The sequence below is a fragment of the Lampetra fluviatilis genome, chromosome 1 (assembly GCF_964198595.1).
Source record: "Lampetra fluviatilis chromosome 1, kcLamFluv1.1, whole genome shotgun sequence".
Classification (NCBI taxonomy): Eukaryota; Metazoa; Chordata; class Hyperoartia; order Petromyzontiformes; family Petromyzontidae; genus Lampetra; species Lampetra fluviatilis.
The window spans coordinates 32966293-33110471 of NC_136275.1; the positions used below are offsets into that span (position 1 = coordinate 32966293).

Here is a 144179-nt window from a genome sequence, read left to right on the forward strand (position 1 = left end):
AGTGAGCAGCTTGTTACAAGTTGAAAATAGCATTATGATCAAATTTGAAGGCTAATTTCAAAATTGTGACATTATCAACAGGATACATTACATCATGGGAGCGCCTTTGCCAGTACCAACATATGATAATAGGGTGTTTCCCCTTTGTTCTGGCAAAAAAACAGGTGTTAAGATTCTAGATTTGAAGTTTTCGTGACTGCAAGGATCCATACTATTTGGTTATTTCGGCTTGTGTTGCGCCCGAAACGTCGTGATGTAATTAATTAATTTTTTTTTAATTTTTTCACCTACGTGACTTTACCGAAAGAACCAAAGAGTATAGGACTATAGGTGTTAAGATGTTAAAACACCATTCTGACCACAAGTATTGTGCTTAATGCAGACATGATTCCTTGTAAAAGGTTTCAGTTTGGTGTTTTAACATCTTAACACTTGTTTTGTTGCCAGAAAAAAGGGGGAAAACCTATTATCAGGATACAATTACTTTACAAGCAGGAAGGGATTTTACAGACCATCCAGTACTCCGGGGATCTGTTTAACCAAAATGCCAATCCTGCAAATTCACTGTGGCCGCCTTTTCATTCATGCAAATCTTCCCCGTTTAAATATAAACAAAAAAATCCCGTCACACGCTACGCGTGCCTGATGATAGCTCAACGCATCACATGAGTCGTAGTTTCTCATGTCACGAGATACAAAACAAATGCAAAAAAATAACCGTGTAGCCTTTTAAAAGACTGTTGGGGCAAGTGCTGCTAGCGAGCACCTATTAAGGCAACAAAGTGAGTGGGGTGACCTGCACCACGTTTGCCCGGTTGCCTTTCTCTCCCTAATGCCGATGTTTACACATCGCACCAGGTACTCATTTAAGGCTGAGTCGACTTAGGGGAGAACCAGAATCATGACGGACAAACAAATGACAAAGATCCCCCGTGTAGCCTTCACAGACTGTTGGGGCAAGTGCTGTTAGCGAGCGCCTATGAAGGCGCGCACGTACACAATACGCACGCGGTATGCAAGTCTGAATGATAGTTGTCTACGGGTCGACAGTGACATCCACGTACATGCAAACAGGACACACAAGATCTCTATACATCAATTTGAATCGGCCCTAGGACGTGTTTACCAACCAGCAGGCGTTCGCGGCGTGTAACGACTGAGTTTGTATTTGAACGGTGAAGAACGGTAAACACGGGACGGAGCACATTGATGGGGCCGCGATGACTGGGTGTTTTGATATAATGAACTGTACCGGTTCCCGCCTCACAAGTGTGGATAATGTAAGTTCAAATCCCGGTCGGGGAGAGGGGTCCACTCATCCCACATTACATCCCATCCCAGTAAACATGCAACGTTGGGTCAATGTTGGCGTGTGGTTGGAATCGTTGGACCAAATTTGGCCCAAAATTGGGCCAACATTCCATGTTTACTGGGATTCGGGGATCTCTAAAAAGAATACCATTCTGTCACGTGAACTTATATTCTGCCGTGGTTAGACTAACCCCTCCCCCGCCACAGGAATGTGGAATTTGAAAGTGGGCTTGGGCAGGTAATATCGCTCGCTGTCAGGCCGTGTTCTTCATTGCAAAGCCCGCGGGGCACTGGCAACCCTGGTGGCCTTTAGTGCGGCCCCCGACAATACACAACACGTGACAACATCAGATTTCGTGACTGCAAGGAATCATATTCTTAGGTTTTTTCGGTAAAGTGACGTAGGTAAAAAATTAAAATAAATCAAGTGATACAGCTATCGTGCTGTGACGGTTCCACCTGAAGACGGAAGCTTGTGTTGCCTCCGAAACGTCGTGATTTTTTATTTTATTTTTATTTTACTTTTATTAATTTTAATTGACATTTTTTACCTACTTGACTTTACTCAAAAAAACCTAAGAACATGTGACAACACCCAATGGTTGTCAACCGTGTGGCGGCTCTCGCACTGATGTGTTATCGGCCAAAGTGCCCCCCCCCACTTCCTCTGAAAACTAGCGATTAACACTGCTCGAAGGGACGGTGGCCGGTGGTGGAGACCAACGAGAACGGCCTCCGCGGAGATGGAGCGGTGCGTTGGTACGAAGTGGATTCTTGAATCGCAGGACCGTGACGAGATGGCAGCCACATTGCTTCGAGATGCCTTCATCCAGCAGTGGAGCGATTATGGCCCGCGATAATGTCATGAGCATCCGGTGTATTTTCGTCTGCGAAGGAAAACTTAGCCGAGGTCCACATACAGTACTTAAGTACACGCAACACACTCCAACATCAAACAAATGACATCACACCACGCGTTTGAGCTTTTCAATGGTTCACTGCACATGACCTTAGTGCCATGACATCACCAATTGCAACAAAAGCCGGCAGCCCACTCACCGCTCAGTGACGGTGACCTCACCGCAGCGCTTGTGCCAGGCTAGGTACACTTTGATCATTAAAAAAAGTTTTATGCCACGTGAAGTGTCGAAGGCTCGCTGGCAAGGTGTTCACAGGACAGGTCCAGGTAATGAAATGGGTTGACTCACGAAATACACTCCCACACACAAAGCATACGAGCATTTTGTGTGTATATATGTTTTCATCTATATGATCATATTTGAATTAGGTCACGAAAATCTTGATGGTCCGGACAAATCTGCCTCGTAACAATTTGCACCGCCCTACAAAGCCAAACAAATTAAGTTGTCACGTGTACAAATATTATTTCTCTCAGCTCACCCACCGGTAAGTTTGAAGAGCATTTTTATCACAACCAAAGTTACCTATGAGATACGACTAAGATCTACGTGTTAAGTACATTTGTACTATACAAATGGTAAAACTCTGTCTCAATTCATGGGCTCTCATCTGTGCTATTAACACTGCACAACACCGCAACACACACACACACACCAACTTTGCATTGTCTTGGATCGTGTTGTTGACATTCCGACTTGATAATAAACTCCGATGAGTGATTTGCGGCTAAAGTGTTCACACGTGTTGGGGGGGGGTGGAGGAGGCGTGCGTGACTTGGTATCACACATGTGAGTCGTGACGTCGGCGGGTCTTTAATGTCGAGCGAAGCAGGTGTCGCACTTCGGTGAGCCGAGGACATTCAAAACATTTGTTCGGGAGCGAGCGCGGTGACTGATAAGGTATACGGCTCTCGCAGAGTCACAATGAACGGAGTCTTTAATTACGCAAGAGGGACAGACGGGGGTGGACTTGCACATACTTGAGCCTCACCACTCACCTGGCATCGCTCACCACTTATCTGACGGCTCACCACTCACCTGACCCTTACGACTCACCTGATACCCTCACCTCACTCACCTGACAGCGCTCACCACTCACTTGGAACTCACCTGAAACACTCACCACCCTATATTATTGGTTCTTTCGGTAAAGTCACGTAGAAGGGAAATAAAATAATATAAAACAATAAAAAATAATCACGACGTTTCGACTGCAACACAAGCAATCATCATATTATTATTATTTTATTTCCCTTCTACGTGACTTTACCGAAAGAACCAATAATATGAATCCCTGCAGTCACGAAAGCTTGATATCAAAACTCACCACCCTATATAGCAATTGCCGTTAATTGTTGTGTCAGTTATAATTATAAAATGGTGACTACCATATATTGTCTCTCTAATGAACTCTGTCGGTGGTGCTAAACCAGTGACGGAAAATCAGCATTCCCATGGAGGGAGACAATCCTCGTCCTCGTGTAGAAGGCAAACCACTTTTTGTCGACTTATCTCCAAAGTGGTATCTATTTTATCGGCCCCGGGGTGATGATGGGCCGAGCCTATTCGCACTCGGTTAATCAAATGGCCGCATTGCTAACGCTCCGACGGATATTTTATGGACCTTACAGGATGAACGTGGGATACGGCTGCTGCAGGTCACGTGACGCCGCACAGGCATACACCTGGTTCACCTGGAACTCACCTGGACACACCTGGCGGGAGGGTGGGGGATGGTGGGGAGGGGGTGAGGGGGGAGGGGCTACACCTGCCTCCCAATGTGCTCTATACAGTGCGCGTCTATTTATATGTAGATCCTGTCGGACGAGGGGAAGGTTAGAGGGTGGCTGTTGGGTCCACGTGGCTTCCTCCAGAGACGCAGGGCAGCATATGACACGTACCATACTCATGGAGCAGAGCTCTTGTGTGTAGAGAGTGTCACAGTTGTGTAGGGGAAGATAGTATTCATTGTTTAGATGAGAGTATTGAATATATACCGTGATAGTATTGATTGTATAGAGAGTTTCGTCGTCGTAACTACATCATTGATTGTATCGACGGTGAAGCATATATTTGTATTGAGACTAACACTATTGATTGTATAAATCGAGTATAGTATTGATTGTATCGAGAGCTAAGCATTGATTGTGCAATCCTATTTTTTTTATCAGAAATAGGACTGGTAGCCTAAAGGGTGATGGTATTGGTCGTATAGAGGGTGATATTGTTAATTGTTTCGATAGGAATAGCACTGGCTGTGGGTGAGTGTATGAGCCTATGCCGTGTCGTCTGTCTAAAGTGGTCCATTGTTGATGTGGTCGCTCAGGCTGGGGACACGTGGGGTCGTTGATGTTGGCTGCGTGGTGGATTCATAGAGGATTAGAGGGGAGGCTGGAGCGGTGCTGGGCAGGGAGAGGAGGAGGAGGGGAGGGAGAGGCGAGCGACTGAGAGGGAGGGAGGGGAGAGCTTTAGCAGCGTAGGGGGAGCGAGTCGAGAATAAAGGATCCGGAGAAGGGGAAAGGAAGTAGACAGGAGGAGATGGATGAGAGGGTGTGTGTGGAGTAGGGGTTTGTCTACAGAGGAGTAGGGGAAGAGTCAGCAGACGCGTCAGGGTCGAGGGGTGTCTGGAGAGAGAAGAAAGACGGGAGTTCCTCCCACGGGAGAGGACCCAGAGGACCCTGAGTGTCTGTAGGAGGAGGAGAGAGTGCGGTGTGTGTAGTGGGGACAGGGCTGTCTGTAGAAGTAAGCAAGGAACGGGTGGGGGGGGGGGTCCTCTGGGGAGGGAGGAAGAGGCGAGAGGGGAGCGGAGGGCGCCATGCGGACCGTGATGCCCGCGGAGCCGCACGCGCCGCGCGCCGCCGCCGCGGACTCCCCGGGCTCGAGCCACTCGCGCAGCCCCAGCGCCAGCTCCGTGTGGTCAGTGTCGAGTTCACATCCACACACACATACACAGATAGATATACACACACACACATACACACACACAGACACACAGATAGATATACACACACAGATAGATATATACACACACACAGACACACACACATACACACATACATACACACAGACACAGACAGACATACACACACAGAGAGTCACACACAGATACACACACATAGATACACACAGACACACACACAGATACACACACACAGAGATACACACACAGAGATGCATACACAAAGATGCACACACACACACACAGATACACACACACACAGATACACACACACACAGATACACACACACATGGATACACACATACATATTCACACACATACAAAGATCCCACGTATAGCCTTTAACAGACTGTAGGGGCAGGTGCTGTTAGCGAGCACCTGTGAAGACCGGCGCTGTGGCACACGAGGGGGTGGGTGGCCAGCACCACGCCCGGCCGCTTTTGTCTCCCCAAGGGCCACGTTTACACATCACACCAGGTATACTCATTTGAGGCTGAGTCTACATAGGGGACCGGTTCAGATAATCGTCGCTGGTGTTGGTGGCCGAGGGTTGGAATCAAACTCCAAATGTCATATCAGGTAATATACACTGAGTTAAACTGTGGGTTTACTCTCCAACACACCGGTGTGCTGTACGAGTAACGAATTGCCATGTTGTTTCTTACGTCACAAACTTTACTAATCGGCTGTGCCGGGTGGTGGCGGGTTTAACGGCACATATTTACGCAATCTAACCAAGAAAAACCCTACGTATAATATTGGTCGCGAAAGCCTACGTGTTAAACTAAGAAAAAAATACTTCCTGAGCCAGTGACGGAAATTCCACATTCCTAAGGCGAGGGCGAGAGTATCCATAGGACAACCACTGTTGACTTGTCCACAAAGTGGTCCCCGTTTAATTGACCCCGGAGGGATGATGGGCTGAGGCAACCTCCAACCAGGATTTGAACTCGCGACCTTCTGATATAGTGGCCAGTTGGCGGCACACTGGTGTTTTGCTTTTTATCATTAAGTTCAGTTATTCGAAAGCACTCCAATCTGCTCTAGTATGCCTCTGTATTTAGTAATATGTTATCCCGGTTTTCCTTCCATAACTGCCCTGCGGCAAAACACAGTATCTTGTTTTCTCCAGTCCTGACCCCCTGACAGATATCTTCAGTTGCATGGCGAACTTTGTTTTGCTCATATTCATTTTTAGCCCACCTTTGCAGCTTCCTATATGAGGTCATGCGATAAATTCCCATGCTTGATTTAATGACTGTCATCAGGAAGTGACTATTGCAACCTTTACTGGGTGGTGGTTTGTTATGCAAGTGACCTGTAATCCAGCGCTGTGAGGGCGAGGGTTGATGGATCACACAAGTTGTGAAACTCCCTTCCTGTCGGCGTCGAGGAGGAGTGATACCCTGACTCGCCAAGAGAAGGCTGTACAACAAATGTGGACTCCACCTGTTCCATCCCTATGGGATAGAGTGTTGCCCCCTTCCATGCGTGAGTTTTCTCCGCCGTGCTCCGGTTTCTTCCCGCATGTAAACAAATTAATTGTCCGATGACACCTTAATATGTAGAGGATTGCAGAGCTTTGGGGGGGGGGAATTTGGTGGCCGCACATCGCGTGAGTGACCGCACACTATGTGGCACATTACCAGTTGAAACTATTATTCCTATTGACCCCACAGATGCCAAGGATATAGTGCGTGTCTCTAACACTACGATTCCTGCAGATGTATATATCCAAATAGAGCTGCCCTTGATTACAACTACTCGTTAGCGGTTCTCCTCGAGTCTCACTTGTTTAACTTTCAGTCTATGAAGAGACGTCACTGGTTTAGCCTTTGTGCACTGGTCGGGGTTACGTTTTAGGGTAAGGATTTCAGTCTCGGGATTTCAGCTTGGGGTTTAGGGGTCAGGGATTTCAGATTCGGGGTTTAGTATTCGAGGTTTAGTATTTCGGAGTTGAGGATTGGGGATAAGGATTCAGGGGTTTAGGGTTTGGGGTTTTTGGTAAGGGATTTAGGGTTTAGGATTATGAGTTTGAGAGGATGAGGAGTCGGTGCTACAGGTTCGATAAATTAGTACCTAAGACTTTGTCTGGGTTTCACTGGGAATTGGCATTTGCGTTTGAATGGCAAGAATGTATTTGTACTGAGATCTGGTGCAGGTTCTGGTGTTGAACTTTATTGCAGTCGACTGCACAGTCTTGATAGACCTATGTAGGGACCGGCGTGTGCATATTGCGGTCACTGCTTTTTGTTAAATCACAGACCTAGGAAAGTCTACGATCGGGATCAGAACAAGATTCTGGACTATGATTGGATACAAAGTTTTGGGGAGAGTGTTTGCTCCGATGCAGTTACAGGAGAAACGCCCCCAATCTGTGGGGGAATTAATGTAATGGGTCCTTAAGGTTGTCTGCTATTTTACTCTTATCCGTGGGGTAGAAATTTACAGATGACCTGCGGCTAATAGGATGAATTTGCCATGGGACTCCCTTATCCACGCACAAATCGGATAATATGAAGCCATTCCCACAGAGACCCATGCAAAAGGTCGCTGGTAATCGTGGATAATAAGGATAATAGGGCCGGTGGCTAATAGGAGTTTTCGCGGACCTCAGCGGTCACCAATAATAGGAGTCATGGATAAGAACGTTGCAGATAAGATGAATTTGCATGGCACTGGAGATTACAAAATACTGTCTTGACCTAAAAGGTCGACATTGTTAACGTGAGTTTTAGCCGTTGAAAACAATAAAATGTCTTTGCACTATTGACAAATTGTTATTGAACAACTGGACGTGTAAGCGATACATTAATGGTTACACAGCCAGTGTGAACATTTAAACATCGTGTAAACAAATATAACTCCAGAGATCCTAAATTTATCTTAATCCCAACCACGTTTGCCCAATGATCTAATACTAGGTTCTCATGCATTGACATATTTGCTCATAGCTGGCACAGAAATAGATGCTTGTAGGTAATTACGTGTGTAAAGCGTGTGTCGGTACGTGTAATTGTTGTGTATTGTATATGTATGTGGGTGTCTGCGTGTGTATGTGTATTCGTGTGTCTGTATTTGGGTACCTTTGTGATTTGTGTGTTTGTATTATGTGTGTTTAGGCACCTCTGTGTGTGTCTGCATGTTGGTGTGTGTTTGGCTATCTGTATGTATATCATCTGTGTATGTTTGTCTGTGTGTATATGTTTGGGTGCCTGTGTGTGTAATCTTCGTGTTATTGTGCGTATGTGTGTGTGTGTCGTTGTTCATTTGTTCAATCAGTCGACTACTGTACTCACTTTTCATAGTCAATGATTCCCTGCTCAACCAAGCAATGGGGGTGAGGAACCCTTAGCCATTGCTAGAAATCCCACGTCCCTATGACAGGCGCCATGTCAATCCACGGGAACAACACCGTTGATTAGCATCCGACGTGCTCCATGATACAAGTGCCGCTTTTTGGAATGTGGAGTTGCCACCCCCGCACGTTCAGTTGTGCAGGGAGACCCTTGACTTGGCATTCCGATACTAAGCTGGCAGCCGTTGCAAAGTGCAAGTGTTTGGTAACGGAACGAGTTCACATTTGTCATCGCCATCAATCGCCGTCGTCATCCCAACCTCCGCGATGGTAAAAAAAAAAATGAACACCGCCCTACGAGGCTGCGTCCGTTCCATTGCAGAGAAGTCTGCGGTGGCCGTGGCCGCTTCATTAAGTCAGGAGTAGAGCCTGGGCACTGCCACTGGAATGTGGAATTTCCACCACCGTTCTCCGAAGTCAGAGGTGTTTGGTCGCAGTTCAAAGACGCTTTAGTCCAGGAGCAGGCAGAGATGTCTTTCCCTTTCCGATTGCAGCCCTGACCTTGAGGGCGAGGCTACCGCCGATGCACTTGCAAGTTGGTACAACATTTTGTCAATTTGCCGCAAGCTTCAACATACCTTTGGCACCCGGGCCCATAGCTCAGCCAACACCCTCGCTCTGAACACCTTGCGCGTGCGTGCGTGTGCTCGCACAACACGCACCCACGGTTCGGAGTTTAGTTTCTCGAGGCGTTCGTATACGCGACACGGGCACCGAGGAGGACGGAGAGCGTCGTGGTGGTGTTGGGCTTCGCCGGGTGTTTGTGGACAGGCCCACCGGCAAATCGCTCGAACACCGACGGACTCGGTGGGTGTCGGCTCAAGGAATAACGCTCTGAACGGCTTTCGCGGAGCAAAGCTTCGTTGGACAAGGTCGGCTCATGTGCTCGCGTTACCTAACGTCGCTTCACGTTTTGATTTGTATCTGTTTTGTCTCGTACTTCGCTTACAAGTTGTAAACTCATCTGTGTGTCTGGGGGGAGCAGCTCAACGCATCACTCGGACTATCTGGGAATGGTAAGACTAGTTGAGCGTTTTTGAAAAGCGCTATGCATAGATGGACTGATCCTTGCCATAGGAATGTGGAATTTCGCAACGCTAGCTTAGGGCTGCCAGTGGAGCTGAGCACTGTCCCACGCTCACTTGAGCAGGGATATATGCCGACCTCTGACTTTATAACTTCTGTGTTTAGTCCATGTACTTATTTACTTTATCAATGCTATAGAAACATACAGTACCTTTGGATCGGACTGTTTAACGCGAATAGGTGCGGTCGTTGATTTGTTTAATCCTGTCGGAGCAAGTCGTTTGTTTACACAGACAACCCGCACTGAATCTCGGGACTTGTGTGAAATAGGGTCCTGCTCGCGATATTTAGCCACTTCTCTTGACTTTTGTTATGGATGTGAGGAAACCAGAGACGAACATTCAGATGTCTTATCGAGAGATAGGTCCGTACAATCCATAGAGATAAATTGGTAACATTTCGACAGATAGAAGATCGGTCAAAGGCAACGATGAAGCCCTGTGATCGATTGGTCACGTGTTGGCAGATGACTCTGTAGAGAAGAGCTCTTGGGTGTGCTTTGGCCTACTCCTGGTCAGACGTCTTCTCGCAAGAGGTTGGTGGTGGAGTACCCACAATCTACCCCTCCACAGGGGACCTGCCCGTCGACTGTGGTGGTTAAAGCCACTTACACAGCTGGGCGAACACAAGGGGCAGTGGGGGTGGTGGAGTTCAAGAAACTTGCCACATTGTTTCAACTGCAGCGAGCCGGCGGACCTCTGGAATGCCAGTCCAGTGCTGCTGACCATCACAGCACGGCAGCATCCCAGATAGGCCGGCAACAGTGGAGATTATTAGGTCAGCTGATGCTTCGTCTCCTGCCAGCGGCACACGTGATCAGAGGTTGATTGTCGATCACGGCGCGTCGGGGTTGAGAAGGTGCGTGAGCTGAAATCAATTGTATTGAATTGTGCACGTCAAAATCGATGCTTTCCCAATTGTAAGTTGTAACTAGTGCAGTTAGTGTGACCCCTGCCGCTACTGCTGTAGGCACTCGGATGCACTGCGGTGTTAAAACAATATGTTGTAACTGTTGGTTCGTATCACGACCCAGAATTGTGACAATTAATCGAACCGCTAGAGGTTATTCAAAGTAAGCCTCGAAATGAGGTACACATCAACAGTCCTGGGGACAAGTGCTGGAACGGTTCGTTCAATAGCTGCTGACAAGTATGATATCTGAGAAGGGCGTGCTAGTTTGTGTGCCACGCTTGTGAAGGAAGACCGTGGCTTTAACATCATTGGCATTTGTCTCACCTTTTCGGTCATCTGCGTACGTGAAGGCAATGCGTTTTGTCTCAACCACCACCACCACCACTATCAACACCACGATCACCACCACTTCCCATCAACACACCACCATTGCCACGATACTACCACCATCACCAACATCACACCACCACAGCTACCGCCACGATAACCACCATCACCTACCACCAGCACACCACCAGCACACCACCATTGCTATCAAACCACCGCCATTACCACTGCCAGCATGCACCACCACCACCAAAGACAAAGATCCCCCCTAAAGGCTTAACAGACATTTTGGGCAAGTGCTGTTAGCGAGCACTTAATGAAGGGTGGCACGGCACACGAAGGGGGTGGGTGGCTAGCACCACGCCCAGCCGTCGTCGACCATCGTTAGCAGTAGCAGTACCACCACTGGCGTCTGTCTAACCAGGCCTTCCGTGCTCGCACCACAGGTCCAACTCCTCTGCGAGCTCGGGCACCCTCAGCGAGCCGGCCGCCTCGGGCCAGAGCGCCGCGAGGCAAGGGCAGAACAAGCGCTACAGCCTGGGCTTCATCCGGGGGATGCTGCCCCGGGGTCGCAACCCGTCCTCCTCCTCCTCGACCGACGTCTCCCTGCAGGGCGGTGGCGGCCCGGGGGATGCGAGGGGAGGAGGCGGGGTCTCCCCGGGACCCTCCACGTCCCCCGGCTTGAACGGGGGGCTCCTGCCGTCGAAGCCGTCCGTCGTCAGGGTCTACGGGGACCTTATCAGCCGCGGCACGCTCTACAAGGGCGTGCTCACGTCGCCCGACAGCAGCGCCCACCAGCTGGTGCAGGTGGGGGTGTGTGGGCACAGGGGGCTCGCGAGCCTCCCGCCAGCGTCTCTGTGTCTTTGTCGTGTGCATCTTTGCATGTGTGTGGATCCGTGCGTGTGTGGATCCGTGTGTGGGTGGGAAGCGGTAGTGTAGCGGTTGGCGCGCTGCGCTACGAACCCGGCGACCCGAGTTCGATTCCTGCTCATGGCCAACACCAGTGACGATTATCTGAACCGGTTTTGGGCCTCCCGTGGGTCGACTCAGCCTCAAACGAGCACCCGGTGCGATGTGTAAACTTTAGCTTTGGGGAGAGAAAGGGGGCCGGGCAAACGTGGTGCTGGCCACCCACCCACTGCTGTTGTGCTCTGCCGGCCTTTAGAGGTGCTCACTAACAGTGTTTGTGCCCAACAGTCTGTGTGGGTTACACGGGAGATCTTTGCCTTAGTGTCTGTATTTATTGACGCTTGTGGGGAGTGGCAGTGTGGCGCTTCGCGGGCTGTGCCACAACATCGGCAACTCGCTCACGGCAAACGGTGGCAATTATTAAATGGAATTGTAATCGATCCTTGGCCTCCTCTCGGTAGACTAAGCCTTACATGAGCACCTGGCGTGGTGTGTAATTAATATCAGCACTGGAAGGCAAAGTTAGCCGGTGTGGTGCTTGCCACACCACCCCCTCGTGTGCCATGCCAGCTTTAATAGGTGCTCTCGAACCGCACTTGCCGCACGAGTCTGTTAAGGCTATATAGGTGCTCGTTGACTTTGTCTTTCCTTGCTGTCTCCAAAACGTCATGAGATAATGTCCCTTGATATTCAAATGCTGTTGTGCACTGCTCATGACCTGTACACAGCCATCATCTTTGCACAGCCATCGAGCTCAAATATTTTTTGACAAAGCATTAAAGGTCATGTTGGTGTTATATGTGTAAGATAACTCTCTCCTGGCACTAGAGCGACGCATCCAGATCACGGTCAATTTAAAGTAAAATTGGACGAAGTGCTGAGCCAGTGGTGTAAACTCCACATTCCTATGGTGAGGGTTTTTCCATATGAACACGATTGCTGACTTTCCCACAAAACGGTGCTAGTTTTATGAACCCTGTAGGGATGATGAGTCAATCTCCCTCACTCCCTCCCCACCGAGATGTATACTTGCAACCTTCCGATTGCATGTGGCTCACGTTGGGTATTCAAGGTGAGGAGCATCCATTGCCGAATATTAGAGATCTTCAACATCAAAACATGAACATGAGTTTATCCAACGTCGGAGGTGTCCGATGGTCCAATGCTCACTTTGCTGGTGGGTCAACGTGAACATGCTGAACGATTAATTACCTGATCGCCGATCCCACTGGAGAACCCTCGGGATTTCACCTCCACCTCGGGGAAACTCCGGTTGCCCGCATTCAAATGGAATCCGCACGCGAGTTTTCGATGGTGCAGGAGGCTGGTGGTCGGTGGGTGTGGGTGTGCGATGACGACGACGACTTCTCTGCCCCCCCCCCCCGCACCCCCCCCCCCAGGATGCTCTCTCGCGGTACGGGCTCGACCCGAGCCGCGCGCACGAGTACGTGCTGTGCGACGCCATCGGGCGCCTGGAGGACGCGGAGTGCGCCTGGGTGGAGGATGGCAACGGGTCGGAGGGGACGTCTTCAGAGGTGGGCCTGTGCTGGGAGGTGGTGGTGGTCGCGGTGGATGTGAGGTTGTCGGTGGTAGAGGTGGTGGCGATTATGATTGTGGGGGAGCGAGCCGGGTTCGTTTCCCGCTCGCGGTCGACACCGGTGACGATCATCTTAAACCGTCCTGGGCATCCCCTAGGTCGACTCAGCCTCACATGTGATCCTGGTGCGGTGCGTAAACATCGCCACTAGGGAGACAAAGGCGGCAGGGCGTGGTCCTGGCCACCCACCCCCTCGTGTGCCGTGCCACCCTTCATTAAGTGCTCGCTAACAGCACTTGCCCCTACAGTCTGTTCAGGCTACACGGGGGATCTTAGTCTTTGTGTACCAGTGTGGATCAGCAGAGCAGTGTTTCGTGCACTGCGCTTCGAACACGACGACCCGAGGGACACGTCTTCACCCTGGCTGGGAAAGCTGCATCTGAAATTGTCTTGTGCGCTGCGCTGTGAAAGCATCAGCATTGAGGGCACAAAGGCAATTGGTCGGTTCTCGCCATACCACCCCCCTCATGGTCAGCCCCAGCCTTATCAGGCAGCTCCTTGCTCAGCAGCACTTGACCCAGCAGTTTCCTTGTAGGATATACAGGGGATCCGTTGTCCGTGCCGCGTGCTTGCAGGAGGCGCGTGTGTGGGTGCCGGAGTCGGTGCGCGCGCTGGCCTCAAACGAGCGGCCGCTGGAGCTGCAGGCGCTGTGGAGGCCCAGCCCCGGGTTCTCGCGCCGATTCCAGATCCGACGGCGCTCGGGCATGGAGCTCAGGGCCACGACAGGGCCGGCAGGTACTCGCCACACGTGGACACTGAGACAAGGGCACACGTGCGCACGGATGCGTGGACACTGATGCACGGGCGTGGATGCTGGAACGCAGACACACGACATACAGTGCGGGAAAAAAGTATTTGATCCCCTGCTGATTTTGTACGTTTGCCCACTGACAAAGAAATGATCAGTCTATAATTTTAATGGTAGGTTTATTTGAACAGTGAGAGACAGAATAACAACACAAAAATCCATAAAAACGCACGTCAAAAATGTTATAAATTGATTTGCATTTTAATGAGGGAATGGATACGGTACGGAGACACCGGTGTGGCATGTGCACAGAGACGCAGAGACGCTTGACACACAGGCACAGAAATACACAGGCAATGACACTCGCGTTCTCACTTGAACTTCCTGTACAAGTACTCTGTCCACACTGCTGACGATGGGGAAGAGAGTGTCTCTGTGGGGCATGGGAAATGCCAGAGGGCAGGGACTGGCAAGGCGTGAGACGCGGCCGCGGTGGAGGAATGCGCCTCGCAGCACGCTCTGCTGGCTAAATACACACGGGGACACTCACTGAGGGTGTGTAGAGTTCTGCATTTGTGGCGCGCATAAACGCACACGGACAGGTTTGCCCACTTCGTAAATATCAAATAGAAATATGTCCTTGCTCAGCAGAGCAATTGGGCGGCGCTCGGACCCGTCGTGGAGATTCCACATTCCTGTAGCAGGAGCTGGCCTCTCTGTTGTGCGATACTTCTCACAAAGTGGCAGGGATTTTATTGACCTTGAGCTGAGCCACCCACGGCAACCACCGATTTGTGGGACATCAATAAAGATGTATGCCTCTGCCCTAGAAATGTGGAATGTGCGGAGTGATCCATTGGTCTCAGTGCAGCTAAATCCATTGTTGTACTTTACTTCTACGCTCCCACATCCGTGCTCCCACGCCTTCACGAACTCGCACTGACCACCACACGACACAGCCAACTCGTAAGGGTTGTCACGGCAACAGAACGTGGCAATTCGTCACTAGTACAGCACGCCGGTGTGTTGGACAGCCAAGCCACAACATGTACAATCTGAGTACGACGTTTCGAAAACTGTGATGAATAAATGAGACCGAAATAATGAGCAACAATACAAATGAGGAGGTAAATTCGTGAGATTCCACGATCAAATCACAGCCCTTGCAATCGAGACAATTCAGAGAATCACTGTGGGGGGGGGGTGAAGATATGGCTCCATGCTCACTTTAAACATCGTGATACTGCGTTGCCCCAAAGAGAACAGATTATACAATGTGTGATGTTTCGTGGCCAATAGCCCTTAATGCCCTTAATCATAACAGAGGGCAGAGAGATGAAGTGAATAATAATAATGGGGCCCTGATTTAAATGTAACTTTCATAGTGTGTCAGGATGAACGGCGTTAATTTGGCCTATGAACAGTTACCCATTCATCGAGGCCCGTGGGCAAAGTAGCACGGCCACAGCTCACGTTGCCCCCGATGTGTCTTGTCATCCTGCAGAGGTGTCCGTCTTTACGGAGACCACTTCGTCGGACGACACGGACACCGACGCCACCGTCATGCCCGCCGGGGTCGCCCTTCCCGGGCCCGGTGATGGGGGGGCAGTGGTGACCAAACCAGGCAGCGGAGCAGCTGTTGGACAAACGGGGCCCACGGGGGAGAGAAACCGGCTGTGCCACCGATGCAACTCGGCTCTGGCGGACGAGCGGACGGGCAGCTCGGGGTCAACTTCTTTCCAGAACAACGTCCCGCCGGGCGGCGTCGTCACGGTAAAACCGCGGCAACTGCCGCGGCAGCAGTGCAACGGAGTGGCAATGGAGGATGAAGTTGACCATGACGATGACGATTTGCCGGCGGAAATTAAGGAGACGAGGTTTCGCTCGGCGGCCGTGCTGTGCTTTGAGCCTTGGAGCGAGGATCTGCTGCTGCACAAGATCCTGAAGATGCCACCCAGCGGTGGAGGAGGAGGCGCTGCTGCCGCTGGCGGTGGCGGCGGCGGCGGCGGGGAGAAGGAGGAGGAGGCGGGCAGCTCGTCTCCGCTCGCGCTCGCCCGGCTGCTATGCCTGTGCGTGCGCCACGCGGCGCTGCGCTTCTCGGCGCCCGAGATGCGCCGGCTGATGTTGAAGATGGCGAGTCGCATGCAGGCTGCCGCGTGGGTGAGTGGGACGGCGTGGACGACGCGTGGACGACGCGTGGACGACGCGTGGACGACGCGTGGACGACGCGTGGACGACGCGTGGACGACGCGTGGACGACGCGTGGACGACGCGTGGACGACACGTGGACGACGCGTGGACGACGCGTGGACGCGTAGAGAATTGGACAACGAAGATGAATGGATAGGGATGGGTGGTTGGGCAGATACAGATGGACAGATGGATTGATGTTATTTCAAATAAACAGACAGAAGTATGCATAAAAGTATAGACATATGGACAGATGGATGGCTGAAAAGATATCGATGGACATTTCTTTCTTTCAGCTTCTTGATTTGTGGTCACATTTAGACGTTATATTAATCCAAATTGTTATCGTATTATTGATATCTGGATGGCCCTGCAGATAGGCAGGCAGATGGATGAACAGGTAGATGAATTAACAATTTGTACGGCAGACTGATGGACAAGATGAATGGGCAGAGAGACAGATTAAGAGACAATGGAAGTCTTACAGATGGACAAACGGTGAGATGGATCAGCATACCAATGGATGGATGTAGGATGGAAAGAAAGACTCATGGGCAGGTAGATAGTAGACAACGATCAGTGGACAAGCAGGCATGCGAATAAACATTAGATCCAGACATATGGACAGATAGCAGAGGAACGAATGGATGGGTAGACAGTTGGATAGCCAGATTAGATGGATGGAAAGTCTTGGGACGGATATATGAACAAACAGAGAGGAAGATGGAGAGATGGCTGGACAAATTAATTAACATACAAATATATTGGTGGTGTAGGTAAATTTCGACTCGTAGACAAACAGACGGACAGTCACACTAATGAACAGTCGTACGATGTCTAAAGGACCTCTGAGCACACGTACGACCCCATTACATCCCCCAAGTTTTAAATCCTGGCTAAATCACTGGAGGTGCAAACACAAAGAGGCTCAGAAATAGCTGGGTGAGTGGGTGACAGACAGATGAACGGAGGGGCACAAAGACAAAGGCCCTGCGATGATTCGGGCCCAAAGTGACGTAAGAACATCATCTGAATACTCTCACGATTAATATGTAACCCATTTCACACACAGGTTACCTTGAGCAATTACAATAATACGCTTGTATGTATGGCCAGGTGTGGTAGTTTATAACGAGTGTTCACAGGAATGACTCACTGGGGCTATAAACACATGGCACTGCTGCCATCTCGTTCGTGAATTAGCAGTGTGCTGAGAACGCGGGTGGTGTTTGCGTAACGGGCATTCGGCGTGTGTGTGTACGTGAACATTCAGTGGGGGAGCTAGGAGTGTTGCATTGCTACTCACCGTTCTATTGTGAGAGCCTTGCGCGTGTGGTGGCAGCTGGCTTGGTTCTCTCGTGTGATTCACAATGCTTTTGCTTCCTACAGCATCCGGGTGTCATCATGCCTTTCTGTATGCACGTTGAACTTCTTTCGCATCGTACGTAGCCAACCGTGTTGTCCATCACACAAATTCCCCACCACCTTTTGGCGATCTTTCGCTGCGGGTATCTGCTGTTAGTAGCGTTGCATTTTTATCATCGTGCCAAGGCCCTGTCTGCTGCGTCTTGCGGCCGTGGTCCCGTGTCTTCTCATCGGCGCGAGGTGTCTGGGCCCGTGCCTTCATCTCTTTCCGATTCCCCTGTGTGGGTTTCCATCGCATCAGTTTTCATGAAACATCTTGAATGGGATCCGTCGTTATTCGATGTCTGAGCCACTGCAGTCTTTCCTCCTTGACGATGAGACTGACTGCCCCCCCACCCGCCATGTCTCATTCTTTCTGACTTCTTCACTGCTTTTCTTTGGTTCTTTCGGTAAAGTCACGTAGATAGAAAAATAAAACTAAAGTTAATAAAAAGAATAAATTATAAACCAAACAAAAACCACTGATATAGGCTGTAGCCTGGTTCTTAATCAGAGTGAGTGTACTGGCAGTCTATAATGTAGACTGTAGCCTGGTTATTAATCGGAGTGAGTGTACTGGCAGTCTATAATGTAGACTGTAGCCTGGTTCTTAATCAGAGTGAGTGTACTGGCAGTCTATAATGTAGACTGTAGCAATGGTTATTAAGCTGGTTGCATTAACCTCCAGGTTATAGAACCAGGCTACAGTCGACATTATATACTGCCGTGACTTTACCGAAAGAACGAAATAATATGAATTCCTGCAGTCACGAAAGTTTTAAGTCAAAATTTCTTAATTGCTTCTTGAATTTTCTCCGTCGATTTGGTAGGATCTTACACAGGCAGCACTGCTCGTGTGCGTCGTTACCCACGTTCGTGAGATAATTAATACCCACAATCAATAGTTTCTTACACGCATACATACAAACGTACAATTGGTCAGCAATTGTGGGAGTGGTGTGGCAACCACCAATCAGCCGCCTTTGTCTCCCCACTGCTGATGTTCACAGACGATACTCATTTAAGGCTGAGTCTACCTCGAAGAGACCCAGGACCACTTCGAGTATAACGCTCGCTATTTGTGCGGTAATTTAAAAACAGTCGCAGGGTTCAGGGCGCAGTGCGCTAACCACTGTGCCACCGCTCGACCCAAGCACACACACACAGTCCACATACAGTCGGCGCACAATGCACGTTTCCATCACAGCTGCTGTGAAGAGCATTGTGAAGCCCCCGTGCCGTGTTTACTCGACATTAATGATCGCCCAGCCGTGGGTGCTATTAAAGCCAGTGTTTGTGAGCACCCGTGATCCTCCCTGCGCTGTTATCTGCCCCCAACAGACGAGGCGAGGTGTAAATTGAAAACCCCAACACGTTGGGAAGGGCCACAACCTTCACTGACACACCCCGACATAGAGCTGTGTGCCATGCCGGCCTTCATAGGTGCTCTGCCCGCCATAGACCCCAACAGACTGTGTGAGGTTAGGGGCCGTCCATAAATGACGTCACGCAACTTGGAGGGGGGGGGGGTCAGACGTTTGTGACGATGTGTGACGAGGGGGGGGGGGTTGAGAAATGTGACGTCGCATCAAAATGCGTAACTTGAAATAAATATAGACAACACGTTTTACTTAATTAAATAGACTCTTTTTTAAATGTTTTCTCCTACAACACCAGAGTGCAGCGCCACATTAAATACGCACTACAATGACAATAGTTTAAAGCGATTTGAAGCATGTTTTATTTTCAAAATGGAAATATGGTTTGGTCATATTTGAGGGGGGGTCTGACTTTTTGTGACGCCGTGTAACGAGAGTGGGGGGGTCAAAAATCGTCCAAAATGGCGTGACGTCATTTATGGACGGCCCCTTACAGGAGAGGGACCTTAGTCTCTTTGCAGCACCGTAATGTTACGAAGTAGACGACTCTGGCCGGAGTGCTAAAACTCGGCAGGACGCTAGTTCATGTTCTCGATCTAGGATCGTCTTCGCCCATCATCCTCTATGAGCTAATAACCTTGGCACCGCTGTATGGGAAGTCAACATTGTGATGGTGAGAGACGGGCTGGCTGCTGTCATGGGAATGTTTACAACTGACAGCAGAGTTGACAATAGAAATGAGCTCCACCCAATTGAGCATCATCCAGGCATAATCATCATCCATCATCATACCCCTCATCCCAGCCACTATCATCATAATCATTCACAAAGCAGTTTGCTTAGTTGAGTTGTATTTTTGTCACACGGATGATCCCGTTTTAGCCAGCTGCCTGGCTATTTTACACGAGGAGCACAGCAACACAAACGTGAATATTGCACAGAACAAGCACAGGGTTTTTCAAGGAACGTTGCACCACGAACAAACTGGTTGGATGCACGTGTGAGTAAACTCTATATTTTAGTCTATCAGTGACTTAAAAACCACCACCACCATTATCACCATCATACGGAGGTGTGCTTGTGGCTTCAGGTCAGGCAGTCTGTGACCTTCACCCCTGCTTTCCCAGGCAATAAATCCATGCAGGCTCCCAGGAGAACAGGTCTGGCCAGGCCTAATGGTACAATACACAGGCCTTTGCTGCTTTCCTCCATGTAACTGTGAATTAATCACCTGGCTCGCGTCACCTGCAACAACAAAACCCGAGGCGGTGATCAATGCCGATTTGAACTGGAGAAACGACCACTCCCTAACATCATCATTGTTTATGGAGAGACTGGTCACGGAGTGACTTAACTCTGCCATGTCGTATACAGACTCATTATGTTGTTGTTGTGCGTTGTTATGGAGAATTATGGGTTAAAGCAAATATAAGCAGAACTCCACTCTGTATCGCCTAGAGATAGAGAATGGCGTTCTGCTTGTGACTGTACCATAGAGCAGTTCTCACACCGTCTTGCGAACTCAACAAGTTCAGGTTTATTTTGTTTACCCTGGTGAGCACTCAAGAGAGAACCCCCGTGTCATTTGCAAGAGTGACCCCCGGGTTTACAAAACGGTTCATGGCGTTCAATGGAGGCACGGGGATGGAGGCTGGCATCGATCCGCACGGTCAGCGCAGCCCGCGACACGACGCGAACCCTCGACAGAGGCTCGCTTGCAAGGGCCTGCAACACGCTCGCTGCCTCCTTAATGTGCCTTCGCTGTCTCTCGTTTTAGGACAACACGAAGGATTTCCTTGAAAAGCATCCTGAAAGGTGAGTGGGGAGGCGGAAGGACTCAGGGTTGTGAATGATGGCTACGTGCCTCGCCATTAATAGGCGCTCACTAACAGCCCCTTGCCCCAACAGTATTATAAAGGGGTAGGGGGAGATCTGTGTGGCTGTGCACGTGTGTGCAGCTCTTTGTGGGGAGCAGTAGTATAGCAGTTCGCGCGCTGCGCTATGAACCGAGTTTGAATCGTGTTCACGGCCAACACCGGTGACGATTATCTGAATCGGTCATTGGCCTCCCCTAGGTCGTCTCAGCCTGAAATGAGCACCTGGTGCGGTGTATGAACATCATCACTGGGGAGACAAAGACGGCCGGTTGTGGTGCTGGCCACCCACCCCCTCGTGCGCCGTGACGGCCTTCATAGGGTGCTCGCTAACAGCACTTGCCCCAACAGTCTGTTCATGCTCTACGGGGGGTGGGGGATCTTTGTCTTTGTCTTGCAGCTCTCTGGAGAGCCAGGTGAGTGCCAGCGAGGTGCCGGGCCTCGTGTGGGCCCTGCAGCCCGTCGCCCACTGGCTCGCCAACGCGCTGCACCTGCTGGCGTTCCTGCGCAACCCTGGGCCGGGGCTCGCGCGGGGCAACGCGCGAGCCCACGGAGACGCAGGTGAGCCAAGCGGCGCGACCAAGCGCAACGCCGCCCACCCGGACGAAACATTAATAATGCCCTCAGGTGAAGACCAGGTCTGTCTCCCCGACAGACCTGGTCTTCACCTGAGGACGGCTGCTTGCGTTGTAGCCGAAACGTCATGAAAATTATTTTATTATGTTTTATTTTTATTATTTAATTACTTCCCTTCTACGTGACTTTACCGAAAGAACCAAGAAGATGAATCCCTGCAGTCACGAAAGCTTTAAATCGAAACATTAATAATGCCGCGAATCGCCGCTACCGGCAAACGTGCGTGGCGACTCGCCCCGAGGCGCCTCGGATTTGGGGTCGTGATTTAATCGAGTCGTGTGTGCCTTGTCTGTTACGATTTCCAAATGATAAAAGTATCATTTGATTTTGTAAGGTGCATTTCAACCGTAGATCCAAATGCGTTCATGCGTTCATGCGTTTGCGCTGTCGGTCCATCCATCACAGGGGCGTGCATGTATCTCTCGTTTAGATGGTCCAATGTGTTTTTGAACAAACTTACCAGTAAACATGAAACATTTGGCCAACGGTTCAACGGTTGCAACCACATGCCGATGTTGACCCAACGTTGCATGTTTACAGGGTCGTAGTGGAAGGTTTTTGCCTTGGTTACCTATCCTATTGAAAACCGGCCACATAGATCAGAGGGTTTCCCAAATCCCGGAGACATAATCCAGCTCAAAAAGGACAAGTTATGTTCTTGTACATATATATTGCTTGTGTGCACACATACACACGCATGTCCGTGAGTGCGTTTTTGCCCTGACAGCTACCCATCAGCTTCTCTATTTGCTAATTCAACGCTAAGCATTACACAACCCATGTGTATGCACGATTTTTCTGGTCTAGTTTACCGTCTCCTTTTTATCTTTCGTGTTTTTTTTTCGTTTGGCACAAACACACGGCAGGCGTGCAGGCACGCATGGAAAACGCGCAGGAGTGCACACGCGTTGGGACGCGAATACACGCACACATAGGCATGCTTTCGCATGTGCAGGCAGCACGCAAACGTTGTCGTCGTCATCATCATCATGGTCGGACTAAAACCACAGAGAGTAATTAAAACAAAACAAGACGTCAAAACAATAACAACGAGGCAATGAAACAGACATGAGGCTTCTTCAGGAATTCCTGTTACCTCCCACGTGCATAAACGTTCAGTAATTAACCAGCCCAGCATCACAATTCAGGAGCCTCCTGGAAAAAAAAACGGTGTCTTGAGGCTCGGTAAAGGTTTCCTGGATCAATTAAGGAGTTTTTTTTATTATGATGATAACTAAGCACACGGCACCGTGATTAGACTCCTGAACCCACTGTGGGAAGGCCGTGAGTTCTAATTGCAGTCAGGCGTTGATTCGGCCAACTATCATCCCATTGCTGCATTTGCTTGACCGGCACTTCAGATGGAGATACAGGCCCCTGCGATGTTACTTACTCTCGCATCTCCGATTAGCATGGTTGGCTATGTCCGGTGCGACAGAAGTTCTACGTACATTACTGCAAAATAAGAAATGTATAATAATGCACAAATTATCAGAGCATGTTTCTGTGCATGTTTTGCCACAAGTACGTGTGGTTAATGCAAACTTGATGCCTTGCAAAAGGTATCAATGTGGTGTTTGAACATTTTTACAACTGTTTTATTGCCAGAAAGGGTAAAACCTATTCTTATTTTTAAACATTTTTGATACTGGCATAAAGGAGGTCCCTTAGACATAATAAGGAAGTTCCACACCGGGCTTGGGCATACCCCCATACTTCGATTGTTACAGGTTATTACAGACATCCCAGAAGGATTGCAGTCTGTTTAGCAATGAAACAGAGTCATAAATGCCCTACCTATTGTATATTGGATCGACCACAGACCTTCACAACTATGTTGTCAGATTTGTGGTGATGGACGAGGCAAAAATGCTACGTTCCCTTGACCGTTGGCTGAGCCATGCTTGGTTTCCAGGACCGGTTCTGGGCTGTTCCAGGATCAACAACGTTGCTCTGATCTGCGTTCCCAAACTTCCTGAGCCACAAGAAGCAACTTCAAAGCACAAGTTACTTTTACAAGGCATACATTATGCTTTGGGTAATTTAGGGAATCCAAAGCGAAGATTTATTTGTCATGAAAAAAAATGTGGCCCAAAATTGGGTTGGACAAAAGACTTAAACTATTTAAAAAATATATATATATTTTAGCAGGTTAGGCCCCCTGAGCTATATAGCTCTTTTTCAGAAGCGACCTGGCCACAAATGATAACGTAGCACAGTGGCTCATCACGTACAAATTTCAAGCAGCCATATACTCTCAACCCATGTTTCTAAATGTGGAGGGAAAAACCAGAGGACCCGGAGAAAAATCCACGCCACCAAGGGGAGAACATGCAAACTTCAAATATACAGACGTCAGGGTCAGTATCGAACCCACAACCTCCTGCATTCCAGGCGAGGTAGTTAACATCTTGCCACGATTGATAGCGCAATCCAATATGTGAGTTGACCCCTTGGTGTCACAATTAGTTCCAAGGGCAGCCCAGGTGAAAGCGCACCATTCCCTTACGGAAGGGAGCTCTTGAGCTCACATCGGCAGACTGCTTGGAGCAAAATCGTCCTGCTAGGCCCGCCGTGAGAGTGCGGGCTGGGGCCGGTTAGCCTGGTTCACGGACCGAGCCAGCGTGCTTTCCCGGCAGTCATGGAAAGACTGTAAAAAGATTTGGTTCTAATCGGGTTCTGATCCCGAAAGCAAAACAGCGATAAGTGAGATAAGGCTCTCTTTCTCTTTCTCACAAGTGTCTTGAATGCCTGTGCACAGACGATGAAACGCAGAACGTGGAGGCAATGGAGGAGGCGGCGTCTGTGCTGGAAGAGGTGGTGCTCTACACCTTCCAGCAGTACGCCTTCTACATATGCAAGGTCAGCTAATTGTGCGCCCGTGCGTGCGTATGTGCATACAAGGCTGTGCGTGTGACTGATGGGGAGCAGTGGTGTCTCGAACCCAGTCATCTGAGTTCTATTGCCAGCCACAGCTAATATTCGAAGTGTATATCTGAACTGATTTTGGCCTCCCCAAGGTCGACTAAACGTTAAATAAGTCCTTGGAGTGTTGCGTGACATCAACGCTGGGGAGACAAAGGCGACTGGGTGTAGTAATGGCTGCACCATGTGATCGTCCACTGTGGTGGTGTCAATAGGTGCTCGCAAACAGCGCTTACTCCAACAGCCTCTGAAGGCTACATAGGGCATGTTTATCTTTCAATCACGTTGCGTGCTGATGACCTATTAATCACTCACTGTTCGTACATTACAAATGCCAGCATGAATACTGGACAAAAGAGCCCAATAGCAAAGTGTAATTTCAATGAGATGGGATTGATGTGAAGTTTAGCCCAGGTGCATACCTCTCCAAGATGTGCTGATGTGCTTGCTAAAAGTGGGTGCCCTTGGGAGGTCTGGTCTATATATATGTGTTTGTGTGAGGAACTCATTGTGCCAGGATGACTGGATCCCATCGCAGCAGCCTTGCCAACACAGCCAGTAAATGTGTGTGTCACGTGTTTTTGTTTTGCGTTGCATTTTATAATCGAGTGGGGATTGATTGGGAATACGGGTGGGGACAATGGGGGGCTGGCGGGGGGAGGACATTCATGCCACAGAGGTTATTCCTCTTTAGTCTGAGAGAGGCTGGGTTTACTGCGTAATACGATCCAGCAGGAAATGCTCGTGATGGATATGATGATGATCATGTTCATGATGATGGTGTTGATAATAGTCAGGATGATAATTGTGATATTTAAAGATTACTTCACTGAACCATACGTTAATGCTATTTATGAAAGTCACGATGGTAATAAGAGCGGTCATGTTGATGGTAATCCATGTCATTAGGGTAGTGACGCTTGTAAAAAAAAAAATCTTCCTCCAGTTTTAATGAAACAACATTCTTCACTTCACTCAAAGGGCACTCACACACACACACAATCGCAAACGAGCACGCGCATCTGGGTGAAGGTTAACCGTAGCCACATGTTGCTCTGCCCTGGGGCACATTTTCTACGCGAGAGGCAGGGAGCCGAGCCGTAATGGTATTCCGTTCACAGAGACAAGCACAATAATGACATCAGCCCAGCCACGTCAGTTTCAAATGCTGCGGCCTCCTTGGCAACGGTTGCCAAGGAGAGAGAGGAATGCAGCGAGTAGCTAAGGGGGAGGCCCTTCAAATTCCACGCCGTGGATTTAGAAATGGGATAAATAAATTATAAGCAACAAAAAACTATCGCACGTAAAACAAAAGAAGACTTGGTGTCCACCAGGCTTGAATGAGTTTTGGGGACCGAGTGCTTTTTTCCGTTGACGGTTCTGAGCTAGATATGGCAATTCCACATTCATATGGCAAGGAGCAGTCTGCCCCATAATGCAACCGCTGTTGACTGCTCCTGCACCAAGTAGTGAAGCCTCCATCAATTTACTGACCCAGGGATGATGATGATGATGGTGGTGGTGGTGATGATGATGATGATGGAACTGAGTTCACTGTGGCTGCGATTCGTACTCCTGGGCTATCATATTCCATAGTGACTGATTTTTCTACATCAGATTTAACACGTAGGATTTCGCGACCAATATCATCCATAATATAGGTTTTTTTTGGGATAGATCGTGTAAATATAAACACCGGTGTGCTGTACTAGTAACGAATTGCCATGTTCTGTTTACGTGACAAACCTTACCAATTGTCTGTCGGGTGGTGGCGGGTTTAACGACACATTTATATATTTACGTGATCTAACCCAAAAAAACCTATATCCCCATTGCTACCAATGGAGCTGGCTCCACCACGATTTTACAAACACTATGACGAGCAGTCATCGATATGAGAATGATACCCATTATATTGTCCAATAGAGCGTATATGTATACTGGTTACTTGGTAGCAGGCTAAAAAGCGAGCTTTCTATTCGTTCCAACATCGCACTTCATGTTAGGTAGTTTACTTGGGTCACGAATGATAGGGGTTGTATATTTGTGAGTGTGTCGCATGATACTTAAGGCAAGAACTTTAGGCTGAGCTTGCCCTAACCCTGCCCACTATCAGGTTCATTTAAGGGAGTTGTACAGCCTGCTCTCGTCAAGCGCTTTATCATTTTGATCTCAGAATATCAGGTGTTGGGGCTTGGGCTATGAGGTGGCCAGGAAATGGAGCTTTGAGTCGTACCTCCTCATATGCATGACGGGTTTGATCTTTCCAGCTATACCAGTTTTTCTGCCACGTACCAAATACACATCACCGGAATTGGTCGTGCATTCCGAAATGGAACTCTCCTGAAAAAGAGTCTTTAGACTCGGTGAGGTTTATCTGGGTGAAGGGAATTATTATTATCATAAACTCTGTTTATGCGGCAGGCTGAGCTGCTCGGTGTTAATTCAGTAAAAGGCTGGCGATGATTCTACTGTGACTCACCATGGTAAAGAGGTCCCGGTTTAAGGGCCCTGACTTAATTCCAGGTTAAACATTGATGAGAATATGACATTCATTTGTGAAATGAAACGAGCCTGTTTATTGTGTATTCGGAATGGCTTTTTGCCAATGATCAGTGGACTGAAGAAATTGCCGGTTTAACAAAAAAAATATCGAATGAGCAAAACAGAGACCCCGAGGCTGAATCGCCACTCCCCCGGCAATGCGGTGAATTGTCACGATTCAGAGTTCTCAAGAATCAATGATTTGTGAAACACAGTCGTCAATGTAGCAACAACCTCGGGCGGTGGCATGGGTCACATCAACACATTACATACAACATGTTATCATCAGCCATGATCTATCCACTGCTGCAAGAAGGCCTCCTCCCCAAAGCCCTCTCGCCATCCTTCGCAGTGTTATTTTTCATTCCTTCGCAGTCTTATCCTTCGCAGTCTTATTTTTCAGGAGAGTTCCACGTGCACGCGAGATTATTTCATCTCCACGGGGGGGGGGGGGGAGATCCTCTCTGGCTCGTTTCCGCTTCTGTTTGCCACCCAATTGTTAATCTCGCCCACCGGCCATCCATGTGTCCTGCCCAAGTCAAATGTCACTTGACAGTCAACACTGTGTATTTTATAAGCATGTGTGTCTTCTCTGAGCCATTTGCATATTCCTCTTCACGTCTCTCAATGGCATCATTAGCACCGGTCTCTCTCCCTGGTTTTCTGCAAAAAAATGTTTGTTTATGCCCAGGATCGGTTCAAATAATCGTCATTTTATTTTAGAAGTTTTTGTTTAGTTTTCTTTGTCAGTGCCTCTATATCCGATCCACGAGGTTTTGACATTTGCAATGAGTACAGCTGTTTTCTTCAGATATGTATATACGTTGAACTTCTTTCACACCGTACGTAGTTGTGGCAAAGTTTAGACTTTTCGAAAGCATTCCAACCCATTCATCTTCCTCTCCTTCAACGTCGTCATCTCCCCACCTTCACCGGCTGCTGCCGAGGTAATGCACATCCTGCCGTCGCTCACAGCCGTGTCTCTCTGACAGACATCCCTGGTTATTTTGTGAACTTGTACGTGACTTTCTATTACATTTATCCATCCCGTGTAGTTCATTACCCGTTGGACGTTTCAATGATTGTAACTGGCGAGTCAGCCACTCTCTCTGCACTCCCCTGTGCCTGAAGAAGGGACATTACCCGAAACATCAGCCCACTATAACTCTGTGTTCTAAGCCAGCACGATAACACACGAGTGTTTTCCGAGCTGCGACTATGACAGTCGCAGTATTTTTTAAAAAATGTTTGGTTTTTAAAACCGGAGTCATCGTCCAGCGATGGGCAGCCAAGTGGCCGCAATGATTAACCCCGTGTGGTCCGTGCAATGCATTAGGGCGGGAATTAAATCTGGGATTGGTTTATTATGGTCCAGTGCTTTCAGTGTTAAAAAACAAATCCCGCAGGAAGTTTGAAGTTGTCCTTACCTAGGTGGGGAAATGAAAACACACCCCTTTAAACTGAGCCAATGCTTTGAAGTTAAATGAGCTGGTTGCTCCTGTAATTGAGTCGGGGTTGTAAACTGCAAAGTGTTTGGTGGTCATTTACATCCGCAAAGACAAAGCTTCCCCCGTATAGCTTTAACAGACTGTAGGGGCAAGTGCTGTTAGCGAGCACCTATGAAGGCCGGCACGGTACACGAGGGGGTGGGTGGCCAGCACCACGCCCGACCGCCTTTGTCTCCCCAGTGGCGATGTTTGCACACTGCACCAGGTACTCATTTGAGGCTGAGTCGACCTAGGGGAGGCCCGGGACCGGTTTAGATAATCGTCACTGGTGTTGGCCGTGAGCGGGAATCGAACTCGCGTCGCCAGGTTCATAGCGCAGCACGCTAAGCGCTGCACTACGGCTCCCCACACACACAGACACACAAACACACAGACAACAACAACAACAACCGCCATTCGCCACTAAGTGGCGGTGACGTCACCACGACGCTTGTGCCAGGCCATGTGCACCTTGAGGCCACGTGAAGTGTCGAACGCCCGCTGGCAGGAGGTCACGGGGCAGACCCAGGTGCCACGGGTCGACTGACTGAGATGACCGAGATGGCTTGCTGATGCACCACCTGTGCCCCCTACTGTGCCAACTTGCTGTGCTTTAGCCACCCGGCGCTCCGCTCGTTGTTGTGAGCGTCGCTCCTCCGCCCTCCGTTGTTGTTGGAGGGCGACTGCCTCCAACTGCCCAGTAGCGTCCTTCACGAGCCTCCTCCACAGAGGCCGATCTTGACACCGCTGGTACCAGTCATTGGCAAGCAGTGGCGGCTCCTGCAAAATCTCTCAGGGGGGGCAAATGTCTGGATGATTTATAAGGATAAGGTCCACCCATGCAAAGGATAAATTAACAGCTTAAGCATGTAAAGGCAACTTCACTTCTTTAATATTAATGAAAAATAAAGTGACTCTTACAATACATCTTGTTTGTTTCTATACTCACTATTAATACAATCCACTCAAGTTTCTTTTATTAAAGATTCCACTAGGTGGCGACAAATAAAATTGTTGACTGAAACGTGCTTACGTATGATGACGTTAGTGCGAGCCCTCCCGGAAGCCATAGAGAATGCATTGCAGCGCCCGCCGTTCGAAAAAAAACATCTTTGAATGTAAGTCTATGGGAACACCCTGGGCGATTCTCAGCCGGAGTGAAATCTCCCAAAAAGAGGCGGTACTCCACAGAACGTGACATGACGCTGATTGGACTATATCCAGAGGCACAGTGACGGCTAGCGTGACTCTGTGGTTGAATGACATTGGTGGTGCGTCGCCCAATCGCCCTAATGAAGAAACCGCCCCTGTTGGCAAGTCCACTCAGCTCCACGTCCTCCTGTACCACATCACTCCATCACTTCTCTAGCCCGTGCCGCGCCCATTTAACCCCCTTGATCCGGCCGAACAAAAGCTGTTTAGGCATGCGGTGGTTGGGCATGCGGGCTACATGACCCAGCCAACGCAGCCTTGCCTGCTGAAGGAGCTCACCGATGGGACTTTGCCCAGATCTTTCAAGGATTTGTGAGCTCCTCGCACAATCCAGCCTGGTTAAACCCAGGATGGATCGTAGGCAGGCCAGCCTAAATGTTTCTAACCAGCGTAGATCCTCCATTAGGGGGTCCAAGTTTCGCAAGCGTAGAGAAGGGAGGGAAGGACTGTGGCCGAGAAGACCTGAGGCTTCGTGCGAAGCGACAGACCAGGTAGCTTCCACACAGCGTTACGCAACCGATGAAAAGATATTGCCGCTCGACTGATTCGGAGTGAGACCTCTGCTGTTAAACAGACACACACACACAGACACACACACAGACAAAGATCCCCCATATAGCCTTAACAGACTGTAGGGGCAAGTGCTGTTAGCGAGCACCTATGAAGGCCGGAACGGTACACGAGGGGGTGGATGGCCAGCACCACGCCCGACCGCCTTTGTCTCCCCAGTGGCAATGTTTACACACCGCACCAGGTACTCATTTGAGGCTGAGTCGACCTAGGGGAGGCCCGGGACCGGTTTAGATACTCGTCACTGGTGTTGGCCGTGAGCGGGAATCGAACCCGTGTCGCCGGGTTCATAGCGCAGCGCGCTAACCGCTACAATAACGCTCCGTACAGACACACACAGACTCACACACAGACACACACACGTACAGACACACACAGACACACACACGCGCCATCTGCTGGCGGTGCTTTACCTGCAGCGGTGTTTGAAGTCTTTCAAGGCTGACGCTTTGTTCGTCTGTGCGAACACAGTATACTCGTACGTACGAGTGGTCAAAACATTTAGAAAATCTGCTAGGCATGTAAGGGTGTATCGATTAAAATAAATATGCTTATGATGGATGTGTCGCATTGCGTGCGTACCAACCGGTTATTCCCGATTCGTCGTGTTTTGTGGGGGGCTTGAGGCGGTAGCCGATGGATCCAAAAATGGCCTTGCTGTGATGCCATCTCCTGGCCACTCCGCAGCCCAGCGGGTTTGGGAGTTTCACAGATCTCTCCGTGATCCACCAACCCTCGCTTCGAAAGCGCTTGATCGCAGGCGAGTGTCACCACGACGCAGGAGAAACCCCGAGTTTAATTAGGATGGATCTTATGAATGATTCACGTCAACTTTTTGACTGAACCTCGCACATTTGACTGTGGACCATAATACCATATAGCGACCAAAGATAAAGTGTAGAGACCCATTTTCTTAGACAAGCGGTTTTCAAACCCATGGGGCATGACCCCACATGGGCACACAAAAGCCTTAAGGTGGGCGCAGGCTACGGAATGGTTACGATGGTGGATGCACTGTGTGCGTGGGGAACATCGTCGCCACGTTTCAGTGACAAAACACACAAATACTAAACCAATATTAAACTATTTTTTATTTCACCAGGTAAAGCTCACGGAGCTATATATAGCAATCTGAGCCAGCTGAGTCAGGTCATCCCATGGTATTCCATGATGAGGAATATCACGGAAAATCACGACACCATTTTCTCACTAAAGAGGCTGAAATTCTGCCCTCACAGATCCTGTACCAGGTCCTGCCAGAGCTGCTGGAGGGCACGTGCGCGGGCCAGGAGGGGCCGGCCGCGGGGCCCCAGGAGGGCCCGCCCAAGGTGGCGGCTGTGCTGGCCGTCTTCCAGGTGACCTCCGACCTCCTGGCGTGGCAAGGCGTCGACGCGAAACTGTCGGCGCAGCTGGCCGGGTACCTGCTGCGCTTCTCCCACGCGCTCATCTTCAACTCGCTCATGGAGAGAGGTGCGAATCAAAGGCTCTGTATTTTTTGTTCCCTGATTGTGTTCTAATCTCCGCTGTGCCATCACGATCCGGTGGCTGTTGTTGTCGGCCTGTAACATTTTGTTGCTGGGTTAAGGCCATTTCCTCCCTCGGCTTTTCTTCCCTTCTCTCGGCCTCCACTCCATAGTTTTGTCATCACTCTGTGAGTTGTTCTCATGACATGTCCCTGCCTATTGCCACTCGAGTTTGAAAAACTAATTTCTTTAAAAAGAAGTTCTAAAGAAATGAGTTTTCAACCTCTTTTCAAAAGTGCATTGTTCCAGTGGCTTCCTAATATCGGAAGGAAGAGCATTCCAGACAGCCACAGAGGCGCATTTGAAAGGGCGCGATGAAGTGACCATCTCCGCACGATGGCCAGCAAAAAGCCACCACTGCCAGGATGACCAGAGCTCGGATGATGGTTTATGCTGCTCTTTGACGAAATTAGGAAGTTGTCGTGGATAATTTGTGGGCGAAACACTTTGCGTTGCGATCAGCGCGACCTTATAACGTAATTCGTTCGGCAACCGCACGCAGGCCTGGAGAGCGGCTTCCGTCCCGACGTGCGGTTCTACGCCAGCGTGAGCATCCTCCTCACGTGGTGCACGGAGACACAGCTGGGGCAGGAGCCCCACGCCATCCTCGCACCGGCACTCGCCGCATCGCGCCTGCTTGCAAACCCGCCCGCGAAGCTCGCCAAGGTGAGTCGTGAATGGGCCAGCCAAGCTGGCAGTGGTGAGTGGGCCCTACTTATCCGTCTGTCTCTGTGTCTACTGCACCCCCGGTACGGTGGGAAAGAAGTTGTTAAACATACATACTTAGAGTCGGTTGGGCTGTCTGTTGATCCGTCTGTCTAGCTGGCTGGTGGTTAGTCTGCCCATCTCTTCTGGACGTCTGCCTGTTTGGTCAGCTGTTGTCTGTTCTGGCTTGTATGGTTGGCTATATGTTTGTCTGCTGTCTGTCTGCTTGTCTTGCTGTCGAGTTCTCTAGCGGTTTGGTTGTTTGTCCATCTGTCCATCTATGTGATGATGATAATAATACAATTTAGAAATTAAAACAGATCTGGGTGCCGCCCATATGTTAGTAGCTCCCAGTCAGCGATAGAAATTGCAGATTTCCTTGTCAGGGGAAATTCTCTCCATAGCACAACTGCTATTGGTGCTGGAGGGTTGACAATGACAGGCTTCGTTGCTTTTTTAATGGTATACATCACGAGCTGTAAATAGGCAAAATTTGGCCTGAACAGGAACAACGGGGTTTTGTTGAGGGGCAGTGGGACTCCTCATTTAACCCGGTATTTCCGTAGGCAACCTGCACACCCTTCACCGTCGTAAAACAATAAAACGAGCGCCGTCCCTTCGCGCCGCGTCTGCGCGCGTGTCTCTCGTCTGCCCGCGCGATCGCTCCAGTGCTCGTGGTCGTCCCTGCGCAAGGCGTTCCCGGCGCTCAGCCCCGCACAGCTGCACACCGTGCTGCGGCGGTACAGCGGCGGCGGCCCCGCCTGGGAGGCCCCACCGGGGTGGCAGCCGGACGCGCACGAGCGGGAAGAGGCGCTCGCCAGCGGTGAGTCCACGCGGATGCGCGGGGTGGGCCCCCACCGCCTTCCCCGTCTCGCCGACAATCGCAACCTCCCACCGCACCCCCCACCCCCTCCCCCCCCCCATCCCCCCCATCCCCTCCTCCCGTCCAGGTGGGCCAAATGAAAGTACGTGCAGTCGCGTCCAGTCGTACATCTTTATTTAGTCCAGGTGGGAGCCCATTGAGGTGATTGCTTTTTAAGAGACCTGTGTCACAAAAACAGTGTCGATGTTACGACTGCGTGCGTGTGTGCATGGCCCATTTGTCTTCCTATCGCTGGAAGAGGACCTCTCACCACTTCGTGGTTCGTGTTGAGGGTTATTTGACCATACTTCACCATGCTGGTTGGTGCGAGTGACTAACAGGTCACCTGAAGAGATTTCAGCAGTAGTATTGTGATATCTCCTTCCATGGGCTATTCGGGTGAATCGACGACTCTGTGAGTTCCAATTAGATTATTAATCCCATGACATGACACCGATAGCACATTGATGAAAATCGATGTTTAAAAATCCTGTTGTAATTGAAGACAATCAGGGATGCAAGAGTTCCCAATGCCCAAAATACTGACGAATCTTGTGACGAAAAAACGGATGCGATGGGATCTGCGACCTATCATCTACCACCCAAACCACACTGACCTCTCCAACTACCACCGACTGCTCCCACCACACTGTTCCGCGCCTACGTCGTAACACTATCCCCGTTGCCTCATCCGCGATCCCTCCCCAGAAATCCTCGTGGGCTTCGATGATCAGCCCATGATCTCTCCGCCATCCGAGGACACCCACGCAACAGTAGGAGACGTGGACACCGCTCCCGAGCCAGCCTTCCAGAGAATCCTGGGGCAGGTGCAGCACTTCCTGCGTCGCCTGCAGTGCGTGATGTCACTTCCTGTCGGCGAGGCCCAGGAGGAGGCACCCCGGTTGGAGCAGAAGCGGAAGGGGACATTTCGAATCTGCCGTGCCGATGATGTGAGTATTACCACATACGGTGTTCGTCCTCGCTATGCGTCAAACAATTAATCCATTTAAACGATTTTCACGCTGATGTTTTTTAAATGGTTATAATGCGTTCGCTGTTCTTTGCGACTGCAGTAATTGACCCAATTTGGCAAATTGGGATCAGATCTGGACACCGCTAAGCGAGTGAGTGAGATGGCATTAACAACAACTCGCCGCGCTCTTCGCAGGCCACGGCACAGCCCAGGCGCCCGTCTGCGATCGGGCAGGAGATCAGGAAGTCGTGGAGTCACAGTGGAACGCAAGACCTGTCCATGCAGCAGCATGTTTCCCTGCGGAGACCCACGGAGAGTTTCGGACGCTACCCGAGTTTCCGCCGCTCGTCCCGGCCGCTTGTCGTCAAACACGACGACTCGCGGTCTAAACCCGGGCGGCCAGAAATTTCAGGTGATGCTGAAGGTGGCACTGGCGCTGGCGGCGGTGATGGTGCCGGGACCAGTCCCTCGGAGGACTCCTCGCTCTGCGGTCAGCCAGGCCAATTTCTGCGCTTGCCCCAGCAAGGTCAAAGGTTGCCAGAGGCCTCGGCACAGGAGGAAGTGAGGATGGGTCGCAGACGGACGGCGCTGCCAGCAGATGGCGCCGAGGGTCAAGCCAGCGTGAAAGGTTGTGATTCGCACGGACCTTGTTATTTTGCGGCTTTTTTTGGATGACGTGGTGACACATTTCTGTGACTCGCATTCATGGCTGTGATGATAATTGTCTCATTTCAGGTCGGACAAATGGTGTTCATTCTGTACGAAAAGTACCCCCTACTGTACAACGAATATCTCCGGCTCATCGAAAGCTCATGGAGGTATAATGGTGGTGTGTGTGATGATGATATTGGAAGTTTGGTGATGTAGTTGGCAGTGATAAATGATGTATGTAATGATGATGACAATGGAGGTGTGATGATGGTATATGTGACGATGATAATGAAATTGTGATGGCGTCAGTGATGGTGATAATGGAGGAACGATGACATGCGTTCCAACTCGACCGAACCTTTAAACCTTATACCAGCTTGCAAAGCTAATCGTACCACGTCATTAAATGTTTTTAATCAAATAAAATGTTTTGATTCAACTTTTGTTTTGCATTTCGGTAGGCCGTACAATGTTCAAACTTTTCAGTCTGCCGCTCAAATCGGTAGGGTTGGCAGGTATGTGACGATGGTCCAGGTATAATAATGATAATGACATTGATTTATAAAAATAAACAAAAAATTAATCACAGGCCTATAACCATCGCAACTGACTACAAGAGAAGCAGCAAACAACATAGGACACTCGTGATACTATTGCAGACAAGCAAAATGCTTTCCTTGAATTGAGCGAGATGTATGAGAAGTTATTTGGGCAAAGCGACGAAGGCCGGGAATTCCAGCGTTGAGCGGTACAAAGAAACGAGTCGGAAGGGAGAAGTGTTTTTGTTTTGCAGTTTTAGATGGAAACAGTGGAGGTGAGAGGGACTGTGGCTTTCTCTGTGCATGCCCCTCTTTTTAAATCCTTTATATTAAGTTCACTTGCTTGCTTGCTTGCGCGCTTATGACCGTGCAAATCTTTCGGTCGTTTTTTAACCCACTTCCCGTGATCCAATCGAGCTGACATTTTGCACACCGACTCGTTGTGCGTGACAATTTATTTTCGTGAAAATTTTTTTCCAAAATTTTCTATTTTTTAGGAAAAAAATATATCATATTTAATTTAAAATACCAATGTGATAAAAATGAAACTCTTACTCAAGAAAAACAGAAATGAATAATAAAATAAAACCGATGCCACGCATATAAAGGATTTATAGTGAAAAACTTTGTTTTTACGGGTTAATTTTTTCTCTCTGGGACCCACTCATCCAAATCCTTTCGCCTGCAGAGTGACGATGACGGAGACCTGGTTTAAATGTTCGTGAACAAGGAGCCGCATCGGAACACATCTTGGAGCCGCTAACAAAGCCGTCTGCAACGCCATCGCCAGCACGAGTGCCACCAGCAACATCAACTACTAATTCTAGATTTGAAGCTTTCGTGACTGCAAGGATTCATATTCTTAGGTTTTTTTCGGTAAAGTCACGTAGGTAAAAAAATTAAATTAAAATTAATAAAAGAAAAAGAAAAATCACGACGTTTCGGAGGCAACACAAGCTTCCGTCTTCAGGTGGAACCGTCACAGCACGATTGCTGTATCAAGAAAGAGTTCTTTCTTGATACAACATCAACTCCACCATCAACTCCACCACTTACCACCACCACCACTACCAGCAGCACCAACATTACCACCATCCAAGGCATCCACACCACCATTATCTCCACTGTGATCACCGCGACCACACCACCAACACTTCCAGCATCAACACTACCACCGCTGCCAATAACGCCACCAGTAGCATTAACCCCAAACACCATCACTGCCATTGTTACCAGCAGAGTAAACACTGATACGAGCATCACTATCAGAAATATCTTAACCACTCTCACCTCCACCCTGACCTCGAATGTGACCATCAGCTCCACTTATCAGCAGCAGCAGCATTGTACGTCAGCACTAGAGTTCTACGTGTATAACCTTTAGGCACGTAACCGTTTATTGACTAAAATCGTTTTTCACTCGTAAAATTACGCGTGCAAAATTCAGTTATTTGTGAAGATGTAAATATACTACCTTTGGACTATTGGAAGGAGGAGACAGAACAAATAAGACCGAACAAAGGAGAGAATTTAAACGAGGCTAAAACCTTATTCGTGAAGCAATTTTCAAAGATTCATAGAATCGCGGGCCTAGTAACCACCACCACGACGTCCACTACCACCACAAAAATCACCATCACGTTCCTCATAATGATCACCATCACACACAACGAAAACAAAGATCTCCTGTGTAACCTACACAGACTGCTGAGGCAAGTGCTGTTAGCACTTATGAAGGCCAAGACAGTGCACAAGGGGTGGGGGGGGATGTGGCAAGCATCTGCGCCTGGCTGCCTTTGTCTCCCCAGTGCTAGTCTTTACACACTTCACCAGGTACTTAATCTAAGGCTGAGTTTACCTAGGTGAGGCCCAAAACTGGTTTAAATATTGAGATGTTAGCGGTAAATAGGAAATCCAACTCGGGTCACCGGATTCCTCGTGGAGTGTGTTACACATTATGGGGCCGCCCATAAATGACGTCACGCACCGAGGGGGGGGGAGGGGGGTCAGACATTTGTGACGATATGTGACGAGGGGGGGAGGGGGCGTTTGAGAATTGTGACGTCACATCCAAATGCGCAACTTTAAATAAATATAAACAATATAATTGTTATAACAACACTAATTTTGATTAATTTTCATGATTAACTATTTGATTTTTTAAATTTACTAAGGTCACCTTTTATTTATTCCATGATGGAGCATTTTGCTTCTCCATGGGAGAATGGAGAAGCATACATTTTGTAAAAAATTTGAATGATTGTTATTAAACATTTTTATTTTAATGATTCTACCAGGGCTTTTCATTTTGTGAAATTAATATGAGATTGTTATGATTGTACTCTCCATTTTGCTTCGTTCTACTACAAAGTTTCAAGTATTTTTTTATAGTTATAATTACTTTTAATCTTTTATAATTATAAGAGATTTTCAATATATTCTGAACATCTGCAGTTTTAGTTCGACATTGAATATTTGCAAATTAATTTTATGCTAATTTTCAGATTTCCAACGCCTCCTTTTATATAAATGTTTTCTCCTACAACATCAGAGTGCAGCGCCACATTAAATACGCACTACAATGACAATAGTTTAAAGTGATTTTAAGCATGTTTTATTTTAAAAATGGAAATATGTTTTGGGGGGGGGGGCAGAGTTTTGTGACGTCATATTTGAGAGGGGTCTGACTTTATGACGCCGTGTAACGAGGGGGGGAGGGGGGGGTTCAAAAATCGGCCAAAATCGCGTGACGTCATTTATGGACGGCCCCTATGCTTCTGCCCCCCCCCCCCCACCTTAATAACCGACACGAGCACACACATCGCCACCATCGCAATGAAAAACACATCGCCACCGCAACGGACGATGGCAAATTCAGATGAAGGGCAAACCCCAGTGCGTTGCTGTGCTGTCCACACGCGCAAGCACTGCCGATCCTTGCAGCTGAGTGAATGGGACAATTAATGTATTGATAGAGGCTGACAATCCTTCCGGGGGACTGAATGTATCAAAAAGTTGGCACCCTCTTTCTGTTGTGTGATTGAAAAATATATTTATGTTTTTTTTTATTCTCGTTGCTTACGGGGGAGCCATGGGGGTTGTAGAGACCTGATAAACGGTCACGCCTTTGACACGGAATGAGAAAGTGCCAAGAAAGATCATTGCAGAGTTTTAGCGGCGTCGTGTAAAATATGTACATTTATCAACGTGGGTCGCGGATTAAAAAAATATAGCCGTAGGAGTTCATCAAAATGTCACTTCCGGCAAACTGTGGGCAAACATATTCCGTTGTATTTTTGTTGAAAATGTGAAAAACAATATATACATGTCTACAAATAATAAATATGGATGGAAATATTAGTACGTGTTCAATGCAAGTTTTTTTTTAATGTAACTTCCGGTTTACATGTCATTTTGGGGGAAATTGCCTAAGAACATTGTCTTCTTTTGATCATCATCAGCCATGTTCCATTCACTGTTGGATTAAGCCATCTGAAAGCCACCACTACCTCTCAATCCTGCCATGTAACATCAAAGGCTGAACCATCGGTGACCATAACGCATATTTAACCTTCTATAGACTGTAGATTAAACGTTTGACATCTATTAATCGAGATCACGGTTGTAATCGGCTTTCCTTTCTGTCGGCACAATGTATGAATTACAGTTTGGTGTCAATCGTCTCTGTCAGGCTGTAGCCATACGGGAGACCCGGGCTCACATGCAGTGCAGACTCTATCGAATACATCAAACCACATTAAACTGGAGACAGACGTGACGGGATTCAACTTGTTGCTATCGTTGAGTGGCAACCTTCTCTGACACAGAGGGATGGGGTGACTTACCAACGACGAGATGTTCTCTCTCTCTCCTGGTACGCAGGAAGTTATGGGTTCGATCCCCGACCCTGACGATGTCTGTTGTATATTTGGAGTTGGGAGTTATCTCTCTTTCTCTCTCCCTTGGTTGCGTGGATTTTTATCCGGGGTCCTCCGGTCTCACCCTCCACATTAGAAACGTGCTTTTCGAGTGTTTGTCTGCCACGATGATTGTCCACATGTGATAATACAAGCCACGTAGATACGCTATCATGCGTGGCCAGGTTTCCTCTGAAAAAGAGCTGAGATGGTCAACGGGCTTTACCTGGTATATAAAATATTTTATATAATTATGGTGGCGTCGGATTTTAAATTTCTATGGGTATCGTCGGACACAGAGTTGAGTTTGTTATCAGTTAAATCGATTCCGTATCTCACACCGAGCATGTAACCAATTCCCGTCACGAATACGATTACATTTGCTAGCATTTGTGTTCACAATTCAAACTCTTACATTTGTATTCATCTCATCTGTACTGTTTACCATGTTTATTATGTCTCATCCGTAAAGTCTCGTTCATCTCATTAACATTTAGTTAACATTTGCGGTTTCAACTGATGAAGAATAATCCACATGCGTCTCGCATACAGAGCGCCACTGCCTTGTCTTGCATGAGCGCTGGGCGCGTGGAATAACTCCATTTCAGACCATGCCGGGGCATTGGCATCGCGTGGCTCCCATGGGCCAAGTGCAACCCATGAAATGGGGGCCCCCATCTAAAATATCGCTCCCTCTCTCGTAGCCCGGAATCTGGGCCGTGGTGCAGTTTTGCACCACCTGCACCCAATACCAAACGTACCGATAACGATTTGGTTTTGGCTGAACCCATACATGGTGATCTTATTTTTGTTTTGCCTTGGACTCATAACTTAGAGACAGTCCTTGCCTCTGACATCTGTAAGTTAACCAGCCAGTGTTTGCTTGTACTGAATCAGTGCTGCTGACATTATGCACTCCCAGAAAGCTATTGGGTCAATGGGTTGTGTAAATAGTTCAAGTATTTGTTCATGTGGAGAGACGTCAATGCACGTAGCCTGCTTGTCGACTGTTATTTATTTGGCCTGTTGAACGATCGTCACCACACCACAAGGTGGCGGTACACAACAATATGCAGACGACTACGTTGTCACACAGGATCATTCCCATCTTGGCGATGGCTCGTTTTAGCAAAATCTTTCGCAAAAAAAACACGCGGTGGAGGCTCCATTGGTGGCAATGCAGAGACACCTACGAGGCCTGAGTAATGAAGACTGTAACGATAGCCATCATCAGGGGACCTCCTTTGCCAGTACCAAAATATGAGAATAGGGTTTTCCCCTTTTATCTGGCAAACAAAAAAGGTGTTAAGTTGTTAAAACACCAAACTGAAACCTTTTACAAGGAATCATGTCTACATTAATACTTGTGGTCAAAATTCAAACAAAAAACATACTCTGATAATATATGCATTCTTTTTGAAACTGATTGATCCACACCAGAGACAGCTTTCTTTTGAGCCTCGTCTCAAACGGTGTTAGACTAGAGGACGCCAAAAGGCGTACAGCCCAAATACAATACACTATCAGAGTAATGGGAGCTCGGGGTGAGCATCTACATCATGGAACCATGGGACCATTGCTCTGATAGTGCATTGTCTTTGTGCTGTACGCCTTTTGGCGTCCTCTGGTCTAACACCGTTTGAGACGAGGCTCAAAAGAAATCTGTCTCTGGTGTAGACCAATCAGTTTCAAAGACAATGCATATATTATCAGAAGTTTTTTTTGGCATTTTGACCACAAATATTGTGGTTAATGCAGACATGATTCCTTGTAAAAGGTTTCAGTTTGGTGTTTTAACAACTTAACACCTGTTTTGTTGTCAGATGAAAGGGGAGAACCTATTCTGATAGCCATCACGTCATGACAAATGCCACAATGAATGATGGCCACAATTCCAAGTCAGGTGTCTCACTGCACACAGCATTGCGTTTGTGCTTATCGCTCAGAGCCAGTGATGCATATTCCACATTCATATTGCGGGATCAAGTCTATCCATCGGCCAAACACTGTCGAATGTGCATCATTTAGTGGCCATCTTAATGATCCTCAAATTGACCGCAATCGGCATTCGAACTCGCAAACTTGTGATTGTAAGTCACGCTCTCTCGCCACATCAGTGCAACTTGGAAAATATTCGAATCAATCACGAAGGCACTCAAAACAACGCTGTTAAAAATGATTCATGTAAAAGCAATTTAGCAGTGAGCTTCATCTCATGTTGGTAGAGCTTGTTTCCAGAAATATATTTCAGGGAACAAAAGCGTTGGTGGAAGCATCCCCAGTTGGCGGTGCTCGAGAGGGTATCGTATTTGGTCTACTCTTGTATTGGCGAAATACAATTCGATCTCTGTTTTTTTAACAGTTTCGCTCGCTCCATTATCCCGAATGTAACATCGGAATGGACTTCGCACGACTCTCAAACGATAGAGTTTCACACGCACGATTTGATGCAGTGCAGAGAACGCGAGAATTGATGTTTATCAATGGATCTACTCCTAATTATGTGCCCCATAAAAATTACGTGCTGTGATTCAGAATTTGTTTCCATGGGGTTAGATCGTGTATGCCTCGATGTTGGTAGACAATCTGATTATATCCAAATTGTTTCTTTAGCGGTCATATCGTGGCAAAAAAATATTCAAGAGGCGAATTATCAGAGGGGCTTTATAGGAAATTCAGCCTGGGACCTCAGATATTGAGGAGCCCCAAAAATGAACCGCTTTCCAATGGTTGAAAACACTGTGTAACAATGTTTTTGTTCCTGGGTAGTAAGTGTTATTTTCCTAATTGCTTATGCCTCAAAAGTACAGAAAATTTATATTATTCCCCACAAACTTTGCTTTTGTGACCAGAACAGTGGTATTTAGAAATGTACCCATTTTCAATAAGAAAACGGGCGAATTTGTCTTTTCATTCACATCAAGTCAGAAAAACCAACATATGAATCAAAATTAACATGTATTTATACTAAAGTAATACAAAAATGACTACAAAAGATTTAGACACCAAGGCGCACTGCCACAGGCAGGACTGGCCACAGCGGACCGAGTTCCCTGTGGTGAGGAACAATCTCGACAAACTACTCACTTCTAAATATTTTGTCGTCAACCGATCGCCAATTCTATGCCGCAAACCACGGTAGCTAAATGTGTCTTATTAACAGTGTGGTTGATATCTCGTCGCCAATGCATTGATCTGCCACCTTTGTCTCTCCAGTGCTCATGTTTACACATCACACCAGATGCTCAAGTAAGGCTGAGTCGGCCAAGGACCAGTTCATATAATCGCCACTGTTATTGGTTGTGAGTGAGAATTGAACTCGGGTGGCCAGATTCATAGCGCAGTGCACCAAGCATCCCACTTAGACAACAAGACAAAGATCCCCTATATAGCCTTAACACACTGTTGGGGTAAGTGCCGTTCGCGATCACATGAAGAAGGCTGGCACGGCACAGGAACGAATGGGTGGCCAGCACCACGCCCGACCGCCTTTGTCTCCCCGGTGGCGATGTTTACACACCACACCAGGTACTCGCCTGAGGCTGAGTCGACCTAGCGGAAGCCCATGACCGATTCAGATAATCGTCACCGATGTTGGTCGCGAGTCGGGAATGGAAGCCAAGGTCGCCGGCTTCGCAGCGGAGTGCGCTCACCGCTACACTACCGTATCCCCACACAAGACAAAGGTCCCCCGTAAAGCCTTAACAGACTGTCGGGGCAAGTGCTGTTAGCGAGGAGCACATATTGAAGGGCCGGCACGACACACGCGCAATAGATTGAACGAGGAACGCTGAGGCGTGGGTATCGCACAATGGTGAGGCTTGTCCCCTGCAGGAATGCCACTTTGGATGATAAGGGTAATTGGCAGTGCAAGCTCCGAGGCGCTCGACTCATATCTCCGAAACAGGGTCACGGCAAATGCATCGCAGGTGATGAATACACATTGTGAAGCCAAGTCATGTTGACCGCGAGCACGCAGTCACAGCAGCCGTGGGGGACGGGGGCAGTTTTTTAAATATATTTTGTGTGTGTGTGTACAGGTCCATTTATTAAGGAAAGAAAGGAAAGGTCATCATGACAGTGGGAGGGTGAGCAATCCTCTGCGCGTGCGTGCCCGAGATGACGCACGTAGCATCGCGACACGTGGCGAAGGTGTGAGATACGAGGCCGATAGGTGGCTGCTGGGCGTTGAGAATGGTTGTTTGCGTTTGCGGCCAGCGAGATGACAAATTTGATATACGGTATAGGCATGAATACAAACGAAGAGATGGGTCTGGTGGTCACCGCAGCCAATGCAGTTGATCTCACCACACCTACCCAGATACTGCGAATCTTGCACAGTCGACATCCGACCTCCAAGGTTTCACTCAAGTAAAAAAAACAGTGAAATGCTTCCCTTCCGAAACAAGCATGGAGCAAAATTTTGATTTAAAGCTTTCGTGACTGCAGGGATTCATATTATTGGTTCTTTCGGTAAAGTCACGTAGAAGGGAAATAATACAATAATAAAAAATATAAAACAATAAAATTATCACGACGTTTCGACTGCAACACAAGCAATCATCATCAGGTGTGAAATCCACAGCAATAAATTTTGAAAAAAGTGGCGGTTTTTTTCTTAACGTCAGCACCACGGACAGCGATGTGGCAGTTGGTCAGATGGACGAGTCCATCTATGTTCGAAAGAACCAAGAATAAGCATGGAGCAGTTGTTCATTGCCACACACATCCCTCAGCCGGTTGGTGGAAATTCCGCATTACCATGGCAGAGGAAGCAGTGAATCGCCAAAGCGTTCGACCCTCTTGTCAGATCCCGCAGCTGCTGCTGCCACTCCCTAGGCTGGGGCACGTCAGTCTCCCGCCGTGTCTCCTCTTTGGTTTCGTCTTTTTTTCGTCGCCAGACTCGCGGAGGCCACTCCAGTGGCTGTCTTTGGTAACTGGCCCTCGTCCATCTCGCACACACGTCCTAACCAGCATCCTGGGGGCCGTCCATAAATGACGTCACGCGATTTTAGACGATTTTTGACCCCCCCCCCATCGTCACACGGCGTCACAAAAAGTCAGACCCCCCCCCCTCAAATATGACGTCACAAAGCTCTCCCCCCCCCCCCCAAAAAAAAATAAAACATGTTTCAAATCGCTTGAAACTATTGTCATTGTAGTGCGTATTTAATGTGGCGCTGCACTCTGATGTTGTAGGAGAAAACATATACTGTATTAAAAAATATATTTAATCAAGTATAACGTGTTGTCTATATTTATTTAAAGTTGCGCATTTTTGGATGTGACGTCACATTTCTCAAACCCCCCCCCCCCCCTCGTCACACATTGTCACAAATGTCTGACCCCCCCCCCCCAGGTGCGTGACGTCATTTACGGACGGCCCCCTACAACACTCACCCAGCCGCATTCTCTTCCATTTTTCCGTCTTGGGCACGAGCTACCTGGCATTCATCTCGGACCAACATCCCATAAGTACATATAGGATGCCGTAAACACAGCATGTCACATAACACGCGATACTGAATAATCATAGATTCTAATCGGCTGCAGATGTCAACGCTGGTGACAATGTCAGCGAAAGGAAATATCATGCCCGAGAGAGTGACCACCGCGGAGATGAGGCAATGAGATAAGTTCACGTGCTGGAGTGAGATGTGTCTGTCGCAGGACCACGAGCGATGGCGAGATCGTGCTTAGAGACACTCATTCAGCGGTTGATAGGCGATGGCTGCTGCTGCTGATGCCGCTGCTGCTGACGACGATGATGATGATGGATGATATTCACACAAAAAATATTAGAGTTGTTATAAATCTGGATTATTTTTTTTGTAAGCACAGACAATCTCAAACAGCGTTTACACCCCAAGCAATTTGCTTCAATCTTATCGCAGTGGCGTAACCATCCATGCTAATGCGAGAGATTAAATCAGTTCCCGTATGAAATCAAATGTTATGACTTATCTCCCCCAATCCCACCCTCCAATCTGAGCACTCGTGAGATGGCAGTCAACAAAACAAAAACCCCTTGACGCTCGCCGATCCCGTCACCACGGCTCGTCGCGATGTGCAAACCCTTCCAACTTTCTGATTGAAGTTTCGGGGAGAGTTGGAGAAGGACGTATTGCAAAAAGTGTAATCGTGGGTGAGGGTAGGTTTTGATCCTTCACGCTTAATGCCGCCGTGGGCTGCAAGGTGGCCAGAAGATAGCAGTGTAGCAACAGATTATTGAATCCATCTTTGCGGAGCTATGACGGTTGGTTGGTTGGTTGTTTGTATGTTGAACTTCTTTTGCACCGCACGTATCCAACCGTGCTACTCGGAGGTGCGGCAGAAGGAACACAAACTAAACACAAAAAGCGGCTCTAAATAAATGCATATTCCCTTTGAGATTTCAAAGGGAATATCTCCTCTGGCTTCCTAATTTTGGAAGAAAGAGCGTTCCAGACGGCCACAGAATCCCATCTAAAAGCGCGTGATGTAGTAACCGTCTTTGTTCGATGGTTAGCAAAACTTAGCTGCGACGATGACCGGAGTTCGCGTGATGGTTTTTTGCTCCTTGACCAGACCAGCAAGATGTTGTGGTTCATTTGTGGCGAGCACTTTGTGTGTAAAAAGTGTGACCTTTTAACGTATTCGCTCGGCAAGTGAAAGCCAATGCAGCTCAGCGAGCGCTGGATGTACATGTCGGTCACCCCGAGCGCCTGAGACCGCTACACATTTCACTCGCCACCCATGATGATGATTTCGTATTCGCCAATGAAGAGCACTCATTAAAGATTCAGTTATCGGTGATTTAGCCATTCCATTGCCCAGTCTGAGAATTGGTGAATTGCTGATGCACTGCCTTAAGATATGTGCAAAGCTATATGGTCCGTGGTTTTAGTGTTCACAACCCCAGTCGCTCAACAATGGATATTGTTTTATTCTCCACGTGTCCATCATCTATCAGCAGCTTTGATGGTTTGTATGGATCCATACTCTTTGGTTATTTCTGTAAAGTCACGTAGGTATAAAATAAATTAAGTCACGACGTTTCGGGCGCAACCCGTCATCAGTTGGAAACAACCCCAGCAATAAACAAATTGCTGAAATGGGCAAAAATAGGCTGCTTGTGACACGAGGCCATATATATATATGACGGACGCTTGTGTTGCGCCCGAAACGTCGTGACTTAATTTATTTTACGACTACGTGACTTTACCGAAAGAACCAAAGAGTATGGATTCCTGCAGTCACGAAAACTTCAAATCTAGATTGTATGGATCCAGTTTAGCACTTCCCATTATTTTGCGTGGCAAATGGAAGTCGCTCATCAGCAGCTAAACACCACCACTGAGCTATACTTTATTCGTACAACAGCCCTGCCATATATCGGTCTGTGCGTGTGGGTTCCAGTGAAGGGGAAGGAATTCGTATTAAGTTTTAATCACAAGAATGTAAAATAATATTCATGAATGCAAGCACAGGGCCTAAAAACGGCCGTTCCGAATATGCATCACCAATGACTTCTGGTCCAGTGAAGCTTAAAAACTTCAATTACCAAGCAGCATTGAGTAATCCAGCAGTGGACTGACAAAGGGCTGTGAATTATGATTTAATATAACTATCACATATTGAAATAAGCACTGAAATGCTCGAATGAATTTTGGAGCAAAAGCCTCTGTAATGCATATATATGAACGTTTTCAATCATGACCCAGAGTGCTCCGAAATTTGCTCATACTTATTATGTTGTTTAATTGCATACAACTTTCCAGTTAAATGTTTTTTTTCTAGAGTGGTACGGAGAACATTGATCGTGTCATCTACGTCAACGCACTGCAGGGCGAAGGCCTCCTCACCCAGTGTCGGCCATGGGGTTTTGTTTGAAAATACTTCACCATACTAGTCAAGATGGGAGCCCAGTACCGGTTTAGATATCACTTGGCAGTGGATGTTATCTGTGACCAGGAATCAAACCCAGCTTCATATCACAGTGCTCTAACGAATGTGCCACTGGGAAATGGTGGCTGGTGTAGCAGAAATCTATTGAGTGAAACGCATTATCTTCTTGGTTCTTTCGGTAAAGTCACGTAGAAGGGAAGTAATAAAATAATAAAAATAAAACATAATAAAATAATTCTCACGACGTTTCGGCCACAACGCAAGCAGCCGTCCTCAGGTGGAGAACAGGTCCGTCAAGTAGACAGAGTCTGACGGACCTGTTTTCCACCTGAGGACGGCTGCTTGCGTTGTGGCCGAAACGTCGTGAGAATTATTTTATTATGTTTTATTTTTATTATTTTATTACTTCCCTTCTACGTGACTTTACCGAAAGAACCAAGAAAATGAATCCCTGCAGTCACAAAAGCTTTAAATCGAAATGAAACGCATTAGTCAATAAAACATCAGTCCTAACCACAACCCAGCTACCCCACGAGAATCTGTCTAGCGTTAGCCCGAAACGTATCTGTAACCTAACCACACCAGCCAACCAGACACAAGCCCGACTCCTCCTATTCACTAACCAACCTTGCCAACCAGACCCTACAACTACATTCATGCAAAATAATCAACTAGTTCCTAACACGATCCCGACTCTAAGCCACACTAACTAATCGAACTCTAGCCATAACACTAACCATAAGTCATTGGCCAATCAGTCCATATAACTAGTTATACCTGATTCTAGATTTGAAGTTTTTGTGACTGCAAGGGTCCATACTCTTTAGTTTTTTTCGGTAAAGTCACATAGGTAAAAAAGAGAAAATAAATTAAATCACGACGTTTCGGAAGCAACACAAGCAACCATCATCAGGCGTTGACTGCTCCAGCAAAATCACACGCCAGAGGGTTAAGCACCCTCTGGCGCTTAACCCTGTCCACATTCTCTTGTTGGTCTCTTTTCACATTTCAATCAGCTGTCTATAAAGCTTAACAGGGAATGTGTATGTGTCAGCATGCATGTGTAATGCGTGTATACTTTATATACTCGGCATTTTCTCATTCGCATGGCAAACTGTTGTTTTTGTCCTGCTTGCTCTTTGATGCATTGCTATAATTTCTTTTATATTTGTTTTGCCTTTGTCAGTGTGGTGACCCAGGTCACTCTTGCAAATGAGACGATTCTGTCTGTGGAGGTCTCTCCTTTGTTTAACAAAATACGCCTGAAACTTGAAACACGCGTGGAGAGTGGCGGCGCATTTGTTAGGCCACGGAACCAGAGCCGTCATTGGAGGAGCCCTGGGGTGGGTTCTGCACAACCAAACGTCCCTTTGTCCTACCCAAGTCACTCTCCTTGCTTGCTTGCTTGTGTAGTGTCAACGATTCAGAGACAGAGTTTCTAGGAGGCACTTTCTTTACTAACAACTTTCATGGTCTCGTCCACACACTCTCCACAGTAGCTCAGCCTAGCCTGTACACAACACTAGCCGTCGAACACTGACGGCGCTGACTGAGATAGCCAACTACTCTCCTTCGTAGCGCAATATCTAGCGGAGACGTTTAGCCACGACAACGACGAGACGACAGCAATGACGAGACGACAGCAATGACGAGACGAGTCCACTCCCAGAACCGGCAGCCTCGAGCTCCCGCTCTCAACTCCTTTTATACTCCCAGCGCGACCTGGCTCCGCCCTGACCGCGCCTCCTTTCTCGAACCCGCCAGCAGGTTCCAGGGGCCTCCAGATGGGGTCCTCCATGACCCTTGCCCCAGTTCCTCCCCCTGTTCACACACCGTACACACCCTCACCGGCGTGTGTGCTGTCTGTCCACCACAGTTACCGCTGCTGTTCACCAGCCGGCGCTATTACACTACACTTGTATGTGTGTGTGTTGAACTTCTTTTGCACCGTACGTAGCCAAGCGCGCTAATCGGAGGTGCGGGGGATCCCTGCTACTCTGTCCCCCCACAACACAGCTTTATTGCCTCCCAGCCCCCACCATCATTGAACTATGACCCTGGTGACCTGTGTTAAATTTTGTTGTTGTCTTGGATAACATCAGCAGAGTGTGTTATTGAACCTGTCCTGGACCTCCTTGAGGGCGACTCAGCCTTACATCAGTACCCGATGCGGTGTGTAAACATTAGGACTTTGGAGACAAAGGCAGCCGGGCGTGGTGCCAGCCACACCATCCACCCGGGTACCGTTCCAGCCTTGAGAGGTGCTCGCTAACACTCACGGCACTTGTCCGCGTGCTTTGACACGGCCACGTGTGTTTGCTTGTAAAGAATGCATGTGCATGTTGTACACTGCATCAACTGCATGAATAATTCAGGCGGACAAATGGTTGTGTGAGACAGTTAATGATTGCTCGCCTCCACCGAAGGAATACGCGGGGCGATATTAATTACAGCGTAATGAGTGACAGGGCTTTACGCGTTGAGATTCATTTGCGAGTACGTCGGGTCAATGAAAATGTGGCATTTTTTTGTTGTTAACGTAAACTGCATTTTACACGCTGTGTGGTTCTTCAAAGTGTGATCGCAAGGTCTCACTCCTGACACACAGAGAGAGAGTAACGAGTGACCTTGACGAAGCCGCTTTATATTTCTCTCTTGCCTTGAACTGCCGTCCACGTGGTCCATCCAAGTCCCGAGGTTTTATATCCTCGCCCTGAACACATCTCAAAAGTATCCTTGAATAGCAGACGTCGCTTCGCTGTCTTTACAAAATGACTCTCTCCATATATACACAGGGTGCTTTAAAAATGTGAACACTTATATGGTACTGTCGTTTTTAATGTAAGAAGAACAGTATCCTGTCCAAGTACTAACCAGGCTCATACAAGCCCCACCAACCCGCACTGACCACGGTGGTGCAGCATGGACACACAACCCTCACGACCGAAATGGCATTGGGAGACTTTCATCCAGCAGTGGATCAACAGCAAGGGCTGTAAATGAATACAAAAAGCCCGCTTGCTAAAGCAACAGGGCTCCCAATCTCGAGGGATGAGTTCAAACCCCAGCTAAAGGTCTATTGTTTTTGCCATCGTTATCACCTGCAACGTATCGTGTTCCTCCTCATCATACATCATCATCCACTTACGATCGCGATTCATTCGTAATTATAATCAGCGTACAATAATAATTATCATCATCGCGTAATCTTGCACCATTCACTTGTTCACCCAGCGGTTGCAGGGGAAATTAAAGGAATTCATCGAAGGCGTTTTCTTCCAAATGAATAGGCGCTTTAGTGAATCACGTGACTCACAGGATGACAATCGAGAGAGAGAGAGACGCGTTCTCCGTGCATCTACACACCCCACTGCAGGGACCTGGAAGCGGACACGTAATACTATTTTAATATGTATAAGACCTTTCTTTGAATGATCAGAAGGCGCTGTACAGGTGACCATCTAAACACTCCGTAAATCAAAATACAAAGTGCTATGTACAAGACTGAACAAATACATCATTTGGTCCGGTGCTCCAAAAGCGATGGGATAGGAAGTTGGTGGATGTGCTGGCCCCTCAGGCTGGAGGCTCCATCGCGGCCATCCTGGGTCACCTGCGAATCTGATGTTGTCCCGGCTGGCAAGTGAATTCGAGTCCGGTGCCGAATTGGCCACAATATGCTCCACCTGAAACTCCGGCTCCCTCCTGTGTGCTGCCCACCCCCGCCAACCCCGCCAACCCCTAACCGACCTCTTGACGAGGCAATGTCTCAACACCGCGTCAAACGCCACGTGGCATATGGTGTGGGCAGGCCGTCATCCAGCAGTGGATTTATATAAATAAATAAAACGAGGGTCTGCCCGCACATGTTATCGCGTGCTACTTGCTTCCCTGGGCCTGCCCTGCTGTTGCAACCCGGTCAAATCTCCACAGGGATTCCCTCGGCCCGTGCAATGGCCCCGTCTCACCGCTGACATTTTAAACAGCAAATTCACGAGACCTCTCCAATCTGTCGTGTCGAGATAGCAGCGCAACAGATTCCTCTCCCGGCGACGCGAATACAAAAGTGACAACAATGAACGACTCCTTGCTTCGCCACCATCGCTCACTCGAACCCCTTATCCCTCTTATCTCCAAACCACCCACCACCACCAACCACCGCCAACCACACAACACCACAACTCACAACGCAAACCACGAAACCTGACCACCACCCCTGCTCCCGTCCAAGCTACCCTCGTGTCAACTCTATTACAATGTTACATCCCATCACATTCACACGTTCACCAGGAAAACCCATTCACAGCGAGATGTCACATTTACCACTGTGGAAATATATACACATGAGTGATTTGTGTGTTGGGTGTGTGCGTGTGTGGTGCGTGTGGTACGAGTGTGACAAAAATGTCGTGTGTTGTATGTGTGTGTGTTGTGGTGTGCGGTTGGTTCTGGGGTGTTATGTGTGTGTGTTTGTGGCTTTGGTGTGCTGTGTGCGCCATAGTGTTGGTGTGCGTGTGTGTGTGTGTTGCATCAGTGTGGTTTCGGGGTGTTGTGTGTTGCGTCAGTGTGGTTTTTTGGTGGTTGTATGGTCATCTCAGTCAGTCGACCCGTGGCACCTGGGTCTGCCCCGTGACCTTCTGCCAGCGGGCGTTCGACACTCCACGTGGCCTCAAGGTGCACATGGCCTGGCACAAGCGTCGTGGTGACGTCACCGCCACTTCGTGGCGAATGGCGGTTGTTACATGGTGTGTGTGTGTCTCACTGTGTGTGTGTGTGTCACTGTGTGTGTGTGTGTACTAAGCTCTGCGTTTGTGTGGGGAGCGATTGTGCAGTGGTTGGCGCACTGCGCTACAAACCTGGAGACCCGAGTTCGATTCCCACTTATGACCAACATCAGTGGCGATTATCCGAACCTGTCCTGTGCAACCCCTAGATCCACTCAGCCTTATATGAGTACCTGGTGCGGTGTTTAGACATAACCACTGGGGAGATAAAGGCAGCAGGGAGTGGTTCTGTCCACACCAAAATAGACGTGTTCAGTGTCATCCTTCACCGGTGCTCGCTAGCAGCACTTGCCCCAACAGCCCATGTAGACCACAGAGGGGATCTTTGTATTTTGTGTGTGTGTAACTTGTGTGTTTTAAACGCATTTATAATAAATAACAATGCAATTTTATATCGCGTCATTCGGGCTAATAATACTGTAATAATGAGCACAGACCCAAAAGACCAAACGTCAAACGGCCAGCAGCAAACAGCACAGCTATAATGGACAAGAGTGTAACACATCTCTTGAATTGAGCGAGGTTATGAGAGCTTGGTTAAAGAGACGATGGGACGTCCGACTCAGTATCGCATGCTGGTGGTGTGCATTCGTGCACGGATGTACTGCACAGCACATAAGGACCTTCACAAACCACACTTTATTCCATTGCTGCACGAGGCAATAATTAACAGTGTGGTCCATTCCTAATGTGCCACAGAGGGAATTCCAAAGTGGACAAGTGAAGTAACCTCCTGCAGGTCTGGTGGCTGAACATAGCGTGGGCGACACGAAAAAGAGTCCGTGTCTGGCAGGCCGAGCATCCAACATGGACGGAGGAATCAACGAGTGGAGTTTATGGGAACAGTGACCAGGGCAGTAGCGATAACAGAGTGACAAGGAGGGCGACTGACTACAGGCGAGTTGAGCGAGTGGCTACGGAGTGAATCGGTGAATTCTGGATCATCAATCACCGTGACCGCTGCTTTACTCTAAATTCTATCGGGTGGAGCGAGATAGGAACGGAGTGCTCCACCCCAGATGTGACAGAAGTGTTCCAGCTTAGGCCGACTTTGTGCTTTGTGTCGTAGTAATCATTATTCGGACGTAAAGAGGCTTTGAAACAATAAAAAAAAACCCAGCTTCTTCTATGGCATCCTTAGCCAGAAGAGTGATAGTCCCCGTTCCATGACAGCTCAGATGGGATTGTTTTGCCAAACAGATTAACGGTGTGTGTCAGTTTGGGGACTATGGGGGAGGGGTATGTGTGCGAGTGTGGTGCGTTTGTGTGTTGGCTGTGTGTGTGTTGGCTGTGTGTGTGTGTGGCGTGTGACATGCGGACATGGCAACTGGCAGTGCAGCTATTGACACGGCAAACTACGGTCCGGGTGGACCGGCGTTCAATTCCTCTCCACGGATACAATCGGTGGCAACTTTGTCTTAACTGATCTACCACTAGGTCGACTCAGCCTTAAATGGCTACCTGGTGAAATGTGTGAACCATCGCCACGAGGGAGACAAAGGCGGCCGGGGGTGGTGATGGCCACCCACCCCCTTGCGTGTCGTGCCGGCCTTCATAGGTGCTCGCAAGCAACACTTGCCCCAACAGTCTGTTAAGGCTGTATAGTCATTCAAGTCAGTTAACCCATAACACCTGCATCTATCTTGTAACCTACTCAACATTTCACGTGACCTCAAAGGGTACCTAGCCTGGCACAAGCACCAAGGTGATGTCGCTGCCTCTCATGGTGTGGTCCAGGTACTACGAAAGATCCCGATGTGCACTACGATCCCAGTTGCGTCCAAGTTCAACTCCTGACCATGATGCACAACTGGATACGTCTCGAAATGTGGACTGGCCTTGATCACCAACAACCGAGGAGACTATCCGGCCAATGGCCGTCAAAAGAGTTTTTTTTTTGTCCACAGCATCAACCGACCGACATGTGCGTCCTGTAAAGTCACGTAGAAGGGAAGTAATAAAATAATAAAAATAAAACATAATAAAATAATTCTCACGACGTTTCAGCCACAACGCAAGCAGCCGTCCTCTTCACCTGAGGACCGAAAGAACCAAGAAGATGAATCCCTGCAGTTACGAAAGCTTTAAATCGAAAAATGTGCGTCCTGATTGCATTAATCAGGGCTTGCGAAACAACTTTCTCAAGCAGCAGGGCACAAAGTTACATAAACATGGGAATTGCTGTGGGTTGTTTTTTTTTCTTTGCTAGGGTGAGTGACATGCACATTTTCTTTCAGTGTTATTGACAAGCGATGTGCACGATATGTCAATTCAGGGATGGATGGATGGATTGCAGAGGAATGGTTGAGAGCGATATGAAGTTGGACATTGATTGAGTGCTGTGGCCGCGTGTGTGTGTCTGTATTTACGTGCGTGGTGTCTGTGCTGGGCCTCCCCTAGGTCGACTCAGCCGCAAATGAGTATCGCCACTGGGGAGACAAAGGCGGTCGGGCGTGGTGCTGGCCACCCACCCCCTCGTGTACCGTTCCGGCCTTCATAGGTGCTCGCTAACAGCACTTACCCCTACAGTCTGTACAGGCTCTTCCGGCAAGCGAGGCTACGTTGGCTTGGTCATGTAACCCGTAAGCCCAGCCACCACAAGTACAAACAGCTTCTGTTTGGCCGGATAGAGGAGGTTAAATGGGCATGGCATGGGCTAGAGAAGAGATGAGCTGATTCTGTGCAAGTGGGTGTGGAGCTGAGTGCACTTGCCGATGACTGGTACTACCCGCATCGATATCGGCCTCTGTGGAGGAGCAGGAGGAGGTTTGTGAAGGACGCTACTGGGCAGTTGGAGGCAGTCGTGCTCCATCAAACACAGAGGGCAGAGAAGCGACGCTCACAACAACGGGGGAAAACCCGCATAAATGTTGTCACAGTGGGGAGTACAGGTGGTCCATATGCCAGTCCGTGTGTGTGTCCGTGTGTGCACGTGGCGTGTCGGTGTCGGTGTTGGGTGGGGCGGGGAAAAGGTGAAGTGCAGACGGCGATGCCGCTGCTTGCTGATGATTATTATGAAAATATACTAATGATGAATGGATGATGGTTATTATCATAACGGGGCTGAGACGATCCTGGTATCAATGTTAACTCATGCTGCTGGGTCCGGTGCTACTTCAGCCGCTCCACTAATAGTGCTGTGATTCATATTTCCCTTCAGAGCAATTATTTTGTATTTACTTTACTTGCAATAGAGCGTGACACTCAATTACAATCAGCGTTACTTGTGTAACTACTACTACTACTGTACTGTAGAGCCCGCTGAGATTCAACGGTAGTCCCATCGCTTTAATGCAGTTTATTTTCTTTCACAAACACAGAATTCATGAATTTATATGGGATTCATTTGGCAATAAAAAATTACACGATGAGGCCATAATAATTGTGGTTTCATATCAGTGACACATTCACACACTTTACAGCACGATGCTACGTTAATAGTAGGGTTGAGAGGCAAATGCATCAGTTTCAAAATATATTTATTAAGGAGAACGTTTTATCTCAGGTCACCATCAACATGAATATAAACAAATGTGACCATATGTCAGCAAAAGAGATACATGAAAACACATTCCTGCGGAGGGAGCTGGTAGGAACGTTGGGTTGCTCGGTCAATGGCCAGGGTCAACAGCGGCGTGGTGTATTCCGCAAATATGCCCGACTATGAGGGCGGGCACAAGCCGGCGTGAGTAGGTAAAACGTTGAGTTTTATAAGGGCATCATGGGGTGACCAGCCCCTCCTCACCCAGCCCCACCCTCCCACCCCCCACCCAGCCCCTCCCCACCCTTCCCTCTCCACCCAGCCCCACCCCTCCCATTTTTGGATTCACGACGGACGGACGGACACAATAATCCCCTGTGGGCTGGTGTAACCAGGAGTTTCCTACCAGTAAAATATCTACGAATATTCTGTATATCTATTGTGCGATTTTGAAATGGGGCCAGTCATGATGCTCTGAGGTGTGCCTGGGTAAACCAGCGTAACAATAATAATCATAATAAAAATGTCATCTTAAATAATAGTGACTAATCAGTGGCAGGGCAAATAAGCCAAATTATCTGGTCAAAGGTCACTTATTTAAAAAATTCCGACCTCATTCACTTCAACCGCACACATCTATGGCTTTCAAATCACGGCTCGTGCGTTGAAATCGGTGGAGGGGCTAAGGAGGAGTGCTCCGATTATCCACTTCTTAGATAGACGGGGAATGGGCAGCAGAGGTCGCAACCGGGTACCCGATACCCGTACCCTACCCGATACCCGTACCTGGCCGGGTACGGGTACGGGTAGCCGTTTGCGACCCTGGTGCGGCCGGGTACGGGTACAGGTAAGGAATCAAAACCCGTTTGCGACCTCTGATGGGCAGTGGCATAGTCGTCATCGCACTGTGTTACGAATCCAGGAACCCGGGTTCGAATCACAGCAACGGTTAACGTCAGTGTCAACGAGGCTGCCCTCCGTGACTGCAACTCAATGCTCTCGTGACTCGCAGCCATGGAATCATCCCATCCACTGCCGCTCAGCTTAGGAGGAGCTCATCGCGCTCGTTGCTTAGTGGTGGCAGACTGAACTTTCTACCTCCACTGCCCATCAGTCACACGAGCACATGGGTAGCAGCTGTCCAGATTGCCCTTGGACGAGGCTCAACAGACCGGTGTGTGTGGCTTACGGGCCCCTTGGTACGTTGATGCGGCGTGACTGTGGAGATGTTGAGGACTGCCCCATGCCAAAGCTAGAAGGTTCGAACGTGTCGTCACATTCCTCATTTGAGTAGGAGGCGTTTCCACTTCCATATCATTGATGCCAATGTCCTCTGCCTTTGACCAAATCACCCGGAATGTGCCCACTCTCAATATCTCTGGAGCCTGGCTACTAGCGCTCGAATGTGAGTCTGCATGTTGGGCAACGGAAGGAAGTGGAGCAAATCTATCAATATTGTTGTACTGTACTTTTATGCTCCCACGTCTACACGTCCCGCCTTCACCAACATTCACTGACCAGTATGGTAAAGTGTGGCCAAGTAATCCGTGTGAACCAAACGACATGGGGGGGGGGGGGGGAGGTCCTCACCCAGCAGTGGGTTGACAAAACGGCTGTAACTCTGCATGTATATTCACCCAGTAGAAATGCAGCGAAAAAATTAGATTGACAAGCGTCGAATCTTGATTAGTTTTCTAACATTGCATATAAATTCACAGCATGCAAACCTGGTTATCTGCTTGTTTATCTAATTGAGACTTCTCGCCTGCTGGATTCATTATTTATGCATACGCGTATACAATCACAGACGCGATGTGTCCATTAATTAACGTTCCATTTTAACAATTTACACGGATTAATTCACCCGGCTAATTAGTTATCAATGTGCTGCGGTTAAATATTCATGTTCTTTTTAAGTGCTTGATTTTATTTGCTGATCACCATATTAATTGACTTTTAAAAATATCGATTGTGTAGCGAAATGTAATCATCTCAGGAAACAAACCTATATCATAGCATTTCGAGAGATAAGTACTGTGACTGAGCACCTATTCAGAATCTCCCTGCATGCACCTAATGTCGTCATATGTCTGCGGATAAGCGGCGTTGATCCTGGTTAATACCTGGATGGATAACGGTCAGGACTTGCCAGGCGACTCACGTACACCCTGCTACCTCGGTCTGCCCAATGCTGATGGGCAATGACCGCACCAAATGCCCATTTGATGCTGAGTTGACCTTAGGGGGGGTTCCAGATAGGTTGATCCAGCAAAGTCTCCACGAGTCTCTGGAATATTTATCGGCATGGTGTACGTGGGAGCAAGCTGCAGTGTGTATGTGCGCATGTACAGCGATGTGTCAAGCCACTCGTAAGTCAGGCCCTTGCCACACCATCTGTATTGCATTATTTTATATATATAGATATCGAAGTCAGCTGACTTAAAATATTCAGTTTAACACATAGGCTTTTGCCACCAATATTATTCAATTTTTGAGTACTGTGACGTTTCGCTGGTAATTGCATCCAGCATCATCGGGCAATTCGCCAGAATGGTGATGCTGGATGCAATTACCAGCGAAACGTCGTGCTACTCAAAACATTTTAAATGTTGTCGTTTCACTCTTCAACACACCGGTGGGCTAAAGTAGTAAACTATTTGTCTTTTGTCAACGTGACACTTTTTTGCTGATTGGCCGTGTCGGGTGGTGGAAGGTTTTGACACATTTATAAATAAAGCGATCTAACCTAAAAACGTTTATTATTAATGACTTAGAATATGTATACACATCAAATGTCAAGATAGTGTGACTATCCTACCTGTAACAATCAAAGATTACTCTCATATTGTTGCAGTCATATTAAATTAATGTGTGACAAGTGGCATGGACCCTGCCTCATCATTCTAGCAAGGCTACGTATAGGTCACGTCTGCTGCTGATAATGTATTCACATAAAGCAAGATAATTAAACAAGGAGCATTTGGAATTCACAATGAACAATACAGGTGCACATAACACAACGGGACTACATACTATCACAATACATGCTTTAACATATTTTAATGTAGGTGTAGGAAATTGAAATACATTTTGAGCAAATTAAATACCAACATTTTGAGAACAATGAAATTCGCAAATGGGAAAAGGCACGCCTAATTATCACCATCTGCCATTCTTTTGCCCAACGTGTTTTAACATTTCTTAGCGCCTATTTACCCCCTCTTCCAAGTGTAAGCGAAGGAAGCTGTGAGGTCTCCTGGAATTGAATTAAAAAAAAACGGTAATTAATTTAGAGCAATTAAATCGGTATGGTAATTAGTAACTAATTAGTCAACTTCATCTGGGTTTTTTCCCTAAGCCTCCACCTAATCACCTCAACCTGCTGGCTCTTTGATGGCCCTATGCGCCATGTAGCTTCTAAAATTTGTCATTAACACGCTAAGTATCATAGACAGATTGCGACCTCTCTGCTCTATTGTACTGGCAATTGTAAGTTTGTGTCTGCAGTCCTAATGCTGGAAGCATATCTGCACAGTTAAACTGTCGCGCATTGTACTACGAACCCAGTGACCTGAGTTCGATTCCAAACCGCGACTAGAATTAGTTACAAGTGGTATAACTATGAGTACCTGGTGCTGTGTGTAAACATCAGTAATTGGTGAGACAAAGTCAGAGTGAGATCAGGTAAAAGGGCCAGGCAGAGATGATCTCCCAAATAAGCTGCTGAGGGAGGGTGGCGGTTTTGTGCATGACATGATTGCAGCGATTTGGACCACAGGACGGGTTCTGCAGGATTGGAAGGATGCTCTGGTGGTGCACCTGTTTAAGAAGGTGGGATCGCACTGATGACTACATCTTCCAGGGCATCTCAGTGTAACGGGCAAGTTCCAAGCAAAGATTATTTCAACATCGCCTTGACAGCCGTGCTGAGGAGAGGCTTTCGGCACATCCACGTGGCAAAATTGTGCCAAAATCCGGAACTTGAATTGAGCGGATTGAATGTTGCCACAAGCGTCCAGGAATCAGACTCTGCGCGTGATTTCAGAACGGCAGTGCGTGAAAGGTGTGGAAATAACTGCAGTATCAGCTTGGCAAACCCTCACTGACTGCGTGAAACCAATTAAAATACACTCGTATTTATTATTTGCTTTGGAAACTCTAACAGCCACGCGACTAGTGCACAGGATTAGGCCCTGACGTAGCCTTTACAATGTGTGCTTCTTTGGCTATGCGTGAATCCACCCTGCCAGGTGTTTTTATCTTGCACGTGTGGCCCGTTGCTACTTGAGTACCAAGACATGTGCTCATGCCATCTGTAATAAGCGAAACGCCTGAGAATGTTAGGATTCAGACCATCCATAGTAGCAGCAAGAAACGTGTGTTCATGTCATCATCATTTGTGCAGCGCAGAGAAATAGGTATATTGTTGAGGCTTAATCCAAAGTTATCTAAGTAATTTAAATAATAGTAAACAATTCATAATCATACTATACGTAACATAGGGAACCAAACATTTTTAATAAGGTTTATAGAAAACCTAAAACATTATTAATTGCAATAAATGAGCTGCAAGACAATAAGTTCAATAACGTTAAGTTGAAAATCTATCAGTCTACATATTTCACTGAAGGTTATCCTACAAGCAGGCCGATGCGAGCACGCGAATTCCAGGCATACCTTGGCTGGCCAACTTTTTTCGGTAGGGAACATTTTTTTCCGGAATAAAAAAAATATCACAAGACACACACTGCCAGCCGTACACTTTAGAGGTGACTTGTGGACAGCACATGCCCTGCTCGGCTACCGGGAGAACGAAACCACATGCTTTCTTTCCCCGGCAATAGCCATTGCTGCTAGAAATCTGCTAAAACCATTTCTGGGTTGTGCCAAAATGTCTGCATCCTCAAAAAATGAGTGTGTGGCTGCACTCACATCGGAGCTGGTGGTGGAATGTCCCCATGTGCATGCCGAGGGCAATTTTTCTCCAAAGGACAAATATTCAGTTTATTGAACCTGTCGTGATGATCAACCGAGTTGCCCATCGATGGGAATTTGAACTCACATTATTCCGATTGTACGAGTATAGTTGAGCACTTTGAGGCGTACTTCCCGATACGGTCTGAATATTAAGACGAAGATGAACAGGTTGTCATAGAATCTTGATTTTAAGCTTTCGTGACTGCAGGAATCCACCCTCGTTGGTTCTTTCGGTAAAGTCACGTGGGTAGAAATAAAATAAAACAAGGCAGCGGACATCGTGCTACTCGCAGCAGACAACGCAGCTGTTGTGATTTTCACCTGAAGACGGGCGCTTGTGTTGCGTTCGAAACGTCGTGAGAATTATTTTGTTTCATTTCTATCGACGTGACGTTACCGAAAGAACCAAAGAGTGTGGTTGATGCCACCAAGCCTTGCCACCACCTCCTTATGCCGGATTCCCCCACTGTTGAACAGCTAATACCACACAAGCAATGTTCCTATTGAGAGACCAGACTACTTTTGTGGGAAGTCAGCTATGGTTCCATTTATATAGACTTGTCGCAACCATTAGAATTTGATATTTCATCGGCTGACTCAGCACTCTCCCAGGAGAAGGCCAACGTGACGAGGTTATCAGGGACCAGAGCTGTTGATGCCAACAAACCGCTTCATCACTTCTGCTAGATCCCACAGTTGTTGTGAAGTTGACAACCAACTTCTGAAGTCCACTCGTACAATCTCACCATCATCATCATCACTGTCATCAGGGTTAGATCTTCGCTGACCTCCGGATGCCACTCCAATGCCAGTCGCAGTAAACCGTCCCCACTTCCATGAATTTATTTTGTAGCCAGGCCAAAGCACATTGAGCGATGTTATATTTTTGTTGGTGCAATGAAGACCAATAAAAATGTAAGCATGGATGTTGAACTTTTTTAGCACCGTACTTAGCCAACCGTGCTCATCGGAGGTGTGAATAAGGGACAACAAACTAAACACAACAAAGAGTTCTAAAGAAATTAGTTTTCAATCGAGAAAACTTAATTATTGTATTTGCTTTAGATAATAAGAACTTTAAATTATTCTATTTCATTAACATGGCTCTGAGTCTCTGTGCTTTGGCTATGATACGCTTTCATAATGGACTACCCACCAGCTATATATGTTTTTTCACTTAATGCCGTTAATCATGGCCATTGGGATTAAAATGTACTTACGCTGTATCTGATGCCAAGTCGGAGCCACAGAGCAAACAGAGCTGAGGTTATGGGTTCTAAAGCAGGTTCTAGCCATATGTGATTAAACTAGGTTCTCATGTGTAACCAGTTTATAGTCTCGAGATTAAAATAAACTGAATAATAAAGCGTTTTCCTTTATTCTGCCTAGCGAGGCTACGATGATTAAAACGAATCAATACAGTATATTGGATAATTGACTTATGAAATGCCACTCTTTACAGGGCTTGAGAAATAATGATAATAGGCATTTATCCCATCCACATTTGCTGTCCTTTCTTATTGAATACAACTGGCCAAATTGAACCATAACATTTGGTAAACTGTTACAACTCCTGAATTCCTTTAACACCGAGAGCCATTGCATTTATGTTTCAAACTGTTGCTGTCATTATGGTCACTCAATATTATATATGTGTAATAAAAGACTCGACCACGGTATCTGGCTTGGTGTCCTTTATTCGGGTTCGTCTACTTTTCCCACACGGCTCTTTCCCTCTGAGACCCTTCGCTCGGCGCCGACGCTGCTGTCGCTCCCGTAGCCTCTAGCAGCCTCGCTGCTGACCTCCTCGCGCAGCCTCTCCGGCTGCCCTCGCTGCAGCTCCACCACTGCTCTCCCTCTCCGAGCAGTCCCACTGCTGCCTCTTCGTGCAGCCTCGCTGGCTGCGCTCGCTGCAGCCTCGCCGCTGCTCCTTGGGTTGGTCACCGCTGGCCGACGGTGCCAATCCGCTCTCCGAGTGTGTGTGGCGATCTCGCCACTCCTCCCAGCCTTTGCCCTGCGTGGCCTCACCCTAGTCCAGTCTCCAACAACCTCCCTTCCTCTTCCGGTTTCTCCCCTTAAAGACCCGAACCCCTCTCCCACGTGACGTAACTCCTCCCCCCCGTGACGTCACATCCGGAAGGTCGTTTACGCCCGCATTACACCACCCTCCCCCGTAGAGAAAACCCAGCCGACCTCGGCTGAACAAAACTCCGAACAGTAATGCGGGCGAAACCGACCCTGACACACTAAAGGACACGAAGCATGCAATAATTATAACAGTAAGAACAACAACACAACATAACAATCAACGAAACGTAAGAGATTTAGAATGTGTGCGGGTCGCCGGCCCGTCCCGGACGGTCGGCGGCCCACCCGCAGAGCGGGAACGTGATGGGGTTTTAAGAGTGACAGGCCGCAATCCTCCTGTCGCTGTTGGAGGCCCACCAACGTCCCGTGTCCCCGAGGGCTCAGCCCCGGAGGTGTCCCGCGATTGTGCTCGCAGCGGGGTCGGAAGGGCTGCAGGGCTCGGAATTCCCGCAGTCCTGGCAGGCACCCCCCGAGCAGGGCCCCCCGTCACCTGCGGTGTCACGGCCGGTCTGTCTGTAATAGGCACGACAGGCGCTCTTGCAAGATCAATGGACGCAGGCAGGGGAGAGTCGGCAGCAACAGACCCCGGCAAGGCAACATCAGGAGATGACGCATCAGGTAGGGGAGCAACATATGGCTTCAAGCGCGACGTGTGAACAAACCAGCGACGAGATCCAATCCGAACACGTGCCGACTGCGGGTTGGGAACCTCGATGAGGCGGACGGGTCCTTGCCAAGGTTTATGCAATTTAGGAGAGGTTCCCGGCCGCACCTGCGGGCAATGGAGCCAGGCCAGGTCCCCAACCTTCCAAGGGCACTCCCCCTTGGAACGTCGAGCATACCGCTCGTTCCGGGCCTGGGCTCTGGCCGTAGCCACGCGGGCACCCTCCCGCGCCTCCATGACCCGGCGAACGGCGTCCCGAATGTAATCTGGGAGTGGTTTACGAGGTCCCCTCACACCGGTTCCCAACTGCACATCCATCGGCGGCACGTTTTTCCGACCATACATAAGGTAAAACGGCGAATATCCTGTAGCCGCATGCGGCGTCATCCGGTACGCCGAAAGCACCCCAGGGATGTGCAAATCCCAATCTGATTGTTGTTCACTCACCGTGTGGCACAGCATGGCAGACAATGTCCGATTCAGCCGTTCGACCATACCATCCGTCTGCGGATAGTATGGGGATGTCCGTACTTTCTTAGTCCCAAGAGCGCGCACACCTCCGCCAATAATTTAGAAGAAAAATTCCGGCCCTGGTCCGTGAGGAGTCTCTCCGGCGCACCCTTGTCCATAACGTACCCGAATAGAAAGGCCTCGGTAATAGCCGCGGCCGACTGGTCGGGCAACGGCCAGGCCATCGGCCAACGGGAGAGGTACTCGACCCCAACCAGCAAATATTTATTACCTCTCGCAGAGGGTGGGAAAGGTCCCAAAATATCCAGTGCCACCAATTCATTAACCCGAGACACCTGAATAGACTGTATAGGCGAGACATAAGGATGTTTAGGTGGCTTACGCCGGGCACAATCAGGGCACGCGCGTACGTGCCCGACGACATCTGTCGCCATGCCGTGCCAAAAGTAATGACGTTGCAACGTCAATAGGGTCTTTTGCACACCCAAATGTAAGAGCGTGTCACAATGGAGAGTCCTAATTAACTCGTATCGCAGGGACGCTGGCACAACCAAACGCCAGCGTTCCTGGAATCCTTCCCTCCACATGAGCAGACCATCCCGGAGAGCGGTTTCCGGCACCCCATCCGTACCCGGACCCCCACTCTCCACCCCAGACCGCTTCCGTAGGGACAACAACGACTCATCCATCATTTGTTCCCGAATCCACACAGACCGTGGCAGATTCAAAACCCCATCAGTCGGACCCGGTTCCATCGGAGCATCCGGCCTCTCGACGGCCAACGCAACCGGCTGAGGGGGGGATAGAATCGGCGTACACCTATGCGTCCCCAACGCGCATTTGCACGGGGAGCGCGGCGGCAATCTTGAAAGTGCGTCTGCGTTCGCATGGCGCACCCCCTTCCGATGGTGAATTTGGAAGGAAAATTCTTGCAGCATGTCCAACCAACGCGCCAACTGGCCGGATGGCTGATCCATCTTAAGAGCATACTGCAAGGCCGCATGATCCGTACGCACAATAAAGGAACGACCGTACAGGTACGGTCGAAATTGGCGTAGAAAAAAAACAACAGCCAAAAGTTCCCTGCGAGTGACACAGTAGCGGGTTTCCGCGGGAGACAAAACCCGGCTACCATACGCCACCACGCGCTCCACACCCCCTTTAGACTGAGACAACACCGCGCCAATACCTGTGTCACTCGCGTCCGTATCAAGAATGAAGGGGTGATCGAAATCGGGATAATCCAACGTCGGTGCCGTAGCCAATAGATCACGCAGGCCCTGAAAGGCCGCCTCTTCCGGCGGTCCCCAACCAAATTTTCGTCCTTTACCCGTAAGGAGGTGCAAGGGCATCACGATCGTCACAAAATTCGGAACAAATCTCCGATAATACGAGGCGAATCCCAAAAACCGACGTACATCCCCCACGGTGGCCGGAGTTGGCCAATCCCGGACGCACGCCGTTTTGTCCGGATCCGTGGCCACCCCCTCAGCACTCACGATATGCCCCAAATAACGGACGGACCGTTGCAGTAGGTGACATTTCTTAGGTTTGAATTTCAAATTCGCGGAACGCATCCTCGTGAACACCGCCTCTAACCGCCGTAAATGTTCATCAAATGTGCGGCTGAAGACAATAATATCGTCTAAATATATGAGACATGTCTCCCACTGCAACCCCGTCAAAACGAGCTCCATCAACCTTTGAAATGTGGCAGGGGCCGCATTCAGCCCCATCGGAAGACAATTGAATTGAAATAACCCCTGCGGCGTACGGAATGCGGTTTTCTCCCGTGAGGGCTCGTCAAGGGGAAGCTGCCAGAATCCCGAAGAGAGATCCAGCGTAGAAAAGAACTTAGCCCCCGACAAGGCATCGAGGGAGTCGTCCATGCGCGGCAGGGGATACGCATCTGCCACCGATATTTTATTCAATTTCCGATAATCAACACAAAATCGCAATTTGCCGTCCTTTTTCTTGACCAAAACCACAGGCGCGCCCCATGGGCTGTTAGATGGCGATATTATGTCCGCAGCCAACATGTCATCCACTGCCCCCCGAACGTGTTCTCGCTCGGCCGGACTCATCCGGTGCGAGTTCAACCGAATAGGGGCAGCGTCGCCTGTGTCAATATGATGGTAAAGCAACGAGGTGCGTCCCAAATCCAAATCATCGGAGCTAAACACATCCGAATACGTCAATAACAATTTATGAATCGCACAACGTTGTTCCACGGACAGGGAAGAATTTTCCTCACATAAGTCGGCAATCCAGCGATTATCCGAAGCTACTGGCTCGGAAACACCAGCAACCACACCCTGGGTGCGCAGGCAATCCTGAGCCATAAATGCCGTAGTGGCATGTGCCACAACCGTACCAGCCGGGACACACACGTTTTCGGTACCCGCATTGAGCACCTGCAAAAACGGTAATTGGTCCGGCCGGACGATGGTCTGCGCTCCAACCAGCGCCAACCCGGCCGTTATCGTGGCTGACGGTGACAACAAGACCCCAACCGCTCCTAGCCGATCAGGCAGGGGCTTCCGATACCGCAAGGGAATAAGCATCTGTGAGCCAGGTGGAATGTCAACAGATACAACGGATAGCGCCTGCACCTGTGCGGCTGAAGCAGGTCGCCCCCAGGGCGACGGCAGAAACGAGATTTGATGGCCACCCGGCAATTCAATACAATTCTCATTAATTTTGATCAAAATGGGCATCTTAGCCAGAAAATCAGTGCCCAGTAAACAAGGAACTGCCAAAGATCTTGAAATTAACACAATTCCCGAGGCCGACACTTCCCCGATAGATATTTTAGCGTCCACCTGGCCCACAATGCCCATGCTACCCCCTTTCGCAGCGACGCACGACCCGTAAACCGGATGCACGGCCCCCGGTGGGATGCCCAAAAGATGGAAAATTACATCCGATATAATAGTCGCGGACGCTCCGGAATCAACCAAAATACGCACATCCACCCCTTGTATAGACCCCGGTACAGTGGACGAACCCGTAGCGGCCGCGACGACTCTCCGTGCCAATTTACGCCACTGCGTCACCGAGCGACATGGCCCCGTCAATGGCCTCTCCTTATTAACAACATCCGGATCGCACGCCAACGGTGATGGGTGAGGTGCAAAGCCTTGCCGGGTGTCTGGTGCGCACCGACTTGCCTGTCTCGGAGGTTCCTTCCTTGGCGCGTCCGTTGACGAGGCCTCCTGCTGGGGCGGACCCGGGACGCGGGCCCAGCAGTCCCTGGCGAAATGGCCCTTACGCCCGCAGCGGAAGCAGTCAACGTCGTTGCGCCGTGGCGCAGCCCCTGCGTCCCGCCGGGCCCGTACCGGTGGTGCAGCGCGCGGGGCCGGCCCACCGCGGCCCGACCATGGACCAGAGGCGGCCGTCAGCTCCTGAGGGCCCCCCCATCCGGCACGTAGACCGCCTTCTTAGGGTCCCAACCCAAGGCGCCTCCCTCGACGATGGGCCCCCCCGTCCACGCCGCGACTTGCTTCCACCGTCGGAGGTTAAACTGTGCATCTAGACATTTTGCTGCCACCAGGGAAGTGAGCTTCTCGTGCCCACACACAGGCATGGGAATCCCCAGATCCCGAGACAGCTCGAGCATCTTACCTAAGATGAGAGGCTCGAGCAGGTCAGGCTTCGTCTCCGGATATGCGGCCATAGCCAACTCCAGCACCGCACCCCTATATGCCACCGGCGATTCCTCGGGCGCTCGCTGTCGTTGAGCAAATCGGCGATGAGCATCATCAGGTGGCTCGTAAGCATCCGCCATTTCGTCAAAAACTCCACGTAATGTTCTCTTCCTTTCGGCCGTTATGGAACGAAAGGATCTGACCGACTCGTCATCAAGAAGAGTCGGCAAAACTTCCAAAGCCTCAGCGTCGGTCCACCTAGCACAGGGGTCGGCAACCTACGGCTCCGGAGCCGCATGCGGCTCTTTACGGGCTGCTTCTTGACGATATGTACGTATGTACAGTATGTACTCAGATGCATTGCGGCTCTTGAAATACTGAATTTTGTACCGAATTGGAAAGAAATGGCTCTTGTTATTTTGGTTGCCGACCCCTGACCTAGCAGAACGTACCGCCGCCAAAAATCTGCAGGCAAAAGCGCTCCAATCGCCTCCGATGGAGAATTCCTTGACCGTAGTAAGATGCCGACTGCGACTCCTCAGCACGCCGTCCTCAAGCGATGGTTCATCCAGTGGTAGTTTCAAAATGGCGTCGAACCGCGGCGTGGTCAAGATGGCGGCTTCCCGCCGCGGAGCACGCAAGATGGCGGCTTCGTGCCGCGTGGCTGATGGCGTCGACAGCGAAGGCAAGGTGGCAGCCTGTGGACCACCCTCGGCTCTCCCCATCGCCGTCCTCGGCGTGACGAGGTGACATAACTGCGCCAGGACGTCCTTGAGAGTCTCAAGTTGCTCCGCCATCTGTTGCCATCGGAAATCCGCGTCCGTTGGTGCTGACGGGCCCGCCACCGCGGCGACATCTTCAACTCCCGTTCCCGCACTCGCTTCAGCCGGGCTCTCCTCCACCACCGCAGCTGAATCCATAGTTGGAGGAAGGTCGTCGTCGTCGGACGAAGAAGCAGATGCTGGCGTCGGAATATTATTTTTTCTTACTTGCTTCGACATGCCGTTACACTTCCAACACCAGTGTAATAAAAGACTCGACCACGGTATCTGGCTTGGTGTCCTTTATTCGGGTTCGTCTACTTTTCCCACACGGCTCTTTCCCTCTGAGACCCTTCGCTCGGCGCCGACGCTGCTGTCGCTCCCGTAGCCTCTAGCAGCCTCGCTGCTGACCTCCTCGCGCAGCCTCTCCGGCTGCCCTCGCTGCAGCTCCACCACTGCTCTCCCTCTCCGAGCAGTCCCACTGCTGCTTCTTCGTGCAGCCTCGCTGGCTGCGCTCGCTGCAGCCTCGCCGCTGCTCCCTGGGTTGGTCACCGCTGGCCGACGGTGCCAATCCGCTCTCCGAGTGTGTGTGGCGATCTCGCCACTCCTCCCAGCCTTCGCCCTGCGTGGCCTCACCCTAGTCCAGTCTCCAACAACCTCCCTTCCTCTTCCGGTTTCTCCCCTTAAAGACCCGAACCCCTCTCCCACGTGACGTAACTCCTCCCCCCCGTGACGTCACATCCGGAAGGTCGTTTACGCCCGCATTACATATGTATAGATATGACACAAAAGCCATTGAATGACATTTGGTTCTGCACGTAACTTTGGATAAATTCCAGTTTGGAAAATGTAAATGTTTCGCTTGTCACGAGATGAAAATTACCGTGCAGCAAGTTGGGTGGGAGAGGACTGTTCCCTCGTGCATGGACTAGAGGTCACTGAACCGGATCTCGGAAGTAGTTTTGTGACATCCAGTTTCTACATTTTAATGCAGGGCGTCGCATCGCTCTGCGAGAGTTGCAAATTGAGGTTTTTTTTGGTCAGGATAATAGCACAATAAGAATAATAGTGTGGAAGGACACAAAAGAAAATACAAAATAATTAATGAAAACAAAAATTCGAACCCTGGTGACTCATTGTACCTGAGCGAGTAGGGCAGATGACATCACCCACCCCGCCTGTCCTCTCCATTATATGTTAAACTATAAACTGTAATGTTTCATCAATATTTTACAGGCAGTCAACCTCCACTGCTGGATGATGGCATTGTGGAGGCCTTCATCCAGCAGTGGATTGGCGAAAGGGCTGTATACACATCGCGTGGTATCGTGCATTCCCGACATACAGGGGAATGGAGGATCGTGTGTCGTGTGGTAAATTAATGTTATTGACGAATCATTGATCTGTGCTTTGCTTCCTCGGATTTCTATTGTCCCTGCACAATTTTCTCATCGGAGCTCATGCGGGGCCACGTGATAAATAAACCTCAGCCTCAAAGGATGCGGCTTTCTTCAATTGCTGCGGCTCGTGGCAGAAGACATGCGGCTGTGGCACTGCGTGTGTGCGCGTGCATCTGTGCTCGTTGCGTGTGTGGGTTCCTGAGTGATTACACTTGTTTTTTTTGAGTGCAGTATTAATGTTACTAGCTAAACATAGTTCACTGAACGGAAAAGAGAGGGCGATTGTTTCCACCGACAGTTTTTTTTTTATTAAAGCTGTATTATTCACAATTCGCAATTTTTCTCTCGTAGGTAGCCCTTCGGGAGAAACATTTCATTACGACACTTGATGGACATTTAGAGCCCAGTTTATTTTCTGGATTAAATCAGAAACATTTCACCATTGGCAATTCGTGAACGGCCGTTGTATTTGTTTACAATAAAACGGAACCATCCCACCAGTGCTCATCGTACAATTGATCAACTTTCATTATCACCTCCAATGTAAACCGCGCCTCCCATACGGCTCGTCTCGAGGCGCCCCGCGACAGGGGGGCCCCCTGGTTGGCAGCTATCCCTGTGCAGCACGAGGCGAACGCAGCACCGGCTAGCAAAGTGAGCATTCATCTTCCGGTAGGGAGCGATGGTGACACGTGGCTTTTCAGTGTTTTAATTTGGGAGTAATTTTGCACAATTGGCAAATTTGGGCCGTGATGCTAATCTTGACTTAGAGCTTTCGTTACTGCAGGAATTCATATTCTTTGGGTCTTTCGGTAAAGTCACGTAGATAGGTTCAAAGGCTCAGCCGGCTCAGCCTGATGACGACCGCTTGCATCGCGATCGAAACGTCGCAGTTTATTGTTATTTTTGTTATTTTCTTTGAACCTATCTACGTGACTTTACCGAGAGACGCAAATAACCTCGTGAAATCTTTAACATCTGCAGTGAAGCAGGCGGCACGTATTTTACGGCGAATACACCCACAATGCAATATTAACCAGGGTGGCCGGTGGGCTGGAACCGGCAAACGCGCCATCGCTGGGCCATGTCAATCCATTTGCGGATCAACAGTGGGTGGGGGGTTAGGGTGGAGTCACAGTGGCAGAAATGTCATCATCATCATCATCTCGATCCGTGGGCAAGTAGCCCGTAGCTGTCCACTGCACATTTCGTCATTAGTTTCCACTTTCCACTGTCTTGTGCCAAGATGCTCAAGTCGTGGCCACATCTTTCTGGCACGCAATCTCTGATGTCGTCGTTAAGCCGTTCTCTGTTAGGTCTCCCTCTCTTTCCGGTCTCTTCAATTTTTACAAACAACGAATATTTTTTTTCTTTTCCTGTTGTTGTCCACCCTGCACGCAGTGCCGGATTATCCTCGAAGCAAAAGTATCAAAAGTAGCTACATATGCTAAGGGCCCCGCACTTTTAAAGGCCCTGCGCTAAATGCTTTCAAGCTATCAATTACGGTTCAGTGATTCTGCACTTTCTATATTACTATAGTACTGTAATAAAAGACTTGACCACGATCTCTGGCTCAGTGTCCTTTATTCGGTCCGTACTGCGTTCCCACACGGCTGTCTCTCTTATTCTCTCTGTGCTGGTTCCGATGTCACTCCAGTCCACATCAGCAGCCCCGCTGCTGTTCTTGTCGCTCTTGCAGCCCCACAGCAGCTCCGCTGCTGTACTCTCACACAGCTCCCTTGGCTGTTCCTGCTGCATCTCTGACAGCCTCGTGCTGTCTCGCCTTCTCGTCGCTCCTGCGACTCTTGGCAGCCACCCCGCTGCCCCTCACACACAGCCTTACTGCCTATCTCTATCTGCAGCTTTACACCTCCCAGTAGCTCCCTACTGTTCCCAGGGTTGGCTCCCGCTTCTGACGGTGCCCCCTCGGCTCGTACGCCCGCGTGGCCCCACACCTTTCCATTCACACCCCGACTGACTTCTCTTTCCGGTTTACCCGCTTAAGGACCCCCTACCTTTCACCCACGTCACCTGGCTCCGCCTCCTCGTGACGTCACATCCGGAAGGTCGCTTTCGCCCGCATTACACCACCCTCCCCCATAGAAAAAACCCAGCCGACCTCGGCTGAACAATACCAAAGCGTAATGCGGTGAACCGACCTTCCCCCTTAAAGGACACTAAGCATGCAATATAACAACAAGAACAACAACACAAGTAACATCGACGAACGTACGAAAGCATGCGATAAATACGACGGCAAGAACAAGAACAATAACAACATACAATCAACGAAACGTAAGCGATTTGGAACGAGTGCGGGTCGCCGGCCCGTCCCGGACGGTCGGCGGCCCACTTGTAGAACGGGGACGCGACGGAACACGAGAAATGACAGGGGGTAATTCCCCTGCTGCGATTGGAAGTCCACCGACGTCTCGTGTCCCTGACGAATCAGTCTTGGTCGTATTCCGCGAATGCGCCTGCAGCGGGGTCGGAAGGGTCGCCGGGCTTGAAGGTCCCGCAGCCCTGGCAGGCGCCCTCCGAACAGGCCCACTCCTGCCCCGCGGTGTCACGGTCGGCCTGTCTGGAACAGGTACGACAGGCGCTCTAGCAAGATCAATGGACGCAGGCGGGGAAGAGTCAGAGTCAGCAGCAACAGACCCCGGCAAGGCAACATTGGGAGATGACGCATCACGTAGGGGAGCAACATATGGTTTCAACCGCGACGTATGAACAAACCAACGGCGAGAACCAAACTGAACGCGCGCCGACTGTGGATTGGGAACCTCAATGAGGCGCACAGGACCATGCCAAGGTTTGTGCAATTTAGGAGAGGTCCCCGGCCGCACCTGCGGGCAATGGAGCCAGGCCAGGTCTCCCACCTTCCAGGGGCACTCCCCCTCAGACCGCCGAGCATACCGCTCGTTCCGGGCCTGGGCTTTGGCCGTAGCCACGCGGGCGTTTTCCCGCGCCTCCGTAACCCGGCGAACCGTGTCCTGAATGTATTCAGGGAGTGGTTTACGAGGTCCCTTCACCCCAGTACCCAATTGCACATCCACCGGAGGCACGTTTTCCCGACCATACATAAGGTAAAACGGCGAATACCCTGTAGCCGCATGGGGCGTCATCCTGTACGCCGAAAGCACTCCGGGGATGTGCAGATCCCAATCTGATTGCTGTTCACTCACAGTATGGCAAAGCATGGCAGACAATGTCCTGTTCAGCCGCTCAACCATACCATCCGTCTGCGGATGGTATGGAGATGTCCGTATCTTCTTAGTCCCAAGGCCTGCGCACACTTCAGCCAATAATTTAGAAGAGAAATTTCGGCCCTGGTCCGTGAGGAGTCTCTCAGGTGCCCCCTTGTCCATAATGTACCCAAACAAAAAGGCGTCGGTGATGGCCGCGGCCGACTGATTGGGCAACGGCCAGGCCATCGGCCAACGGGAGAGATACTCAACCCCTACCAGCAAATATTTATTTCCCCTCGCCGATGGTGGGAAGGGTCCCAATATGTCCAGTGCCACCAATTCATTGACTCGAGACACCTGAATCGACTGGAGAGGCGGCACGTAAGGATGTTTAGGCGGCTTACGCCGGGCGCATTCAGGGCACGCGCGCACGTGCCCTACGACATCTGTCGCCATGCCGTGCCAAAAATAATGACGTTGTAACGTCAACAGAGTCTTCTGCACCCCTAAATGCAATAGTGTGTCACAATGGAGAGTTCTAATCAACTCAAATCGCAAGGACGTCGGTACCACCACACGCCAGCTTTCCTGGAACCTTTCTTGCCACATAAGCAGACCATCTCGGAGAGCGGTTCGCGGCCCCACAGCCGAACTCGGACTCCCATTGTCCCTCATAGACCGCTTCCGCATGGACAACAACGACTCGTCCATCATCTGTTCCCGAATCCAGACAGACCGCGGCAGATTCAAAACCCCGTCAGTCGGTCCCGGTTCCATCGGAGTATCCGACTTCTCGACGGCCAACGTAAGCGGCTGAGGGGGGTTTAGAATCAGTGAACACCTATGCGTCCCCGACGCACATTTACAAGGGGCGCGCCCTGGTAATCTGGAAAGTGCGTCAGCGTTCGCATGGCGCACTCCCTTCCGATGTTGAATTTGGAAGGAAAATTCCTGCAGCGTGTCCAACCAACGTGCCCACTGTCCCGATGGCTGGTCCATTTTGAGTGCATATTGCAAGGCCGCATGATCCGTACGCACAATAAACGAACGACCGTAAAGGTACGGTCGAAATTGGCGTAGGAAAAAAACAACCGCCAAAAGTTCTCTACGAGTGACACAGTAGCGTGTTTCCGCAGGCGACAAGACTCGGCTACCATACGCCACGACGCGCTCTACGCCCCCTTTAGACTGTGATAATACTGCCCCAATACCTGTGTCACTCGCGTCCGTATCAAGAATGAAAGGGCGATCAAAATAGGGATAATCCAATGTCGGGGCCGTAGCCAATAGATCACGCAGACTCCGAAAGGCCGCCTCTTCCGGCTCTCCCCAAACAAATTTCCGTCCTTTACCCGTAAGGAGATGCAAGGGCCTCGCAATCGTCGCAAACCCCGGCACAAATCTTCGGTAATACGAGGCAAATCCCAAAAACCGCCGAACATCCCCCACGGAGGCCGGAGTCGGCCAATCCCGGACGCACGCCGTCTTTTCCGGATCCGTGGACACCCCCTCTGCACTCACAATGTGCCCCAAATAACGGACGGACCGTTGCAGTAGGTGGCATTTCTTTCGTTTGAATTTCAAATTGGCAGAGCGCATCCTCGTGAACACTGTCTCCAGCCACGTTAAATGTTCCTCGAATGTGCGGCTGAACACAATAACATCGTCCAAATATATAAGACACGTCTCCCACTGCAACCCCGTCAAAACGAGCTCCATCAACCTTTGAAACGTAGCAGGGGCCGCATTCAATCCCATCGGGAGGCAGTTGAATTGAAATAACCCCTGCGGCGTACGGAATGCGGTTTTCTCCCGTGAGGACTCGTCAAGGGGAAGCTGCCAAAATCCCGAAGAGAGGTCCAGTGTGGAAAAAAACTTAGCCCCCGACAATGCGTCAAGGGAGTCGTCCATACGCGGCAGGGGGTACGCATCTGCCACCGATATCTTATTCAATTTCCGGAAATCGACACAAAATCGCAAGTTGCCATCCTTTTTCTTAACCAAGACCACAGGAGCGCCCCATGGGCTGTTAGATGGCGATATAATGTCCGCAGCCAACATGTCTTCCACCGCCCCCCGAACGTGTTCTCGCTCCGCTGGACTCATCCGATGCGAATTTAACAGAATAGGGGCAGCGTCGCCCGTCTCAATGTGATGGGAAAGCAACGATGTGCGTCCCAAATCCAAATCGTCGGAGCTGAACACATCCGAATACGTCAGCAACAATTTACGCAGCGCATCACGTTGCCCCACGGACAGGGAAGAATTTTCGTCACATAAGGTAGCGATCCAACGATTATCCGAACCCCTTGGCTCGGAAACACCAGCGACCACTCCCCGGCGATGCGGACAATCGTGCGTCGCAAACGCCGTAGTGGCATGTGCCACAACCGTACCGGCCGGAACACGGATGTTTTCCACCCCCGCATTAAGCACCTGTAAAACCGGTAATTGATCCGGCCGGACGATGGTCTGTGCCCCAACTAACGCCAATCCCGTTGTTATCGTGGCGGATGGTGACAACAAGACCCCTAATGCTCCTAGCCGATTGGGCAGGGGCTTCCGATACCGCAAGGGTATAAGCATCTGTGAACCAGGTGGGATGTCCACAGATGCGACGGACAGCGCCTGCACCTGTACGGCCGAAGCAGGTCGCCCCCAGGGCGACGGCAGAAACGAGATTCGACGGCCCCCCGGCAATTCAATACAATTCTCATTGATTTTAATCAAAATGGGCATCTTAGCCAAAAAATCCGTGCCTAGTAAGCAAGGAACCGCCAAAGATCTCGATATTAACACAACGCCCGAAGCCGACACATCCCCTATAGATATCTTAGCATCCACCTGGCCCACGATACCCATACTACCCCCGTTCGCAGCGACGCAAGACCCATAAACCGGACGCACAGCCCCAGGCGGAATGCCCAACAGATGGAAAATGACATCCGATATAATAGTCGCAGACGTTCCCGAGTCGACCAAAATGCGCACGTCCACACCTTGTATAGACCCCGGTACAGTGGACGAACCCGTAGCGGCCGCGACAACTCTCCGTGCCAATTTGCGCCACTACGTAACTGAATGACAAGGCCCCGTCGATGGCCTTTCTTTAACAACAACAATAGGATCGCGCAACAAAGGTGGTGGGTGAGGTGTAAAGCCTTGCCGAGTGTCTGGTGCGTGCCGACATGCCTGTTTCGGAGGTTCCTTGGTCGGCTTGTCCGGTGTTGTGGGCTCCTGCTGCGGCGGACCCGGGAAGCGGGCCCAGCAATCTTTGGCGTAATGGCCCCTACGGCCGCAGCGGAAGCAATCGGCCTCGTTGCGCCGAAGCGCAGGTCTTGCATCCCGGCGGCCCCGTCCCGATGGCGTAGCGCGCGGCCCCGGCCTTCCGCGTCCCGACCATGGAGAGGAGGCGGCCGTCAGCTCCTGTGGACCCCGCTCATCCGGCACATAGATCGCCCTTGTGGGGTCCCACCCCATCGCGCCTCCTTCCTTGACGGGCCCACCCGTCCATGCCGCCACTTGCTTCCAGCGACGGAGATTAAACTGCGCATCCAGACACTTTGCTGCCGCCCGGGACGTGAGCTTCTCATGCCCACACACAGGCATGGGGATCCCCAGATCCCGAGACAGCTCCAGCATTTTTCCCAATATGAGAGGCTCGAGCAGATCCTGTGGCGTGTCAGGATATGCTGCCATGGCCAGCTCCAACACCGCACCCCTGAACGCCACGGGCGATTCTTCGGGTGCTCGTTGTCGTTGAGCGAATCGCCGATGCGCGTCGTCAGGTGGCTCATAGGCGTCGGCCATTTCCTCAAAAACTCCACATAAAGTCTTCTTCTTATCGGCCGTTATGGAACGGAAAAATCGAACAGATTCGTCGTCCAGTAGAGTCGGCAACACTTCCAAGGCCTCCGCATCGGTCCATCTTGCTGAACGAACCGCCGCCAAAAATCGGCAGGCGAAAGCGCTCCAATCGCCCCCGATAGAGAATTCCTTAACTGTAGTAAGGTGGCGACTCCGACTCCTCTTTACGCCGTCTTCCAATGATGGTTGTTCTGGAGGCAAATTCAAAATAGCGTCGGCCCGCGGCGTGGCCAAGATGGCGGTTTGGCGCCGCGGAGCGCGCAAGATGGCGTCTTCTTGCCGCGTGGCCAATGGCGGCGGCAGGGCAGGCAACGTGGCGGCCCGTGGAGCACCTTCACGTTCCATCGTCGTCCTTGGCGTAACGAGGTGACATAGATGCGCCAGGACGTCCTTGAGTGTCTCCAGTTGTTCTGCCACCTGTTGCCATCTTTGCTCAGCGTCCGATGTTGTTGACGGACCCGCCATCGCGCCGACATCTTCCACGCCCGTCCCCGTGCTCGCCTCAGCAGGGCTCTCCTCCACCACCCCAGCAGAATCCGTGGTCGGAGGGAATTCGTCGTCGTCGGACGAAGAAGCCGATGCTGGCGCCGGGGGAATTTTCTTCCTTACTTGCTTAGACATGCCGTTTCACTTCTGACCCCAGTGTAATAAAAGACTTGACCACGATCTCTGGCTCAGTGTCCTTTATTCGGTCCGTACTGCGTTCCCACACGGCTGTCTCTCTTATTCTCTCTGTGCTGGTTCCGATGTCACTCCAGTCCACATCAGCAGCCCCGCTGCTGTTCTTGTCGCTCTTGCAGCCCCACAGCAGCTCCGCTGCTGTACTCTCACACAGCTCCCTTGGCTGTTCCTGCTGCAGCTCTGACAGCCTCGTGCTGTCTCGCCTTCTCGTCGCTCCTGCGACTCTTGGCAGCCACCCCGCTGCCCCTCACACACAGCCTTACTGCCTATCTCTATCTGCAGCTTTACACCTCCCAGTAGCTCCCTACTGTTCCCAGGGTTGGCTCCCGCTTCTGACGGTGCCCCCTCGGCTCGTACGCCCGCGTGGCCCCACACCTTTCCATTCACACCCCGACTGACTTCTCTTTCCGGTTTACCCGCTTAAGGACCCCCTACCTTTCACCCACGTCACCTGGCTCCGCCTCCTCGTGACGTCACATCCGGAAGGTCGCTTTCGCCCGCATTACAGTACTATACTGTCTTCAACTTTCATGAACGACTGGGCGTTTAAGGTTAGCGATTTGTCGTATTATCTGGCTGTATAGCAAATGAAAAAATACAATTGCTTTACTATTCAAGGTAAACATTTATGTGTTTTAATATTTATGTTTTTATTTAGGGCCCCTTCATAACATAATGCGACAGGCCTCGCACTCGATTAATCCGACACTCCCTACAAGTTTGTCCAAACGGTGCCAGTCCTCTTCCATGTGCAACATTTTCCCCTGAGAGAAGGGATATTCAGATAAGATAAGCTTTAAACAAATGTTATTCGCGATTTTAAAGTGAGCTGACATTTGGTTCACTCATATTCACGAATCTTGGGCTCATTGTATTTCCTAAGTAAACTAAGCGTTTGCTCAGGCCTCGTATTACCCCTGACCCTCAGTATCCTAAAGATGATCTTGTACTACGTGACTTTACCGAAAGCTCCAAATCAAGTATGATCTTGTACTATTCAATCGTATGCCACCAATGCTGTCACACAGTGACACTGTGCCTGCATCCAAGTGTAACGGGGTCGGTTAGGTTCATGATAACGTTGCACGATTGTGTTAATTCTCTTGTTGGGAGATGGGGTGGGAGAGGTATTGTGAACTGATCGTGGCATTGTGCGACCAGTGGCTTGCACCGGTACTACTGGAAGGTGAGCAAACACTTGCGGGTTTGACAGATGGCCTCAGCTATAAATAGGTAAATAAATACAGCTACTGGACGTGAGGCTGAAATGAAAAAAAAGAAATCGTCGGAAGTATGTTTAGTGCAGTGGGGGGGGGGGGAAACCTCGAGATTTTTTTTTCCACTCAAACGAACACTCATCTCCTGTTTACTGCCCAAAGCCTCTTGCGAAAATGTCATATTCCCATGGCAGAGGTAAGATATCCCGACAAACACTGTTTTTATAGAAATAACAAGTATGTCGGTGGCTAACGATCCTTGAATATTTGTAAAGGTTTGTGGCAATTGTTTCGTGAAAATTGTTGCAACAGGAGGTGGCACGCTGGTGCAGTGATTGGCGCAGTGCTCCATGAACCTGGAATCCTCATTTTGATTCCTGGCCAAGGCCAACGGTGAGAGACGAGTGATAACTGGACCCCCCCCCAGCCACGCACTGTCGGTCACCACCACACGCTGCCCAGTGCGATGTAGTGTGGTCAGTGTGATGTAGTGTGGTTAGTGTGATGTAGTGTGGTTAGTGTGATGTAGTGTGGTTAGTGTGATGTAGTGTGGTTAGTGCGATGTAGTGTGGTTAGTGTGATGAAGTGTGGTTAGTGCGATGTAGTGTGGTTAGTGCGATGTAGTGTGGTTAGTGCGATGTAGTGTGGTTAGTGTGATGAAGTGTGGTTAGTGCGATGTAGTGTGGTTAGTGTGATGAAGTGTGGTTAGTGTGATGTAGTGTGGTTAGTGCGATGTAGTGTGGTTAGTGTGATGTAGTGTGGTTAGTGCGATGTAGTGTGGTTAGTGTAATGTAGTGTGGTTAGTGTAATGTAGTGTGGTTAGTGTGATGTAGTGTGGTTAGTGCGATGTAGTGTGGTTAGTGCGATGTAGTGTGGTTAGTGTAATGTAGTGTGGTTAGTGTAATGTAGTGTGGTTAGTGTGATGTAGTGTGGTTAGTGTGATGTAGTGTGGTTAGTGCGATGTAGTGTGGTTAGTGTGATGTAGTGTGGTTAGTGTGATGTAGTGTGGTTAGTGCGATGTAGTGTGGTTAGTGTGATGTAGTGTGGTTAGTGCGATGTAGTGTGGTCAGTGTGATGTAGTGTGGTTAGTGTGATGTAGTGTGGTTAGTGCGATGTAGTGTGGTTAGTGTGATGTAGTGTGGTTAGTGTGATGTAGTGTGGTTAGTGCGATGTAGTGTAGTCAGTGCGATGTAGTGTGGTTAGTGTGATGTAGTGTGGTTAGTGTGATGTAGTGTGATTAGTGCGATGTAGTGTGGTTAGTGTGATGTAGTGTGGTTAGTGCGATGTAGTGTGGTTAGTGTGATGTAGTGTGGTTAGTGTGATGTAGTGTGGTTAGTGTGATGAAGTGTGATTAGTGCGATGTAGTGTGGTCAGTGCGATGTAGAGTGGTTAGTGTGATGTAGTGTGGTTAGTGTGATGTAGTGTGGTTAGTGCGATGTAGTGTGGTTAGTGTGATGTAGTGTGGTTAGTGTCATGTAGTGTGGTTAGTGTGATGTAGTGTGGTCAGTGTGATGTAGTGTGGTTAGTGTGATGTAGTGTGGTTAGTGCGATGTAGTGTGGTTAGTGTGATGTAGTGTGGTTAGTGTGATGTAGTGTGGTCAGTGTGATGTAGTGTGGTTAGTGTAATGTAGTGTGGTTAGCAGAGGTGGGACAAAGTCATTGTAATGCAAGTCCAAGTCGAGTCGCAAGTCATCAAATTCATGACTCGAGTCTGACTCGAGTCCAAGTCACATGACTCGAGTCCACATCTCATAGGTGGGACAAAGTCATTGTTATGCAAGTCCAAGTCGAGTCGCAAGTCATCAAATTCATGACTCGAGTCTGACTCGAGTCCAAGTCACATGACTCGAGTCCACACCTCTGGTGGTTAGTGTGATGTAGTGTGGTTAGTGTCATGTAGTGTGGTTAGTGTGATGTAGTGTGGTCAGTGTGATGTAGTGTGGTTAATGTGATGTAGTGTGGTTAGTGCGATGTAGTGTGGTTAGTGTGATGTAGTGTGGTTAGTGCGATGTAGTGTGGTTAGTGTGATGTAGTGTGGTTAGTGTGATGTAGTGTGGTCAGTGTGATGTAGTGTGGTTAGTGTAATGTAGTGTGGTTAGTGTGATGTAGTGTGGTTAGTGTGATGTAGTGTGGTTAGTGCGATGTAGTGTGGTCAGTGTGATGTAGTGTGGTTAGTGTGATGTAGTGTGGTTAGTGCGATGTAGTGTGGTTAGTGTGATGTAGTGTGGTTAGTGTGATGTAGTGTGGTTAGTGCGATGTAGTGTAGTCAGTGCGATGTAGTGTGGTTAGTGTGATGTAGTGTGGTTAGTGTGATGTAGTGTGATTAGTGCGATGTAGTGTGGTTAGTGTGATGTAGTGTGGTTAGTGCGATGTAGTGTGGTTAGTGTGATGTAGTGTGGTTAGTGTGATGTAGTGTGGTTAGTGTGATGAAGTGTGATTAGTGCGATGTAGTGTGGTCAGTGCGATGTAGAGTGGTTAGTGTGATGTAGTGTGGTTAGTGCGATGTAGTGTGGCCAAGCAACCCACCCAACCCATAGCCTACGTTCAGCATTGGAATGGCAACGTTGCGTAAGTAATATTTTGTTGTTGAAAATTGTTTTTCACAACTTCTAAAATAGCAACTCGGAAGTAAAGAATGTGATTTTATAAGTTCATGTGAAAAATATTTTTGGGCGAGCGTAGACTGGCGGACGTTTAGAAAGCCACATATATATGAAGAATAACAGGCGGTGGTTTATTTTAGTTGAACGAGCACAGAGTTTAACGTTACTCCGGTTAATATTTATGTTTTCAATGAGGTGCCCGTAAAAGAGTGGAAAGCGTTATGCGAGACCCATCTGTGCAGTGGAGTTTCAATGTCATCCACCGTAACGCAGTCAAGTTCACCCTTCTGTGCAAAGCTGCGCCATAACAACAGTGCCCTCTAAAATAAAGTCTTTAGACTCAACGTCTCTTCTTCATTTTCTTGGGTCTTTCGGTAAAGTCACGTAGAAGGGAAACAATGAAATAATAAAATATAAAACAATAACATTCTCACGACGTTTCGATTGCAACACAAGGTCCATAAAATATCCGTCGGAGCGTTAGCAATGCGGCCATTTGTTTAACCGAGTGCGAATAGACTCGGCCCATCATCACCCCGGGGCCGATAGAATGAATACCACTTTGGAGAGAAGTCGACAAAAAGTGGTTTGCCTTCTACACGAGGACGATGATTGTCTCCCTCCATGGGAATGCTGAATTTCCGTCACTGGTTTAGCACCACCGACAGAGTTCAGTAGAGAGACAATATATGGTAGTCACCATTTGATAATTATCACTGACACAACAATTAACGGCAATTACTATATAGGGTGGTGAGTTTTGATTTAAAGCTTCGTGACTGCAGGGATTCCTATTATTGGTTCTTTCGGTAAAGTCACGTAGAAGGAAACAATAAAATTAGAAAAATATAAAACAATAACATTCTCACGACGTTTCGATTGCAACACAAGCACTTATCATGTGTTGCAATCGAAACGTCGTGAGAATTGTATTGTTTTATATTTTTCTTATTTTATTGTTTCCCTTCTACGTGACTTTACCGAAAGAACCAAGAATATGAATACCTGCAGTCACAAAAGCTTTAAATCAAAAAGTCTTCTTCGTTCATAAGAGTTTCGGACCAAGTTTATATTAGTGTGCTCATGATGTAGCACCTGGCGTCCACCAGACGGATTCCATTTGTACCTCCAGCAAGAACGTGTGTTGGGCGATGATCGGTGCCATGAGTGATGGATTCCACTTCACCAAAGTCGCGTACGTAGACTCGTCCAGAAACCCATCGATTCACTTTGAGACCCATAACATTTTGAATGTATATGGCGTCCGTTGCATGCCTGGTAAGCTCAAAGTAACTTGCATCAATTCTAGATTTGAAGCTTTCGTGACTGCAAGGATTCATACTCTTAGTTTTTTCGGTAAAGTCACGTAGGTAAAAAATGAAATTAAAATTAATAAAAAAAAATATAAAAAAAATCACGACGTTTCGGAGGCAACACAAGTGTCCGTCATCAGGTGGGACCGTCACAGCCAGATTTGCTGTCTTGATACCGTCAAGCCAGATTTGCTGTATCAAGACAGCAAATCTGTCCCACCTGATGACGGAGACTTGTGTTGCCTCCGAAACGTCGTGATTTTTATGATTATTTTATTTTTATTAATATTAATTTCATTTTTTACCTACGTGACTTTACCGAAAAAACAAAAAGTATAACTTGCATCACATCTCATCTTAAACATTCCAAGAGCACCCCTCGTGGCAGCTGTTTGTCTGTGGCATAATCTGCTTCCAAATGGACATAGAGACCCCCTAGACTCACAGATACGCAACGACTCACATAGAGACCCATAGACTCACAGAGGACCATAGATTAACGCAGTGACCCATTCTGTCTGTGTAATTTGATGTGAGTGATGTATTGCACTTGGCCGCAGCTGCGATTCCTTATTCACGAATTCAGGGAGGAGAGAGACGCACCTCCCAGGTGTGGTGATCACGTGGTGGTTATGCGCACTGCAGTGTCAAGGATAAGCCAGGCAGTTCATTCGTTGCATCTGCAATGAGCATCTTGTTGGGAACATCGCAGGCTGACCCTATATCTGGCCGCCAGCTATCTGTGTCTGGCTTACAAAAGCACGTGCTTTTGCTGTATAAATAAATGTTGGCTTTGCTGGTAAAATAAAGGATTGTTATTGCGAACCCTATGATTAAATCACCTGCAATGTGCCCGATTTCATCAGATCTTGGAAGTCAAGCTATGGTTGGTTGAGCCTAGATGGTGGTTGTATGGGCAGCCACCATGAATAAAACAGGTGTTATCAGTTGCTGTGGCGATAACATTGTGGGCAGCAAAGGGCAGTGCTGCAAACTGTAACTTTTGACTGTACTAAGTTCCCACGACTAGGCTGACTGCTTTTACCGACCCACACTGACCAGCGGGGTGACGTATGGTCAAATAACCTCCACGACCCGCACGGCGTGGGGAGACCTTCATCTAGCAGTGGATTGACAAAAGGGCTGTACACGTGCACATGTTATAATCACTTTCGAGTGTGTATTTTCACATTGTATGAAAACATTTCCCTTTATTTTTCCTCTATTAAAACTAAATCCCGGTGCATTCTTGCACCGTTAATGGCATTTGGCGCAATGACCGCTGTAAAAACAGTCATTTACAAAGGTGGGTCTGTGTTGGGCTGGGAGAATTTTGTACAGAAAGTAGCATATTGCTGTATTAACAGTTTGAACAGAAGCCCTTGGCCATCATTTGCAATATATTTAAGACCCAATTTCTTAAGCAGTTAATTAGTGTAAACCTTCAAGGTCTATTTCAATGAACAGACAAAAAATATGTTTCCATCATTTTTAGTTTTTATTTGACCCTGGTATTTGAGTAAACTCTTTCTCTAAAATATATTTAATTGTGCTGTTGGTGCCATATCATAAGGTGAAGAAATCTCCACCTGGACACTGTCATACTGAGAAGCGTAACATGATACCTTGGCATGAAATGGCCACTGGAAGATGACAAGGTTCAAAGTATATTTTGTTTAACCAGGTGAGCACGCAAGAGATCAGAGTGACCTGGGCCACCAACATCACAAGAATGCAGTAAAGCATTCAGAATTACAACAACAACAAAACTATAACGTGAAGAATCAGGCACTGAATTAATTAATAAATCACTTCAATTTGTCACATCCAATGGGTGTCTTATTTTTAGGATGTTTTTTTCTCTCGAAGAAATGTAAGTACATTCAATGCTTTCATATGTATACATTTAAATTAATAATGTATTACATTTAGCAAATTCGCGGGGGAAGGAAAACTTAAGAATGGAAGGTTGCCACCAGATCACGTGGTAGCTTAATGAAAGTCGTGAGCCCGTGTCCCTGGACGCCTCGATCATCCACAGTGCTCTGCCAGAGGAAAACTCTACAAACGAGACAGAAAACACAATAAAACATAATCAGTAAAAATTATATATGCATATATGAAATTCGTTAATGGAATGACAGCCCTGGGTGGTGGATCATAAAACCTCTATTTTCTCGCATGCTGACCCTGAGCATTTAATGGGCTCATAATGATGAAACAACAATGACTACATTTGCAGTGGGGCTTTGCAACCAGGCATCACCATTGTGTCACGCTGTTTGCAGTGTTTCAGCATAATCCGATTTACAATGGAAATAAGCACTGGGATGAACCTTGAACTTTGCCCGGAGAGCGTGAAGGAAAATAAAGCGAAGGAAACAGGCACTGGGGTTTATCGCAGGTCATGTTAACTTCCATGGTCTCAAGTCCTCTTGCGTTTACCAATTACATCCATTCAAGTGTACACTGAGCGGTGATTTGCTGTTGAATGTCTCTTGATTCGAGGGGATAGAGGTGAATTTGCCCAGGGTAGGAAGATGCTACTCCTAGGATCATAATACCAGATATTACGTATTGAATCTCAGGCACAATGGGCAATATCTAGATTGTCTAGGTTTGACCCTAACCGTGCATTGATTATATATATGTATAGCACAGGCCCAATACCCAAAATGGCAAATGCTCAACAACAAAACCAACACTATTAAAGCTGTCATTGATAAGAAGTAATACGTATCTTGAATTGAGCAAGGCTACAATAGCTTGGGAAAAGAGTCGATGGGAGGCAATTACACAGTCGAGCATCATGAGGAAAGAGGCAGAAAGGGAAGTGCTTTGACCTACAGAGTGGTGGTTGAACACTCGATGAGATGGGACAGTCAGTCCTCAACGCGTCAACTCACACTCACACATAGCGTGCAGTGCAAGTAGGTAAGTAGTGGTACTAGGGTCGCCAGCCACCTGGTTTTATCAGGACATCTACTGTTTGAGTTGGCTGTGCTGGGAAATCTGTCTTCCCAGAGCATTATAAGTGCAGTGCAAGTAGGTAAGTAGTGGGACTAGGGTCGCCAGCCACCTGGTTTTATCAGGACATCTACTGTTTGAGTTGGCTGTGCTGGGAAATCTGTCTTCCCAGAGCATTATAAGTGCAGTGCAAGTAGGTAAGTAGTGGGACTAGGGTCGCCAGCCACCTGGTTTTATCAGGACATCTACTGTTTGAGTTGGCTGTGCTGGGAAATCTGTCTTCCCAGAGCATTATAAGTGCAGTGCAAGTAGGTAAGTAGTGGGACTAGGGTCGCCAGCCACCTGGTTTTATCAGGACATCTACTGTTTGAGTTGGCTGTGCTGGGAAATCTGTCTTCCCAGAGCATTATAAGTGCAGTGCAAGTAGGTAAGTAGTGGGACTAGGGTCGCCAGCCACCTGGTTTTATCAGGACATCTACTGTTTGAGTTGGCTGTGCTGGGAAATCTGTCTTCCCAGAGCATTATAAGTCAGCCATATTTTCAGTTTCTGAATAATACACCACTCAAGATAAATGCGTTTAATTAGGCAAAATTTCACATCTAAGAATTTGTTTAAATGTATATATGTAACTGCCATGTAATCAACACCAATTTCATAGCATAATATGTGGGAATGTATGCCCCCTAGTTGTGGTCTCAGAATAAGTTATATGATGTCTCTTTCTGAGAACCGTTCTCTAACACAGGGTAGTACTGGTTTTCTAGAGCTGTGAATGGACACTTCCTCTTATATCATGGAATACAACTGGAAAAATACCTCTTAATAGAGACAAATGGTAACTGAGAGAGGTGACAGTGGAGAAAGGCACTGAAAAAGAACAAGAATGAGAGACGCATGCCACAGAGACTGGTCACCATAAAACAAGAAGCACGAGAAAGCCAATGAGATGTCCGGTCATCGAGAGAGGAGGTTGGGTTGGTCAGGTTCAGAGTCGGTGTCTCCCATCTCAAATGAGCAATGGGGTGGAACTCATCTCCATTGGCTGCCTGGAGCCAGCAGCAAAAATTCTAAATTCCCACGGTAGAGGCCACAGCATCTGTATAACATAACCACTGATGACTTCCGACAAAGTGGATACTCATTCTATGGACCCCAGAGGGACGATTAGGTGCTGAGTGGATCGTTGTCCGAGATTTGAACTGGCAACGTTCCAATTGAAAGTGGGCGGGTTGGAGCGTTTGATTAAATCACCGGGCATCCACGAATGCAATCTCGCGGCTCTACATGTGACCGCATCTTCGGGAACCAAGGCTGTACCTTGCATCACGCTGTCACGAACAAACGCTGTTGAACAGATTTAGCACGAAATGAAAGCGAGCTTAAATGTCCCGCTTTTAATGCAAGCACGCTCATAATGCTCCTTCACGTTTTTCAAAGGACAATGAAATTTGAGCGCACGCGTGCCATGAATAAACTAGACGGTTTAAACGTGGGGGGGGGGGGCAATTTCACCCATTGTCAAATTGTCCCCAAAGCGATGGGTGAGCCTTTGTTGTGCTATTGTTGTTGCTGAGCTGGTGGTGAAAATCCCACATTCCCTTGACAGTGTCATTTACTGTGCATAGTGGTGTGCCTCACCAGGTAGTGCCAGATTTATTGAACAGACAATGGAGCCAAATTGTTGCCATTGAGACAAGAATTGGTGGCTCGTGGCTCCATTATTTTTTTTATCTTGTTAAGAAATTAATTCTAGTGATGATTAAATAATAACATTACGCAAACATCTCCTAGATCTGCCACTCCCTTTCCCCATCTGCCACTCAGACACTTATCCATGCCTTCTCTCTCCCCTATTGATTCCAAAACTCCGTCCTCCCCAAGCCCCAAGTGATCCACAACACTGCCACAAGATGCCTCACCTGCACCCGTAAACGAAGCCACGTGAGCCGAATTCTCAAATCCCTCCACCGTCTCCCAACCCAATCCGAGATCAACTACAAGATTGCTCTCGCCATCTTCAAGATCCCCTGTGCACGCGATCTCTTCCCCTCCCTTGATGTCTCACTCTACTCCCCTCCACATGCTGTCGATGCCAAAAAAAGACCTAGGCCTTCTGTTGCAGGCTTCAGTCAACCTCCACTCAATGGGGGAGGTCGTTACTTCTCTGCTGCTGACCATGTTGTCCGGAATTGAGATCCTCCCCATGTTCAAGTTCAGGCTCAAGACCTTCATCCTCTACACTGGCTAAAACTGACTGTCTCTTGTCCATCGATCAATTTCCCTGCTCTCATCTACCACCCCACTCCATCCCCTCTGAGCAAAACAACAGCATGAGTTTTGTTTTAACCTCTTGTTGAGATCCACTCAAGGTGTGCATGTTCTTAAAATGTGATCAAATTTAAAAACGTCACATTGCTAACACAATTGGAAGACGATAATATGAATGGAACTGGTAGATTAAATGAATGTCTCTGATAATAATGATAATGATGATGATGTTGATAAGGTGAATGTCATTGATGACACGTATTTGAATTGGCGATGATAATGACGGAGATGAATGGGATTGAAGAATTAAAACGACGACATTCATCGAATTAATTAAGGCATATTAATGTTGTTGATGAATAGATGAATGGAATTGATTCATTAAATTGGTAACATTAATTGAATTTGTGGCTTAACTGATAATCATAATGCTGATCAGGAGAAGAACTCACGAATTCTCACTTGTGCTTTGAATGAATGCGTGCACACGGTGGCTGGCACAGCAAGTCGTGTCTATGGTCACTGATTAAGTGGCGCAATAGCACGCCAACACGCTAGGACACGCTCACACGTAAACAAAAGGACATTAATAGCCCCATTTTTAAACTGCGCAATGATAGACTCATGGGGCAAAGTGATGTTAGCGCCTGTTAAGGACAAAGTAGCGGTGTGGATAGTAACATGCACGCCCACCCACCTTTGTCTCCCTCAGTCCGAATGATGATCCCACCGCTGCCACCACCACATCAAAGTGAGGATGCGTGCTCCCGCACACACAGGCACATGTCAGTACTCCAGCCCAGACACTCGCACTCGAATATAATAACACGCTTCGCGCACACATGTGTGGCGCACACACAAAGATAAAGACAAAGATCCCCCGTATAGCCTTCACAGACTGTAGGGGCAAGTGCTGTTAGCGAGCACCTATGAAGGCCAGAACGGTACACGAGGGGGTGGGTGGCCAGCACCACGCCCGACCGCCTTTGTCTCCCTAGCGGCGATGTTTACACATCGCACCAGGTACTCATTTGAGGCTGAGTCGACCTAGGGGAGGCCCAGGACCGGTTCAGATAATCGTCACTGGTGTTTGCCGTGAGCGGGAATCGAACCCGGGTCGCCAGGTTCGTAGTGCAGCGCGCTAACCACTACACTACCGCTCCCCACACACATGCACAAACACATGCACACACGCAAAAATAACTCGCAGAAATAACTCGCATACCTGCATGTGCAGAAAAGCAAACGAACCCCAACCAGGGCACGCACAAACACAGCCCACCAGGGCAGACACATGCACATCAACACAAAGACACCCTGCAAAGCCGACTGCAGAATGTTGTGGACACATCCTGTTAGCAATCACCTGTGAAGGCCGGAACGGGTGCACAACATGGGTGGTTTGGCCAGCACCACGTCCAGCCACCTCTGCATCTGAAGTGCTGATTTTTATACACCGCACCAGATACTATTTTGAGGCTGAGTCGACCTAGGGGAGGACCCAAGACCGGTTCAGATATTCGTCACCGACGTTGGGCGTGAGCGGGAATCGAACTCGGGACGCCGGGTTCGTAGCGCAGCGCGCTAACCACTGCGCCACCGCTCCCCACTGTATTCAGTCCTTCACACAGACACACTCGCACGCACTCGCACGTGCTGATCCGCACGCCGTCACTTGCCAGACCCAGCGGTCGTGCAGTGAGTGGCTGTCAAGCGCAGCCCCCTCGCCTGCTTCGCGTCAACGGTATTTTGACGCGGCGGGGTCAGTGCCACGTGTACGGCGCCAGAATTGCACTTCCTCCGAACGCAAGTTACAGGGCAAGCAAATTCGTATTGGGCGTCACGGTGGGGAGACGTTAACTACGTTGCTTGGTGTACAGGAGGTCACTCTTTGGTTCTTTCGGTAAAGTCACGTATAAAGAGAAAATAATAAATTAAATACTAGCATACGACGTTTCGATTGCAACACAAGCAATCATCATCAGGTATAAATGAAATAGAAACACAAATCTAGTATACTTAGAAATGTAATGTAATACAACAGAGAGTCGGATAACATAACAATCAACACCCTACCTGGTTGATTACGTTCTTCCTGAGAATGCTAAATTTGAGAGAAAGATAAAACACAGAACCAGAAACATATAGACAGACATATAAGCAGACATAGAGAGAGAACAAACAGAAGGTCGTGGGTTCGATCCCGAACCTGACGCCTGCTGCTGTTTATTTGGAGTTGGTATTTTCTGCCCGTCGGTCGCGTGGAGTTTTTCTCCCTCCACATTTAGAATCAACACGCGTTTAGAGTATGTCCTGCTATACACTTGCACGTGATGAGCCACTTCGTTGAGCTATCATTTGTGGCCAGGTCGCTTCTGAAAAAGAGCTGCAAAGCTCAGTAGGCTTTACCTGGTGAAAACATTTTTGATATATATAGTTGTTATAGTATTAAACAGCCAACTACACAACACTCACTCTTTCAGCTAGCACGTTGCCCATCCCAGAGCTGGTAGCCAGGGCTGCCAAACACTCAATATCATTCATGGAAATGGTCAAACATCACATTGCGCAGACCCTGCCCGGTGACGAAACTTGACCTTGGTGAGGTTTTCAAGGGTAAACATGTAAAAGGGCAGCCGTGCACTGTCCTGCTCACCGCGCTGTTGGCGGAAGAACATCTCGAGAGGGATGTTGGCCCGCTCTTCCAACGCCGGCCAAATGTCGCGGAAGCGATGGAAGTAGCCGCACTCTACCCCACGACACGTGACCTGCCAATCGACACTCTACGGTGCGCCCTCTTAGTCTGCTGGGGTAAAGCAAGGACGTAGTACAAATCGAGTATTGAATGAGTGAGGAAATGTTATAGCCTGTATATTGACTTTAAGAAATATGCAATCGCAAATAAACAGCTCGTACACCTCAGAGATGTGTGCTTTCATTGGTCTGCGTGAACCGGGCAGTGTTCATTTAGTCGGCTTTTTAATGTTTTTTTCCTCTAAGTGTAGCAGATGACGTGTGGAATTTCCACCAAATCTTCTTGGTTTTAATTTAGTCAGGAGGATCCCGATACGTTTTCTCAGGTGGGACAGGGGGCAATGTTGCTGTGTGCAATCCCAATTGAGTATTTTTCAGTTAATTGTTCAGCAGTGAGATGGTTGGCCAATACCAGTTACACTATGCTTTTGCTGTGTGAGGAACCCGGAGACAACCCATGCAGAACAGAGGGAGAACTCGAGTTGGTGGATCGAACCCAAGTACTTTTGCTGTGAGGCACGAGTGTTGACCACTGGGTCACCCTCCCCTCCCCCACTGACACAGATTTGCAGCTTCGCACCACTGTAACACATGAGTGCCTTGACTGGCCAAACGTTGGGAGTGACATCGCAGTGCCATAGTCACGTGCTACACTCTAAACCGAGAGTAGATGATCAATTCAGTGAAGATTGAAACGCGTATGAGACGGGAAAGTTACATTTAGTTTTTGGTTAACATCTTTAACCAATTAACGTTAAGTGGGCATAAATAGCATTGCTATTTTATACGAAGTTAACTCAATGCAATTCTCATTTTAATCGTATAAGGCCCAAGGTCAGACAGCCAACTGTTCAGTGACGATAGTGACTCTGGGTCAATTGAGAACACATTTGTCAATATTTGGCCATTTCTGTATGATGCCTGATAATATTCCCATCATCGTCATCGCCGCCTTGAATAAATTCACTGCAAGTTGCCGCCACCCTTCATGGGCCCATAATGCAACAATCCACGCAGCGCCCACGCACCAACCAATTTCACTGCTCCATCTCCAGGGCTTACGCCCATTTGGCTTCTTTCATTTCCTTTGGCTGCCTCTAAGTAGTTATTCTTGTCCACCGGCTATCATTCCTCCAAGCGACGTGCCCTGTTCAAGCCTACTTATTTTCCTTCGCAGTTAAAATAATACATTTAACCTGTGTGTGTGTGTACTCTAATCCATGTGTTCTGCTCTTTGTTTCTCAGTGTAATTCCAAGTATGCCGCTCTCCAGATGTATTGGTACTCGAATGCATTACCTTGCACAGTACAGCAGTGATCCTTCCACGCTCCCTGAGCCGATGCTCCGAAGAGACTCAGTGGTGTGCACTTGAAAGTGCCGTTGATAAGTAACGGAATCCTTTCGTGTCATTTGGTATTTATGTCCCGTGTTTCCCGGATTATAAGACGCGCCCCAAACTTGTGTAGCCGGTTTCAACAAAGCTCTGCTATCCATAATACAGCGAGGAGGGGGGGGGTCGATCGCGTAAATATAAATGTGTCGTTAAACCCGCCATCACATTTATATATACGCGATCTCACTCAAAAATCCTCTATTATGGATAATATTAGTCGCGAAAAGCCGACGTATTAAAGCTCTGCTAACCTAATCTCACACATACGCATATCTACCTATTATAAGACACACTCCTGACTTTTATATTTGTATTAAGACAAAAACAAAACTCTGAGTGAAATGTTTCAAATGCCTATGTTTAAAGCCAAAAAAGTTCAACATTTTTATGGGCCGAAATTCAACTATTTTTGTTTTCAGATGTTCCCACTGATAACATTCACTCGCGGTTACGCGACTGACCGATTGCCTGGCAGGACATGATTTTCAAACGTCCCCCTTTTTCGCTGTGAAATATCTATGGCAATACTTTTGTTGTGATTTAAAGTAATGGTTTAGTTCCATGATGTGTCATTGTGACACGGGTTGGTCTTCTTCACAAGATGTGTGTAAGATAATCTTCCTAACTGTGTGAAACGCCGTAACTTTATAGCAACGAGCATCTTCATCAACTTCGTTATGGGTAAGACTCACATATCCGTGCTAAATGTTAGCGTTGTAACCATTCTGTCACATTGTTAGGATTTCCATCAGTCACTCATTCACTAAGTCACGATCGTCTACGTGCGATGGATGACAGGAGGACGTTTAACGTGCCAGGCTATGAATAGCACATGCGTGTGATGCCATTGCTGATAATGTATGTCTCACATCCACTGAGCTAAATTAAGGAACAAGCACATGCACGGCACGTGTTGTCCCTCCCCAATTGGACGAACGCCTCCCCCACACTGTACGTGGTCATGGGGGTGATGTAACCATACTTCCCCACGGTGGTCAGTGCAGGTTGGTGAGGGCGGGGAGCTTACCCCGCAGCAGCCTACAACACCTCTGTATGCGTAGTGGTCACCCATCCAAGCATGATCCAGGCTCAATGCTGCTTAGCTTCTGAGGGTCTGATTTGCATTGAGTGCATTGCGGTTGAGTTGGTCATAGGCTGATTTTGTTTATCGACGGAACAGCTCGACACAATTGCTCGATGCCAAAGTTTACTTCGCTTCTAGTCAAGTCAGAGTCCCTTACTCAATTAAGCACGGAGCCACCATGCTCATTTCGTCTGGGAGTGCAAAGCCAGCGGTGGAAATTCAACAGTTCCATGATAAAGTGTATCAAGAGGACACTTATTTAAATAACTGTCGGAATGATGGGCTGAGTCAATGTCCGATGCTTGTACTCGCCTGGACAATGTGGTCGCGTTCGTGTATGGGTGTTTGTGTTGAGTCTTATTGTATCTTCAAGAAATGTCCACCCCAATGCATTACTTAACTTACACTGGTAGGAACCTCCTGGTTACACCAGCCCACACGGGATTATTGTGTCCGTCGTGCAGGGAGGGGCTGGGTGGGGAGGGGAGGGTGGGGCTGGGTGGGGAGGGGAGGGTGGGGAGGGTGGGGCTGGGTGGGGGTGGGAGGGGTGGGGCTGGGTGGGGAGGGGCTGGTCACCCCGTGGTGCCCTTATAAAATTCAACGTTTAACCTACTCACGCCGGCTTGTGCCCGCCCTCACAGTCGGGCATATTTGCGGAATACACCACGCCGCCGTTGACCCTGGCCATTGACCGAGCAACCCAACGTTCCTACCAGCTTCCTCCGCAGGAATGTGTTATACATATATATAATTGTGTATGTATAAAGTGGCGTATGGTACTGCACTGGGCTTTTCATAGGTCAACTCAACCTTAAATGAGTAACTAATGCTGTATGTAAACAACAGCACAGGGAAGGTGCTGGCTAACAGAATTTGCCTTGTTCTGTGTATATACAACGGACCTATAGTTATACACTGGTACATATTATCCAGTGAACATTTGTTTATTATCAAGGTCACACTAATGTGCAGCAGCGGCAGTAGCAGCAGCACCAGCGTACTACTTTCAGTCACTTTTTGAATATTAAACAGGACCCTGCGGGGTGGGCTGGTAGGAATAATACTTAGTACCGGTACAGGGATATCGACCGGGTATAGAGGAGTTAAAGAAAAAATTACTGTATTCTAGTGTAACGTTAATTAAAAGTGTTTGTTTTGACAAGAAACGCTGTGAGATTTAAAGACTCGTCTTTCATTTCCAAACGATCAATTTGTTGAGTCCTGGGAATAGCTCCAATAAATATCTGGTGAGATAATTGCGATTGTATCCCGGTGCCCATCAATAGCTCTGAGCACCGTGCTGATTGGCCCGTGGGGTGTTCCCCTTCCGGGAGGAGCGATGCGCGCCAGAGGCTCCGAGTCCCTGCCCTCTACCCCGCCCCTTAGCAACGCGCCCTGCTTAAGTGGTGAGGGCGGCGTGTGGTGATCGTGGTGATCGTGGGTGGCCGAGGAGTCGTGTGGACGCCGCTGTGTCGACTGTCCCCCGTCTTCAACTACTTGGGGGCGAAGTGGTCGTTTGCAGACTTCACGGCGACCGACTTCAGCGAGGAGGCGCTTTTATCTCAGCGACGCCATCAAATCGACGACGCCGTGACGACAAAGCGCAGCGATTTTCGCGGGAGCCGACGACTTGGTGACGCGCAGTTGACAGCCCCCCCCCAACACCCCCCAACACCACCCTCAACACCACCCCTCCCACCAGCCCTCACCACCCCCCCCCCACCACCCCCCCACCACCACCCCCCACCACCACCCAACCTCACCACCCCACCACCCCCCACCACCACCTTCTGCACTAGGCCTCGTGAAGCCTTCCGCACTAGGCCTCGCGAAGCCTGCGAAGCCTGCCGCACTAGGCCTCGCGAAGCCTCCTGCAGTAGGCCTCGCGAAGCCTTCTGCACTAGGCCTCGCGAAGCCTTCTCTGCAGTAGGCCTCACGAAGCCTTCTCTGCAGTAGGCCTCGCGATGCCTTCTCTGCAGTAGGCCTTGCGAAGCCTGCCGCACTAGGCCTCGCGAAGCCTGCTGCACTAGGCCTCGCGAAGCCTTCTGCACTAGGCCTCGCGAAGCCTTCTGCACTAGGCCTCGTGAAGCCTTCTCTGCACTAGGCCTCGCGAAGCCTTCTCTGCAGTAGGCCTCGCGAAGCCTTCCCTGCAGTAGGCCTCGCGAAGCCTTCTCTGCAGTAGACCTAGCGAAGCCTTCTGCACTAGGCCTCGCGAAGCCTTCTCTGCAGTAGGCCTCGCGAAGCCTTCCCTGCAGTAGGCCTCACGAAGCCTTCTCTGCAGTAGGCCTTGCGATGCCTTTTCTGCAGTAGGCCTCGCAAAGCCTTCTCTGCAGTAGACCTAGCGAAGCCTTCTGCACTAGGCCTCGCGAAGCCTTCTCTGCAGTAGGCCTCGCGAAGCCTTCCCTGCAGTAGGCCTCGCGAAGCCTTCTCTGCAGTAGACCTCGCGATGCCTTTTCTGCAGTAGGCCTCGCAAATAAGGCGATTAAATGTATCTCGTGTCTGTGTTAATATAAATGTATCTTGTCTCTGTGTTAAAAAAACGTGCTGCGTTTCAGTAAAGTAAAATTTGAAGCGAAGTTTAAAGTTTCGCCGTGAGGCGCCGGAAGTGACGGCCATCTTGTTTAGTTCACAGATCGCAGGGGGAGCGGGCGGCCATCTTGTCGGACAGACGGACAGACGGACGGATGGACACATTAATCTATTGGTGGTCTGGTCCACTTCGTTCCTACCAGTATAACAATGCCACATTGACAGTCTGAATCCAAAGCAGGCGCACTGCGTTGTTGTTATGTTTTATAATTGCCTGTACATGGTAACGAGCTCCAAAAAAAAAGTTACATCAATTAGACCAAAATTACCCCAGTGGTAACAGCGAATATGATTTGGCACTGACTATCGTCAAAGGGTTGGGCACTTGTAATTGTTAAGAAATGATGGTGGATGTGTGTGTTATGATTACCGCCTAATTGACTTGTCCTGTTGTAAACATGCCGGGTGGTGGTGTCTCCACTGCCCCCCTGACGAGGCGAGCCGACGCGTCTCCCCGCTCAAAACCACGCCGCTCTCACCACCACTGGGGGACTTGAGTCAGTGGTGGACATTTCGCATTCCCTCTGGCACAAGGCCCATGTTGATCGAGCACTTAAGTCTGATGGGCTGCGTCAACCACAACTTGGATTTAAAACCAACAACCTTCACTATTTACATCACTGCCTCCTTGTCCGTCAGATCTTCATCACTATCCCAACTTGTCTTCTCTGTTCCTAGGCCTCCACAACACTGTCCATCCACCTACCCTCCAGATACCCTCTAGGTGGTTTTTCACAGACCCTTTCACACGAGCCAGAAAATCTTGGAAGTGGAGAGTACCCACACTTTTGCCCACCACAGACAGAGCCTGCCGATCGACTAACTGTGATGAACCCAATCTTGATTTGAAGCTTTCGTGACTGCAGCAATCCATACTCTTTGGTTCTTTCGGTAAAGTCACGTGGGTAGAAAATAACATAAATCACGACGTTTCGGGCGCAACACAAGCGTCCGTCATCAGGTGGGAAAAGATGCTTGTGTTGCACCCGAAACGTCGTGATTTATTTTATTTTATACCGATGTGACTTTACCGAAAGAACCAAAGAGTATGTGATGAACCCATTTAGACTGCAGGACAAATGGAGGCGGTGGGGAGGTGGTGGGGAGGGGGGGTGTTAAAGAAACCTTCCCACGTTGTTTTGGCTGTGGCAAATCGGTAACCGGTTTTTGAACCAGTTATATTTTCTATTTGGCTACCGGTCATGCAAAAATGTATTTGAACAAAAACGAGTCGACTTTCGCACACACGCAACTTGATGCACGTATCATGGACATAAGAATACACTTTAATACATCGATGCGTCGTTTCCATACCGTACATTTGGTAAAGGACCTTTGCGCTCCTTTGACATCTTCACTATTGCACGCTTATCAGCCGCTCCAGGTCAATAAGATGAGTGCCACGTTGCGGGAAGTTAACAGCAGTCGCATATGGAGAGGCTGGCCCATGTCAAAGGAATGTGGAAGTTTCTACCTTTAGCTCAAGGCCACCAACAGAGATGAGCAATGTCCAATTGTCATTTGAGCAAGAACCCTGTTTTTTTATAAATGAAAATCATCATCATCATCATTCTATTGATTTATTGTAAGACGTTTTTTTTCCAAGGTTATACTTTGAGAACCAATCGGGACGAGCAATCCACCAACACTCATGCGGAGTGTTTTTTGAGAGGGCATGACCTGACCTGGAGTCAACAAATCGGTGGCCAATGACTGTCACCCGCGAGCCGCAGTTCGATAAAGCAACGGGCGTCGTGTGAATGCCAGGCAGCGTTACTGTGATGCAAATGTGACAAGGTCAATCGAGAGAAAGAGACAGTGGGGATTTCATTCCGTTCATTATTCATGCAATTTTGGCGAACGGATAACAAATTGAAATACTTTCGCCAAAGTTAATTAAATAGATATGTTAAAAGAATCAAGATAAAAGTGTGGCCCGCATTTGAACGGGCATGAGCCGGTGTTCTTTTCCACGAGTGGTCTTGAAGCAGTCATTAAAATGTCCACATTCCCATTCCGTGACAGGGCCTGTCTCTATGTAGAACTGCCATTGCTAACTTGCCGCAACGTGGCACTCAATATTTAAACTCCGCCAGTAAAGACACACACCGAAAAACACATCACAGGCGTGGAGCATTTCATTAAGCATTCACGTGACCAAAATGCACACACAAATAGAGCATTGGAATATTACAAGGCTGAATGAAGCGCATATCAGTGTGGATTTTAACATTCACGAAACAAATGTATGAGACCACTTGACACCGATTTGGAGACACAATGAGTCTTGACATTTCAATAGCAGAAAAAAAATCCATCAACACAATGTCACATTTTTAAAACTGCAAAAACACACGCGTGTACAGGATTATATATGCTCTGCGTGTTGGAGTTTTGTAGATTTGCAGAAAATTGTTGATTGGTTGGTTAGTTTCAAAAACTCTGCTTTAGTTCTGATTCATTCTGCAGTGAAAAACAGTGGGTAATGTCAAAATCATATTCAATTTCAGCTGTGCGTGTGGCAATGTTGTAAGATAACAGACGTTTCATTTGATTTGGCGAATACTAATCATTTTCTCATTCGATACAAAAGACTCTTCTCATCTTAATACAGATCTCTCATCTGTCACAGAATTGTCGTCTCATCCAATATAGAACCTTTGCTTCATTCACAAACTTAATCTAATTATAGCCAGCGCTCACAGAGTGTTGGCCGATACCAATTGGTCTAACACGTAGGCTTTCGCGACCAATATCATCCATAATACTAGAGTTTTTTTGGGTTAGATCACGTAAATATATAAATGTGAAACAGGATGACTCACAAATTTGGCTGTCGCCTGATGAAGCTAGTTGTGATTACTGGCGAAACGTCGTAATCAGATTGTAAATGTTGTGGCTTGGCTCTCCAACACACCGGTGCGCTATACTAGTGACGAATTGGCCACGTTCTGTTTACGTGACAAACCTTATGAATCGGATGGTGGTGGGTTTAACGCCACATTTATATATTTACGCGATCTAACCCAAAAAAAAACCTCTTTTATGGACGATACCAATTGGTCATATAACGATACCAGTTACCATAAGCATCCTACTCGAACATGCTTTGTTAATAAATAAATTAAAATTCCACCAAAATCTACTCTCAGTTGTTAGCAACCGCCGTCATCGTAAACCGAGCGAGGCTGATGCGGTTACATGAGCCCGGGGCCCGCCCGAGGGGTGCACGGCCGTGCTGGGCAACAGGGACACGAAGCTGTGACGCTCGTCACAATTTTCCTGAGCGCAGGGTCATGTGACGAGGGTTTGTTGTTGTTGTCGTTGTTTGGCCAATTTTTTTACACGGTGCATCATCAAGCGTGCATATATCGTCATCGTAGGGCAGATAACAGGAATCGATCAATTACAGAGTTGTTTTTGTGTGTTTATATATATTTAACTTTCACCTACCAAACATCACTTTCAAGAAGGCCCATAATCTGTGTCCATCCAGGCAGACGTGTATGGGGAGGCAAGGCCCACGTGAATAGTCAGGTGGTCGCTTTGGCACCACCAAAAGGCCCAATAGCAATTATTAACCGATCATTCACGACGGGGTTATACAGGAGCTGGAGCGGTGCCCAATGAACTGGTTTACCTAAGTTAGATCCCTGGCCATGGCTACTAGACGATCAGTGGTGAGTGGCATCTGACGTAGTTCTGGGCCCCCTTTATCAACCCGCACTTACCAGCATGGTGAAGTATGGTGGAAAAAACTCCCCGGACCAAATCTGTGTGTGGGAGGCTTTCATCGACCCAAGGAATGACAAATGATCAATAATTATTAGAATATGCCCAGCTATATATCGTATAAATTGGCATCTTATATAATACCTCGTTGCTCGTATCTCCATTCTTGTGTACCAGTGAGCAGTGTTTTGGGGGTGTGTGCTCTGCACTATAATATCAGCAATCTAGATGAATTTCCAGGTCATGATGCAAAATTAAGTCATTGACAATTGGCATCTAATCCCGTTCTGGCTCTCCCATAGGTTCATTCAGCCACAAATAGTCGTACTGGCCTTGTGTTTGGCGTGATTGTGGACTTCAGCACCAGAGAGACAAAGCTGGCCCAGCTCGCGTAGTGTCTGTTTCCTCTGTCATACTCAGCACTCAACTATTTAAAACTAAACTATTTTTATTTTACCAGGTAAGGCCCACCGATCAACATAGCTCTTTGTCAGAAGCGACCTGGCTACAAATGATAGCTCATTTGTGGCACCTCCGATTAGCATGCTTGGTTACGTAAGGTGTGAAAGAAGCTCAACATGCATTCGATGAAGTGGCTTTTCACGTTGAAATTTATAGCAGCCAAATACTCTAAACGCACGTTTATACATGTGGAGGGAAAACCGGAGCACAGGCATTGTGCTGGTCTTAATATATGCTCAGCTACAAGCAAAATATGAAGGGAAAAATGTATTAATGATACATGAGATAGATTTGTCCTTGGGTGTGTGAATACATGTACTCCATAGTGAATTATGTAACGTTGAAATAACATTAGTTTTGGATGCAACGCGAAAATTACATTTCCAATGGGGTTTCGCGCAATAAAAACATTAAACGTAATATTCCCAATGCGTCTGTTTTGCTCAATGGAAAATGTCACATCGTCATTGTCAAATGGAACGAAAGACGTGTAACGAAATACATAACAACCTTTAAGAATTACCAGTGCTTGTGCGGTAGTAATAATATTCTGAAAATATAATAACATTACAGTCCGTTTGTTTTGATCACCCAAGGGAATTAAGACTTCTTATTGAATAATGTAATTTTTTTTTGCCAAACGAGAGAACGCAGTAACCTTTTTTGAGCTCCTCCGTTCAGTTTCTGAAATTACATTTCCAGGCACAACAACAACGCTCGTGTCCGACTGCACGCGCGCGTCCCATCACCCAGGCGGCAATTATTTACAAGGCTACACCTTGACGAAGACGCTCAGCGAAGTTGAAGCTGGTTTTGAAGTTACTTTGTTTTTACACGCAGCCCTTTGTCAATCCGCTTCGGGATGAAGGTCGCCCCGTGTCGTGTCGGCCATTTGGGGGGTTTCATTATTTTTTGGAGGGGGCCATACTTCACCGCACTGATCAGTGAGAGGGCTGATGAAGAACGTGTAGGGGTGGAGGGTGCGTAGGACTGGATCGGATATCAGCCATGGCCGGAAATCAAACCGAGGCGGCTGGGCGTGCCCAGCACAGCTCACCGCTGATCACAAAACCGTGTTTAATATTATTACCAAATGCTACTGGGAAACATTAATCTGGAGGAAACCAGTAGGCTGTTAGATGAAATTATATTTATTTTCAGAGTTTAAACAGCTGTAACCCGTTCAGAATTGTGCATTCTAATAGCATGCGTACACGTGCAGCATTTCGTTTCAGTTGTTGGGTGCAGTGGGACAACTCGTTACCCGGCTTCAAGGCCCTTCCAGACGGCGGGGCCCTTTGCGCAGTTGCACCGCCTGCACACTCGCTAGCTACGCCTCTGTTCCCATCTTAACGAGGGGACAGACGTTCGTGTGCTGTTTGGGGGGAGATCTGACTGTGCAAAGGGACCTGCATGGTGACTTACGTCTCATACTGGAGCGGAGAGCATGAGGTCGTGTCACGTGGGCTGTTATTTTGTGCAGGATCCATAATTTTATTTCGCTTAGTCTCTTTCTGCGCGTCTCGCTTGATGTTCCTGTACTCCGTCTGCCTTGACATGTCCATCTTCACGTCTCTGTGTCCGTCTGTGTGTGTTCATCTCTCTCTCTACGCCTCTCACTCCCCGCCGACGTGCCCGTCTCTATCTTTGCGTCTGTGTGTTCGTCTCTCTCTCTCTCTCCACGTCGCAGGGAGTGTCTGTCTCTGCGTCTCTCTGCCCATGTCTCTCTCCAGCATCCGTCTCACTCCGTGTGTCTCCACGTCTCTTGCTGATTTCATGATCCCCCCCCCCACCCGCGTGTGCACAGGGGAATAGAGCAGAGGGAAGTTTGCAGTGACCCACAGAGCTGTCGGAGACAGCTAGGATGTCTGCACCCCAAGGCAGTGCCCGCACTAATCTTGTTCATTCGGCTGCTACTGTTGTATACTGCTAATGAACTGCGCATTATACAGCGTGGCACTGGAGGTTATTGGCAATCCTATGAGTAGCAGTGTTTTTCTTAAATCAAATTGCTTCGTGTGATGGCTTTACACCTCGATATTACAGTGGCGCAGCAGTGGCACGCTGCTTAGTGCACGGCGCTATGAAGCCGCACACTTAAGTTCGATTCTAGGCCACAGCTATCACCAGTGGGGACCTATGTCTGGACAGCTCCCACGGCCCTCTGCTACCCACAGTTCCTATGATTGCTTTCTCATTGCTTTCATGGCTTTATTTTGGTGATTTCGAAAAGTGTATTGGTTTAGCCATGTTTGTTGTAGTACAGAGTTAGACTGATGGCCTTAATCTAAGCTGTCTTGTGGTTGTTGTTGTTTGACTTGCATCCCACTGAGATTTTTACACAGCGTTGGTGTACGGTGTTTTTTCTGCAATATTTTGCTGTCTTTTCTTGGATTTTCTGTTTGCACTTAGTCACATATTCACTTTAAGATGTTTTTTGTTCCTGTTTTTGTTTTTTGTTTGTTGCGGTTGCACCCGATTCAAGAGCCGAATGGCTCACAGGGCTATACCTAATAAATGAAATTGAACTTGAACCAAAGAACTTCCATTACCGACACAGTATGGGAAAGCCTTCATCCAGCAGTGGGTTGATGAAGGCATGTAAATTAAAATGTGTTTTATAATGCGATTAATAATATGAACTGAAAAAACTAGGGGTGGAATATTCACTGCCTCTCCATGCGATTCTATGAATTTTCGAAAGTCAGGATTGCGATTCGGTGGGATCAAGAATAATATACAGTACACTTTTATTATTTCGGTGAATGTATCGCCTCGAGTGTCTGCAAGAGTAACGAATATACAGTATTTTACAGTACACGTGAATTTGAAAGATCTATTCCGACACCTCTAATTCTCTGAATATATTGTGAAGTGGATTTTTTTAGTATATGAATCACTCATTTAATATATCATTCCCACCCGAGTAAAAATATTTCCGTTTCACTGCTGAAGCTGATGCCACAGGACCTATTTAATAGGAGCTACTTCAATAGGCTTTTCTCACCACCACTAAACTGCACTTCTTCAACAGCTCCGTAAAGAGTGGTTCCCTGTATGCCAATCACCCAATAGACGTTTATTATAATTGCTATGTTCCTCGGTGGGATACTATACATGGTCATTATTGGATATTGTACATTTGCTATTAGCTACATGCCATGAGGACACAATGCGATATTTACACTTGCAAATATCGCAACTGCGAGTGGTGTGCCCCGGGCCTCATTTTCTGCACTGGGAGCGCACTGCAGATGCGACCTGCAAAGGGTGTAGCCATGTCAATAAAAACTGATACATTTGAATTCCGTGAAGAGCTCGTATAAGCCGAGATAAGTCAAAAGGCTTATTTAATACGATGCCGTTTATGTGTGCTGTTATTGGTAGCGGAGCTGAGACTATCACCCGTCTAAAGGAGAGGGCCCAGCTTAATCACTGAAACCCAGATGCAAATCCAGGATTTTAGTAGCGTAGCCTAATTGAGAAATACAATTTAAAAAAAACACTCCATACAGTATTTTTACAATGTCCTCTGGTTGCAATCCATGGCAACCAGACTTATACCATGAATTATATGTAGCACATTCAACACACGACCTTTACAGTAACATATACCTTTGGACAACAGATCAGAATTCGAAGCATAATGCTGATAATTAAAGCTGCACTTGAGCTAGCATTGCAACCAACAGCACACACGCGTGCAGGTTCAGCTGGAATTGGGTCCGTAAAGCTTCCCTGTGGCAGTGGTCCCATGATCACCACTCCCACCGTCATTAATTTCAGGCACGGGACATCGAGTTTAACCTTTGCATGTGACAAGGCGAATGAATGGAGGGGACTTGGACCTCTGGGCGCAGGGAGGGCGGGTGTCTGTATGGGTGCCGTGTCACGCTGGTTGTTTGTTGCGCGGAGAGTGGGTGGTTGTGTCGGACCACTTCGAGCCATCGCCCCAATTAATAATAATCCGCCAGCAAGCAGCGTACACGGTTTTAATTCAACCGTGAGTGATATTCATTTTGTGGGCGGAAATTACGCGCGTGCTATGTTTTAAAGATGCTATGTTTCTACACATAAAAAAAAAAGTTTGACTTTAATAATGCAGTGTTTATGATGGATGCTGCGAGTTATTTTGTGTTTTTGCCAATAAAGTCCCTTCCATCATTTTTATTTGACATTGGTATAATTCATCTAGTGCCACGAAGACTTCTTATCGATCAATTTATCTGCACGTTTCAATGCTATTAATTCAGATGAAAATGTTAAAGGATTATTTTTGCAATTTGCAGTTGATTGCGTCACTTTTGCATTCATGACTTTTGAAATGTGACCACTTTTTCGCCGTGACCAAAGCTATAGAGGTGTTTTTCTCATGGAAATCGAATTTTTATCAAAATTGAGCAAAAAAAACCCCTCTAACTCGGCGGGTTTATTGGGGAGTCATTGATGATCGGAGTAAGACCAGCCACTCACTACACTTGAGAACTCAGCTAATTCCCAGCTGGCTACCTAAACACAAAGCCAGGAGGTCAGCAGTGCAAGCTCAGTGCCCTCATACGTCACAAACACGTCACGTGAGCCACCCGGCCACATTCTGAGCAGGTACAACTGCGGCAGTAAATGGCGCGGCACTTTCGTATGTACAGATGATTGCCTCGTGGCAGGGTGAGATTGTGGGCGTGGGTGGCATTGCCCTTCGGGCCACGTGAGGCAGTAGGCTGTCGGCTGGTTGCTGATTCATAGTCGTAGGCTGTAAGTGCTACAGTAATAAGTACAGTACACGTTTGTGTTTATTATTTAGCTGGCGTGGCGAGCGTATCAATTGGTGACCAGATCACACATTGTCTGGGGACTATTTAAAGACTACTTTTACACAGGAGGGATGGGGGGGGGGCAGTGACATTTCTAGAAACAATAAGGAGAGGGGTGTGGAGTGGGGGAGCACATGCCTGGGATCAAGTCGGTGCTGCGCCTCCACTGGTAGTATGCCAGCTAAGGCAGACAGTTTCGATTTAAAGCTTTCGTGACTGCAGGGATTCATCTTCTTGGTTCTTTCGGTAAAGTCACGTAGAAGGGAAATAATAAAATAATAAAAATAAAACATAATAAAATAATTCTCCTGACGTTTCCGCCACAACGCAAGCAGCCGTCCTCAGGTGGAGAGCAGGTCTGTCGGAAAGACAGCGTCTGAATGACAGACCTGCTCTCCACCTGAGGACGGCTGCTTGCGTTGTGGCCGAAACGTCGTGAGAATTATTTTATTATGTTTTATTTTTATTATTTTATTATTTCCCTTCTACGTGACTTTACCGAAAGAACCAAGAAGAAGGCAGACAGTGTCATCGTGTTTAAACCGTGGCATCTATCCGCAGGGATTAACGATCACCAATCTGGGACAGGATTTTTTTTTCATCCCGGGCACTCGATTCTGTCCTTGCGAGGGTATTTCGGGACTGCGGTCGAGAGCTCCGTCTCGTGGGGGAGGTCCTTCATCCAACAGTGGCTACAGCAAGCAATCGCAGGGCTCCACCATTGGCTTTTACTGCACATTATTAGGCCACTAGGTTCGATTGACAGTCATGCAGCAGCAGCAGCACAGCAGAATTGGAACCGTCCTGCACGTTCAGCAAGCCACGTTAATTCGCTTACACGGTTGTCAAAAAGTGTGCGCAGCGCGTTATGGGGTTTTTTATAGGGGGGGGGCGGGGTGTATCCCACAATGCCAATGACACACACACATATATATACGATGCCGCAGCACGTGTAGGATAGCTTACACAACAGACCAGGCATGTGGAAACTATTTTCAAGTTGTGGTCGGAGGTGAGGTGGGGGGGGGCAGATAGCCAAGGAGGCCCTTGAAGGTAAATGAGGGGGCTCGGTATTTGGCTTGGCCGCCTAATTTTCAGAAAATGCCGAGCAGCTATCCCCCCCCCGAGCCCCCTTACGTTGCTTGGAGCACTTCAATAATACAAAAACAATTAACGCATTTGGTCATTACAAACCCCTAAAGAGGCAATATATACAGCTTTCCTTCGCTTTATGTGGCTTCGGTTCGTGCCATTTCATGGATATGCGGCGAAATTATTTCTGCCCATAATAATAATTCGCTCCTCCGTGCTGTTTGAATTCACTCACACGTGGCTATGCGGTCGGACGTGAAGGGCAACATTGTGTGTCTGCTGTGTGCGCTACTCGGAAGGCAGCGGTCTCGCGTGCGGTTTCGCTTTGTGCGCCCTTAGTTTGGATCGCATCTACTACTACTACCGCATCGAGCGAGGGAAAGGTGTGTGTGTGATATCGGTGATATCGGTGACGATTCAGGCAAAAGCCCTTCATCTCTTAGTCGTGAAAATGGGCTACTGCCGGAAATGCCGCCTATTATATCGCAGTTTTTTCCTTTGCGGGCAGTGTTGCTGACAGTTGAGCTGAGTTTTTTTGTCATTTCAGATTGTGCACCACTGCCAGTACAAATAAAAACATGTATTTTTTTTTCTTTTTTATATCATTTTGTACCGATACGCTGTATATACAATTTCTACTTTTAGGGCCAGATTCTCATCTTGACCACAGGGATGATCTGCGTTGGCTCAACAAATTTCCCTCATTATTTGTGATGGAGATAAAGTAGTTGGCACGTTTACACGAAAACTATGATACAAATAAACATCCGCCAGCATGTGAATCGGACCCAGAGTCTTGTTTTATATTCAGCATACCCAGTGTCAAACAACCCCCAGCTATTTATCAGCGAGAATTCCAAAACTGTATCTCAAACAATTGTTTTTTTATTCAGCATTTCACTTTGGCGGTCTTCATCTGTCTCCCATTGGCACTAATAATTTCGAATGTCACTTCCTGGGTAGTGGGGGCTGCTGCAGTGGTGTCACGGTCAGCACAGTCCAGAGGTCAAAAGTTTGATTTGTTCCTTTGGCCAGCAATTGAAGCAACGGTGCAAATTTATGGTGACGTTGAATGAGTCACTGTAGCACGTGGCGCTGGGAGATTGGTAGCCAATGGGATTGGAGGTAGCAGCCCGCTCTACCAGTTGGACCTGTGGGCCAAGCGCCGAGCCTTCTGGGGGATCCAGAGGGGTGCGGGGCCGAGGGCGGAGCCTGGCCACGCTGGAGAGGATAAAAGGCGAGCTCCGACTCACAGTCGGGGCTGTTGCGATCTGGGGTGGAACTCGTCGTGCTGCCGTGGGTCTGGCAGCATGTTGGCTGTCCCGACCCAGTGTGTAGTTATCTCCTAAGGCTGTGAAGTCCAGATTGAACAAGAGAGAGTGCCTCCTACTAGTGTCTCCGAATTAGCCCACTACAAATGTGTAAAATCCTCCATCACCGCCTCTGCTCCCCACCCCCTCCCAGCGGTATGAATGGATGCAACTACAGTCGATCTGCCGATCGGGTGTGGTGGGGTCGTGGGTAATTCCCACCTCGCCCAACATATCTAGCTTGAATGGAAACATGCGCCAAATCACCTCTCCAGAATTCCCACTCGCGGAGGCCCTTGTGCCAGCGGTGGCTTGACCAGGCAATTGCAGGGCTGCGCCTTTACCTGGTTAGTTTCGTCAAGCAATGCCATTCGTGGTTTAGACCAATCTGGTCTCCACAATTTACAGCCACCAGAGGCGAAACCCATCTGAACCTTTCACGTAGAAAAACATTTGGGCATTTATTACTCAAGATTATTATCTGGGACATTTTTGCTGATATTCACTCTGGTGAGAGTGTACATGTGTTTTGAGTTTGCAGTGAGCAAAATAAAGATTTGATGACTTTCAACAATTCAGGATAGCAATTCAGTTGAAAAGAAAGTACGGTGCTTTTTTGCAAAGGTTCTGAAGTTAGTGCCTCAGCTGGCGCAAGGCTTTACCTAAACCAATTATACACAACGTATTCATACTATTTTTTTTAATCGAAGCTCGCATGCATGATTCGATGCAAGTTCCATGCATATATGATGATGCATCGATGCATCATTATATATGCAGATGTCAGTAACTCTAGTGAGTTCCTTGCCAGCATAAGAAGCAGGAGGATCTCAGTGTGACATGTTTAATGATTCGTCTATCAGTCCGTGACCTTAACACACGGAGCTCTTCCACAGCATCCTCACGGGCTGCCCCAAAATCGCAGCCTTCAGGGCCCTGTCGCTAGAAATATTGGGAAACGGTTTTCAGAAATGAAATCCTATTTAGTTTTTTTTTTATGATGTATGTGTTTCCGTTTGCCTCTGCTTCTCTTGTGTCTCTCTCTTTCTCGTGGTCATCGCTCCGCTGCCTTCCATCGGTACCTTCCACTCATTGCACTCTTCAAGCTCTTCCCGAGTCGTTCACGATAACCCACGCGTCTGTCGACGCACCCGTGTGCATCAGCCGCGCTTCATCTCGCCGCGTGAAATTAGTTTCCCGGCTGACCCTGCTACCACACAAAGTGCTTGGACTCTCCGCGCTACAAAAATCTGGAACGCGTTACCCGCTGCTTTATCCCTTCACGATGACGGCCTGCAGCATTAGTACGAGTCTCTGCTAACAGTTGTTTGCTGTTTTTGGACGTGCATAACTAACGATGACGTTCAATGAACATTAGCAATCGGTTGCGACGTTTTTGTGCGCGTGGTTCTAGATTAGAAAAATAATCTGCGTGGCAGATCTACACCCCGTCTAGAGCTCTTCCACAGCCATCAATATCACACAGCGCAGGCCCTGAACACATTATTAGGAGCCCTTCCACAAAACGAATATCTATCGTTTTACTGTGGCTACACTGCATGCCTTCATCCTCTCACCCAGAGCTCCCCGCAGCCGCACATCAACGGCACCCCACTCTCCCTCTCCGGTGTGTCTACACGGCCGGCTCGTGGTGCTCGCGCAGCCCCGTGACCATCATGGTCTCGGTGAAGGGCTGGCTGACGGACGAGATGGAGCGCTGCGAGGCGCCGTGCATACGCCCCGACCGCCAGTGCCGTCGCTCCGATCCCTGGGCCCCGCACGCGGGGACGACCCCCGAGCCGGCGCCGGTCGCGGCCCAGACCCCGACGCCGCCGGCGGTGGCTGCGGCACGTCCGTGCTTGTTGCGCAGATACTCCTGGTAGTTCTTGGTGAGCAGCGTGTAGAGGAACGGGTTGATGCAGCTGTTGCTGTAGGTGAGGCACGTGGCCACGAGGTTCATGTATTTGACAAACGCCTCGCTCCATTGGGCCACGCCCGGGTGGTAGACACTCACCAGCTGCCAGGTCCAGAACGGCAGGAAGCAGGCCCAGAAGGCGAGCACGATGCTGAAGATGAGGTAGAGCACCTTCTGGTTGGGCGAGCGTTTGGTGTCCTTGGTGGCCATGGCGGAGGTCTGGGAGAGCCAGTAGGTGCGCGCGAGCCGCACGTACAGCGAGCCGATGATGAGGCCCGGCGCCAGGATGCTGGTGACGAACAGCACGGTCAGGTAGATCTTGAGGGAGCTCATGCGCCAGGAGGGCACGCACAGGTAGTGCACCTCGCCGTTGGTCTTGTACACTCTGCACAGCTCCATCATGATGATCATGGGCAGTGCGAGCAGCAGCGAGACGACCCACACGCCGAGCGCCAGCGCCTTGCGATATCTGCGCGAGCGGCGGACCGTGTCGAGGGGGCGCACCACCGCCACGTAGCGCTCCGTGCTCATTACAGCCAGGATGAAGATGCTCGCGTGCATCGTGAGCAGGTCGAGGCTGAACAACAAGCGGCAGCCCAGGTCGCCGAAGTACCAGTCGCTGGCGAAGTTCGTGCACACCACGAACGGGATGGAGGAGAGGTAGAGCAGATCGGCCAGCGCCAGGTTCACGATGTACACGTACATGGAGGCGGACGAGCGCATCGACTGGCACATGACCACGAGCGTGTACACGTTGCCCGCCACGCCGACGACGAACATCAGCGACATGACGGCGCACATGATGGACGTCACCAGCATGTCGTCGTGGGCGTCCGCCTCTTGGCCGAAGCTCGACGAGTTGCCGAGTGGAAGGAGTGTGGGGGAGGAGCAGTTGGGGTGGAGGAGGTTTTCCGACGGTCTCATGGCTCGTGTCAGGGGTGGCGGCGTGAGCTGGGCGGGGTGTGGACTCGAGTCCCCTCTGTCTTGGGTGCCCCACGTCTCTGGGGGAAGGGACCTCCTGGCCGGTCAGCTCGGTCGCGCCCCGGTGGTTAACGAGAATTCGATGGGGTGTGGTGGTGGTCTCCTTCCCACGGTGGGGACTTCTTACAGGAGCGTCCACGCCATCGGGAAAACACCTGTGGGACTGAACGCACGCGGTCGTTAACAATTTGTAATTGAGCACGGCTTGTGTCTCCACGATGTTCACTATCTTAGAAGAAGATAATCAAAGAAAGAGAGGTGGGGGGTGGGGGAAAACTCAGAAGTTTCAATGAGCGATGGGAGAAGCAAGTTCCAGACGACGGGGACTCCAGAGGACAATAAGTGACCTCCGACTGAGCATAGGTCGACTGGGCTTGTAGCAAAAAGCATTTGTTGCTGGAGGAGAGAGTGCATGGAGGAGAGAGTGCATGAAGGAGAGTAAAGTAAGATATGCAGAGATAGGTAGGGGAGAGATCATGGGAGATCTCTAATATGTTGAGTGTGATTGTTGACATGATTCAGGATTGGAATAGACTGAGAGCTGTTACACAGACGGCCATAATCAGGACGCTGCTGAGAGTAAAGTACGACTTGCCCATCGTTGGAAACGATCATTGTCAGTGGACTGTAAGTGGGGACCCAAGGACCCTCCGCAGTGTGAATGTGGTGAACAACTACAAACGACGGAACATTCTAGATTTGAAGTTTTCGTGACCGCAGGGATCCATACTCTTTGGTTCTTTCGGTAAAGTCACGTAGGTATAAAATAAAATAAATTAAATTCAATCACGACGTTTCAGGCGCAACACAAGTGCCCGTCACCGGGTGGAACAACCACAGCAATCAACAATTGCTGATGACGGGCACTTGTGTTCCGCCTGAAACGTCGTGATTTAATTTAATTTATTTTATTTTATACCTATGTGACTTTTACCGAAAGAACCAAAGAGTACGATGGAACATCTCGTGGACAACCGTCCACTCTTAATCATCCTCCAGTTTTTTTTTTTAAACAAAATATTTGTCCTTGATGTACTTTCACAACATAAATAGATTTTTTAAAGTTAAAAATAGCATTACATAGAAACAACATGTTCATCTACCCGCTCTCGATTCATTAATATCGTTTATCTGATAATAGTCCAATAGCGTCAAATCGTATGAGCACACTAACGTGGCAAGCGCCTCAATTGGATTAGAGTTGGGGAAAGGAAAGTGCACTCGATTCCAATCAACCAAAAGACATACTGTGTTTTCTTAATCATAATTAGCAAATTAATTATGCGTATATGTAATTATAATTACGGTGATTAATGCACAATCTGATCTAATGCGCATCTGAATATGCAACGAATTGAGCAACGCGATATGTACCAGCCGTAGGTTGGGCACATCTCCATATATATAAAAGGCAAAGTGGTGATTATGTGTGTCTGTTCAAAATGTTTAGCGTACTTCCCGACATGCAACAAACTTGAAATTTGCCATGTGGGTACTTTCCAGACGGTACACCATGCAAAATTTATAAAAAGAGATTTTTGTATTTTTTTTGGGGGAGGGGCGCAATAATGCATATATTCTGCACGGCAAGTGAGCTGTGACGTCACATCTGTCATGTCACCCGCGCATGCGCAGTGCTTGGCGCGCTGCGCTACGAACCCGGCGACCCGAGTTCGATTCCCGCTCACGGCCACCACCGGTGACAATTATTTGAACCGGTCCTGGGCCTCCCCTAGGCCGACTCAGCCTCAAACGAGTAACTTGCTGTGGTGTGTGAACATCGCCACTGGGGAGACAAAGGCGGCCGGGCGTGGTGAATCCAAGTCCCGGGCGAAGCCGAGTAGTTAAGCTAGTCGTTTAATAAAACGACTCCTTATGAATATCACCATCGCACTGCATTCCATGCGTTAATTTGTGACTACTGCAGGTGGGAGGAAGTGGAGGTGTGTTTGTGATGTGCCTACGATGGACACCGGCAGTCTCCTGAGATCTCAGAAGCCAAGCAGGTTTGAGCCTGGATAGTGCTTGGATCGGTGACCACCGTGTTGTGTTGCCTGGCTGCTTCGAGGTTGTGGCCAGGAACGGGCAGTACAGCAAGTCCATTGTACTGCACACTTCTTTCAGACGTCTATGCTCCATATTCCCCAACCGTCTTTTCGCCAACTACAAGTAACGTCCTGCTAAAATAAGCATCGAAGCGATGCTCATTTCCTGTTCAAAGACCTGAACCAGTGGTGGAAATTCCACATTCTTGTGCCAGGGATGGGTCTCTCCAAAGACAACCACCGTTGACTTCCCCATGTAGTGATTCTATTTGTTTTATCGACCCCGCGAAGGATGATGGGTTGAGTCAACCCCCAACCGGGAATTGAACTCGCGCACTTCCGAGTGCGAGACGCTCGCTCTACCGCCTCCTCCGCACGTGAAGGACATTGATGTATCAATACAACGCCAGCCCAAACAGGTCGAAGGGCAACCGACTAATTTCCCTGCCCCTGCGACTTGTCCATGGCCATTGTGGTTTCAATGAGCCCACGCTTGTCAATGTTTGCCCCCCCCCCCCTCTACGCTGGGGGTGGAAGCTTGCACACAGACGCGTGGCTCAAGCCAGAAACCGATAAAAGCTCCCAGGAGAGAATGGGATTTTGTGCTCCGATTCAGCCGTGAGGACAAACAATTTAACTCAACGCCCCCCCCAGCTATTAAAGCTTAACCCGGATCATCTGGAGCACTTCGAGGCAATTACTGCCTCGCTGATTAATTATCGTGTACTTATAAGCACCGCCGCCTCGGAAGCGATCGTCACTGAACACGACTTTGTGTACAGACGGCGAAGGGTAAAGGCGCCGCCATGCCGTGGCTTGCTCACGGCACTGCTGGCAGAAGGGTCTCAACTAGAGGGAGCTCGAGAGAGGACCGCCCCCGCCAAAGGGTATTAGTGCATTTAATTCTAGATTTGAAGCTTTCGTGACTGCAAGGATTCATATTCTTTGGGTTTTTTCGGTAAAGTCACGTAGGTAAAATTTTGAAATTAATAAAAGTAAAATAAAAAATATAATAAAAATCACGACGTTTCGAAGGCAACACAAGCTTCCGTCTTCAGGTGGCGAGCACGATAGCTGTATCACTTGATACAGCTATCGTGCTGTGACGGTTCCACCTGAAGACGGAAGCTTGTGTTGCCTCTGAAACGTCGTGATTTTTTTAATTTAACTTTTATTAATTTAAATTTTTTACCTACGTGACTTTACCGAAAAAACCTAAGAATATATTGACTGCCTGCTTCAGAAGTTTTGTTCTTGCTGTGGTTGTCCCACCTGATGACGGTCGCTTGTGTTTGCGATCGAAACGTCGTGATCTATTATTTTTCTACCGACGTGACTTTACCGAAAGAACCACAGAGTATGGACTGCCAGTTGACATTGCTGGGTTTTTGTTGAAAGTTGCTCGTTTTAATTGCCGAATCGGTGGGGGGGTGGGGGTATAAACGCCTCCCCGTGTTGTGCATGAATAAAGCGATCTGAAATACTTGTTATTGTTTCATTATTATTATTGAGTCAAAACACGGCCACCTCTGGACTGCGAGCCCCGTGTATTAACCATCACAGCACGGCAGTATCCCTGTCTGTACAGTACATCAGTATATTTCATCAGTCGTACATCACAAATATCTACATCATCAACCACGTTCAATACTCTGCTGGAATTAAGCTTCCCGCCCCAATCCGCTACCATCACCTCGCACGATCCTGTTATGTAACGACCAATCTCGCACCTCGTATTCATCCATAATATATCTTCTTAATGCACGGTGGATGTAGTGGATCTTCATGAAAGCGATAAACCGCCAATCGGCACGTTGATTCGCTTGTGTCGTGACTGGGTGTTGTGAGCGGTGTGTGGGCTGCCGTAATTTATGTAACATTTGGGGCAGATGTTCGTTGTATAATTTATGTTTGTGCGTGAGAGAGAGAGAGCGACAGAGGCAGGAATGGATTGAAAGAGACTGAAAATAAGAAAGAGACCCCATGCGTCAAATCTAAGGCACCGGTCACTCCCCGTGCCGGCAAGAAACGGAGGGGGGGGGGCAGGACTCCGTTTCATTGGCAGCCCCGGAGCCAGTGGTGGAAATTCCTCGTTCCTTTGGCGGGGGTCGGTCTCATCATAAGCAATACTTATTTTACGGCCCCCAGATGGATGACGATGGTTATTATGATTATGGGGTCAGCCGACTCCCTTCACTGGGGTCTCACCTGCCAACCTTGAGATGGTGACGTGAATCTTCTAGACCACAATGCAGGTAACAATTCACCCCCCCTCCCCCAAGCGATTCAATTAATTTCTATTTGGTTGACTTTCTATTCAAAATGTCAATCCTCTGTCTCGTTTTGCAGTCGTTTTATTAATATATATCTATTTTTTTATATCTATCTTTGCATAGCTTTATCTACTGCAGTAACCAAAATGCCACATTGGCGTAATATTTGCATATAGCGTAAATAACACTAGCACGTATGATTTTACACGCGTACTGTGGCCATAAGAACCAATTATAATCGAGAAATCGATGCATCATTATATGCCGAGTACCTAATTCTGCGAATTTTTTATTTTAAACCTGCTGACCTTTGAATGTGCATAGGTTGCTAGGAATGTTATGGAAGCAACTTGGAAGTTCTGAACATATGAATATGTTACAGGCACAGTCATGCCGACTAGCAACATTACCGATAAATGAAATATATGAGAGATGAGAGAGCCCCATGATACAATCACAGGTAACAGTTAAGCACGATGGATACATCTGAATTAGTTTTCTGTCTCTATATATCTTTCTACTCTTTAGAATGTTTCATTTCTACCTTTGACAATTATAGTCTGCTTTCAGAATGCTTTGTCAGTTACCTTTATGAGCCTTTCCCATTTGCAATGAATGTGCCCCGACTTTATACACTGCACCCTACGAATCATTACTTTATGCCGGTTTGCCTTCTGAAATATTGTAGGAACCCCATGACCCAACTAAACACTCCTTTCAATAAAGTCCCCGACCAAATCGCCCAGAATGCACCCAATCTCATCAGCCCTCCGAAGCGAAGCGTGATGGAATCTGGTTATTCAATGGATAGGAAATTGCCTGGGAAACCCAGATGTTATAGACATGGGCTATGAATTGAATCCATTTCATCGTTATCCACCTCGTATGCATAGGTTTTTGCTCTGGGTACTCTGTCTTTCTCCCACAAGCACACATACACAACGCATATTCATGCAGGAGGATCCTCAGCGAGGATAGCCAGGGTAAATAAATAACTTAATTTTTCAATATTATTGTTTAAGCAGTTGTTATTTTTAAATTACGTACAGCACACACACACACTGTAAGCGCGCGAGTTTACTGTGAGCTTGTAAACTCGGCATGTGTTTAAATCGACTTTATACGGAGAATATTAAATGGTGGTTTAAAGAAAAACACTATTCAGGCGAGCTATCTGATGTTCCTGAGGCACAACTGAATGTTATTTTACTCCTTAAATTGCTTCATTCATATCATTGACCATCATAGATGGAAGCAGCCACAACAAAACTGCCGCTCGTTGTTTTCTTTACATCTGGCATCAGGGTTGAGCATGGCCAGTGCTTGGATGGGCGACTATGCACAGTCGATTGTCATAGGCAGCGGAGGACTCTACCCGTGCACTGTCACGTCTACGCTCTCATGCCTATGGTGGGGGTCACAGTTCCTATGACCACTGTTTCATTGCTTTTATGGCTTTATTTTGGTGATTTTCGAAAAGTTTTTTGGTGTGGTCATGTTTGTTTGTTGTAGTACAGAGTTAGACTGATGGCCTTAATCTAAGTTGTCTTGTGATTGTTCTTGTTTGACTTGCATCCCACTGGGATTTTTGCACAGGGTTGGTGTACGGTGATTTTTCTGCAATATTTTGCTGTCTTTTCTTGGATTTTCTGTTTGCACATAGTCACTTTAAAATGTTTTTTTGTTCATGTTTTTGTTTTTTGTTTGTTGCGGTTGCACCCGATTCAAGAGCCGAATGGCTCACAGGGCTATACCTAATAAATTAACTTTGAACGTCTCTGTGCTCGCTGCCTTCACCGGCCTGCACTGACCAGTGTGGTGAGGTAGGTATCTAATACGTCCCACGACCCGCACGGTATTAAGGAGACCCTCATCCGGCAACGGGTTGACGAGGGCTGTACATGTACGTAGTTGGCATGTAATGATTCCATTCCCTTGAGATGTATTGAATGCTCATGATTTTGAGGCGTGATTAGAATCAAGTATTGATTTGCCATTGTGGCTGCAGTGATGATTATTAAGTCTAGAAATGTACACTAGAATTCCAAAAATCCGTGCTCCAATAATTAATTCGTGAATTCCACAAAATGCTCCGTCCCCCACCTCACCCCGGTTAATGGAAATTACCACGGTATGTGGGGGTGGAGATCTCAATATCTGAGAACTCCCCACGGAATTTCAGATCTCTTCCGGGAGCGGCTAAAAACTCCTAAAATTTACGAAAAACAACGCAATTCTCGTCACGGATATTTGTAGTTGTTTTGATGGAGTGCTGCAAAATTTCAGGGTCCGGGGGTGGGACGTTCCACCACATCAGTGCGGCTGTTTTGTTTAAATAAAAAAATAATCAATTCCCGCTTGCAACATTCCATGCACTTATCACGAATGTAAGAATCATGTGTTGTTCATGCCTAACACTGAGCCTGTGCTAACTCAGGGGCCGTGGCGATATTGACGCTTTGTTAACGATGCTCGGTCACGGCCACGTGATTTGCAGGCGCTCCGTCACAGCCCCCTCTCGTGACGTCACAGCACGTGGTCCCCATCACCTTCGCGTCTTGAGGCGCGACCCCTGGCGACCCCAGCCATCTCGCGACACGTGGTGCTCGGCGGCAGCCGCTGCGTGTTTCGCCTGCGGAGCTTAGCGCGAGGAGGGGGATTTGAAATCCGTAATGTGGTGGGGGGGGGGGACTTTGTACTCCAGCCACGAGCCATGTTCGGAGTGAGGAATCGACGGATTTTTTTTTATTGACACGGCCAAATTTTACCCGCCGCATCAGCGTAGCTCGATATGGTTTTGATGATGTAATGAAATGCAGTGGCACCCAGTAGTTTTTTTCAGTTAACCTACTGAGATACAGACGTGCGGCACGTCTATTATCGCAAACCAACAGCAGCAACGCGGCCGTCTTCCTCCGCAATGTAATAGATATTAAAGAAGCCAGAATGACAACGAAAATACGCGTCCCACAAAATATCGATCGTTCCGTATTCGTTGGCAAATCGGCGTGTGAGAGGGCTCACCGCTCCTCCGAAGCACAAGTGCGACACGTGCAGCGATCGCATCGCGAAACGGTGTCGAGGATGAAGATGCTCATTCTCGGGCGTCTACTCGCAGATTTTCTGTGGTACGAAACGCAGCCAGCAGAAATGTTGAATGCGGAGGCACGTTGGCACGGTCACGTCCGCATACAATACGGCACTGATCGTGTCCATTGTGTGTCTGCAATTTGCGATCAAATGCTCGCTTATGGAAGCGAGGCATACGGTATAGGTTACGGTCGAGGTTTTCTTCCCTATAGAACGAGCAATGGGGCGGAACTTGTCCCCTGTTGGTGGCCCTGAGCCAGTTGAGAATATTCCACATTCCTATGAAAGGGTTCATCTTCACCACGGGATGATCCCTTTTCATGTCTGAGCGTTATTACTTTTTTTTACCCTGGAGGGATGGTAGCCCATTGCCTAATAAAACAACAACATCCACCAGACACGAACTTGAAGCTGTGATAAAGAAAATGTATGCCAGCAATCTTTGAAAACTAAGGAATGTATTGTTGTGTTAAACACCGAGGGGAAATTAAAATGAGAAGGCTCGCTTTTGGGGGTTTGCAAGCACGCTTTTGAAGAACCAGATTATGCCCATGCCTTTGGGCATATTTAATTAGTCTCTGTAGTCGGCTGAGTTGACCTCAAACTGAGAATGAACTCGTGTTTTTCATATAGTGAAACAAGTACTCATACCACAATGCCATTCATTTGGGGAATTCTCTGAGGCCTCCCTTGCAAAACAGATGCATATTTAAATGCCACAACTTGCACGGGCATTAACAATGGGAGGCACACATGTCAGGTTCAGGTACCAGTTGCCAATGGTGGTGGTGTATAATGCCTCATGGTCAGGAATTGAGTACGAATCATTGGGATCGTTGGGCAGTGTGCTAGCCATTAAAACACCCGCTCAACCGCAAAACAAAAGGCAACAAAAATTACTAAAAGTAATAATAGAAATAAAATAAAATAATAAATCACGACGTTTCGGAGGCAACACAAGTCTCCGTCATCAGGTGGGACCGTCACAGCTAAATTTACTGCTGTGACGGTCCCACCTGATGACGGAGACTTGTGTTGCCTCCGAAACGTCGTGATTTATTATTTTATTTTATTTCTATTATTACTTTTAGTAATTTTTATTTAATTTTTTTACCTACGTGACTTTACCGAAAAAACCTAAGAGTATGAATCCTTGCAGTCACGAACGCTTCAAATCTAGAAGAAAAAAGGCAACAAGCCACCATTTCGCCTTATAGACTGTAGAAGCAAGTGCTGTTGGCAAGCTCGTATTAAGGCTGTCACAGCTCAGTAAGAAGTGGATGGGTCAGCACCACGCCTGGCAGCATTTGTGTCTCTCGTGCTGATGTTGACACATCATACGAGAAACTCACTTAATGCTAAGTTGAACTAGAAGAAGCCCAGTACAGTTCCAAATAACACGTGCCACTGTTGTTGTGTATGATTGGAAATTTAATCTAAGTCGCTGGGATTGTATTTAATATGCTAACCACAGACACATCTGATTCTTATAGATGATTGTGACACACTGAATGATAGATGTAAATCCTCGCTCTAAAAACCTGACATTTTGCTCAAATATGATTATATCTAGAAAAAACTAAAAAATACTAATCTGGTCAACCAACATGTACTGCCAGAAGGTCCATTAGATTCACACGTATGGCAGGATCAGATTAAGTTCTACGTTGCCTGAAGTCTCTTATTTTACACTTCCAAAATATATATTCCTCGTGATCTTTGCGCCAAGAAGTTTGCTTTGCGCCATGCTGACGCTGACACCATTTGGAAGCGTGCAAAACCTACTACCAGTCACGTAATTTAACAATTGTTAGTGGTGTAATCCCTGTGTCTCTCCAAGTCCCCGTGTCTCTGCTGCTGGAGTTATTCGATGTTTGTGTAGTGACATAGAATTGGCTATGTAGCAGCATAGCGCTGGCTGCTGGCGGGAAGGGGATCTGCAGCTTACAGCAGCCCTGACGACAGCAGGCCACGTGATAGACCAGAGAGGGATCAAGGGAAAGGTCACGGAAGGGGCACAAGAGGAACCCGCGGGTATGTTCTAGAAAGGGGGCGTGGCCGGGGGCGGAGCCAGGCCACGCTGACAGTATAAGAGGGGCCCCGGGAGGGAAGCTCGGGGCTGTCGTGTGGAGTAGGATCCCTGTCGTGCTGCTGGAGTCTTCTCTCGTCGTCTTCGTCTTCACCATCTCGGTGTCGCCAGTCAGGCAGTCTACCAGCTGTCCTGACTGAGAACCGTAGTCGACTATAGACGGATTATTTGGAAGTGTTAACCCGTTGGTGCATATTAATTAACAGAGTGCCTCCAACTCTCAGTGTCTCCGATCCAGTCACTACATTTGTATAAAAAATGGAAGGCGCCCCAATGTGTGCGCCAAGCAAGCATGAAGACACAAAAATAATAAAGTAACAATAACGATAACAGAGTAATTATTTATTTATTGAGGGAAGCCTCGCCCAGACTCACAATTCTTACCGCCGGATCCTGCTATAACAACGCGTGTGTGTGTCAACCCGCTCGGTTGAACATTCCGCCATTCGTCCATGGAGGCCATGGGCGAATTGGCGGAATAATCGCCATTTAGGCACACAGATTTCGTTCACTCTCAAAGCGCGAATTATTCTGAGGTGCAGGGAAAAAAACTAGCCTAGAAGGGAAGGCAGTCAGAACCAGTGAGTGCCAACAATCGCCCGAGCTCTGGTGACCCTAATTTGGTATGATTGGTCAACTCCATTCACTAGTGTGGGCGGAAATTGACCCTCAAAGTAACCACAAAGCGGTGCTTATTTTAGTAACCCCAGAGGGATGATTATTCGGGTCGACTCTTGATCGGCAATTGAACTCATGACCTTCCGATAATGATTTGAGTGCTCTAACCGCAGCTCCGCTTGGGAGGATAATGTATTGCAGCATTTATTTATTTTTAGATGTTGTCATTTTGTACAGTACAGATAAACTGGAATGCCCAAAATAGAAACCACGCGCATGGAAGGATAACACAGACATATCACGCAGGTAAGTGTTCTATTGGCCGCTGTGACATGTGGATGAGAAACATGGGCACAGACAATAAAGTCGAACAAACTGAAGAGTGCGCAAAGAGGCGTTCTTGGAATTACACTGGGAGAGAGGCAGGAGAACAGCACGTAGATTAGAGAACAAACGCAAGTTAAATACATCATATTAACTTATTAATCGGGGGCTTGGGCACGACACTGGAAGCGACGATATAAAATTGAAGCTTTCGTGACTGCAGAAATTACTATACTCATTGGTTCTTTCGGTAAAGTCACGTATGTTGAAATAAAAATTAAATTTAAATAAAATAAAAATTATTTTTATTTCAACATACGTGACTTTACCGAAAAAAACAATGAGTATAGGAAGCAACGACGGCTGGTGGTCAAGACGAACGATGGAGTGGCAGCCTATGGAGCGCACGCGCTAGCGCGGATGTCCACCGCAGACACTGAGCGATGGCATCTGCTCTTGCGCAGGAGCCAGATGGATTGTTGCATCGTGGGATCGCGAGAGATGATGTTTGAATCGGTACTTCCTGCTACAGGCACCACCTCGATTTGCTGTAGGCGATTAGCGCGGTTGGCTACGTACGGTGCGAAAGTCGTTCAAGAAACACTTCCAAACATGGCACTGCTGGAGTATTGGCAGGTAGCCAGACCAGCCGAGATTCTGCGGTTAAAAACTGTTGGTGGAGCGGTGTACGATTGGGATGGGTGATGTTTTTTTATTTATGATTGAAGCAATGGAGAGAGTGCTAGTGGGAGCATTAACACGGGTCTGCTATTCACCCCCAAACCCCCATTTGTCTTCACATTCGCCGAATAATAACAACACAGTAATGCATCGTTAATGTTATCTCCAGCAACCGCCCCTCTTTTCCCAGCAAAATTGATTGATGATTCACGTCCTATATTTAATCAGGTGGGAGCCCATTGACATATCATCAACTCTGATGGCAACTGAGGCCAGCATGTAAACCATACAAATAAAGTCAAAAGTCAATTTCCCCGCAATTGTTGTTATTCTTACACAGTTTGCGTATGGGCCCCGCGGACCGATGTTGTAACATCAGCATCCAGTTTCAACCCACCCGGTCTCATCAGCAGATCTGTTCAACAAATCGTGATGTATCGTGAGATATTGTGAGCAAGTGCCATCGTTCGCTTACGTTCCTGGGTACGATCGGCGCAAAGCAGAAGCAAATGAGTAATGTTGCGTTGCTGTGGAGGATCGTGGGTAAAATAATAACCAACAAAACAATAACTGACAACAGTCCAAGGGTGTGAGTGTTTTGCCTTCTATTTTCTTTAATTCGTTTATCACGGTTGGCTACGTGCATTGCGAAGTTCAACATACATATTCATTGAGGATGACTACACTACGTGTTCATATTGAAGAAATGTTTGTTTTATTCATCGAGGATTTAGTACAGAGTTCCTCATTTGGAGATATGACAACTGAATAATAATGGTCAGCTCTCGCCGATTATGTAAATCAGTGAGGCTTTTACATACATTTAAAGCAGACGAGACTCTGATTGCTGATGATGATGATGGTGATAATACCAAGGTTGGTGGTTTGTGCCTGAAATTCAGCAATCTGGAGGCAAGGGGGTTGTGAATTGAGCAGAGGCGTCTGTGGTATGACACTCCCACGTTTACGACCAGATTTTGATATTGTGCCTGCCTACCTTTTCTACAACTTTTCCTGTTTTCTCCCAAATTAAATTTTAAAAAAACTTGTTTAAACGCAGTCAAACATAACAAAGTGGCATTCTCCTCAACATAAGTATTCAGCCTCACTGAATATTTACTGGTTTAAAAAAAATGAATATTGAAATGAATGATCAGCAGTCAAAGCGCCCTTTACAAGCAAATTGGCTTCTTGGTCATGAACACGCCGACCAGTAGGTTATAACCCAGCTAGTCACACACAATATTTTTAAGTATTAATCACTGTGCCTTGTTGACTCGGTGCCTGCGTGCGGTGTGTGTGTGGTGTGGTGTGTGAACCTCAGCATGCAGTGCTGGCCACACCACCCCCTTTTGTGGCGTTCGAGCCTTCCCAGGTGCTCGCACAGGGCCCTTCCCCCTGCTGCCCACGAGACCAATTTTAAACAGCAGATCGTTGTGTGTGTGTGTGTTATAGCCGTGTGTGTGTGTTATAACCGTGTGTGTGTGTTTTAACCGTGTGTGTGTGTTATAACCGTGTGTGAGTGTTTATGTGCGTTTGACTGTGGGAAGCGGTAGTGCAGCGGTTAGCGCTACGAACCCGGCGACCCGAGTTCGATTTCCCGCTCACGGCCAACACCGGTGACGATTATCTGAACCGGTCCTGGACCTCCCCTAGGTCGACTCAGCCTCAAATTAGTGCCTAGTGCGGTGTGTAAACATCGCTACTCGATAGACAATGACGATCGGGCGTAGTGCTGGCCACCCACCCCCTCTTGTGTCGTGCCGGCCTTCATAGGTGCTCGCTAACAGCACTTGCCCCAAGAGTCTGTTAAGGCTACATGGGGGATCTTTGTATTTTTTTTCACTGTGGGGAGTCCATAGTGCACCGGTTAGCGCGCCGGCGCTGCCAACCCGGCAACCCGGGTTCAAATCCCACTCACGGCCACTAACACCAGTGACGATTATTATCTGAACCGGTTCTCGGCGTCCCTTAGGTCGACTCCGCCTGAAATGAGCACCTGGTGCGATGTGAAAAACATTAGGGGTGGCAAAGGCGGCCAGGCGTGGTGTTGGCCACCCAACACCCTCGTGTGCCGTTCCAGATCCGTGTGTGTGTGTGGGCGATGCCAGACGTCGCAGGTGCTACTCGCTAACAGCAATTCCCCCACCAATCCGTTTAGGCTGTACAGGGGATCTATGTCTTTAACTGCAGGAGACCGGCGCTGGAGCGGTTCGCAATGAATTACAAAACCCCGACTACTTGAGTTTGATCACCGGACATGGGTAACGTCAGTGATACTTGAATTGGTCCTGGGTCTCCCCGAGGTAGACTCGGCCTCAAAATGAGTAGCTGGTGTAGTGTGTCTACATTAGCACTGGTGAGACAAAGGCGGCCAGGCGTGGTGTTGGCCAGACAACCCCCTTTTGCGTTGTTCTGGGCTTAATAGGTGCTCACTAACAGCACTTGCCCTGAAACTCTGTTAACGGTTACATTTTAATAAATTATCAAGTCCACGATGAAGACATGAAATGTATTTCAATGTCAAGTGTGGTCACACAACCCCCACGACTGACACAACATGGGGAGATGCATTCAACAGTGGATTAACCTGCGTAGTATTATAATTACTTCGGTCTATAACAATGTGGTGAATACTATTGTTGTGCTGCATCTGGGCTCAAAGGACTTTGTTACAATCGTCCAAACTGGCTAACTCGAGGCATCCCCCGACCAGGTATAATGGAGAAAAAAACAAATGCATTAATCAGTAACAACGTCTCAGAAGATAATTTCTATATAATAGGCGATTTTATTAGCAGTGGACCTTCTTCATGGCACATAAATTGAGAGATCAGATATATAGGGTAAATAAGGGTTGGAGACTGCACTTAACACAATGATGGGGTCTGATGAGAAATATATTTAAAATCACATTCGAAAGTTCTACCGCTAACTGTGCAATGCAAAATACATTTGCTGACTCAAAGTTTCCCAGTTTTAACGAATGCTGCTAAAATCGGTCCAAAGCCCCATGGAATAAAATGATGTATTGTTCTCGAAATGCATCAGACTAATGTGTATCTGTTAATTTATTACACTGGTAGGAACCTCCTGGTTACACCAGCCCACAGGGGATTATTGTGTCCGTCCGTCCGTCGTGCAGGGAGGGGCTGGGTGGGGAGGGAGAGGCGGGGTGGGGAGGGTGGGGAGGGGCTGGGTGGGGAGGGCGGGGAGGGGCTGGGTGGGGAGGGTGGGGCTGGGTGGGGGGTGGGATGGGTGGGGCTGGGTGGGGAGGGGCTGGTCACCCCGTGGTGCCCTTATAAAACTCAACGTTTAACCTACTCACTTCGGCTTTTGCCCGCCCTCACAGTCGAGCATATTTGCGGAATACACCACGCCGCCGTTGACCCTGGCCATTGACCGAGCAACCCAACGTTCCTACCAGCTCCCTCCGCAGGAATGTGTTTTTTAGTGCTCACATTTGTCAATCTCATTTCTCCAGCCATCTATATACTTTCAAATAAGCTTACGGACATAAACACTCTGGCTACAGAGACTATTATAATCAGAGTCCGTTTATACCATGTGGAATGCGCTTCAATAACGTACATAGCAAGCACTGGGTTTGGTAAACGCCTTCTAAATGTCCCATCATCGATACATCAATTTTATTTACGTAAAAAATCCAAGTGAGAGCCCCATTAAGACTCAATAATCTCTTGAGTTGGAACAGACTTTGGGCTTATACAAGTCGAGGTCAAGTTGATGATGATCTCAATATAAAGCCAAACTCAAACACATTCGTCGATACCATTGTGTGCCCTTCAACAGAAGAAGTAGATAATATGGCCAGATAGGTAGAATTGGCCTCTCTCTTTATGCTGTGAAGAAGGACCATTGCATAAAAGTTACCTATTGTACACGCTTTATTCTTAAGGACACGGTGGTATTAATGTCAGTTTAACACGTAGGCTTTCGCGACCAATATCATCCATAACCCAAAAAACTAATGTGTTGCGTTTTTTGTGTTGTGCTAAGGCAGCAGCATTACCTAATAATTTCATAGCAGCGAAATCAAAATATCCCACTTAGACCCAATTCTTGACTGAAAGCTACTCATCATTCATCAGCTCGCCATTAATTTTCAAGAGGCACCTGCTGGGGGATAGTAGTTAGATTTTTTATTAGAATTTTTTTTATTGTTATTCATCGAACATAGAATACAAAGTAGATTGATTTCCAAGACGGGGGAAAACAGCAAATGACGTGGAACAAGCCCGGAGCAAAAACACCCTCAAAATTATGGACCTACTAGGGGCGTCTGGGTTGATTGATACAAACATTTACGTGTGTGCTATACTGCACGAGTCGCTGACAGTGGGAGTACCACACTCCATGGGAGGCGGGCTAGTCTTGTTCACTGATGAAATGTAATGGTATGTATTTTTTTCCCAGCTAATATAATTACAGCGAATCAAGTAGACTCACTCCAAAATTATACTTTTTGGCGAGCCTACTCTATCAGCCTTCGTGTTCAAAACTGCCCAAAATGTCCTTCCGCAATATATTGCTATAAAATAGATTTTGTTTATTTGATTGTGGTTATGGTTGTACTTTATTAATCCCTAATCTCTGCCATTACATACAATGAAACAAGAAAAGGTAAAAAAGAAAAAAAATCAGAGCAACGTAATACAATACACTATTAGACATTATTGTAAAAAATAAAAAAGTCCATCCTATGGGTTAGTGAATTTGTTTATATTTTAGGTAGGAAATGGCAGTAAATTCGTTTAAATTTTTTTTTTTTTGTGGGGGGGGGGGGGGACCTCCAGACCCCTGGAAGATCCCCCCCCCCCCCAATGTTGACTCCATGGCTACGGCCTTGGTTTGGGGACCCAAAATTATAAACAAATAAATAGTTTTAAAATGTTTTGTAATCATAGACTATTATATTTCTGCCCAACTTCAGTTATCTTTCCATTAATTTACGTCATCCTCTCACAATCATCTACGTGTATATTGCGTTTGTAAGATAAGTGGAGTTCTTGAATGTCAAAGTGGGAGGCTTCTCGTGACCCACTTGCTGTACTGCTCATAAAAAAACCCACCTCACCCTGCGCATGAGTTGTCTGCAAACAATGACGCCGTCCACAACAAAGGTGTTTTTTGGGTTAGATCGCGTAAATATATAAATGTGTCGTTAAAACCCGCCACCACCCGACACAGCCAACTAGTAAGGGTTGTCACGTAAACAGAACATGCCAATTCGTCACTAGTACAACACACCGGTGTGTTGGAGAGCCAAGCCACAACATTTACAATCCGAGTACGACGTTTCGCCAGTAATTACAACTAGCTTCATCGGGCGACAGCCAGATTTGTGTGGAATTCCACCTGATTCGTTCCTTAGAGGCGTAGATGTGGTGACCACGCTTCTGCGCTCTTGCACAAAGTGGGGCAGGGGGCGCGGGGTTAATGAGCCAACGTACATTATGCATGCGCATTATGAGAGCCCTTTGACCTTCACGCGATCCACCACCCGCCCTACCCACGTGGCAGTGATCATTCCGAATCCCAATTGTCACGTGGTCACTGGCGGCCAGTCGCCTCCCCCAGTACCAGAGGTCGCAAACGGGTTTTGATTCCTTACCCGTACCCGGCCGCACCAGGGTCGCAAACGGGTAACCGTACCCGGCCGTACCCGTACCCTACCCGTACCCGGCCGGGTACGGGTAGGGTACGGGTATCGGGTACCTGATTGCGACCTCTGGGATGAAGCCATGTTGCAGGCGCGGGTGGGTTGATTCTAGGAACTTGAATTGTGAGAAGAGATAAGACGTTGGGAAATGAGTGACAAACAGTTACTCACCAGTGACTCACGGTCTACCATTACCCGGCCGCACCAGGGTCGCAAACGGGTACCCGTACCCGGCCGGGTACGGGTAGCCGGGTATCGGGTAGGGTACGGGTATCGGGTACCCGGTTGCGACCTCTGCCCAGTACCAATCTTTCACTGCTCCCCTCCAAGGCTCCTATGTCGGTGGTCTTCACTTGTTGATTCCACCCACACATGCGGAGGGCTCGGTCTACCAGACCGTTTCGTCGCATCCACACACTGTGTGTGTGTGTGACCACCACACTGCAGGTCACACCATTTCACTTTGTGCTTCTTTTCCCAACCTCTCATAACTTTGCTCAATTCAGGAAGCATACGATGGCAACTCTCATCTGTTATAACTTCGACGGTGCTGTGTGTTGCTGGCCGCTTGGGCGTTCGGGACGCTTTTGGGGGCTGTGCTCAGCAACTGTGACGAACAACAACCCGGCAAAATAAAGGATGGATATTGATTCCTCATCAGAATGTCATTACACACAGACGAACCTCACTCGCAAGAGCCGGCCTCCTTCACCGAGGGCATAAGCGGTCGACGGTTTCAGTGACACTTTAGAAATCCCCGGCAGCTCAACCCGACCTTCGTTAAATGTGACGTCTCCAATGTGCGGTAGTTTTTTTGTGTGTTAGTTTGATTGTTTTTAGCCGGGCTGTAGCGGCTATGCACATGGCCTGTAATCTAGCACTGTGGAGATGAGCGACCGTTCGTGGATCGCACACACGTCGTGAAACTCCCTTCCCGCGGGCGTGGAGGTTCCATGCCCTGGCACGCCAGGAGATGGCAGTACAGCAAGTGGACTAATCGCCATCTGTTTCCATCTGTACTGGAATGGAGCGTTGCCTCCCTCGTACCCTTGGGGCTTCCACCGGGTGCTACGGTTTCTCTGCCACTTTTATAAACGCTCAAAATTAAAAATACAATGTTGCAAGAAACCTCGCGGGAGAAAAAAAAACTGTCCGATGACTCAATGTGACTTCCGTGGGTAAATAAGTCCATGAGTATCCACGTATTATTATCGCAAATATGCGCTCAGGTTGGTGGAAATAATGAATGTGGCTTCCTGATAAAATCACGAAGCTATGTCTACGATTGTCATTAAGAAATGCATTCAACGTGACTGCAATGGTAATGCAGCTGAAATAATCTTAAAGCGTTATTTTTTAAAATGTTGTATGACCCTGTATATGGTAACCTGTTTAGCCTGTCGTAGTCATAATTAGACAATACTACTAATGTTACAATTGTGAAGCGATAATAGAAACAGATTAAAACGTACTTACATTCATAAAACGAGTATAATATAAAATGAAACATGTGCGAGTGACTTAGTAAGACCACGTGAATGACTTATATGGAAATATATCAAGGGGCATTGCCCGAAACGTCACATATTCCCTTTTTAAGGTACTGTTATTGACGAAACGTGTTGCGTTATTTGTGTTGTTGCGAATGTATGCGAGTGGGTGTGAATGTTCGTGAGTGAATATGAATAAGTAAATAAGTGAGATATGTTGTGTGTATATTGAATACATGTGAGTTAGTTGGTACATGTGAGTTGGTGAGTGAATGCGAGTTGCTGAGTGCATGTGAGTAAAATGTAAAATGCACATGAGTGGGTACGAGTGTGTTCACAAGTAGATGTGAATGATTGGATAATCGGGAGGGTGCTTTAATTTTAGAGTATAGGAGTGCGTCAATTAGCTGGGGTTTAATTGCGAAATTTGGTGACGATGTTCGCGCGTGTGAATGCGTGCCTGAGAGAGATGGGGAGGGAAGGACTCACTGAGAGCGAGGCATTGGGTCCTTGCGTAATGAGCAAGAGGATGGACCTGTGATCGATTGGGTAGTGAATACGATGGAGGGATAGCGAGTGCGGTCGGGCTACGGAGCGGACGAGCGAGCGACTAAATAAGCGAGACGGCGAGTGGACGAGCGAATTCTGAGATGAGCGAGCGGACGAGTGATAAGGATCATTGAATGAGTGAAGAAGTGACGGCTTGGGTGAACGAGCGGGTGACTGAGCGAGTGATCAATGTGAGTTTGTGATCAACTGAGTGAACGAATAACCAAGTGAGTTCATATGAAGAGAATCAATGAGTGAGAATGCGAGTGAATTAACGATAAGTTTGTGATTGACCAGGTGGATGAGTGAGTTATCGGGCGAGTGTGACGAGATGCGTCAATAATCGGACTAATGGGTGATCAGGTGAGCGACAGAGTGACCATATGGGTAAAATTACCATATGGAATGACTGATCGTGTCAATGATCATGTGAGGCGGTGACCAGGTGAGTGCACGATCAATTGATTGAGTGAGTGATCAAGTAAGTGACCGAGTAAGTGTCTCAGATTAGTGAGTGACACCAAATGGGTGAGCACGTGAGTAGTCGAGTGAGCGAACAGATGAGTGATCAGGCGAGTGAGTGAGAGATTAAGGGAGATCGACAGACCAGGTGGGTCAGTGAGTGAGCAAGTGAGTGAGTTACCATGTGAGCGAGCGTTTCGCGTGCGCGAGGAACTGCTTGAATGCCCACATGGGTGGATGAGCGACTTGGATAAAGTGAGTGTCTCAAACCTGACGTGAGCGAGCGAGCAATCATGCGCGCGTGAGTGACCGAGTGAGTTAAGGGTCCCCGAGTGAGTGGCACGTCCCAGGTGAGTGAGTGAACGCGCACTGACTGCCGTTACCTCTCGCGCCGGCCTCGCTGTATGCGCTCTCGGCATAGACGGCGCGCACACGAACAGATGCTGCCGGGGAAGGAGGTGCTGATGTGTGGACGGCGCGATCAGGGAACGAGGAACGAGTGGGGGGGGGGGGTCTGTGTAGGGGTGCCGTGGGGTAGAGATGAAGAGGGTGGGGAGATGTGTGGGGGGGTGGGGGGGGGAGACGTGGACGAGACCGAGTTGGTGGAATGGGGGTGGAGGTTTGGAGCTGGAGGGAGGAGTGTCCCTGGCGAGGTCCATCCTAGCCTCTATTTACGGGATGTGTGGCCCCGCGCGCGCGCGTGCCACGTGTGTGCGCGTGCGCGTCTGCGTGTACGCGTGCCTGTGCCAATGTGTACACGTGTGCGTACACTAACTAATGTGCATGTGTAACAACAATGCGTGTGTCCGTGCGTTCATGCACGTGTGTGGGAGTGTGGCTCCTCGTGCGCATGTGTGTGAGTGATAATACAGCGTAGTGGTTAGCGCACTACGCTACGAGCTCAGCCGGTAGAGTTAAATTCCTGGTCTCCCCTAGGTCGACTTGGCCTTAAAACGAATACCCGATGCGGGGATACAAAGGCGGCCGGGCGTGGTGCTGGTCACCCACCCCATCGTGTGCCGTGCGGACCTTCATAGGTGCCCGTTAACAGCACTTGCACCAGATGTCTGTTAAGGCTACACGGGCGATCCTGGTCTTGTACGTGTGTATACTATTCATTGGAAGTGCTAATCGAGAGGATGTCTCTGAGTTGGTAGGAGTGTTTGTCTGTGTGTGTACATCGTGGCGAGCAGTAGAACAGTGATCACCGCACTGCGAACCCGGGACCCCGAGTTCGATTCCCGCTCACGAACAATGAATGACGAATGTCTGAAACCGCTCCTGGACCTCTCCTAGGTCGACTCAGCCTTACACGGGTGCCTGGTGGGGTTCGTCAATCTCGGTACAGGGGACACACCACTCCTCGTAGATGCGCCGTGCGAATCCTTCACTTTACCCAACACTCCGCCGCTGGCTACACGGGGAGCTTTGTCTTTGTGTGCGAGGTAGTAGCATGTCCGTATGTGTTGTGTTCTTTTGTTATAAATCAACGTGCGTTTACTGGTTACACGTGTGTGGTGGCACTATGTTTGTAGGAATGTGAATATGCGTGTGGATGCAAATGTGTGGTACGTATGCTGAACTTCTTTCGCACCGTACGTAGGCAATCGCGCTCATCGGAGGCGCGTCTGGTCGTACATTGTAAGCACGTGTGTGTGATGGTGTGCAGATGTGTAATTATTGTTGTTGCGTCTGCGTAGTTTGCGTGTCTGTCATTGTATCGGAGTGTGTGCATTTTCATTTATGTATGTGTATATGACAACATGCAATATGTGTGTCTGTGTATGTGTGCGTGTGCATATATATGTGTGTGCTTGCTAACATCTCTTGCCCCAACAGTCCATTAAGACTATACGGGTGGTCATTGTCTTCATATATTTACGTATGTGTCTGTGTTCACATAGCTGTGTGCACGTGTGTGTGTATTTCTGCACACACATGTGTGTGTATATATATGCACATGTGTGTGTGTCCATGTGTCTGTGTGCAGCACACGCACTTTTGTCTTTGCCAGATCAAAATAGAACACGGGCCCGCTATGCGGGAGTGAGTGAAGAGGTGGGGACATTGGGGGGGAGGAGAGGGGTGGGGGGAGGCTAACTACCATCCATATGCTGTTACGTTCCCCTCGCGTTATTGCACACATTGGTTAATTGTGATAAACCAGGACGCCAGATATCTTTCTCTTTCATTTCCTAAAGTAATATCAAATACGAAATAAATAAATGCATACATGCCATGGTTAGAAATAAACATATGCGTACTGATGAATGTGTACGGGAGGGCCAGACAATCCCATTTTGTGGTGTGATGATGCAATGTTTAAAAATAATAACGCGTGTTTTAAAAGTAATCGTCACAAAAACGCATCCACTTGTATGGATGACACACATATATGGCTCTGTAATGTCCAGCGTATTGTGTGTAGTTTGTTTGCCTTGCGGGGCCTTAGTGAAGGTCAGGAGGTCATCACCTTGCCGTGACTTCTTTCCTTCTGCCAGATCCATCAGCTGTTGGGGAAATCATAAGCAGGGGCAGTACGATCCATTTGATGGTTGGAAGAAATCTTTAATTTTACAATCATTTGTGCGATGGACAACACTCAATCACTGATACACTCGATGGCATTATATAACGTGCCGTGGATTTCGTGCGGCTGCGTGCCATGCATACCGTAATCAAGTTTGGAGGTTGCCAATGGCGTCCACGCCATCGCACCTCGCCTTCGCTTCCTCCCCTATGCCAGATCCCTCATCTGCCATTGCATAGTCAATGCGGGTATCCGTCGGCAAATGTTCAAGGTCAAGAGGTCGTCACAGCCAATGGTTCATATTCTTAGGTTTTTTCGGTAAAGTTACGTAGGTAAAAAAATTAAAATTAATAAAAGTTAAATAAATAAATAAAGGTTTTTTGGTTTTTTTTTTACTTTACCGAAAAAACCTAAGAATATGAATCCTTGCAGTCACGAAAGCTTCAAATCTAGAATCACAGCCAATGGTGTTGATGATAATGCACCTCACCATTGTTTCCTTATGCCACATTTCCCAGCAGTTCTTGCACGGATGATAACCGACCTCCACGGGTCCAACTCTTACAGTCAGGTCTTCTTCTGCTCGGCCACCGACTTCTGGGGTGCCAATCTGACGTCCATTCCGGTCACCTGCCCTCTTCCATTCTCAATATTCGCCCCACCCATCGCAACCTTCGCTTCCTGTTACATGTGCAATTCCTGCCGCTTTCTATTCTGAACTGACAAAATTACTTCGCCTATTCTTGACACCAGATTCCTAGCATCCTCTGCGTTGATGAGTGCTAAAAATATCCGTGTTTTAAAATGATGGACCCAATTTCAAAGCAGTATATTTCGCGATGGCAACATGTTACAATTACACAAAAAGTTACCAACGGGTTAATGAGTTATCGAGTTTTACTAACCATTTTATAAATGCTCTATGTGCCCTCCAACTGCTGTATGGACAACATCGAGACGATAATTGAATTCGTCCCAAACGCCTCTCAAAGTGTCTTCTTCCACTGTAATCACCGCTGCCGTGATTCTGTTTTTGAGGTTATCCAGATTAGTCGATAATGGTGGCACAAAAACACCACCATGCTCTTTGACATTGGCGGATCAATGCTAAAATGCCGTTTAAACGCACGCTGCACCGCAATTACGGATTCAGTCTTGCTGAACTGCAGAACGCAAAACGCCTTGTGTTGCGGGGTCATCGTCTTGCGAATGACTGAGGCTAGGGGCTGTTTGTGCGCTGGGAGAGGCATCGAGCGGTAATCATGTGAAACTCTATGCCCCGCCCTTTCAAGTGGTAAGAGTTTCATTCATGGGCGGTTCGTGGTTGCAGAGATATAACGATTTCAAACTGCGTCCATCGCTTTGAAACACCCTGTATATTAAATGCAGCCTCAATGAGTCTCGAGAGGGCCCTCCGTTAAGATGTTAAACAAATGTCTTTTTCGTGGTTTGCTTTGCATGTGGGAGGAAATCAATGTGCCCAGAGAATACCCACCGCGTGCATGGGGATAACACTCAACAATTCACACAGACAGGTCGTGAACACATTTGCTGGACTGCCATCTCTTGACCACATTGCAACCCGGCGCGTTGTAAGTCTCACAACACGTGACGATCTCCCCATGATACACAAACCTCAAGCCGCCCCAAGTGCCGAATTGCAGGCGCCCGCCCACCACAGTGCTGTATGTTACCGCAGCAGTTTTTTTTTATCTGCATGGCTGGCAAAACTCAAAACAATGAAATGAATAGAATAATTGCTGTATGGGAAAAGATCTGCCTTTTCATGTGTGTGTCTGAGTATGGCCATATGTATGTCAGACGGGCAATGCAGTGCTCTAGAGGGTGAGATGAAGCATGTGATACGATTGCATATAAGGGAAAATAACTGTGTGTGTGTGTATTTTTGTATAGCTGTCATACTTGCAACTTAAATGTGCGATGGAGAAAAATATATGATTATTATCATGAAGGGTTAGGCATATGTTTGTGTGTGTCTCTCTGTCCGGGGGAAGCGGTAGTGTAGTAGTTAGCACACTGAACTATGAACCTAACGACCCGAGTTAAATTCCTGCTCACGGCCAACATCAGTGATGAATATATAAACCGGCTCTGGGCCTCCCCGAGGTCGACTCAGCCTTAAATGAGTACCTGGCGCATACCTAACCATAAACAGCGGCATTGGGGAGGCGACGATGGCTGGGTGTGCTGCTGACCCATCACCTATCCATGTTGCTTGTCGGCCTTCATCGGTGCTCGTTAACAGCATGTGCCCCAACCGTATTGTTTAGGCGATACATCGAGATTGAAAACTAATTTCTTTAAAACTGATTTTTGTGTTTAGTTTCTTGTCCTTCCCAGCACCTCCGATTAGCACGGTTGGCAATGTACGGTGTGAAAGAAGTTCAACAAACTTACACACAGCTGGTGCTAAACAATATAGACACTGCGATACTAATCTGGCGACCTGAATTCAATTACCCGTCACGAATATCAGTGAAACCAGAACTTGTCCTGGGCCTCGTCTAGGTTAACTCAGCCGTAAATGTGTACCCGGTATTGTGTATGTACTGAGGAGACAAAGGCAGCCGGGCGTGGTAATGACCATACCAGCCTCTCATATACTTGGCCAGCCTAATAGTTGCTGACTAACAGTACTTGCCTCGGTAGTTTATGTGGCTATAAAAGTATATTTGTGTGTGTGTGGCATACCAGACGTCATAGGTGCTCGCTAACAGCACTTACCCCAACAGTCTGTGAAGACTAAAGTAGGGGGCAATCTTTGTTTAATTCAGACAAGCAGCAATATGTGGCTAAGCCACAGTGAAAGAGAGCCAAGAGAGCGAGAGAGAGAGAGAGAAGTGGAACGGGAAGGAAATAAAAAAGCAAAGGAGAGACCCGTTGCTCGTAACACAACACCAGCCTGGGCAGTGCATTTCAGCATAGCTATGCGCATTGCGTTGCCATGTCGTTAGCACTGTATTTTGCGTATGACCGCAACGTGCTCGAAGGCATTCGCATCGTGCCTCTGTCACAAATTACACGGGGCCAATCGTGCGTTTACGATCCGCGGAGAGTCGCGTGCGTGCAAGAGATAAAGAGCCCCTGCGAAGGTTGGCAGATCGAAAGGCGGCTTCTCTCTCTCTCTGTGCCTTGTGATGGTGGGACTTCTCTTTTTTTACACGCAGCGAGAAGCTACCGCCACCGGCCAGATAATCTTTGTGCATATATTTATAAAGATGCATCTGTGCCCAGTTGATTAAATGTATTTTTTTTAGAAGTATTTTTGTTTTCATCCTTAACCCATTCCAACGCCTCCACGTCATTAGCGCACGACGCGCGTTAGAATTTCGCGTGCGTGGAGAGGTGACCGGGTGGCTCAGAGGTCAAAGGGCTGTGCTGCCACCACTGGGAGCCTGCGTTTAAAGCCAGGCAGCTGCCTGTGATTAGACCGCCTTCTCAAGTGCAGAGTGTGGATGGTCCCAGACCATTCACCAATGTGCTGCTTTAAAAAAAGAAAATCCCCATCACATTAAACTTGGATCTGCACTAGAATTTTACTCAAATTTCAAGTCTTAGAATTTTAAAAAAATATCGATTTGACTGTCACGTGAAAAACGCGACTCTCGGCGTCAGAGCAGGTTAGAAAGCGCTGTCCCCGAATATGGGCACCGGAGGTAATTGGAAGGGGTTTCAGAAGTAGCTCTGTGGTGTTCAATTCGTGTGGGTGATTCTCCAACGCAAAGGCCATGCTCTTTGTTTTTTTCGGTAAAGACGGAAGCTTGTGTTGCCTCCGAAACGTCGTGATTAATTTTTTTTATTTTTTACCTACGTGACTTTACCGAAAAAAACAAAGAGTATGAATCCTTGCAGTCACGAAAACTTCAAATCTAGAAGCAGAGGCCATGCACCGCGAGAGATCTGACAGAAAAGTTTGTCTCGGTTTAAACCCGGATAGTAAATGACAAAGAAATTACAAACAAAAAGAATGCGCATCATAGAGATGGCCAGGATATGGAAATCCTGCGACTTATTCTTGAATCGATATGTGCAGAGCTTTGAGTCTTGGATCATTGCTGTGATTTGTTTTAATTGTTTTTAGCTTTTGGTGTTTTGGGTTCTCGCCTGGTTGAAGAAACTTGAGTTGACTCTTCTTACTTAATTTGGAGCTTTCGTGACTGCAGAAATTACTCTTTGGTTCTTTCGGTAAAGTCACGTATAAAGATAAAATAATAAATTAAGTTAAATACTAGCATACGACGTTTCGATTGCAACACAAGCAATCATCATCAGGTATAAATGAAATAGAAACACAAATCTAGTATACTTAGAAATGTAATGTAATACAACAGAGAGTCGGATAACATAACAGTCAACACCCTACCTGGTTGATTACGTTCCTCCTGAGAATGCTACATTTGAGAGAGAGATAAAACACAGAACCAGAGACATATAGACAGACATATAAGTAGAGACAGATATCACAGAGATACTCTTCTTGCGTGTGGGGTGTTCTCTGGGTCCGTCTGTTTCCTCCCACGCGAAGCCAACAACTCGTGAACGAAATTGGCCAAACATCCCAATGCAGTTCCCTCCTGAAAGAGTGTTGGGACTGAGTGAGGCTCTCCTTGGTAAATAGAGGGCATTATTAATCGTATTTGACAATTTCCACAGTCTCGTTTTAACAAAACAAAAAACACCTCTTTTGCATTGCATTTTCTCCCCTCTATCCATTTATGCAACACCGTCATGGTGTTTTGCCTTTGTGAAAAATAACCGTTTAGCCTCAACGGGCGCTCACCTCGTTATAAACGATTTGGGGGTGATTAATATGAAGTGTGTGTTTGTATCCAAGACGAACTAAAGAAGAAATCCTAAGGGCAAATTGAGGCCTTAAACTGAATGTGTGTTTCCTTCATCATCATCATCATTGCCATTGTTTGTCAGCCACTGGGGGGAGCCCCGCGCTCACCCCCCCCCCCCCACACACAGGCACATCACCAACACCGAACGGTTACCGCGATGCCAAAATCCATCTGCAGCACTCAGACTGAATGATCTCATCGCATTATCTCCGCGACGGCCGACCTTTTGGGCGCATTCCCTCCTTTGTCTGCAACTCCGTCGCCAGGCTCGGCCATCGGCCGATCATCTCTTGTAGGGGCGATGTGTCCGTCCAAAACCCACGCAGACTCAATGTGATGACTCTGATGCCCATTGCTTCCCTGACCTGTGTTCCTCTTGCTATCGCTCAGTCTGATTCCAAGAGTGCATCTCTCCACTGGGGGGCCGTCCATAAATGACGTCACGCGATTTTGGACCATGTTTGACCCCCCCCTCGTTACACGGCGTGACAAAAAGTAAGACCCCCCTTAAATATGACGTCACAAAGCTCTGCCCCCCACCCCCCAAAACCATATTTCCATTTTGAAAATAAAACATGCTTCAAATCGCTTTAAACTATTGTCATTGTAGTGCGTATTTAATGTGGCGCTGCTGTAGGAGAAAACATTTCTTGAAAAGTCTATTTAATTAAGTATAACGTGTTGTCTATATTCATTTAAAGTTGGGCATTTTGATGTGACGTCACATTTCTCACCCCCCTCGTCACAAATGTGTGACCCCCCCTCCCCCCTAGGTGCGTGACGTCATTTATGGACGGCCCCTGTGCACTTTTCAGCTTTTGTTCTAAGTCTGTGTATAGCTCATACCCATACGCCGTAGCTGATAATGCGCCCCCATTGAACACTTTTCTTCTCAGGCACAATGATATTGCTGCTCGTTATGATCAAATTCAGCTTCCTAAACACATGCTATCCTGCACTTGATCATTGGTTTTTTACCCTTCTATCTGGCAACAAAACTGACACCTTTTTACAAGGAGTCATGTTTGCATAAACCGCAATACCTGCAGTCATAATACAAACAAAAGAACATAACTCTGATAATGTGCACTGTCCTTCAAGTTGATTGGTCCACACCCGAGACAGCTTTCCTTAGAGCCTAGTCTCACATGGGTTGGACCAGATGACGCCAAAAGGCGCACAACTCAAAGACAATGCACCATCAGAGTATGAGAGCTCGGGGCAAGCATCTACACTATGGGAACCTCATTTGCCAGTAAAAATATAGAAGGGTAAAAAACCAATTATCATATTTTTACTGGCAAATGAGGTTCCCATAGTGTATCCTGCACTTGTTCACCATTATTTCTTACTCGATTCACTTTCAATAATTGCTTCAGGGTTACTGTACCTACTGTGTAGTGCTGTGTTTTCCAGTTTTGTGCCAACAATTATTTTGTGCGGCAGACTTTTTGCGCATTAATTTTATTTCGCTCAACATTTATATTGGAACTCAACCTTGCAGTCTTCTTTGTTAAGGTCTTGAATAATTTTACGAAGTTAATTCCCATGAAATCGTTCTAAAGAACTCAACAGCAAATTCGAGACGATTAATTCCGTATCCAAATATATGTATTCCTTCGCTTCCCTCATACATTATTCAGAAACTACATTCTGCTATGGATCTGAATACACCGTGTAACACATTTTTACTTTTTTTCCTGGGTAGTAAATGTTATTTCGTAATTGCTTATGCCTCAAAAGTACAGAAAATGGCTATTATTCCCCATACACTTTGCTTTTGTGACCAGGGCAGTGATATTTAGAAATTTACCTATTTTCAATGAGAAAACCGGTGAATGTGTGTCTTTTCGTTCAAATAAAGTCAGGAAAAAACAACATGAATCAAAATTAACATGTATTTATACTAAAGTAATAAAAAAATTACGACAAAGATTTAGACACCAAGGCGCACTACCACAGGCGGGACTGGCCACAGCAGACCGAGTTCTCTGTGGGGAGGAACAACGTCAAGTGGGAGCCACTGGTGGACCCCCGGAAGGTGCTGATGCCACCACTGCACATCAAATTGGGCCTTATGAAACAATTTGTCAGAGCTGTAGATAAGGAGTCGGCAGCCTTCAAGTACCTTCAAGACTTCTTCCCTAAGCTGTCTGAGGCAAAGGTCAAAGCCGGTTTCTTCGTCAGACCACAGATAAAGAAGATCCTGGAGTGCAATGAATTCCCCAAGAAGCTCACTAGTAAGGAGAAAGTGGCTTGGAACAGCTTTGTCGCAGTGGTTCGTGGCTTCCTGGGCAACCACAAGGTCGAAAACTATGTGGAACTGGTTGAGACTCTGGTGAAGAACTACGGCACAATGGGCTGTAGGATCTCCATTAAAAAATATACATGTAAATTTTGATTCATGTGTTGTTTTTTTTCTAACTTTATGTGAACGAAAAGACACAAATTCGCCCGTTTTCTCATTGAAAATAAGTCAATATCAAAATATCACTGTCCTGGTCACAAAAGCAAAGTTTGTGGGGAATAATAGCAATTTTATGTAATTTTTAGGCATAAGCAATTATGAAATAACACTTATTACCCAGGAACAAAAATTGTGTTACATAGTGATATATTTGATGGAACAATATGATTTCCTTTTTACTTAAGTTGCTTTTTAAATGGTAGAGGTGTTGCATCGTTTAATCTTAAATCTATCGCGCACTTTACATCAATGTATGAATCTAAGATCGCTTTACAAATATCATACATGAATGCCCATCACTTCAACTATGCAAAAATACATGACGTTTACGAATCACAAAGCACTGTAGCCGAGGCGGTATAATTTAAAACTATTAATTTTATATAATGAAGACCAATGGCTCAACCCGAGGAGTAGCATGGGAGAAGCAGATACCCAGCTCGCCTCCTGTATCTTCACTGTGTTGCAGATCCATTGAAAGAGGTGGGCTCTTTAAGAAAACATTTGCATTCATCTGAACTATCTTGCTCCCCTGACATTCACGGGGAGCGCATTCCAGTGCGTTGGAGCCACACGGCTAAAGGAAAAGGTTCGCCCACAGTGACACACAGCGGATGCGAGGAACCACTGGGGTCGCTCCATGGTTCTGTGATCTGAGACGCTTGGCAGGAGCAAGGTACTCAGGATGATGGGGGGAGGGTGATTGTGCTCTGCCTCTCTCCATATTCATAATCAGCAGCATTGGTTCAGCACCACAGAGTAACTGCTGGCAAACTGTGAGCCTGGCCTCGCTCATGAGATACGCTGTATGTCAAAACCGGTCCAGAGTTTGATTGTACTGAATCAATATCGCTGAAACGTATGCGCCCCCAGAAGGTTGTTAGACCAATGGGTTCTGTAAGAAAGTACTTTTATATCTTGTGTGTTGAGAGAGAGATTTTGTGAAGGAGTCATTATCTGCACGTCTGTTTTGTTATTTATATTCTCCACAATGATGATTTTGTGTTAAGTAAGCCATAATTACGACTCTTGGGATTCAGCGAAAATGTTGAACACACAAGGAGCCAAACAAAGATGTGTTTGGGATTATGATCAAGTGGAAATTTCCCACCACACTCTTAGAGCCAGACTAAAGCATCCATGTCATTATTAGCATTCATAGGAAATTCCCAAGACTCAGAGCCAGACTATGGCAACCAGCAAGGGCTTCTAACATATGCAGGATAAATGTCCTCAGCCAGCCATTTGGTTACCTTATTTTCAGTGTCAGCATCTGCCTGTATGGAGAGAGATGCCGATATATTGAGAGAAGCAAAATACGCATTTGAATATAATTATGCTGTAAAGAGTGAAATCAGAGAGGCACGAGAAGCCTGAGAATGATTGTAAATAAAGAGATCAAGTGAGATGCTAAATATCACAGACTGAGCACAGACACTCTGACTAATCGCTAAGACAGATGCGTGCAGAGACAATAGGGCTAGACAAGAGCAACACAAGAAAGGAGTTCAAAGCTGATTTAAAGGCAAATATATATAGACAGAAACACAGACGCGCGGGAGAGATAGTTAGACGTGATTGAGAGAACCACAGATGACAGAGACACACACACATATACAGGAGACGTGCACAGGATAGAGGTGGTATGGCTATCACCACCCCCGGCCACCTTTGTCTTCCCAGTGCTGATGTTTAGTAAGGACTACACTCAGAAGGAAAGACGATACAGTATATGTATCAAAGTAGGTGTCAAATAAAATAAATCACGACGTTTCGATCGCAAGACAAGCGACCAGGTGGAACAGAGTATGTATTCCTGCAGTCACGAAAGCTTCAAATCAAGAATGTATTAAAGTATTACGATTATTATTATTAATAACCCCGTTTACCCAGGCAAGATTCGCCAAATATGAACTCTTTCTCAGGAGGGTACTGCCAATTTTTCACCGTAGGGGGCGATTTTTCAGCATTGGATTTCTTATGTTTAGCTATGGGAGGAAAAGCATGCAGAGCAGGGGGATAACATACCAACTCCACACAGGCAAGGAGCCCGAGTCAGGCATTAATCCTTGCGCCCTCTTGCTAGGTGACCACGTGTACTACCACTGTGCCACTCCGCTGCAAGGCAGTCGTGTGTCAGCATTTCCTTTCAGCATGAAATGCTGACAAGCTGAGTCTCCCGGCCAAACGCGTGCGTGCATAAATAATGATCATTTCTGCATCACTTGGATGCCGTAAATTTAACAGCGGTGAAAGGATAATTGCAAATGAACTGCGGCGCGGTAAAGTACTGCAGATCGTTATGGTCTCTAGTCGCGGGCGCCCCTCAATCAACGGGCAGCAGAGACAAATCGAACGCGTGGAGATGAGACATTGGGATGCATGCGCGGAGGAAAGGGGGGTCAAGTGAAGTATTCATAATGCGGCGAACGCAACACGCACACACAGTTGGAACAAGCGCAGTTAGCGAGAATATATTAAAATTAGCACGGTACATTTAAATGTTGGTTGGCGTGGCTAAGAACGCACGTGACTGACTTTATAAGGCACAATGTACTGATTTGATGCTGAGTGGAGCTAAAGGAACCCCAGGTCAGGTTCAAATAACAATGATTGGTTTCTGCTATGTGTATCAAGGCCAGAAAGCAAACCACTATCCTTCCCATATTATGTATACAAACATTCACATAGAGTACAGGAAGTCACGTCCACTAACATGCATTACAAAAATTCAACACAATCGTCAGTAACACGTCCCTGACCGGAAATTATAATAGGTAACGTTTCGGGCAATCATCCTTCTTCAGGGCACAATGGCATTCACAAGCTGTTACTTTTGCATTACGGATGAGTTTTGGAAGAATATATTCGGATATCAAATGTGTGTGGAGTGTTAAGCACAGATGTGGATTGTCGACATCTGTATTGATTTGACAAAAGTGCTGGCAACATCATCGACCGATTCCATAATTGTTCGCGGGGAAGAAACGTGGATGCGACGTAATATGATCTGAAGTCACACTTTCAGTCTGATCCCAAAACAAATGTGTTTTTTTTTCAGATTACCAAGAATGTTGTATCTTGACGGGTTTTCAGTTTGTCCGGTTGATATAACAAAAATCAGTCACAAATCCATACTCCACACAGACACACAAAGACACCCCCCCATAGTACTTAAATAAAATGTTCACACTTCCGAGAATTTGCAACGAGACCACAAGAAACATGGCCGCCTCCGGGCTCTGGAGACCACCTGGAGAAGATTCCAGGCCACGCGTTGACAACGATGGCGAACAAGTGGAGACTCGTTGACTTTTTTAAGCTATTAACGTTACATTTGTTATCATGTTACACAGTGTATAATCAGTTATTTTTCCATTAAAAACGATAGTTCCATATAAGTGTTAACAAAAATGTTGAAGCACCCTGTATGGGCTGTTGAGGCAAGGGGCCGTCCATAAATGACGTCACGCGATTTTGGACGATTTTTGACCCCCTCCCCCCTCGTCACGCGGCGTCACAAAAAGTCAGACCCCCCCCCCCCTCAAATATGACGTCACAAAGCTCTGCCTCCCCCCCAAAAAAATCAAACATGCTTCAAATCGCTTTAAACTATTGTCATTGTAGTGCGTATTTAATGTGGCACCGCACTCTGATGTTGTAGGAGAAAACATTTATTTAAAAGTCTATTTAATTCAGTAGAACGTGTTGTCTATATTTATTTAAAGTTACGCATTTTGATGTGACGTCACATTTCTCACCCCCCCCCCCCTCGTCACACATCGTCAAAAATGTCTGACCCCCCCCCCCTAGGTGCGTGCGTCATTTATGGACGGCCCCCACGTGCTGTTAGCAATCACCTATGAATACTGTCACAGCTCCCGACCATCTGTATCTCTCCACTGCTGAGTCGACCTCAGGGAGGCCCGAGTTCCTGTTTAGATAATCGTCACTGATGTGGGCCGTGAGGGCGGAATAGAACTCGGGTGAATCACCACGCGCCCCTTGCAGCAGCAGCATCAGCCAAGAGCAGCACAGAGCGGTGCAGCGCCCATTGACGCAAGCCCTTCGCGAATTCTCGTCTCGGCTTGCAGCGAAAACCCTGCCAACGTGACGCATATGGCAAGGGACGACTTTGAAGTGTAATTAATAACCAGGGCGCCACCCTCTCTCTCTCTCCCGTGCACTAATGAGCACCTGCCTGGGCAGTGCCCCTGCTGAGCAACGCGGCGTTGCCGAAAATTCCACATTACTCACTGCACTTCAATGAGACGACTTGACTGTTGAACAGAGGTCGCAACCGGGTACCCGATTCCCGTACCCTACCCGATACCCGGCCGGGTACGGGTACCCATTTGCGACCCTGGTGCGGCCGGGTACGGGTAAGGAATCAAAACCCGTTTGCGACCTCTGCTGTTGAAGTTCACTGCACTGAGAGGTGGACCTACGTAGCTACCCTGATGGTATGATGATATAGATGTATGATAGGCAACACCGCTGCATTGTGGGAGCAGGAGGGGGCTGAGCCTTCCCCCCCATCCCACCCCCCGACTCTGTTGAAAGCTCTGACCCCCTAATACATTATTTACATTTCTTTAAAGTTTGTTTAACGTTAACTGTGTCATGCCCCGCCCGACCACCCACCGGAGTTTGTGTATGCCCCCCCCCACCCCCCTCTAACAAAAGTCACACAACAGGGTTGATTATGAGCTGGATTGATGATGGGCATGACGACAACGATGGTGATGATGTCGATGGGCTCAGCTGACTACTGGCTGGGACGTTAACTCACAGGCTCAAGCTCGACCCACACTAAATATCAAACAGTTGGTCATCTGATTCGCGACACGCTCATCGGAGTGTGGTGTGGTACACATCACTGTTGGTGGCCCAAAGCCATCAGTGGAAATTCCACATTCCTCTGATGGGGATAGTCCGATGCACAAGACAATCACTGTGAACTTGACAAATCGTGATACTACTATTGTTATACTGGTAGGAACCTCCTGGTTTCACCAGCCCACAGGAGATTATTGTATCCGTCGTGCAGGGAGGGGCTGGGTGGGGAGGGTGGGGCTGGGTGGGGAGGGGAGGGTGGGGAGGGGC

General features: G+C 48.0%; 2 protein-coding genes across 3 annotated transcripts; one reads left to right on the forward strand and one right to left on the reverse strand.

Annotated features, from left to right (window-relative positions):
- Positions 1 to 5018: 5018 nt before the first annotated feature.
- Positions 5019 to 75965, forward strand: LOC144934825 (ras-associating and dilute domain-containing protein-like). 2 transcript variants are annotated; one of them, XM_078861035.1, is made up of 16 exons: positions 5019 to 5147; positions 11321 to 11681; positions 13184 to 13318; positions 13956 to 14115; positions 15633 to 16288; positions 20879 to 20916; positions 21376 to 21536; positions 24373 to 24473; positions 31588 to 31819; positions 32375 to 32538; positions 33247 to 33400; positions 34148 to 34389; positions 34608 to 35040; positions 35148 to 35230; positions 36291 to 36355; positions 75956 to 75965. In XM_078861035.1, the coding sequence occupies exons 1-15, from the start codon at positions 5047 to 5049 to the stop codon at positions 36315 to 36317; spliced, it is 3048 nt and encodes a 1015-aa protein (XP_078717161.1). In that variant the 5' UTR covers positions 5019 to 5046; the 3' UTR covers positions 36318 to 36355; positions 75956 to 75965. The 2 variants fall into 2 exon arrangements, with proteins under 2 accessions (XP_078717161.1, XP_078717152.1); XM_078861026.1 differs by lacking the exon at positions 75956 to 75965 and having other exon boundaries at positions 36291 to 37575.
- Positions 75966 to 108427: 32462 nt separating this feature from the next.
- On the reverse strand, positions 108428 to 129717 carry LOC144941234 (urotensin-2 receptor-like). Its single transcript, XM_078867888.1, has 2 exons — positions 129595 to 129717; positions 108428 to 110070 (listed from the first exon to the last, which is right to left on the reverse strand). Exon 2 carries the CDS (start codon positions 109848 to 109850, stop codon positions 108645 to 108647), a length of 1206 nt encoding a protein of 401 aa, XP_078724014.1. The 5' UTR covers positions 109851 to 110070; positions 129595 to 129717; the 3' UTR covers positions 108428 to 108644.
- Positions 129718 to 144179: the final 14462 nt, after the last annotated feature.

What these genes read in the sequence shown, in the direction of transcription:
- LOC144934825 (XM_078861035.1), top strand. Translation starts at nt 5,047, where the DNA reads ATGCGGACCGTGATGCCCGCGGAGCCGCACGCGCCGCGCGCCGCCGCC. An exon ending in GCGCCCACCAGCTGGTGCAG is followed by an intron (nt 11,682 to 13,183) that starts GTGGGGGTGTGT and finishes CCCCCCCCCCAG; the next exon opens with GATGCTCTCTCGCGGTACGG. An exon ending in GAATCTGCCGTGCCGATGAT is followed by an intron (nt 34,390 to 34,607) that starts GTGAGTATTACC and finishes CGCTCTTCGCAG; the next exon opens with GCCACGGCACAGCCCAGGCG.
- LOC144941234 (XM_078867888.1), bottom strand. Translation starts at nt 109,850, where the DNA reads ATGAGACCGTCGGAAAACCTCCTCCACCCCAACTGCTCCTCCCCCACA.